At 38.8% G+C, this 144,179-nt stretch overlaps 1 protein-coding gene and 1 long non-coding RNA gene across 2 annotated transcripts; both read left to right on the top strand.

Moving 5' to 3' along the window:
- The first annotated feature begins 39,492 nt into the window (after positions 1-39,492).
- On the top strand, positions 39,493-93,276 carry ACTR3 (actin related protein 3). The gene is made up of 12 exons (XM_032856193.1): positions 39,493-39,777; positions 58,964-59,019; positions 62,072-62,196; positions 64,704-64,814; positions 67,772-67,867; positions 69,551-69,658; positions 75,563-75,706; positions 77,601-77,774; positions 86,664-86,756; positions 86,955-87,080; positions 91,016-91,099; positions 92,381-93,276. Exons 1-12 carry the CDS (start codon positions 39,734-39,736, stop codon positions 92,474-92,476), a joined length of 1,257 nt encoding a protein of 418 aa, XP_032712084.1. The 5' UTR covers positions 39,493-39,733; the 3' UTR covers positions 92,477-93,276.
- A 1,350-nt stretch (positions 93,277-94,626) lies between these two features.
- On the top strand, positions 94,627-96,391 carry LOC116866915. Its single transcript, XR_004382510.1, has 2 exons — positions 94,627-95,456; positions 95,904-96,391. It is a non-coding gene; the product is annotated as an uncharacterized LOC116866915 (long non-coding RNA).
- The last annotated feature ends 47,788 nt before the right edge of the window (positions 96,392-144,179 follow it).

The following is a 144,179-nucleotide window of genomic DNA, read 5'->3' on the forward strand; positions in this document are numbered from 1 at the left end:
TTCCCTGTCTGCCTAGGGAAATGGCTTCACTATAAAACAGGTGCATTCTAATAACTGGATGAGTGGATGAATAAATGAGTGAATAACGTCCACGATGTCCACCTGGATAATAATCGTTAAGTACAATTTATCAAGCATTATCTGTGGACTGGCCACTGAGCTAAGTCTGTAATGTCATTTTCTCATTTAGTACTCTGAATAATTATATATGGGCAGTATTTTTTTTCTTTTATTATTACAAACAAGGAAATAAGACTTAGAAAAGTGAAATAAGTAATCCATAGCCACACAACTACTAAATGGCAGACCCAGGATTCAAACCCAGGACTTCCCAAAGCTAGCAGTCCTTACTAAGAAAAACCAAAAACCAACCAACCAAACAAAAAAACCCTCTGGATGAGAAGATGTTGAAATTTCTCCAATATTCACATCCAGTGATATAGTTGTCACAAAAAAATAAGGTATAAAATCAGTATATTCTGCAAGAACAGAACAGAAGTTAAGACTGTCTTTAGCCAAATTAATAGGGTAGAAAAATGAGGGCATTCAGAATAAAACCGAGGATGAATTTAAGTATATGACCAATAGAAGTTACAACATCCACATTTTAAAAACTTGACTGGAAGTTAAAGATGACCTTGAAAATAATAGACAGTTGGAAATTACCCATTATAAAAAGGGGAAGTTGCCCCTTGGGCACAACTTCTATTTATTGTAGATAAAAAGTAGTGACCAGACAAATTAAAAAAAAAAATTACAAGATTAAAACTCCAGTTTCATTCATCCAACAGGAGCACTTCCTCCATGACTAAGGGACTGTTGGGCAAAAGAGATAAACAGGTTGATGGCTTAGGCTCCACTCCCAAGGAATTCATCATGCCCTAGAAGAGTTGAGAGGTTTACACTAGAAAAAGAGACCACTAGGTGAAGTGAGACCAAACCTGGATGGTCCTGCCAGGCAAATGGAGAACTTTGGAGGGCAGCAAAGGGTTAAGAGAAATTGGTTCAACAGTTAAGCTCTGCCTTCAGGTCATGATCTTAGGGTCCTGGGATTGATGCCCACATCAGGCTACCTGCTCCCTGGGGAGTCTACTTCTCCCTCTCTCTGCCTGCCACTTCCCCTGCTTGTAGTCTCTCTCTCTCTCTCTCAAATAAATAAATAAAATCTTTAAAAAAAAAAGAGAGAGAGAGAGACCACTCTCAGCCCAGGCTGCATACAATAGCACACACCACTAAGAGAGAGATACTGTAACTGGAGTACTTCTCAAGATAAAAGACTTAAATAAATTAATCAGAATTGTTCTGAACATGATAAGGGGCTCAGATGGCAGAGGGTGAGGCAACTGTTGAATAAAAAGAAATATACATATTTCTCCAGTAGAAGAGCTTGAGGCAATTTGTTTAATGAAAAGGAAAATATGCTAATTAGATGGAAAGCTGAGGGTGTGTGTGTGTGTGTCTGTGTGTGTCTGTGTGTGTCTGTGTGTCTGTGTGTTTGTGCACACATGCAGGACTGTGAGTAAAAGATCCAAGAAGAACCCCTAAGCTGGCTGACAGACCATTTATGGGGTAATGTGAGGGAGACTTCTGGTTTACTTTTACAATCTTTCTATTTCTTTCCTTATTTGAACAAATAATAGATAAATTTGTCTTCCTTTCCAAAATTACAAAAGTTATAGGTCAAAATAAATTCCCCTCTGGCCACATCTCAACTGTACCACATCCAAATCTCCGCATCTCCTCAAATGATTTTTTTTCTGAAATGTGAAGTGAGGCACATGTCGTATTTGAGCACGAGTCCAAAAAAAACAGGGGTTTGGGGTTGCTTGCTGTAATAACACTAACTCCCCTTTAGTAGGCAGGGGCTGTGCTACTGTCTACATATAAATAATAAGCTCATTCAGCAAATGTTTTTTTGTGTGTGCCAAGAGCTAGGAATACAACAGTGACCTCAAAAAGTTCAGAACCACCACCAAGCTTGGCCTATTTTTCTCCACGTACTGATAAGAAAAGACTCAGAGAGATGCAGCAACTCCCCCAAGGTTACCCAGAAAGAAGTGGCAGTGCTGGGATTCAAACCTAGTCTGTGTGTCTTCAAAGACTGGCATTCCTTCCTCCTCTACCCCCAGTTGTTTTCAAACCATGTCTTTTTCTATGCAAATAAATTTATCACCTCACAGCTCAATGCAGAAGAAAAAAAGTTAAAGTAGAAGCACTTTGGTTTCCTTTCATTCAGTGGTCCACTTGTAAAAATAAGTGTGTTCTCAGCAAGAGGACCCGATGGAATTGTTAAGGACTAATAACTCACAGGGCCAAGCCTACTGCTGTGAAAGAGCTTCAGGGACAACTAGCAAATGTTAATGTTGATGTCAATCATCAGGGCTAGCAAATTACAAACCTGAAGATGGTTGAGAATGGCGGCTTCCTGTCTCTCGCCTACCGCATGGTACCCTCCACTGTTGATCCTAAACTCACTGGGACTCTGAGATTTTGTTAAAATTTCCCCTTGGTGACTGATGACCAGCTGGATTTGAGGAACAATTCTGGCACAACTCTGTTCTGTGCAGTGATTGCTCTGTACCACCCAATCTTCCACCTGTGGTCCCGATCTGGAAATATTTGACTAGGCCTGTACAATAGAGCCACTGGGTGGGATGCCCAACATTTGTGGATTTTCATTCTGAAATGCCTTGTTTCCCTTCTTCTGCTTTGATTTTTCATTGCTACCTACCCTTCATTATGTGCAGCATAAGCCTTTCTACAATATTGTAGGTTTGGTAGTCCTTGCTTGGTCTAATATTTGCTTTCTAGTGACTGCTCTAATTTCTCATTCTTTTTTTTTTTTTTTAAATTTCTCATTCTTGTTGGTGAGTTAAAATGCTCTTCCAGTTAGTACCAAGCTCATTTGATACAGCACCTAGTCTTCTCTTTCTGATGCTGTGTCCTAGCAAAATCCCATATCCCATTTCTGCCTGCCTCTGCCTTATCAATGGCCCCCAGGTCATTCCCAGCTTCATGGATTGGACCCAGGACTCCATTCCTTATTGCAGTGATCAGTTTTACCATTTCCCCTCTGAACAATCATCCAATGTCTGCTTATTTCTTTTTTTTTCTTTAAGATTTTATTTATTTATTTGAAAGAGAGAGAGACAGTGAGAGAGAGCAAAAAGCAGGGAAGAGAGGGAGAAGCAGGCTTCCTGCCAAGCAGGGAGCCTGATGCAGGACTCAATTCCAGGACCCTGGGATCATGACCTGAGCCGAAGACAGAGGCTTAACCGACTGAGCCACCCAGGCACCCAGTCTGCTTATTTCTACTCATGGAAAGTTCCCTTCCTAAGGAAAGAGCCTGCCTTTTGTTGGAGTGTAACAACGGCTTTTTTTTTTTTTTATTGACTTTTAAAAAAATATTTTATTTATTTATTTGACAGAGAGAGATCACAAGTAGGCAGAAAGATAGGCAGAGAGAGGCAGAGAGGGGAAGCAGGCTCCCTGCTGAGCAGAGAGCCTGATGTGGGGTTCAATCCCAGGACCCTGAGATCATGACCCGATTCGAAGGCAGAGGCTTAAACTGCTGAGCCACCCAGGCGCCCCATAACAATGGCTTTTAAGAAGATTCCTCTAAATCTTCAGCTAAAACTAGCTATTCTATAATTTCTGCCTATTTGTTCTCCCCTCCAGAATAATTTTTCTCAGTGTAGTCCCCAGACCCAACTGGTAACTTGTTAGGAACTCAAATCCTCAGGCCCCTCTACTGACCTGCTAAGCAAAAACTCTGTGGAGGGGGCCCAGCAATCTGTGTTTTACTAAGCCTTCAGGTAATTCTGATGTACTCAAATTTGAGAACCACTGCATTAGAAAGAAAGACTCTTGGACCAACTTTCCTGGACACATTTAGCCTGAATTAGAGTTTTTAGTTGCATTGATACTGCAACATATTGGTCCAAGTCCCAGAAGACACTTGACTTTCTCTAATATAGGTTATCTCTTAGGTGAAGGGCATATCATTTGTTGTATCTTTTTTTGAGGGGGTGGAAACAAATCTTTTACTTTTAAAAATTTTTTAACTGTGCCTAGGGATAAAGTGTTCTTTAGGCTAAGTTTGATAACCACTGGTCAGTTATAGAAAACAATCAATATGTTGCTAACATAAACACAGAACATTAGTTCTTGATACTTTGTGTGTCCTGTCAATATTTAACTGACAGGTGGTTTTGAAAACAAATGAGAGACGTGATGGTAAGTTTTGGCCAACATCAAGCTTGGTTAATCAAAAAGACTTTATGAGGGACATGTGAATGATGTTGGCCATGGACAGAACAAAGGCCATTTTAAAGGCAGAAGTAGGGGTAAGGACAATGTTACAGGCAGAAGTCGAACTAATAAAAGTGGTCTCATATGTGGGTTTAGAACAGCAGTTTGGGAATCTAAATGCCTGGAATTTTACTATAGTTCTGCCGCCCACAAGCTGTGCACCTGTCATCTGGGGTGTCACAGTGGTACCTCCACGTGTTGGGCAGCATTCTAAGACAGCCTCAAGATTTCTGCCCCATGCTGTGCATGCCCCTCCCCCACAAGTATTGGGTAGCACCAGTGAATATGATGAAATACCACTTCTGAGAGTAGGTTATTAATCAGTTGTCTTAGAGTTAATCAAAGAGAGATAATCCTAGGTGAGCCTGACCTAATCAGATAAGCTTTTTAGAAGAAGGTAAAGCCTCAGAGAGACTCTCCCACTGCCATGGAAGAAATCGAGCAACCCATGGGAAGAGAAGTTACAAGGCAAGAATCTGAAGGTGACCACTTGGAGCTGAAAGTGGTCCCCTGCTTGGAGCTAACAAGAAAACCAGGACCCTTGTCATCTTCCTGCAAGGAGTGAACTTTGCTAAAAGCCAGTGAACTTGGAAAAGGACCAGAGCCCCAGATGAGATCACAGCCTCAGTGACCACCTTGTTTTAGCCTGTGAGACCCTCAACAGAGGACCCAGCTAACTTGTATCTGGACTCCTGACCCACAGAAACTGTGAGAGTATAAATTATACTCATTTAAGCCACTAAATTTGGGATGATTTGTTAAAAAAAAATCAGCAATAGAAAACTAATATACTATCTCAGAGGATTGTAATGAAAAGATGCTTCTAAAATATTTACCATAGTGCTTAACATTTAGTAAATGCTTAATAAACTTAAAAACATTACATATGATTTTGAATGACCACATTTAAGAAAGAAAGGACACAAGGGGCAAGGGTTCTGTAGGGAAAGAAGCTACATGTTGCTTGGGGCAGGGGGCCATGGTTAGTGATGCATATGTGGCCCGATGGGAGAAGATCGCAAGTCCTCTGGTCTTTGGGAGCCATTGGGAAAAACTGGAAAGATGTATCAAGGCCTGGTGGGAGGGAAAGTGAGGCACCAGTAGAACAAGACTCCACGAGATAGAAACTGAGGGTCTCTGCAAGGCCACACTCATTGGGCCCTCTAGAAAAATGAAATCTTATACATGGGTCATTGTTCCAACTGTGCACCATCACTGAAGGGATTCTTGACCACCTGAGCATTGAGACAGTGTTTCTTCCTCAAACCCACACTGGGTGCTGTTCCCTTAGCAATGCTTTCTCCCTGCTTCTCCAACAAAAGCCTGACTTGCAACTTGGGCATGTCTTTTGTTCCAAACTCACCTTGCCGATCAAACAGACCCCCATCACCCACCCTATGACCACAGTCTTATTAGGTCTTATCAAGGACCTTGCCCTGGACTGACCCCATCCAAACCTTACCAGTAATCTCAGTTGTTTTTGACCCCTATAGAATCAGCCTCAACCATGTTCCTTATCTGCCTTGTTCATACCTGATGGGGTTCTGACTAACTTGGGCCAACAGGGCCCTTTTTCAAGGAAAACATATTTTTAGTTGACTGAAAACAAGTAATTAATGACAAGTGTTAAGGTGGTTCAAATTTAGAAGAATCTAAAATAGGAGAACATTGACTAAAATTGTCAAAATTACTGAGAACAAAAGACATGCAAAGTACTGGCCCTGATATGGTGATTCAGAGAGTGAGAGGTATCATTTTCCCTATTTGGGAAATTAAACAGAAGAAATTATCAACACAAATCATACATAATAACTTAATATGGCAAAACAAGAGATGTTACAATATAGCTCATTACTGATTACCAGATATATGGTAGGGATAATAACTCCCACACATGTTCTAGAAGGACCATGTCACTGTGGGCTTTTGGGATCAGAAGACAGAATGGAGGAGGAGAAAAATGTCAGTCTGTATTTTAAAGAATAGTCAGCGTTAAGGGCTGAATTATGGCCTCCCTCCATCAAATGCATATGTTGAAGTGCTAACCCTCCAGTACCTCAGAATATCATAGTATTTGAAGACAGGGTCTTTAAAAGGATAATTTTCGGGGGTGCATGGGTGACTCAATGGGTTAAGCCTCTGCCTTCAGCTCCTGTCGTGATCTCAGGGTCCTGGGATCAAGCCCCGCATCCGGCTCTCTGTTCAGCAGGGAGTCTGCTTCCCCCGCCCCCTCTGCCTGCCTCTCTTCCTATTTGTGATCTGTGTATATCAAATAAATAAGTAAAATCTTTTAAAAAAGTAATTTTCAAATGAGGTCATTAGGATGGGCCATAATCTAATCTAACTGTTGTCCTATTAGGAAAAAAAAAAAAGGAAATTAAGACATAGACACAGAGGGAAGCCCATGTGAGGACACGGGGAGAAAGAGGTCATCTGCAAGACAAGGAGAGGTCTTAGAAGAAACCAATCTTATTAGTGGACTTCCAACCTCCAGAAATATGAGAAAATAAGTTTCTGTTGTTCAACTCACCCAGTCATGGTACTTTATTACAGAAGCCCTGGAAAATTAATGCAGGCAATGTCTGGTATCACTTGCCCTTTGAATGGCAAGGAATTAAATGATTCCATTAGAGAAATAGGAGATAAAGGGGCAATAGAAGCGCGTGGATAAAAACAAGATGAATTTCAGGAAATGGTGGAGATAAAATTAAATGAATAAACAAAAGTGGACAGTGATTGCCAACATGAACCTTGTTGAGGAAATTATGGCAAAATTATGTAGATAAGCAGAGATACCTTTGTTTTGAGTCAATGGAGGAGAAAACTTCATGAACTCAATGACAGAGGCAGGAAGAAGTGGGAGAAAAGGGGTTCCAGGGAAATCCTTAGAGGTAAAGCCCAAAGGAGATGAGAAGCACCATGGAGGGAGCCTGAGCTATTGAAGACAGAAGGATAGAAGAAGGAGAAGTAGTAACATGAGTCCTGAAACTAAAGGAAGTAAAAAATTAAGAATCTAAGGAAGTAAAAGGAGTTCAAAGTAAGCCTAGAGGAGCTAAAAATAAACCATACACATATGGGCCAAGCATTATATAAACCAGAAGCAGGTCATTGAGATAGCATTAGATCCCTCAAATTTAGAGTTACTGTCTATGGAGGTCAGAGAGGAAAGAAGCAGAGAATAATTTTATTTTTTTAAAGATTTATTTGTTTACTTTAGAGAGAGTGTGTGTGAGAGAGAGACAGAGAGAATGTGAGTACATGGAAGGCAGAGGCAGAGAATCCCAAGCAGACTCCATGCTCAGCACAGAGTCCAATGTGGGGTTTGATCCCTGGACCCTGAGATCATGACCTGAGCTGAAATCAAAAGTCAGCCATTTAACCGAGCCACCCAGGTGTACCCAGGGAATAATTTTAAAATAGGAAACAAAATAATATAGGAAGAAAAACAGGGTTTGTGCGTGTACTTTTTAATCCTTGACTGGATCCTCTGAGCCAAAAACTTCCCCATTTTACACCAAGTTGGAAACCAGCCTAAATAATAAAATAACTAATGGTGAAGGGAAATTACTTACTTCCTTCAGATGGAAGGAAGAAGACTGATAGATTCCTTTATGGCTATGTTGAAAAGATTAGATATAATGTACTCAAAGTATAGCTATGGGCTGACAAGTCACCACCCAGCCTCTTGGGGGAACTACAAAGCCTGTGACTCCTACTAAAAGGTTAGGCTTGTTCCATACCACATGACCAATCTAACTCCCGCCTAATCTCTCAAGCCCCTGTTCTCCCACCTCAGTGTTAGCCCCCAAACAATTTTTAGATGTGTTTAAGGGCTATGAGATGGTTTGGCATAGAATATCTGTGCAGGGCACCGGCTCAGTTGGTTAAACGTCAGCCTTCGTGTCAGGTCATAATCCTGGAGTCCTGCAATCGAATCCTGCATCAGGGTCCCAGCTCCATGGGGAGTCTGCTTCTCCCTCTGACCTTCTCCCCTCTCATACTCTCTTTCTAATAAAAAAATAAAATCTTAAAAAAAAAAAAATCAGTGCAAGAGGGATATCATCAGGTCAAGCAGACTCTATCTCCCAGAAATGTGACATGGAACTGACAAATTGTGAAAAAGTCGAAGCTTTGCATTATTAGAGAAGGTGAGCAAGCCCTTATGAACAAGCAGAACCTCTGGTAAGGTGAAATCAAAAGGTATTCACAGGGGAGTTGAGAAATTGATGAGAAGGAATAGAAACAGAGCGGCATAGATGGAGGGCTGCTGAGTCACAGTGGTTATGGGATCCCTAAGCTCCCCAAGATGACTCAGGTCAGTGACTTCCAGGGATGCCTCTAGTGGCCTGGATGACTGCCAATATGCATAGGGCCTAACCTCCCCTGAGTCCCCGGGAGGTTCTTAGAGCCCTTCATTCCATGAATATCCTCAAGATACCCGTGCTTCTATCACCCAAATGAACCACTGTTTTTTGTAGTGTAAGGATATTGACGACGATCTCAATAAAAATATTGGCTAACACTTATTTAACACATGTCATGTGAAAAGCACTGGTTGTTAAACTTTATATATTCAGCTTATTTAATTTTCTCAACAAACTATGGAGCACTGTTATTATTTTCACCAATTTATAGATGGAGAAATCTAACTTAGAGAGCTTACCTCACTTGCCCAAGGTCACACAGTGATTCTGAGGCAAAGCTGATTCTGAATCCAGATCTCTACAACTTCAGGACCCAAATATATAACTATATTTAACTATTGTCAAGTGACTTTCTTTAGTGTCATTTTGGAACTACAGAGTGGGAGTCAACTAATCCAAGTGATAAAATTTAAAATGTAGGGATCAAAACTAAAAGAGAGAATACTCATCATGAATGTCATGAGCTATAAATAGTCATGCATTCTTGCTGAAATTTCATAAAAGAGAAGTTCTGGAAAGTTCCCCAAAAGCAATAAATGGTTAAGGAAAATTAATTACTAACTTCAGATGCATAATACATGCTAGATGTATTATTTTATTTTAATATATGTTTAAGGAAAATATGTATTTTTTTCTAGTTTAATTATGACCTGATTTCCCTAAACTGGTTTTCCTCACAAAGCCTTAAGCTCCTTAACAATGAATTCTCTACAAAGAGGTTTTTAGAAACGAAATTAGGATATAGAAGAGATACTACTTTGCATTAAAAAAAAAAAGGAAATGAAACTGTAGAATTTGAAAATTTTATATGCAAGAAAAAGAGTCTATGAAATATAAAGTGCAAGACTAACTTCTTTAATAATGCTGAAATAATAACTAGGATGTATTTCGCAAAAATTGGGAAACTTAGCAGAGGTATAAGGAGGCTGTATCTATTTGAGAACAAATAATAATATTGAATATGCATTAACCACATGAGGGCATAGGGTTTTTTGTTTGTTTGTTTGTTTGTTTCCCTGCTGGCTTCTCAGATGCTACCACAACTTGTAGCATATGGTTTGTGCTCAGGAAACATGTGTTAAATAAATGGATAAATGACTCAAGCTCCAGACACAGAGTGTTCTCTGAACTCTCTCTCTAAATGATACATGCATTTGAGCAAGTCATTTAGCATCTTTGGGTGCAATACTTATTTGTTTACTTACTTATTTACTTATTCATGTGATTTTGGGGGGCTTCTTTATTATTTTAAAAGATACTGTAAGAAGATAAGATTTTTTTCTACTGAATTTCAAAATTAACAGCATGCTACTGGTTTAAGAATAGGCAGGAAATCAATAGAATGGGCTAGAAAATTTAGAGACAGACCTGTGTGTGTGTATCTCAATTTGGTCTCTGTAAGCCTTTAGAATTCCACAAAGGGGGCATACAAATTCAGTATATAAAGTTAAATGAATTGGTTTGGGATACCTGATTATTGTTCAGGACAGAGATTATGTTCATTTCCTCTCATATCATATGTTTAATTCCAGATAGCTTAAGGACCTACATTTTTTAAATAAAAAAAATTATAAAACTACTAAAAACAAATTCACAGAAATGTTTTTATAACCTTAAGGTAGTAAAGTCATTTTTTGGAGTAACATTAAACATGTAACTACAAAGAAAACCAGGTAAAATGAGAACAATTATGTATTTTATAATTTATATTTAAAAGCACTATAAACAAAATTGGGGAGCAAATGGCAATCTAGGAAATCACAGTTATAACACGAAAATAAAGAATCCTTATCCATGAGAGAGATCAAATGCTATAAATCAATAGGAATTATAAATAATGTATAACACGGTAGGAGAACAGGAAAAGGGAATAAGGAGGACATTCAGAGAAGAAATTATATAAATGGGTAACACACATCAGAAAATCTACTGATAGTAAATACATACACGGCCAATAAACATGAAAATTCACTAATCATTAGCATAAGTTGGTACAACCTTTGGAGGCTGTATTGACAATATGTTTCAATAAAATTGACCTAGCTAAACATGAAGGTGTAGGGCAAGAGAGTGTTGGTTTTGAAGTGAGGCAGAACTGGGTCTGACACTTACCTCTGCAATTTACCAGCTGTATGACTTTGAGCAAGTTGCTTACGTGATCTGAGTCACAGAGCCTGCATTGAAAACGAGAGGGTGGGGGCACCTGGGTGGCCTAATCAGTTAAGCCTCTGCCTTCGGCTCAGGTTATGATCCCAGGGTCCAGGGATCGAGCCCCACATCAGGCTTTTGCTCAGCAGGAAGCCTGCTGCTCTGCTTGCTTGTTCTCTCTCTCTCTCTGAGAAATAAATAAATAAAATCTTAAAAAAAAAAAAAAGAAAGAAAAAGAAAAGGAGAGGGTAACAGTGCTTCTTCAGCTTGAGGGAATATTGAGAAAATGCAGGTACAGAACCTGGCAGTTGGAAGGGGCTCAGTAAATACATTTCTCTTCCTCTTATTTGTTCTCCTCCCCATCCCCCCACACCCCGGCCCCTTCTCCAGATTGCCTGCCAGCGTTGATTGGACTGAGGAATGATTCAAGGCAGGAAAGTCTATGTCCTCCTACCCCGAGTCACCGTTTGGTTAAAGCATCTGTATGTATTTCAGGGAGAGCTCTCAAGAAAAGCAGCAAAGCAAAGTCGTATAGTGAGTGAAGAAAACAGAGCAGAAAAAGCAAATTACAAGTAAAGATTTGGCGGCATCGAGGTGACAGAAAGAAAAAGAAATAGTCAAACAAGAATAAGAGTAACACCAAATCCCAAGCTATGAAGAAAATAGATTAAAATTCAAATAAATACGCACATGAGAAGGCATTGGAAAATAAAAAGTGTCATGGAATTGGGAGGAAAAGTTAGATACATGTTACTTTAAAATACATCCAGAATTATAAAGGTGATATCACATTACTAAAGTTTAAGGGAAGTGAAAGAAAAAATACTCCCTGAATATTACATGACTATCATTTTAGTTTTTTCCCTGATAGTATTTTTTCATAGGCATATTTTTTGAGATATATTTCACGTACCATAAAATTAACTCCTATAACATGTGCAGCTCAGTCCTTTAAGTATATTTGCAGGGGCGCCTGGGTGGCTCAGTGGGTTAAGCTTCTGCCTTCAGCTCGGGTCATCATCCCAGGGTCCTGGAATCGAGCCCCGCATCGGGCTTCCTGCTCAGCGTGGAGCCTGCTTCCTCCTCTTTCTCTCTGCCTGCCTCTCTGCCTGCTGTGATCTCTCTCTGTCTGTCAAATGAATAAACAAAATCTTAAAAAAAAAGTATATTTGCAAAGACGTGCAGCCATCATCACTCTCTAAGTGTAAAATATTTTCGTCACCCCACCCTCCTCCAAAGCTCATTAACGGTTACTCTCTTATCCCCATGCCTCCCTCTCAGAGCTCCACTTTCTACCTCTCTCTGTTTGTCATAGGCATGTTTTAAGCAATTTGAATTGGAGGAGACTTCCTTGTTTCACTTAATAGTCTATCAGAAACAAGCTTTCCTTAAGTGGATAAATAGTTTTAAAATTTTTATATAAAGAAACCATTGCTAAAATGTTTGCAGAGGGTACAAATTAAAAGAAAGAAAAGAAACAGAGAAAAATGAAGGATCATCCTAGGATACCAATTAATGGGTGAAGATGTAATTAATTTATCAGCAAGCAGGCAGCATAGCTTAAGAAGTAAATACTAAGTTGATCAGATGATTGAAGGGAGGGACATTTTCTTGGGTTTCATGATCTTATCACTGTGCTATCTTTTAAATCAAAGCAGTGTATATGCACATTTGCAAAAAAAATCAATGGTGTTGTAGCACTTACTGCAAAAGGTCAGAATGCTTTGTTGCTACATCTCACCCTTACCCCACCCCTTAGCTTTCCACTCAAACCCTAGACCCACACTTGAGAAGCAAACAAGTTTAACTTTGTAACAATGTTCTTAATTTCTCTGCACGATTACTTCCCTATCTCTCAGTAATACAGTCAAATAGCCACTTCTTCATTTATCAGACAGACTTTATCTGGGGGCTTCCTTCCCATTCTGATAGATGAGTACTCAGTTCACTTACACCCTCCCCCACAGTATGACCACATCGCTATTCTTAATTCCTCTAGTGTAATTATAGGTATTGCACTTACTTTACTTCCTTTTTATGCCTTTCTCAACATCTGTACCTTTGTTTCCTGTTCCATTACCTATAACCTACATCTCTCAATTCTCTGTTTTGTATAGGTCCCTTTGTCTTCCAAAATTCTCTTACTGATGTTTTCTGTAACATATCAATAAAGAAATTTAAATGGCCAGCACCATGGAATAAAAAGTCTTAACAATGATGTTTTTTAAATTGTGAAATATTTCATGCACATAGGCAATAATAGAGACTAATGTGGGAACACACCCATAGATACAGAGAATATAGATCCACTTTCAACTTGACCAGATCTTAACACTGTGACAGAATTTCTTTCGGCTCGGGTTATGATCCGGGGTCCTGGGATTGAGCTGGGCAGGAAGCCTGCTTCTCCCTCTCCTACTCCCCCTGCTTGTGTTCCCTCTCTCACTGTGTCTCTCTCTGTCAAATAAAAAATAAATCTTAGGGTGCCTGGGTTGCTCAGTGGATTAAAGTCTCTGCCTTTGGCTCGGGTCATGATCCCAGGGTCCTGGGATGGAGCCCCTCATCGGGCTGTCTGCTCCACGGGGAGCCTGCTTCCTCCTCTCTCTTTCTCCACCAGTCTCTCTGCTTACTTGTAATCTCTCTCAAATAAATAAAATTAAAAATCTTTAAAAAAAGAAAAATCTAAAAAAAAAAAAAAGAAAGAAAGAAAACATTACCAGTCTATTGAGGGCCTCCATGCTAATGACCTCCCCTATTTTTCTTCCACATCAGTGTTTATCATTATATCAAAGTGTCCCTCATTAATTCAGTATGTATCATTCTAGTACATGACTTTATATTTTTGACACACACTTTGACATCCTTATATATTATACACACATATAGATTGTATATTAACAGTGACATTTGCAAAAGTGACATGGAAGCTACTGGGAATTGGGAATCACTAGTAATTCTAAATTCTCAGATTTGGGGTCAAATCTTATTGCTAAGCAAGCAGAAAGTTCCCAGAGCATGACTCACAAGGGACAAAGTATATCATAAAAGAGTAAAAAGTAGGGGCGCCTGGGTGGCTCAGTGGGTTGAGGCCTCTGCCTTCAGCTCAGGTCATGGTCCCAGGGTCCTGGGATTGAGCCCCACATCAGGCTCTCTGCTCAGCAGGGAGCCTGCTTCCCCCTCTCTCTCTGCCTGCCTCTCTGCCTACTTGTGACCTCTGTCTGTCAAATAAATAAATAAAATCTTAAAAAAAAAAAGAGTAAAAAGTAATAGCTTGATGACTTAAAAGGGATTATGGGATATGCCAAAGGAAAGAATTAGGAAAGTTATTTTTAATCTTGCACCAATACAGATTTAAGATTGGGCCACCCATGGGTGGAATTAAAGAGGCTGGAATTAAAGAGGACATTCCTTAGCAGGGTCTCCTCACTGTGCACACAGGGTGGATAGCAAGAGAGTGTCAGGGAACATGAGGCAAAGCTGATCTTTGTGGTGCTTAACAGTACACGCCACACATCAGAGAAATGAAATTTAAGAAAGGGCTGGAGATCTGTGAACTGACCCATTTTCAGCTTAGGCAGAAGAAGTCATCCATGAGAGCTAGAATGTATAACAGAGGAAGCATACCATCTAGCATTTGAACACTTGAGCACATGCCAGAGAAGCAGAAGCAATGGTCACAAAAGAAAGTTCAAACTTAAAAGAAGGGGAGGCAAAGGAAAACTCAGTGCCACAAAGATATAAATGTAAGCGCATTCATTTTTCTTTATTACTGAACGGACTTAAAATTTTTATAAGGAATTTTTAAAAAAAGATTTATATATTTATGTTAAGGGGGAGGGACAGAGGGAGAGAGAAACTTAAGCAGGCTCCTCTCTGACTGTCTGGGTGCCTGTGTGGCCGCGTGGCTGGCTGGGGAGGAGCCCAACAAGAAGCTCAATGCACGGCTCTACAGGGGGCTCCCTGGGGGGCGTTATTCCACATGGGGCTCTATCTCAGGACTCTGAGATCATGACCTGAGCCAAAATCAAGAGTCAAATGCTTAACCGACTGAGCCATCCAGATGCCCCTACAAGGGATTTTTTTTTTAAAGCCACCCATAATTCCCATAATACTATACAATAATCTTTTGTTCTTTCAGGTTCCTTCATAATTTTATCCATCCCCTCTACACACACACACACACACACACACACACACACAGTATGTATCTAATATTTACCTGACTTTAATCATAGTATAATATACAATTTGGCATGCCACTATTAACATTTCATGTTTACATTAACACAGTTTTTAAGACTTACTCTTCTTTTTTTAACATGTATTTGATACTTTATTTTATTTTATTTTATGTTTTAATTTATTTTGTAAGTAGGCTCTAGGCCAGTATGGGGCAGGAGCTCACAACCTCAAGATCAAGAGTATGCTCCTGTGACTGAGCCAGCCAGGTACCCCAGTTTAGTCTTCTTAATGTCTGCATCTGGCACCCATTATTTCCAGTTGACTGTTATAAATATGCTCCTATAAGCATATATTTCATCACCATGAATAGGGGAGGAGACACTAAGGAAAATTAAGAAAAGAGCAATTTTTAGAAGGAAGAAGACAAATGTGGAAAAGTTAGAAGCCAGTGAATTCAGCAGAATTGGGTTCTTGCTTCTTGGACATGAATTGTGTATGTTTTCACACATATGCAGTTCTGCTTGGGGCATTTTAAATTTGAAGGTATTATAAGTGCAGGGGGAAAACACCCCACGGATAATAGGAAAACAGTGTATTCAAAATTAATGTTCATCTTTTTTTTTTTTTTTTTTAATAAAGAAACACAGGGAGCCTGGGTGGCTCAGTGGGTTAAGCCACTGCCTTCGGCTCAGGTCATGGTCTCAGGGTCCTGGGATCGAGCCCCACGTTGGGCTTTCTGCTTGGCAGGGAGCCTGCTTCCCCCTCTGTCTCTGCCTGCCTTTCTGCTTACTTGTGATCTCCCTCTTTCTGTCAAATAAATAAATAAAAAATCTTAAAAAAAAAAAAAAAAAAAAAAAAAAAAAAAAGAAAGAAAGAAAGAAAAGAAAAAGAAAAGAAACACTCCTGAAAAACTGTGTTCTTCTTTGGGCCCTCTGCAGTCACAGGGGCAGCCTCGTAATGAACCCAGGGGACAACAAGGCAACTTAGTTCCAAAGCAGTTCACGTAAACGGTGATAAAAGAATGCCAGGTGGGTGTGATCTCCGAAGAAAGCCTTTAGTCTTGAATGGGCTGCTGTTTCTAACATAACTGCAATCATACTCTATATCTGCGCAATGCATTAGTGTCTGCAAAGTGCTTTTGTGGCCTAAAGAATCGGGAGATGGAGGTAAGCTTCAGCCCAGGTTGCCCCACTCTCGGGGTGGGTGTGGAGGGAAGTACCGCTGCGGAGGCCCCTTACAGTACTGCACACAAAGCCGTCTGGGCTCCGGCTAAGGACTAGTTATCAGATTATGCCCCTTCAAGCTCCCTTCCTATTAAAAGGTGAACGGGACAAATGCCTTCTCCTTGGATCAGCGTGACTCAGAGAGAGCTCAAGGAGGAACGGCTTTCCACAGGTCAAAGCTGAGAGCTCCGGCAACTCTTCCGTTAACAGGAAACGCTCCTGAGAGTGACCAAGAGAGCAATGTGGGCCACAGGGCGTCTCCTCGCAACAAAGACAGCTGCAGCGCTTTCCAAAGTGCACACCTATTTGGAAATGTCAGCGTCCGCGGGAGGCGTGAAAGCTGGGACAGAGAATGCGTGCGAAGACCACAGTCCTGAGCCTCTCCAGATGTTTCTGTTAAGGAATCCTGAGGCATGTTGCTGAGTTACAGGCTGTATGATGCTGGCAAGAAACACGGTGAAGAAAACACGGAGCAGGGTGCCTCGGTGGCTCAGTGGGTAAAGCCTCTGCCTTCGGCTCAGGTCATGATCTCAAGGTCCTGGGATGGAGCCCCACATCGGGCCCTCTGCTCAGCAGGGAGCGTGCCTCCCCCACCTCCCTCGCCTATTTCTCTGCCTACTTGTGATCTCAGTCTGTCAAATAAATAAAAAGAAAGAAAGAAAGAAAGAAAGAAAGAAAGAAAGAAAGAAAGAAAGAAAGAAAGAAAACAGAACAGACAACAAAGATGACAAGTTTTAGAAAGGAAGGGGATTTTTGGGGGGGATTAGTGTTAATAGGGGTACATGTATCTATATGCATACCAACTCCTATTTCGACTTATTTAGAAGAAATCGCTATTAATATCTACAATGAAGAAACATAGGCTTCAAGCATATTTAAACCCTTTTAACACAGGCTGGAGAAATAGAAGCGAGTCATAAAAGAAAGCACAGTATTTCTAACATATATCTATGTACAAACACATAGATACATATCCATACAACCACACACATATATGTAATGCACACACATACACATACATGTATTTGTAAAATATAAAAATATGTATTTGTAACATATCCACTTTATGGACAAAGTGAAAAGATCATTAAGAAAAGGTATAAGAATTAGGACAGACCAGAAATGTCAATAAGCTGTAATTTTCTTTTTCATTTTCACAAAAATAACTAGAACCAAAAATAAGCTAGAACCAATATGGTGATCCTAATTAATATCAGTATTACCCTTTGTATGAGGTGTCCTGCTCTCCCCTCTCCCCATCACAGTTGACTGCTCCCCTCTATGACCCAGAATACTTTCACTTTGAGACTTTCCTAGCATCAGTTGCAATCATGATGTCTGCTACTCTGTGCTTCAGTTGTCCCACTAGGCTTTGAAGTTCTTAGGACAAAGACCATGTTCTATTCATCTTCACACCTCTGGCAGCTAGTGCAGTATTTGGCCAATATACGTACACTGTGTCCTCATGGAAACCAAGCCACTGTCTGCCCCAGAGATCAGTTGTGAGGTCGAAGGAAGTTCTTCCTACCTTCCAGTCCAGTTCTGCCAGCTTCGTTCTCTTCTCTATGCAGAGAATCAACATCTGTCCTATTATGTTCACAGGGGCTTTCTTTTACTTTCTTATCTAGGGGAAAAAAGGCCAAGTCTTTTCCACAAAGGCTGACACTAATTTTTCTTATGTGCTGTTTAAAAAAACATAAATAATAAGACAATTAGAGACCTAAGATGAAATGCTGAAGTGGAAAAGCAGGGAACATGTACCAGACAGAGACAGAGTTCTCTCTAGGAGTTCTCTCTAGTCTAGGAGTTCCTCACAGATGAGATTCAGGGAAGGAGAAAGCGGTAGGTCTTTTTTTTTTTTTTTTTAAGATGTTATTTATTTATTCGAGAGAGACAGAATGAGAGAGAGAGCATGAGCGGGGTCCGGGGCAAAGGGAAAAGCAGACTCCTCGCTGAGCAGGGAGCCTGATGCAGGGCATGATTCCAGGACTCCTGACTGAGCCACCCAGCTGCCCCAGGCGCTAAGTCTTTTAAAGCCCAAACACTTAAACCTTGTCTCTCCCACATTAACAAATTAAAAGTTCTGAGTGATATTGTTTGGCTGGGAATATCTGCATTTGTTGTTCTATAATTATGGGGCTAATTAGGGTTGTCTTCTTTGAAATTACAGTATGCATTACAATATGCATTACAGTACATACATTACAGTATGCATCTGGGCTATTTTGGGATTATGGGCTGCAGGGGCCTCATGACCTGCCCCAGGGAGATTATGTCATCCACTTGGGTGTCAGCTGATGCCCTGGTTTCAGCAGGCTTGGTGGGCTGGTCAGAGTTCAGCAGCACGCACAATTACCCTGGGGTTTGAGGGTAGAGTTTCCACCTCTATTTCTGTCAGGAAGCTCTAACCCCAGGCCTTGTCACGGAACCTGTGAGTGACTCAGCACTTCAACAGTCTGCTGTGGGTAAGGGAGAGGAATGAATATTCATTCAATGCCTATTCTACGGCAGGAACTGTAGTGCCCTTAGAAACTTTATAAATGGTATCAAGTGGATATCACTATTTCGTGTAGGATGCCACATAGCTGAGTGATATATCCAGTCAGGTCTAGCCTGGCAGTAAATCGTTGGTTGATAGCCCCTGATGCCCTTTGACTACCTCAGAAGGCCACAGTGGCTCCCACGGTACCAATGTAGGGCCTGGCAACAGTTGATTTCAGTATTAGGGGCCAAACATTTACCCCGTTGTGAACTTTTTCTCGGTCTTCTGGGTTTTGTGTCACTTTGCCAAGTGAAAGACTAGAGGTTGAGAACGTCAACAGAACTGACCAGGGGCATAAAAAGCTCTCTAGTCAGAAGGAAAGAAAAAGAAAAAACTGAGGGAAAACAGAGAAAGGTTGAGAGTAATTAGGGTATAAGAAACTAATGAATTAACCACGTCTAATACTTTATTGGTTTTGATAGTGGAAAAGCAGTACGTGAAAACACATGATGTAGAAAATGCCCTTTATGATAGAATTTACCAAAATGCCAATGAAGTAAGTCATCTGAAACTGCTCTGAGAGCATAAAGTGTCCCACAACTGTGAGAGATCTTTTGTGCAAGGAGAAACCTTTATTTATTTATTTAGTTTTCAAAGATTGTATCTATTTATTTGAGAGAGAGAGTGAGCATGAGTGGGGTAAGAGGCAGAGAGAGAAGCTGAGTCCCCGCTGAGCAGGGAGCCTGATGTGGGACTCAATCCCAGGACTCCAGGATCATGACCCAAACAAACCGAAGGCCACTTAACCAAGCCACCCAGGTGTCCGTAGGAGAAACCATTATAAGAGAAACTTAAAACATCCTTACATTTGCCTCTCCTTCAAGAACTAGAGCAGGTTTAATGATTGTTCCTTGGTGAAGAAATAACTCGTGCTTCTTTTCTCAGTTTGGTAGGTAGAGAACAAAATTAGCCTTCAGGAGAAGAAACTATCTGGGATTATATGAGACTCCATAACTGTATTCTGAACTGTGGCCAAGAAGGTTGGGTAGCACTCTTCTAACTATTTTTAGAAAAATACATAGTAAGTGCGATAAAGTTGTATAATCTAAATTAAACATTAGTGGCTGACCAAGTGACTTTGTACCTTGAAAATATTTTTACTTCAAAAAAATCAATTTTTATTTTTTCTCTTACAAACATTCACTCTTCTTCCATTAAATTTGTTAGTGTCAAACCCTCCCCCACCACCTCTCATTCTTTTCCTCTCCAACCTTGTATCTCTTACTGTACTTAGGAGAAATGTTTTTTTTTTTTTTTTTTTTTTTTTTTTTTTTGCTGTTCCTTCTCTGATTCTTAGAGGTGTCTAATCAAATACTTTTTTGAGTCTGAGCACACATTGTGCCTTTTCCCTTTTATTCTACCCTTCTCCTTGTTCTCTTATTCTTATTCCCATCTCCTTAGAACTTTAAGTTCCCACTATAATTTTAAATATAGTATATTTTGCTGTTCCTTCTACAAGAGAGTTCAAATGCCTCTAATTACACTGTTTTCCCCATCCTTCCTCACTTTTACAATTTAGACGCAGCATAGCAGTACCGTTTGCTTGACTCTCCTCTCTGATTTGTCATGTATGTTGATAGATTTCTTTTTATGTGAGTCTTGCTTAAATAGTGGCCCAGCACCCCATCTGTGTCTAAAAGAACTGCTTCACAAGCAAAGCAAAAGGGCCACAGAGCTGCAGCCACAATAAGCTTTCCTATTCAATCAGTGCCAGGTTGCTATTCAATTCTTGGTTGGAAATTAAGTTTCAGTTTCATTTGCCTAAAAAGATCCCTTCTATTTAGTAAGATTGGCAACTTCTTGTTTTAATCTAGACATGGTCACAAATGAAAATCACTGTAACTATATTTCCATGGGTCTAGACCTGTATTCTTGAAATAAAGCAGGTTCTGTGCAACCTCTTGTTCATCTTTATTTATTTATTTACATATTTAGAGAGCGAGCTGGGGAGAGGGGCAGAGGGTGAGGGAGAGAGACAATCTTAAGCAGGCTCCATGGCCAGCACAGAGCCCGATGCAGGGCTCTGTCTCAGGACCCTGAGATCAGGACCTGAACCAGAATCAAGAGTTGGATGCTTAACTGACTGAGCCACCCAGGCACCCCTTCTCCTTATGCATGATGACTACCTAAGAAGTCATGTTGAGATAAGAATAGCACACGGATGTGGCAGGACAGTATTTTGAACATTAACTTATGTTTTCCTCTTTTCCCATCCATTCTTTCCTTCTTTCCTGTTACCCCTATACCTTCCCGGACACTCACCTTTCAGGCTACTAATTCTTTTGCCTTTATTGCCTTAAGAAAAGAATGAAAGCAAACATAGATTCTTGATTTGTTGTTGTTGTTGTTGTTGTTAGTTAGAAAAACGGGCTTTGAAACTCTAAGCAGGAAAGAGTTTAAGAGAAGAGTCTATGAAGGTAGAAGATTAAGCTTTTGAAATTTCAAAACCAACGCCTTAAAGAACTCAAGCCTTGGATTGTGGACAATATGTCAAAGCCTGATGTTTCTGCCTTTTGAAACTAGTTTAAGGGTCTGCATCCAGGAGACCCGGTGAGGAAGCCAGTGTTGGTTTCAGAGAAAGTAGTCTATGATGTATACTTCCTCCCTGAGAGCAGAGGGAACATGTGGCACTCCCCCAAAGGCTAAGGAAAAGGGAGTGGGATCCCAGAGTTCCCTTCCCCTGCCAAAAAGGAGCAGAAAGCAGAAGGAAATGACTGGGAGACCCCAGGGCCTCTGAGCCTGAGGCACCTCCGTAGCACTTCTAGAGAGTAAGTGTGAAATGGTGAGAGGAGACAATCCTGACTTAACGGATGTCACATCTCTACCACTTGGTGGCATTTAAGGTCACATATAGGAAAAGAAAAATAGTTCTTGTACATTTATTTTCATGGCCTGAAATTCATACACACGACTCTGGGAACAGATCTCAGCTCAGGTCAGGGGTCTTTTGAAGCTGTGTGTGCTGCTGGGCAGTTACTCAGCTTTTGGGAACCTTGGGTTCCTCATTATTGAAATGAGGATGTTAACATTAGGTTAAACGTAAGCAACAGACATTTTTGTAGGTCAAAAATCATTTAAAATCAGCAATTTCATGTGATTCAACCTAGTAAGTACCTCACAGGCCTAAGAAAAAATTAAATAGAATAAATAATGTCTAGTACTGTCCCTGGTGTTCAGTAAGTCTTTAATAAATATGTGACTTATAAAAAGATATGTAAAAAAAGAAAACCCTGTGACCTAATGGTCATAATGTAATCTGAGCTTAAAATATCTGCTCCCTACTATATAGAATATGAAATGCCCATTAGGAATTCTCTTTCTTCTCCTTTGCTCCTCTCGCCCTTCTTCTTCCCCCTTTCTTCCTCCCCCTCCTCCTTTTGCTTCTCCTCCTCTTCTTCTCCCTCCTCCTTCTTTTTCTCCTTTTCCTCCTCTTTCTGCTGCTCTTCTTCCTCCTTTCCCCTTCCTTCTTCTTAAAGTCTAATTCTTATTCTCTTCCTTCTTTATACAGTTTAATTTTTTTAAATAGTTAATATGTTTTCATTGTTCAAACACCAAAAGAAATACAGTGAAACATCTCCCATCATATCACTGCCCTCCATCTATCTAGGGTATTATTTCTTATATGTTTTCCTGATGGTAAACACATTTAAGGTGAGCATTGTTGTGTGTGTTAGAATTCTAAGATAGCTTGAAAAGTATCTATATATATATGTATGTGAATGTGTATACACACACACACACACACACACACACGTTTTAGCTGTAGTCCAAGCCTTCTAATGAATAAGAAGCTGAGGCCCACAGAGATCTTGCCTTTTTGCCCAAGGTCACTCAGATAATCAGTAGAAGGACTTGAACATTGTACTTATCCACCACTCTACAAGGTCTCAGCTTACAAATATGAACCGTAAATGTAAATAACTGATTTTGTGAGACAAATAGAGCCTTTTTTTTTCTTTCAACTTATGGGTCATGGAAGCCAGATTAAAGTATCTCAGTATTCATGGCTTCCATGTTTGAGAATTCTCCTACTCAATAAAAATGTTATTTGTAACCCCAAAATCAATACCCATGCCACTTTCATGGTCATTCCCAGATATGCACAGAATGGCAAAATTTGAGTTGCTGATTGTGCATGTTCCCAGCTAAGGTCCAACAAGGGGATTCTTTGCCTTCTTGATTTGGCTCTGATACTGTAAACAAATATCCCTCTTTTGGTCTATCTAGTGCTAATTTTTCACATTTTTGTGTTTTTCGCGGTTGATTTTGCTATTTAAAATGGCCCCCAGGCAGAGTCCTGACACGCTGTTTAATGTTCCTAAGTGCAAGAAGACTGTGATGTGCCCGAAGGGGAAAACAGTTAGACAAGCTTCATTCAGGCATGAGTTACGATGTTGCTGGCCCCGGGTTCACTATTCATGAATCAGCAATGTATATTAAGGAATGTGCCTTTAAAAAGAAGCACATACAAAATAAGATGATGCATTTGGTTGACAAAAAAGTTGTGACTAGAGCCTCGCACCCTGTCCTTCCCATAGGAATGATGGCCTAGTATTTGCTAATTCCAGGTTGGCAGAGACTCTAGAAAATCGATTCCGTGAATATTAAGAATCAGTTGTATTTTAGAGCATGAAGTTATTCTATCTTACCTTTGAGTTCTTAGTGTCACTTTATTTTTAAGTTTTTCTTAAATGTGATATTGGTGCCATCATATCCCACATTTTTTAGCTTAAAAAAGATAAATCTTTCCTTGGGTGCAAACATGGCTTTTAAATGCTATGGGTAGGGGTGCCTGGGTGGCTCAGTGGGTTAAATGCTATGGGTAGAGGTGTTATAGGAGGGCATGGACTTAAAAAAAAGCCATTGCTCCTTTGAGTGGCTCAAATATCTTGCCAATTTTTTGCACCGCTTATGAAATAAATAATGTTTCAGTAGCTACTACCAAGTTTACAGTTCCTTCAGCAGTGTTTATGTTTTTAGCTAGTGTTAAAGAAGTTTACAGTAATCTTCAGTAAGAAATTATGAGTGCAAACCATTGTATCAACAACATGGAATCTAACCTTATTCTGCCATTAATAGAAAATGCAGGTTTTATGTTAATTACAATGAAAACCAAGGGCTTCTTAGCAACTTTTTTAAGTAAAAAGTGTTGCTACCATTCACATTACAGTGAGGAATGGGTATATTCTTGTGATTTGATAAAAGGTACATATTTTCAGAAGGGACAGTATATTAAACTTTATTGTTTTCTTACTGCTGCTTCATATCCTTTTGGACTATTATACTTTATAAATAGACAAAGACAATTCTAGTGAATTATGCTTCAGTGTGAATGAGTTTACCAAATGGGCTCCTGACCTAAGTTCTGCCAGAAGGCTGTGGTGGAAAGAAATGGGTAGGTGGGTGTGGGAAGAAAAGTTCAGCAAGAAACAATGAGCTAATCTGTATAAATGGCCAGTTAGAGGTTGAATGGTGTTCCTCTCAATAAGATTTGCTGAAGTCTTAACCCTTAGGACCTCAGAATGTGACTTTATTTATAGATAGGATCTGTGCAGAGGTGATTAAGTTAAACTGAGATCATCAGGGTAAGCACTAATCCAAAATGACTGCTGTCCCGATGAGAGGGAAATTGGGGTAGATAATGCACACGCATGAGACAGACAAGCACACACAAGTTGAATGCTAGGACAAGATCAGGATGATGCTTCTGGAAGCCAAGGAACACAGAAAATTGCCAGCAAAGCACCAAAAGTGAGAGGAGACGCCTGGAACACATTTTCCCCCAACAACCCTCACAAGGGAGCCCCCCTGCCCACAGCTTGGTCTTGGACTTTCAGCCTCCAGAGCTGTGAGACAGTAAATTTCTGTTGCTTAAATGGCCCCCCACCTAGTTTGTGTACTTTGCTACAGCAGTCCCAGGAAACCAACACATGGCCCCTCACTCCTTGGAGAATAAAACTGGTCCCTTATGGGGCTTCAACGAAATCAGAAATGGATTTGCTTGGGAGCTAGACATGATGAACCAAACCCTGCCCAAGATCATGAAACCACAGCGTCCACTTTGCGTAGAGCACCAAATCTGATTTCAAAGCCCATCTCAAAGGATGGCTCATCCCCAGGCCCTTTAGGTCACTGACAACTGTCTTAGACTCTCCCATTCAATGAAGCTTGACTGCTTTTGTATATTGGGAAGGTCAGATTAATGCAGAGAAAGAAAGGGTGTCTGGGGAGTTAGCTGCGGGGGACTTCAGAGAGGTCTTCATTGTTATTTAACAGTAACCATGTAAATGCATCTTGTTTCCTACCCTGAGTGCTGATTACATCTCTCTTTCTTTTGTACAGGCAATTCTGCTTGGAACTATTTCGGGCTCAGCGTGGGCATGATTCTTTGTTCGCTCTGCTCCATTCCCCACAGTTTCCCTATTGATGGGAGATTACTAATGAATGAAGATAAGAACTAAGTGAAAGTGGCTTTAAAAAATTAAATAACTGTTTCCATTGTATTATATATTTTCAACAACACGTTCATTAGTTATTTTATATCTCACATTTTTGGATGTGAGCCTTGCAGTACCTACATAAATTCTTCTGTGATGATAATCATTTTGCTCTTTGCCTAACCACTTTCCAGGTATTGTGACTTCAATGTATGAGATGGGGAGCCAACCAGAAATCAGAACCCAAGTGAGGTAGTTTAGTTGAGGGAATTTAACACCAGGAACTAGGTGCAAATGTGTTGGAAGGACCGAAAAGCCAAACTGGGGAAGGATGGGCACCCCAGCCAGTAGCCATAGCAGGAAGCCTCTCCTCTCCATCCCTAGGGTCAACAGAGTCCTAGAACCATTGATCCTGGCTGGACCTGGAATAGGAATCATAGAGAAGCAGCCATTGTGGGGGAGGCTCCCTGAGTCAGAGAGGAGGAGAAATACCTTGGTTTCTCCTCTTCTTCTGCCAGTGTTCCTACTTTGTCATTTTATCTTTCATTGTGCTAATTTCTTTGTGGCATAGGCAAAGGAGCCTAGCAAATGGAGTTGGCAAGACCCAACTTCCTTCAATATAGATAGAGCAAGAGAAGGGCAATGAACTAGCACATACATATTGTAAATCATAAGTTGAGAAGCATAAAACAACCTCCTGGAGATCAGGGGAAACAGGAAGTTACAAATTTTCACAGTAATTAGGCTATATCAAATACATTTACACACACTGGGAAATAAAGAGTTAAAGAGGGATAGAGAGGTATCATTTGGTATCCATATGTAAAAATTAAGTACAAATAACCAGTTTGAAATGTAGGCACTAGAATCCAAAAATTACTTTTTTTTTAAGATTTTATTTATTCATTTGAGAGAGAGAAGGAGAAAACATGAGCAGGGGGCAAATACAGAGGGAGAGGGAGAAGTAGACTCCCTGCTGAGCTGGGTGTCCAACCTGGGGCTTGATCTCAGGACCTGGAGATCATAATCTGAGCAGAAGGCAGATGCTTAACCATGTGAGCCACTCAGGTACCCCCCAAAATACTTCTCTTAATTTTTGCTGGTATCTTTGCTATTTTACATTTTTTGGTTCTCTGATGTAATTCCCACATCTGTTTGGAAATTGTACTTTGTAATTGCTGATATTAACTTGCTTACTTGTCATTGCTTTTTCTCATGAGGGTAGATTATAAAGGGAAGTTGTAAGTATTTGAGTTTTCTGTTGTATTGAAACCCTGTAAATAAGATGTTCCGGTTCAGTACTCAGTGGGCACTCATCTGCAATAAGGAAGGCAAAAATAATAGGGAATTTAAAAAAAAAAGGAGTGATCCAATCAGTGAAGAAAGTGAAAACTTATCCTTTCAGTTAGCCTTACATTTTCTGTCCTATTATTTATTGTGCCTGGTAGTGACTCCTTGGGGCTTTAGCCTCTCTTATTTATTCCATTTACTACCAATGAGAAAAAGATTGATACCTTGAAGTGATCAGACCACTCTACTTAAAAATAATCTCTGTAGATCCATATGCACTTATTTGGATAATTCAATTGAAAATTACTCCTTGTCTTTAATTAATTAGCTTAAAAGTTTTAGAAAGTAATTTTTTATTAATCAAGCTCTTTTTGGTAGAATTTAAATATCTGTGGCAGATGCCTGGTTCATTAATTACACATGCATCTTGCAATAATTAGTGTTTGGAAGAAAGCCCTGTATCTGGCATACTCTTATTCTTCATAAAAATGTGCATTTTGGAAAGTCATAAAGGAAGCATGTACAATTATAGAAATATAAGTTTATATACCCCCCCCCACGCACACACAAAGCCCTAGCCTGTACGGATATAATGAGGCTGTAGCTGTATCTAGGTAATTAATAAAATTCATTTACCTAGAAACATAAGCATCAAGTAAGTGCAGGCACTAGACTAGGCTCTGAGAACATAGAGTCACATAATTCCTGGCTTCACTTATAAGCCAGAGAAAGAGCCTAAGTAGCTACTATAGGGACTGTGAGAGATGACTACTGGCAGGGACCCCACATGGCACAAAGAAGGGAGGTATCCTCAGGTGAAGATCGTCAGCAAGTTTTCAAGCTCAGAACCGAGCCTCTGGATCTTGCATAGCCCAGTCCCAAGCCTTGGCTTCCTGCCCCTGGCAAACTCCAGCTTGGTCTCCCACCTTGAGCTAACATACCCCTGCAGTACACACAGCCACACCTCCTGCTTGCCTCTTACTTCCTGTTCTCAAGGGCACCCTTCACAAAGTAGATTCCCCCCCCCCCCCCTTTTCCCCCCCTCCCGCCCACACACACCACTTCCCACATCAAACAGATCATTTAGTCCTGTGGGTTACATTTCTCAGAAATATATCTGAGCGTTCACCTCCTCTGCACCCCCACTGCCTCGGCTGCCGTGTGGGTGTTAGCCATTTCTCAATTTGTTCTATCACAATGGTCTCCTATCAGGTCTCTCCATCTCCTGTTTTGACCTGCTCTACTGCAACTTTCCACTGGCAAGGAGCTATCTTTCCAAAAGTTATTCTCTTTCCCAGTACCCTCTGAAGGATCCCCGTTGTCTATACACAGTGGTTCTCTAAACTTGCATATGTTCCCGAATCACACAGGGAAATTTCTTAAAACACAGAGTCTTCCTTAACCCAAATTTCCGGAAGTGGTGCCTGAGCAATCTGTCTTTTTAACAAGCTCTCCAGATGGCTCTTTGCTGTCAGCTCGGTCCCAGTTTGGGAACCAGGGTTTTGGAACTGCAAGATCAAGTCCAAACTTAGCACAAAGAGTCATTCACCTTGACTCTGACCCTGTACACAGCTTATACCACAGCCACAATTATATCCCTTTTCGGAAACTCCCACGGTTCCTTTTAAGCTTTTGTGTTGCCTCACATGTCATTCTCTCCAGAATTGCCTGTCACCTGCTTTGCCCTGGAAAGAATGCCCTACACCTTCTTTTTTGAAGCCTTGCCTGGTCTCTCAGCTGTGTAAGTTACGGGTCCTCCTCTGCTTCTAAGACCCGTGCAAGTCCCTTGCCATAGTGTTCTTTAACTTTTACTTGTGTGTTTCCGTCATTGCACTTTGACTTCTTCAAGGGGTGAGGCTGCAGATTACTCATCTCTCTAATCTTATGTCCAGCCTTGTTCCTGGTTCGTAACTGGCCCATGAGTAAATGAACAAATGGATAAATGAATGAGCAGAGCTCTAGTTACACTGTGATAAAAATTAGCTATGTATGAGGCCATTACTCTTTATGAACTGAATAATTATATGCCTTCCAATGGAATACGATTAAGTGAAGTTAGCACAAGCTCATCAGCATTAGAGATGAAATGGAAACCAAAATAAACAAATGCTACTGCAAAAACATAATGATTGCTTTCCCAGTACAGGATTGAGGGAATAATCAAGCATTTAAATTAATGTAATGTTTGGCAGATGTCCAACATCTTAATTTTTCTTTTGCCTTTGTGTTCATTTATGGACTGTCAATATACTCATACACATACCATGCATCTTTTTTCTTTTTCCAAACTCAACAATATTTTTCAGCATATTTCAGTTTTTCCTGGTATTACAGTATCCTCGTCTAGAGGGTTCATAGTATTTTTTTTTAAGTATTTATTTAAGTATTTTTTTTTAAATGAAAATACCAGGAGCCCCCAACCACTAAGCAAGAAATTAGCACTTAATTGTATATCAGTTTATGATTCAATGTGAATTTAATAGACTTTGTTTTTGCTTGCCTTATATTCATTACTTCTGTTTGGGTAATAAGCACTTTTTCCCCTGTGTGACTATGCCTCCTCCACTTCCTATACAGGTACTTCTTTTTGATGGAATTTGTTGGGAAGAGGTAGAGTATGTGACTCAGGCTTAGCCAACTAGCTCCAGTGAAGTGGCCAGGAAGGACACCCAATCCATACCAGCCAATGAGAGCTACTCCCAGTTCCTTTGTTCGGGCCATTGAGAAAGATGTGCTCTCTGCCCCGCTGCGGATGAACTGTTAAAACATAGGCCGCTTTTGCCACTGTGTGAGTAAAGCTGCCTGAGAATGACCACAGTGGCAGGCAAAGCCAAAAAGAGAGAGGTAGATTCTACTATTTTTGAGCTTTGCATCCAGCGACGCTTAAACCCAGTTGCCTCTCGGAATTTACACTTATTTGAAATCACTCATCCTAAAGAAAACATTTTTTTTTTTTTAAATTTCTGAGCTGATTTGAGTTTGGCTTCTCTTATTTACCACCTACTAGAAATTATGCCAAGATTTTATAACATCATTGAATTTGTTATAGTTCACAAGAATTGCTTGGATTTTCTTTCTTTTAAAAAAATATTTTATGTATTTATTTGAGAGACAGAGAGAATAAGCAGGGGGAGAGGCAGGCAGAGGAAGAGGGAGAATCAGGCTCACCACTGAGCTGGATCTCAGAACCCTGGCCCAAGGCAGATGCTTAACCAACTGAGCCACCCAGGCACCCCAATCGTTTGGATTTTCAATATAGCTTTTATCATCTATGAACCTCTAGAGACATATTTAAGTAGAGATACATTGTACTAGTCTGTTGTGAGATCTTAAATAAGTTACTTAGTTCTGTGCTCCAGTTTACTCATTTGTTAAACTGGGGAGGTATACCAAGACTCTCATGTACAATTATTATTCTATGAGAAAAACACTGACTCGATGTTAGAGCAGTTGACTACTGTTTAAGGATCACAATTCCCTAGGCATATACGCTGTTGTGGTACATGGTGCATGTCAGGGTGGTTTGGGGTTGGGGGAAACAAGCACACGGAGGAAGTTCAATGACTTCATTTTGGATAATTCCAAACAGTTAAGTAATTTATTATTTATCATATTGTTATTATTAGTTTCTTCTATAATTAGTGGACTTGTTCCAGAAATGTGAGAACTGTTACAGGTTGTCAAATCTACCAAAGGATGAAAATAAATGTGTCTGAACAAATGTATTCACAATTTAGTTTCTTCTCCTCAAACTGGAACCAAATGCAGTTTTAAATTGCAATAAGCCAGGACATTTTTGAAATATGTGTTTTTAAGAGCATTACAATGCCTGAGAGGCAAGCAGGAAAAGAAAAAAGCAATAAATATTTAAAAATCTGAGGTACTCCAAAACTATTTTAATAGAATAGCATAATGTGTTAAACTAAATGCAATGCACACATTGAGCCACAATGTAATTTTAGAGAACTAAGAACGTACTTCTTTTTATCTTTCATTGAAAAAATAATGAAGGTACCATTTCCTGGAGCATTTTTTTTCTGTAATTGACAGGCATATATATGTGACCTCCAGTTCATCTACACCTAACAAAAGTCACTGTAACCTATAATATATGTATGCTTTCCTCTCAAATCTGTATTTTCTAGTTTTAGGTATTAATACTTAAATTAATGACTTGCTCCTAAACAAATTGAACTTCCTCTGACTGGGTTATCCTAAAAGCTTTCTATGGTTATATTGTGGTATTTGCATTGGAGTTTCAGTCTGGCTAACTTCAGCAATTTTCCTCTTATCTTATTAGACTTTTTAAATTACAAAATTAATATGTATTCATTGTAACAAGACAGGAAATTCAGAGTTAAAGGAAAAAGTCAATAACCTCCCCCTTCAATCTCATCTCCTTTTAAGTTTCCATTGTTTTCTGTGCAATCTTCCATAATGTCTCTATGTTTATACCACATATAAGTAGGTACTGTGGTCCCCCTTGATCCTTGGACAATATATTCCAAGTCTCCCAGTGGATTCCTGAAACTGTGGGTAATACTGATCCCTATATATGTTTGTCCTGTATGTACATGCCTATAATCAAGTTTAATTTATAAATTATGCACAGAGGTTAACAATAACTTCCAGTAAAACAGAGCAATTATAACAACATACTATAATGAAGGTTATGTGATTGTGGTCTCTCTCACTCTCTCTCAAGATGTCTTATTGCCCTTGTTGTGATGATGTAAGATGATAAAATGCCTACGTGATGTGATGAAGTAGGCAAACGACACAAGTGTTGTGACATAGTGTTAGGCTACCATTGACCTTTGAGGCTACTTCAGGAGTGTCATCTGCTTGCAGACTGTGGTTGTCCCTAGGTGACTGAAACCACAAAAAGCAAGACTGTGGGAAGGGGAGGGTAAGGTACATATATAGTGATGAAAAAAAAAAACCTCCTTAAAGGCCTGATATACAAAGGAAGCCATTGTAGCTTTCATTCTAAATCAGCATGACTATACATAAACTTTGTTCAAACCCAGAGCCTGATTTATGGCCCGCCATGCACTCATCGTACATCTGCTTTGTGAATGAGTAGCCTAATGGGGAACTGTCTTATCCTTGAGATATCCATCAGTGTTCCCACTGCCTGCAATCCTTTACGATAAAATTCATGATTCCTCTCTATATGTGAATCTATAAGTTGTTGAGCTTTGATAAGATGTAGAAAGTACTTAACTCTGTTAAAGACTGTTCATTCTCTGGAGCACTTTCTTCCCTGTAAAGAACGTGTTCCCCAGGCAACGGTCTTTACTTGGGCTCGAATTAAACTCTCCTTCTTACTTTTAGAGATTCTAAAAGGTTTGTTCATTTTGTGTCAACCAGAAGGCCTTCCTTCCTTTCTCCCTTTCTTACTCCCTGTTTTTGTGCATCTTTCCAAATATTAGATCACACTACAAATCCAAGGTCACAAACTGGTGGCCTTTGGTCTAGATGCAGCAAAGAATATTGGGGAAAATTTAATATGAAAAACTGGAAGATCGGGCTCCACATGCCTATATGGAGATAATATTACTGATGCTGCATGGGCTTTCCAATTTAACACGGTCTCTCCAGTCCCTATTGATCACCCACTTATCACCTGTAAGCATTTGAGTTTATATCCTTCTGATACGAAGCAATACTGGTTGCTCAGTAGCAACTTGCTTTTTGTATTTAGTGTAGTATCACAGCATTATCAACCAGGATGAGATTCAGCTGCATATAACTAAAAACACCCAATTATGGTGGCTTAACCACTAAGGATTTATTTTTCTCTTATGTAAAATAAGCCTGAACGTGAGTGGTCAAGGGCTAATATAGCACTTCAGGGCCATATGGCACCTGAGTTCCTTCCATTTTTCTGCCCCATCTTCCTTTGGACATGGCTCCTAGTCTCAAGGTCAGTTAACCATTCATAGCAGCTGAAGAGCTCCAGGTACTTTATCCATGATGTAGGCAGAAGAAAAGTGAAGGGGAAAAAAATTGGTATTCTGAGTAAACCTTTTTTAAAGTTATTTTCTAGAAACTCCACTTAACTACTTCTACTTGTATCTCACTGGCCATAACTTAATTGCACTGCCATAATTAGCTGCAAATGCTATTGAGAAATGTTGCCTTTTGGTGGGGCACATAGACTCATTAGTAAAATCCAGGTGTTGTTACTAAGGAGAAGACATAAATATCAGTCTCTTCTACACTGCCCTGCAGGTTATTACTGACATATGGAAGAGATTGTGAATGCCTCTTAAGACCCAAGCTCCCCTTCTTCTATGTTAGAAGAAACCTGAGATTTACCTGGTCAGAGAGGCACTTGAAGAATGTATCTCTAGGGCACCTGGGTGGTTTAGTCCTGTAAGTGTCTGCCTTTGGCTCAGGTCATGATCCCAGGGTCCTGGGATCAAGTTCCACATTGGGCTCCTTGTTCAGCAGGGAGTCTGCTTCTCCCTCTCCCTCTGCCTACTGCTCTGCTTGCTTGTGCTCTCTCTCTGTGTCAAATAGATAAATAAAATCTTTAAAAAAAATGTATTTCTAAAACTCCAAAATTTTAAAAATAATTCTTCATGATCATAATCTTCTCTCCCTCCTATTATAGTACTTTTATTTTTTTAGGATTCACCAAAATGGGATTCCTAAGACTAATATGTACTAATACATATAAATAAAAAATTGAGATCAACAACAACAAAAAAAAATTCGTAGGAAGTGGGGCAATTCACGTTCTCAGAACGGTGTACAGTGCAAGTGCATGTACACTTATCAGCTCTGCATATTTTTCTCATTTTATCGTATTTTTTTTAAGATTGTATGTATTTATTTGAGAGAGGATGAGTGAGAGGGAGTGTGCATAAGCAGGGGGAGGGACAAAGAGAGAGGGAGAAACAGACTCCCTGCTGAGAAGGGAGCCCAGCTTCATCATCCCAGGACCCCAGGATCATGACCTGAGCCCAAGGCACCCACTTAACCAACGGAACCACCCAGGTGCCCCTTTTTTCTCATTTTAAATGTTGTGAAGTGTGGGTTAAAAATGTTATCATTGTTTAATTTGTATTTCCCTTACTATCAGCAATGAAAAGCCTCTTTTTCTATGACAGTTGTCTATTTTAATTGTCTTACTCCTCTGTAGGGAGTTTATGTTAATAGCCTTTGCCAATGTTTCTGTTGGATTATTTGCACTTTAATTATTGTTTTTAACTCTTAGAATATTAACCTTTGTTATATGTAATATAAATTTTTTAAATTTATAATTTCTAGAAAAAGCTTTAGCCAATGAAAATCCAATTGTTTATATAACCAAGTCTTTCCGTTAATAGCTATGGGTCTCTACTTAAGAAAGTCTCTCCCACTTTGAGATTATACAAATATTTTCCTAAGTTTTATTCTAATATATTTAGAGCCTTATTTTTGCTCTTCAACTCATTCATTCAATTGATATTTGTTGTGCACTTGTTATCAGCCAATTCCTTTTCAGATTTTAGAGGGCATGTTTTTTCTGGTTGAGAGAGATAGATAATAAGCAAATAAACCAGTATATAAAAAAGGCATTTCATTAGAAAATTAAAACATGGTGACATGGGGGAGTGAGAAAGTCTCCTTGAGAATAGGTGGTCAGGAAAGGCTGTCCTGAGCAAATGAAATTTAAATGGATTCTGGAATAACTAATGATAGGACAGAAGTCCAGGGAAAAGACACAGGTAGAAATAGCCTCAATGTGTGTGAGGAAGAGCAAAAAGGCTTATGTGGCTAACTCATGAGAGACAGGAGAATTTGGAAAGGGAGGCAGGCACCCAGATACAATGGGCTTAGCAGACCACAATGAGGAATATGGATTTTACTCTATATTGAAGATTTACATAGTCTATCTGCAACTTGTGTTTATATGTAATATGATGTATGTGGGAGGGGGTGAGGGAGTCTAACCTGTTTTTTCTTTCCAACTGATTTATATATTAAATAAATTGTTCATTTTTTGCAGTGGTAAGGGAAACCAGATAGTGATAGATCCCACAGATTCTCACCTCCTTTCAAACACTGTACAGATATTACTACTATATGAAATATATTTTCAACTGAAATGAAGCATATAATGAGTATAAGATTTTTTATCCCAGGGATGTGGCCATGGAGTAAAATCATTCCAGAACTTCATTTTAGAAGTTTGTGGGCAGCAGCAGTTGAGAAAGTCACTTATGAAAACCAGTTTTATTACTTTATAGTCACACAAAGCAGTTCATCAAGAAACATAGCTCAAGTTGATCAGCCATTTTATTCACTGAACTTGAGCTCTGACACAAATGACTTTTGACCAATTCCAAAATCAAATCTAACCACAAAAGGCCAAGACCAGCCACCAAGGGAGACGTTTAAGAGAATGTGCCATGGGCTCTGAAGTCAAGTCTGTAGGAGATCTTCTAAAAATATTCTGCACAACGGTAGCATGAAAAGAGTAAGCACGTAGGCCACAAGATAACCTCTGTGATGAGGAGGACACATTTTTGGATGTTTAAGTCTGTATGTCTAGGTAATAAGTAAAAGAGTCATTACTTTATAATTACACCACAGTCCTCTTGAGTTGTCCATATAAGATCATTCTATAATTTATAATATCCTCTCTTAAAATTCAAGCTTTACAACAACCCCATAGGTTATTTCTGCAAATTTATAGATGAAAATAGATTAAAGAATTCATTCTCAAGTCTCTTTCTCTTTTTTTAAGATTTTATTTATTTATTTATTTGAGAGGCAGAGCTTGACTGCAGGACCCAGAAGGGCAGAAAGAAAGGAAGAGAGAATCTTAAGCTGACGCTGTGTTGCACTCTGAGATTGACACAGGGCTCCATTTCACGACCCTGAGATCATGACCTGAGCCGAAACCAACAGTCAGATGCTTAACCATCTGAGCCACCCAGGAACCCCCACCCTCAAGTCTCTTGATTCTAAGTTCAGTGCTGTCTCTACACATTAAGTTAGTTGACTAAGATCACACAACGGGACTAGGGAGAAGCCAAGGTTCACAGTCACTTCCTCTCACCTTTAGGCTGTATGGACAGCTTGACCATTTATTTATCTGCCCTTAATCAATATTCTTTATGGATTTGATTGGTCTGCTAATTTGCAAATAGTCATCCTTGCAGCAAGTACTTATGTTGATTTAAAAATAATAACAACATTTAGAGCCTGGGTGGCTCAGTGGGTTAAAGCCTCTGTCTTCGGCTCAGGTCATGATCCCAGGGTCCTGGGATGGAGTCCCGCATCAGACTCTCTGCTTAGCAGGGAGCCTGCTTCCTCCTCTCTCTCTGCCTGCCTCTCTGCCTACTTGTGATCTGTCAAATAAATAAATAAAATCTTAAAAAAAATAATAATAACATTTCTCATTTTAAAATAATGGAGATTGAGTGATACGCGAGTTTCTTGGACATTTAAGATCCAGAGACATTTGCTAAGCTGGCCTTAAAACACAACCTAGGAAATCTCACAGTAACTGGTTAACTAGTGTATCAGTCAAAATTAAACAATGCTGTGGCATTACAACTAAAGAGCCCTGAAAAGAGCTGGGCTTTTGTCCGGGTCCTGGTCCCTAGTTTCTCTGAGATACTGGGAAAGTCACTTACATTCTGTTGTCCTCTGCATCACTTAGTATTAAATTTGATGTAAGCAATGAAAGCTGATTACTACCAACTTAAGCAAAAGGGGCTTTCTTGGAAGGATATTACAAGACTCACAAATGCTTGAAATGTTGGTTACCGGGCTTAGAAAGTGACAAGTTCATTTGAACTAAAAGGAAATTGGGGTGCTATTAGGGATGAATGGGTATGGGGCAAACAAACCCCACCCATCCACCACTGCTTTCCTTTTCTTGTCTAAAGATGATCTCTGTGAGCCCTTCTAGCTCTGACATCCTCTGCTTCTCTGTATTTGGAGGAGGAAGGGTACATATGCAAACAGGGTGGTCAGATGCACTCTCACTAGATGTGCATCTGAAGGCTGCGTGCCACTGAGGAAGGCTGAACCACAGCAGCACTCCAGAGGCTCACCAATTCTGGCACTAGGAAGTAGGAAGTAGGAGGGGTCTTAAGCAAGTGAAGTGTTTGGGTAGACAAATGATGAGGAACAAGCATAAATAATGCCACCAGTGAGTGTTAGAAGCTTCCAAAGGTTTCTAACAGTTGCATCTTTTACAAAGGGCAGACTTGACTCCACGAAAGAGACTATCCTAGAAGGTTCCCTCATGCTGATGAGATACGTATCTAGCACTGACCTGAGCTGCATATTTGAATGCAATCTCTATGTAAATGTTGAAGAGCTTCCCAAATCAAAAGTTGAAAACTTTTCAAACAGTTGAAAACTGGTAGCCTGCAGGTCAGATATAGCCTGCAGGGAATTAGTTACCAACAGATAACAAGTATAGATTATCCCCCCACAAAGGGAAGTTTGGGCAACACTGGGTCTACATCTCTGTGGAGCAACAGTTTTCTACTGCCTATGGTGGGGATATGGACTCTCCATATCGCCAAACCTCCTCAGGGTCCTCTTTACACATAATGCACCTATTTGGACCCTGGGAGCATTCCAGTTCCTGACCCTTGATGTAACTATTTCTGTGACAACCCACACAAGGCCTGTATGTGAGCAGCCATCTTGAGGATCCACCAGTGTGGGTTTCCCTGATGGACCTGTTTAAGTTCCTAACCTCTGTTCTCGGGCCCCATTTGGTAAGATCCTTTTGCTCCTGACTTACTACCGGTATTGCTGGAAACAACTGTTTACCCCAACCAACCCACATGTCCCTTTTCTGACACAGCTGATCTTCAGGCATCTTTTCTCAAAGATGAAATGACCTTAAATGACCTTAAATATCTGATGCTGTGAAAGGCAGCAAAGAATCTTCACTTAGCATCTTCTAAAATGTAGGGAGAAAAGCAACTGTGCATCTGAACAGAGAACCACTTCTGCATGACTTCTTGGAATTACTGAGAAAAGCCTCCCCGGAGGATTATTTATCTGTTTTCTGTGAGTAGCTGTGGATGTGCTGGGCACTAGTTGGTGATGACGATTCCTCTAAGTTGTGTCTCTGCATGTTTGGTCCCATCTGGATGTTACTGCTCACATAATTCCTATCCCTGGTTTATAGCACACAATGTATTATAAGACCATTCACTTCAATCTTTAATTTGTGGGGTCCATTCTCTACCAAGCAGCCACATTTCCTTGCTTAAATCTCTTTGATGGCTTCCAGGCTGCTTTTAGGCTAAACTCTAAGTAAGATTTGTGGAGAAGTCTACAAATCCTTGCATTTTGATTCTTCTTATCTCCCTGGCTCCATCTCCCATTGCAACTTCCGTGACTCACTTCACTTTGACCATTTGGGTCTTCTTTGAATTTGTGAAAGATCCAAGCTCTTTCCCACCTCAGGTCCTTGACTTTCGCCATTTCCTGTTCTGGAGGGCTCCCCTTCCTCCTCACCCTTTTCCCTATCTCCTGCCTCATCTTTAAAATGTCACTTTGTCAGAGAAGCCTTCCCTATATTCCACTTCCCTCCCATTCTCCCACCCTTATTTTTCATTTCTCATAGCCCCCTGCTCTCTGGTATTGCTTTTAACACAATTTATGTTTTCCCACTAAACTGAACTCTTGAGAGCCAGGACCTTATCTATTTTGTGCCCAATGACTACTCAGGGGCAGTAGGGTCCCTGCCATAATTGAGTAGGTGAGCAATACTTATCTGTCAGATGAGTGAAAAGTCCACTTTCCATCCCGCAGCCCAGTCTAACAACTTACTCTTCTGTTGTAAGACATCCTTTCTTAGGGAAAAATTTTTTTTTTAATTTCAGCTACGTAAGCAAATTGATGATTTACCGGAAGATAAGCAGGTTGGAAAGCTGTTAAACTTCTAGGTTCCCCAGGTGGGGTCCCACGCCATCACCCGAGAACTTGTTGGAAATGCACATTACCAGGCCCTTCTCCGGACCGCCTAAACAGAAAACTCCGGGGATGTGGCCCAGCAATCCGTTTCAGCAAGCCTTCCAGGTAACTCTGATGCACATTTAAGTTTGAAAACCATTGTTCTAGGCTCTCCAGTTTTTAACCTTTTTTTCTATTTTTTTTTTTTTTTTTTTTGGGGAGGTCCTTAACTTTGGTATAATCCTGCCGGTAAAACAGTAAAATCCTAAACTACCGCAGAGGCAATCTTTGCCGTCATCCAAAAGCCTTGAAAAACGGACCGTTCGTTTATAGAGTACATTATGTAGAACGCACTCCCAGGAGGTTTGTCTTCCTCGTGGGTACAGGCCCGCCCCTGAGGTGGCCTACAATCTAGACAATGTTGTAACACTTGTCATGTGCAATGTAACAATGCACAGGTGTAAATGACTAAAAACTCCGCACGAAGGCAGAAGGGCTACGGAGCAAGCCTTTGTTTACCCATCCCTCCCGAGTGCTCACCCTCGGTCTGATATCGCTCATTTCCACCCAGAAAAGCGGACTCTCCAAGTTACAAGAAGGTTGTGTGTAGAACGTTTTCTATTAAGCCAGTTTTCCCCGGGGAAATGGAGAAGATATTCGCGGCTGCGGATTGCAGTCCCTCCATCCTAGCACAGAAGTAATTGAAACTAAAGAACCCTTTCAGCTTCAGGAGAATCAGAGGCTCCGGCCGACTTCCCCGCCCCTACCCTCTGGGAAAACCCGAAGTGGACTTCATTAACGTCGGGACGCGAGCGGCAGCTGGCGGCAGCACGTCATTGCGCATGTTCTCTCGCCCCTCCCGCTCGGAGCCGGAAGGGGGAGCGCTCGCGGCCTGGGCCTGGCCTGGCCGGGGCGGCGGCACCGGCGGCCATCTTGGCTTCCCGGGGCAAGGCGGCGTGGGGGGAAGAAGTTGTAGGGTGGGGGCAGGAGGGAGGAGGAGGGGAGAGAGGGGGAGGAGGCCGCGGCGGGGCAGGGCGGGGACTGTCTGCCCGCCTGGGTTGCGGAAGTGGTAGCCGCTGACCGAGCCTGCTGCTTTCTCGCTACTGCTTCGGCTTCCCCGCTCCCCCCCGGACGGAGAGGGCAGGCCGGCTGTGGATGGTCAGATAGCTCCGATCTCCTGCCGCCAATCCCTGGCCCCAATCAGCACGGAGCAGACGGCGGCAGCGGCAGTAGCAGGCGAGGAGGAAGATGGCGGGACGGCTGCCGGCCTGTGTGGTGGACTGTGGCACGGGGTAAGGGGGCTGACGGGCGGGGGAGGGGTGGGGAAACTGAGGCGGAGGTGGGAAAATGGCGGGGGAGGGTGGAGGTCGGCAGATGTGTGCTGCGGCAAGGTGCTGCCGCCGGCCGTGTCAGTCTTAGCCGCGCGGTGTTGCCAGGGGTGGGGCCCGGAGCCAGGGCCTCTCTTGTTGCCTGGCTGCACCCGCTGGGACCGGACCGGGGCAGGGGCGCGGGGCCGAGAAACCCCTTGGGAGCGGCTTGCTCCGCGCGACCCCTCCCAGCCCTTCCCCCATCACGGTGGGCAGCACCGCCCAAGGAGACGTGGGGCCGGTCGCCCCTCCGGGGCCCGCGGTGCGGTCGGGGTGGTCTCAGACCCCGTGCACCCGGCTCTCCTTTGCCTCCACGTCCCTTCCTGCCCGTGGATTTGGGGACCGAGTGGATCGAGCGCGGGGACAGCCTGGCAGAGGAGCGAGAAAAGAGAAGCACTGCTTGTAGGTTTTGCAAGATTGCTGTGACAACACTCTGCCCAGGGTGTGGGTGGGGAAAGGGAAGAATCAGACTCTGAAAATGGGAACCTAGGTCGGGGCTTTTATTTGACCACCCACCTCCTCTCCTATTCCGACTCCGGTCTTTTCCATCTCTTACTGCGCTTATACCGGTGAACCAAGTCACATTTTAATTTGAGAGAGAAAGATGTCATGTGTTACTTCTCTTGCCTCAAAAAAGTCCCCCAGTGAGCAAGCGCGCTGCAACTTCCTTAGTTTTGTCAAAGCCGCTTCCTGCTTTCAGTCTTTTATACCCTTATAAGGTAGTTTTTCGCTTCCAACCTGAACACATCTTATTAGAACTTTCAAAATTAAGCGTATTCCAAACATTGAATTACTGGTGCCAGTTATCAGTTTATGTGAATTTAAAAATATATATGTATTGATGTTCGTGGGGCGGGAGGAAGGGAAGCACCAAAGAAAATAATTTAAGTTGTGTGCGTTCGTTTTGTGAAGGTATCTCAAAATCGAGAAGGAAGGTATAGAGCTATAAAGGGACATGGTTGCTTTTCATGGAGTTACCAGATCTGTAGAATAGCCTTTTTAACTGTAGACTGGCGTTAAAGTGTATAAACAGGCATTTTAGAGTTTTGGCACACTTTGTATTTTCATTAGAAATACTGTCTATATTTTAATGTGGAATGACTTCTTAATGTTGCAGTGTTGGGATTGTGTGTCCTGTGTCGATATAGGGTTATATTTCTAATTCCCAAAATAATCCAATGGGCGGGGGGTTATGAGAGGTAGAGTATTAGCCTAGTTTCCCTCCTTTCATTATTCACCAAACTTTTGTTGTTTAAGGGATTGTATACACAAACTCCTCATTCCGTTTGTTCACTGTAAAACAGCTCTAGCTCTAATCTTCATGCTCTGAACTTTGGTAGTGTGACTTTCTAAAATCCCAGCCGTGCATGTGGAAACACCGATTTATTAACATTTTCCTTTGGGAAACACCAGCCTACTTTAGCCTTGGAACTTCTAAATGTATTGTTTTGATGGACAGCTTATTAAAGTTTTTTTTTTTTTTTTAATCCCGCCTAATGTTCTTGAGCCTGTGTGTGTGTGTGTGTGTGTATATTCCGCCCCCCCCCCCAGTCAAATTGGTGAGTAGTTTCATGCTTAGGGTCAGTTTTAAAATTAGATTTGGCCGGAGTGAGAAGGAATTTTCAGGTGTGTTTTGTTAAAGTGAAAAATACTGCTACATAATTAATAATTTATGCTTTAGAAATTATTGGGTTGTTAATAAAATTAGTGTAGATAATTGTAGTCCTAACAACTAACATGGTAACAAGTAAGATGTTACTTTTTCTCACTGTTTTTCCCCTTTCGAAATCAGTTCTGGTTATTTTTGAGTTACTATACTAGGTATTTCATTGAGGTTAACTGTCCTTAAGTGACCTCCTTCTGATAGGGCAACCCTGAATTTGAAACACATGCTGAATGACCAGGAGATGTGGGAGGGGTTCAATCCATACTTAGGGTTATTTTTGTTTTAATATTTCAGTTATTACTACATTGTTACATTTTACTTTATTGCATTAATTTTACCTCACAAGGTGAGGTAGTTAACTGGACACTCATGATTTAAATGGAACTAATTAGGATTCCCCATTGCCTCTCACCTTTTTTTTTTTTTTTTTTTTTTTTTTAACCATCTGTCAGAGCTCCATTTATTTTGGTCTTCAAAAGGTTTTTTGGTCTTTTGTGTTGCCTATTAATGCAACTCCTGGAAAGTCACACCTGCAGCTTTATTAGGAAGACGATAGCTCTTTGAGATTGGGACTGCGATAAGCATATTTAAGTAAGGCCTTCATAGGGAGTTTTATGTTCCAGAGCACTGTGGTCCCCAGATGAAAATTGTGTGCCTGTAATTTGTGCTTTAGAGAATGCATTCATCTATTTGGTCTATAATTAGAATTACCCACTTAATATAAGTGAAAAATTTAAAAAAAAATAAGTGAAAAGTTATAACCTGAATCTGGTTGCTTGTTCTGTTTCATCATATAAGTTAGGAAAAAGATGACTGGACAAAGTGGCCATCTATGAAACTTGGTGTTCTCCAATAAGAAAAGCTATTTAAGAGTTAGGAAACATGAAGTTTAAACCCCAGACCAAAGTTCGGGATCCTCCAGCAAAGATCCTTTATCTCAACATAAGATAAAGAATCACCTAAGCTGAGATCATAAAAGAAAATAACTCCTTTGGAAAATTATTTAGAAATAACTGTTTCTTTCATATTGATGTCATCTCTGCACACTTTCTTGGTCTGCGTTGGAATACTGCTGTAGGAAAAATATTTGCGTAGAGATTTTCATTGATAGAACTGGTTGCTTAAGAACTAAATTACAGATCAGTTGTGAGGGAAACTTTTCAAAAGCATTTTTATGACATTGTAACACTTGCAAAATTTAAGAGGATCTTGAGTTATTTTTTATATGTTTTCACTCACTTCTTCAACATTCAAGCCAAATAAAGGAACTGCTTATATACTTTTTTTAATGCTGTAGCTCAATTATAGAGCTCTGCATTGTCAAATTTCCTTTTCCCCTTTATGTCTCTCTCTCTTTTTTTTTTTTAAGTTTTAATTAATTTATTTATTGTACAGAGAGAGACACAGTGAGAGAGGGAACACAAGCAGGGGGAGTGAGAGAGGGAGATGCAGGCTTCTGGCCAAGCAGGGAGCACGATGTGGGGCTCAAATCCAGGACCCTGGGATCATGACCTGAGCTGAAGGCAGACACTTAACCAACTGAGCCACCCAGGTGCCCCTGTGTCTCTTTTTTTTATCTGATCAGTACTGCTGTGGTAAATTATTTCCATTATGATAGCAGAGGTTAATATGGCCCTGCTAGAGAGCTATATATTGGTATCTAGATATATTCAGATGTAGAACTAGTTCAGGAATTTCCGTAATTGACATAAGCTTCCTAGTATAATTTTAAAATGTAAGCATAAATATTTTGTTTGGAGTCAGTGGATGAGGAGCTTGTATAATTCATACTGTGGCCACATTCTAGCAATTAGTACAGATAGGATGATCTTCTTCGAGAACCAATGGGGAAGAGCTGAGTGGGTGGGGAAAAACAAGTGGGAAGTTCATGTTTCCTATGTGAATTCTGTACATAATATTTAATAACAACACTATTTCTCCAGCCATCTTCAAGGGCAGAAACATTTGCAGTATCTTGTTGTTACCAAAAAACACAGAAATTCTTATTCTTTCAGGGGTCATGTTTTGTATGCCCTTTGAAGTAAGTGTAACAGGCTCCTGTTGAGAAGTCACTTTTTTTTGGGGGGGGGGCATTTTTTTTTTAATTTAAATTTAATTTGCCAAGATATAGTACATCATTAGTTTTTAATATTATTTTCAATTATTCATTAGTTTAATATGATACCCAGTGAGGGTTGCAGAAAGGGAGGTGGGTGGGGGGATGGGGTAAATGGGTGATGGGAATGAAAGAGAAGTCATTTTCTTACTTAGACTTACCTAAAATCTTTCTCCTTTCCTTCCCCACCAGTCTCTTTCCCTGCATGCACATTCTGTGTTGAAATACAAACTTCGGGTTGTGTATATATATATTGTATCTAATGAACTTTCCAGCCTAATTGTAAGACACAGTTCAGAAATTTATTTTTAAGCACAGATTGGGAAGCTCCACTACTGGAGGACATGCTGGCCAGGATTTATATTTATCTTATTAGTTTTGTGACAGTCATTTTTACCTCATTTTACAAGTGAGCAAACAGGATTGGAGAAATATAAATTACTTTTTTAGTGGCATGTAGTTAGCAGGTGGTAAGAGTTGCTATTTGGACTTAAGCTTTTCTGTATTGAAGCCCTATGTTTTTTCTGTTACACTGTGGGGATTCCTGAGCCCTTATCAGAATTATGTATGTTTCTTTGTTTTTATTAGTAAGGCTAACTCTCTTCTTGTTTAAAATATTATTATAAATCTTAGCCTTATGCATTAGATTTAATGAATTAGAGAATTCTTGTGGAAATCTTTCAGATTTTTATTTATATAAGTATATATGTATATATATCATATATATAAAATTATATGTATGTAAAAAATATATATATAGTATATGTGAATTCCTAGCTTATTTCCATGTCACTTTGCTTACATTGAAATTCTGGAAAAAATTTACTCTGCGTTTTATCAGGAAATACAGCTGATATTTATTAAGAATTACATGTCAGACCCAATGCTTTATATCATCTCATTTACTTTTCACATCAACCTAAGAATTATCTCTGTTTTAAAGACAGAAAAAATTAGGGTTTAAAGAGGTTAAACTATTTGCCCAAGGTATTGTAGCAAATAAATGTGGTATAGTCCCTACTCTATATAATAGTCTCCTTACATAGAGGATGGGCCTTTAACAGTAATGAATCATTTAGATATTTTTTTGAGAAAATTCATTTATGATGTTGTAAAGGCAGAAAGCAGTGTTAGTAACTTAAGGATTAGTTGCACAGGTAGAAGTGGTATTGCCAAATCAAGGCTGACTGTAGACTTGGCAGCAGATCAGACACTCTTGGGATTGTAATGAAAATGTATAATACAGTCTGATTTCAAGAATCTTAATGAGATAAGAGTTAAAAATTATTTTTAAAAATTAGGATGATAAAAGATCACACTTTATCAAATGTTAAGATATTTACTTTTGTGATAGTAATAGCTGCTCTATAGGTTGCATGAGAGATTATTGTGGTCAGGAAGAGTCAGGGAAGTTGCAGTGAAGGTAGGATATATGCTCTCCTTTTACGGACAGATACAGGAAAAGGAAGTTCATATGCAGCAGAGAGCAGCTGCTTTTTGTATTTAGCCCTGTTAGCATACATTGCACCGCCCTCTTCCGTTGGAATTGAGGGCCACGTAATAATGCAAATCTAGATTACATAATGTGAAGGGTAACTAACATTTATTGAGCACTTACTGTACCAGGTTTTCATTGTGTGTCAGCAGAACTTTGATTCAAAATATTTTTACTTGATAGGAAATAAAAATCCTTTACAAGAGGAGTTAAACGTTGTAAATAGGGCTTTTAGAATATTTGCAGAATGGAATGCAGTTGAATCGGATGTAGAGGAGCTATTTGGGATGAAGTTATGGGACTTGACACATAATATGAACTCACATCTTTGTTGAATGAACAAGCAAATGAATGAAGGAACGAGAATTAGGGTATGGTTTAAAAAAACTGCCTGGGAAACACCCCATACCCAGTGACTCAGAATCTCAGGGGTTGGACCTAGGAATATAAATTTAGATGATCTTCCTAGACAATTTTTAAGCAGTCCTCTCAGCACCAGCTTTGCAGAAATTCTGAAATAGGATATTGGCAGTAGGAGTAGAGCAGAAGAGATAGATTTGGGAGACATTGCTTTTTTTGTTTGTTTGTACTTCGCAGTTATATTGTTTTGTGTAATGGTTAGCAAGGGCTTTGTAGTCATAGCTGTTTTTGAGTTCAAGCTTTTCTAGCTATATGACTTTGTACACTTCAAACTCTGCATGTCGCATGTTTCCCATGTGTAATTTGGAGATCATAGTATCTACCTTATGAGTGGGGTTTTTTCATTTCTTTTTTTTCTTTAAAGATTTTACTTACTTATTTGACAGAGATAGACAACACCGAGAGAAAGCACAAGCAGGGAGAGAGGCTGAGGGAGGAAAGAAGTAGGCTTCTTGCTGAGCTGGGAGCCCTCTGGAGGCTCCATCCCAGGACCCTAGGATCATGATCTGAGGAGAAGGCAGATGCTTAAGGACTGAGCCACCCAGGCGCCCCTTTTCCTTGTTTTTTTTTTGAGATAATGCATGAAAATGGTTAGTCACAGTGCTTGACACATAGTAAAAACTTGATACATCATAATTATTATAGTTATCAATTAGCTCTCTTTTTTATTGAATTGTTATTTTTTAAGGAAAGGAACACTGTTTTATGGATATTTATTTTTCTTCTGCAGTGCTTGGCTTAACAGTTCTTTGCACAAAATTTTTGCTGATTTGAGAGATGAAGGTATAGCTAGGGCTTGAGAGTTGATTGTGGTGGATTGTAGTCATCAATGAAGATGTCAGGATTTGAGTTTGAGTGGGACAGTTAAGGTTGGTTTTAAGAAGCTGAGTGAAATTGTTATTTGTTACTGAATTTGGATGATGATCATAATTGGAAATACTCTAAAGGAAGTTAAAAATACAGGAACTTCAGGAATGAAGATAGAGATGTGGCAATCATCATTGCGATTTATAAACTGAAGCTAATAAAATAATAGCAAGAAGATTGAATATTAATGTTCCTTCTTTTAAAAATCTTCGATATGTAATCTGGCTTCTTGAGCATAACAATGAGAAGAATGAGTGAGCACACATGGCTTGAAATGATGAGTGATCAGCTATGCTGACAGCTGGTCTTTTGCTTCATCCTTTTGCTTTACATCTTTAAAGCAGAGTCTTTTTTTAGGAGATTTTAGCTCAGCATAGGACTAAATTTCCCTCCACAGTGTTCCTCCTTATCCAGTGTGCTTTCCCACCTCCAGCAGGTGAAAACAGCTGAATGATTGGAGTAGGGACAGGAGTTTGGAATGGTTAAAATGTAGCTTCAAGCAGTATGTTTTCTGAAACAAAATTCCTGTATTATAAAGGCATTTGAATGCTTGTCTGTAATTCTCTTGGAACTTGCTGGCTCTTTTACGACATTACTGATTTGTAATAGCCACTGGCATAGAGGCAAGAGCAAAGCAGTTAAGTAATAATAACACTACATTAACATGCTTTATAGTTTACCAAGCACTTATAAATTCATGTATTATTAAGTAACAGCACAAGATAAGGTGGTATTATTGGATTAATGTTTAAATTTGGTTCTTCAGAATATGACAGTGACTAATATTACTTTGTGTGCTGGTGGTTTTATTATCTTTATATGGACCTTTATATTATACAATAAATATATGAAAGATACATCCATAGTGGATTGATACCAGAACAAAAAAGACAAATAGTATTTTAATTTTTCCAAAGGACCATTCGTGTAATTTTATTTTCTTTCAAGATTTTTTTCAAAACTTTTCAAAACTGTTGCCTTAAACTCCTGTCATTCTTACATACTCTTTATAACCAGTAAAGGGACAGCCTTGAATTTGTGTGGTCTGATATATTTTCCTTTCTAACTCCTCTCTACCTCTAACACATCCTCACAAAAATATTTTATCTGGTCTGATGCTGAACATTACATCTTTAAATATTCTCTCCTTTAAGTCATCTTGCCCATTGTGAAAATGCAATTCCCTTGATAAGGGTGTCTTTAAGACTTTTTCAGTTACAGTACTTAGTGTGAATGAGGGATTACTACAAGGAAATTCAAAGTCTTAAGATGGGGAATTAGGGTGCAAAATGCCTTACAGTTTAGGGTTGGTTTTGGAACTATGTAAAATTACTATGTTTTTAGTATTGGTCTCTGATAAAACTCTATTTTTTGCTTACTTAAAGTCTTAGAGCTTAGTATAAGTTTGATGCGTTTCTTGAAGTATTTTTAACTTCAGTTATTACGGGGCTACAAAAATAGCATTTAATGTGTATTTGTGAAACTTACTTTAGTGAATTAATAAGGGAAGTGCCTAAATGACTTACATAGAATTATGGAGATCGAAAAGACTTTGAGAAATAATTTAACTTGCTCTTTATTTATAAATGAGACAGAGGTCCAGAGTTGAGAAATGTTTTTCAGGATTACTCCTAGTTATCATTTGATAGCGTTGTTGAATTCTCTTCCATTTTCTTAGGAGTTCATATTTTTGAGTTACAGAGTTACAGTTGAAGTTTCTTCTTGCCAGTTGAAATAACAATATATGTTTTTTTAATGGTTAAAGTACTTTGGTTGAGGCCTGGTTCAGTACGTTCTTCAGAAATCTTTAAGTGTTTTTATTGTAATACAAATGCATAGTAGATGGTACAGATGCAAAACTAATTTTGTTTCCCGTCATAACATTTTAACATAAATTCAGAAATCATTCATAAAATGAGTGCCTTTTTTAAAGGAAATACGCTTTTTCATTGTTTCAGGCATTTAAATTTTAGAAGTACTTAATTTAGTTTTTGGTTATCACTGATTTTAAAGACATTACGTGGGATGTGTACAGGTCAGCCTTTCAAAGTCCTTTAGGAATTATGTTTTTGAGATAATTCTGCATAACCTTTTCAGAAGCTCTATGATGTGTAGGTGATATAATAACTATTTTAAAGATGAGGAAACTGAGGTATAGAGAATTTAAGTAACTTGCTCAATTAAATAGTAAGTACAGTTAAGTATTAGATCTAGCATTGAGCCTTCAGGCAGTCTGGTTCCAGAACCCACTGTTAATACTGCGTTCAGTTGGGATATATTCAGTATCAGTGGTTAAATTGTTAACCGAGTCTTTGAAGAGTATTAAAATTTAAACATACTTTTTTTTAACAAAATATATTTTTAGGGGCGCCTGGGTGGTTCAGTGGGTTAAGCCTCTGCCTTCGGCTCAGGTCATGATCTCAGGGTCCTGAGATCGAGTCCCACATTGGGCACTCTGCTTGGCAGGGAGCCTGCTTCCTCCCCTCCCTTTCACTCTCTGCTTGTCTCTCTGCCTACTTGTGATCTCTCTCTGTCAAATAAATAAATAAAATCTTAAAAAAAAATATATATATATATTTAGAACTGTTAGTTTTTAGTACAAATATGAGATATATAGGAAAGTCTTAGTGACTAATTCATTGATTTGATTAACCCAAAACACAAGCAAGTTAATTGACATAGAATTGTTTATTAACTGTTTGAATATTGTAAGGACAGACATTGTATGAAACACGATAAAGCTGACGGTTGCTGGTTAATTCGAGATAGCTCGCTTAAGGAAGTGATGTTTAATTACATATAACTTCAGAATAAAGGTATACATATTTCTGAAGCTGCAGTTTGAATAATTGATCCATTACAAAGTTATTTCTCTCATTAATGCCTGCATTAAAAAAAAAACCAAAAATGAAATAGTTAAATTTAAGAATAAGAATTTAAGACTATAGGATTACAAAAAAGAAACTTCTTTTATTAGACTCAGAATACTTAATATTAGGTATTTGATCTGAAAGTAGTGAATATATAGATTAAGAGAAACACATGTGTTACCAAAAAGTAGCTCCCCCCCACCCAAATAGAATTAAAGAGATTGTTATCTCTGGAGTTTAGGATGAATTTTGATACATTTCATCTTAAAAGTACACAGTTGTAGTAGAAGCTTATGTTTCCTTTTTGAAAGTATTTATTTTAAAATTTTGCTTCATATTAATCAAAAGGATAGAGGTAACAAAGCAAAGGAAACCTATTTGGGCTTGGCTTTTTTTCTTTTCTTGATTAATTTGTTATTCAGGTAATAGACTAGTTGAGAATTTTATTGCTTCCAAAATACATTTTGAAGGGACCTGCTTTACTTGTTTCAAGTTGCCTTGTCAGGATTTGAAAGTAGAACAAAACTTTATTTTTAATAGTGAAGCAGGATTTAAATTGATAGGAAGATTCTGAGAAGTAGAAACGAAGGAAATGTAATGTGATTATATGAGTGAGAAATCATGGATGCAAACAACAAAATATCTAGCTAATACAAGCCAAAAACTAATTATTGAAAGGATATGGTTTAGATCACAAAATTGATGAGAAGGCTGGAGAACCAGGCTCAGAAAAGCAGAGAAAACAGAGACCAGGCAGTGAGAGTCTGCTATCGAAGTCATGTTGCAGGAAGTTGGCAGGATGCTACAACTGGATACTAGCAATATAAATTCTAAAACATCTCTTCATCTTGTACTTACTCAATCAAGATTCAAAGTTCTGATCTGAGGTCAAATTGGTTTGATATCGATCATGTTATGTGTAATAAGTAGCAGAAATGGAATGTACCAGTATCAGGTCCCTCCTTCTATAAAGGGATGTGAGGTTTCATGTCCTGCAAAGACTTAATCCTTGGTGGATTGATCAAAATAGTAATGGGAATTTGATGCTGGCAGAAAAAGTGAGTGTCCACTGTCATTAGAAAGATGAGGATGGGGAAGTTTTTTGTCCGTTTATCTTTATGTTGCCTTAAATTCCTTCATTTTGATAACTGCTCAATCGTTTTTAATAACTAGCAGTTTGAATTAACATGTTTTTTTCCAAAAGTGCAAAAACCCTGTGTTTCACACTCAGTTCGTTCTAAATGTGTGAATCAAGGACAGTTTATTAAAGGAATAATTAATGATGTTGTGACGGGATTTTTCATTAGAACAGAGGTGTAACAGTCAAGTAATTTTGGGATTATGGAATATTTTGGAAAGTAGGACCAACTTGATAAATTCAGTGATATGATAGACCATTTCTTTAAACTTTTTTTTTTTAATAGTAAACCTGAATTGTAACTATGGGAATTTGAGCTGTGCTAATTTTTTTCTTTTTCAGAGATAATGGGCCGTATATATTTATTCATATATGACAAAATCCTAGAAAGTAGGAAATAGCTTTTGCATCTTTTTTGTTGATAGTTGGAAAAACTGCTTTTCAGTAACTCTAGTGAGCATCTGAGCAAATGCATACTTTTGCAGTACTTCTGTTGTAGGGAATATAAAGATGATTAGGAAATGGTGCCTGCCCTCTAGGAAGCTCACATCACATAATACCAGTATGGTAACTGCTCTGGCAAGTGTAAACGAAACTTCTTGGAATCATAGGTGAAGGAAAATTTACTTTTTCCAGGGAGGATGAAAAAAGACTTCCTGGTAGAGATAATAATTGAAGTAGGCCTTTAAGGTTCAATAAAGTATTGATAGGCAGAAATAAGACTAGCGTACGAGGTGAGAGAACAGTGGTAGGAAACAAAGTGAGATGCAAGAGTATAGGTTGAAATTTGGGTATGTTAGGTTTGGTATGGTACAAGGAAATAGTGATACACAATATGGTACAGAAAAGTAGTGGAATACTTGATATAGTACAGCAAAGTAGTGAAAGACTCTGATGTATGATAGTAAGTGCTTCTTGAGTTGAATTCAAAAGATATGTTGGAACTTGGATTATGGATATCTGTAGTCAAATGCTCTACCACTGAGCTATACCCCCAGGATTATGGAGATCTGAAAGACCTTGAATTCTGCACTGCTTTGATATTTACGCCATAGCTAGTATGAAGCCATAATCTATCATAAATCAAGTTTATGAGAATAGGAAGTATATTTGGTGACTTCATTATAGTGATTTATGGTGATGAAAATAAAAATAATAACCAGCAGTTACACAGTGCATACTGTGTACCAGGCACTGTTATCTGTTAATTCATTTGATACCTAATCCTGTAACATAGATACTGTTACTCTCTTAAAGATGAAACTGATGCAGAAAGTATAAGTGAGGAAGATCTCCATAGTTAGCACGACAAACTATACTGTTAGTCCTTTCTCTGGTTTTATTTTGGAAGTAACCCCCTCATATTTAAAGGAGACAGTATAAAAGTCATTGATTTTGATAGATATCTTGAGTTCATATCTAGCTTTAATATTTCTTTGCAGTGGTTTCTTCTTCTGTGAGGTGCAGTTTCCCCAATATGGAAATAGATCCATTTTGCATGGTTTTGGTAACAGTTAGGGATAATATAAAGCACATAGCAAAATAATTGATATACAGTAACAACAGCAATTATTGTTAAAATTGCTATAAAAAGGTATTGCAGATCAGTGAGATCGTATGATGATTGTCTTTCTCTGATTGACTTATTTCACTTAGCATAATACCCTCTAGTTCCATCCACGTTGTTGCAAATGGCAAGATTTCATTTTTTTCTTTTTTTTTTTGATGGCTGGGCAATATTCCATTGTATGTATATACACCACACTGATAGGTGGAATTTAAGAAACACGGCAGAGGATCATAAGGGAAGAGAGGAAAACATGAAACGAGGAAACTAGAGAGAGAGACAAACTGTAAGAGACTCTTAATCTTAGGAAACGAACTGTGGGTTGCTGGAGGGGAGGTTGGGGAGATGGGATGGCTGGGTGATGGACATTAGGAGGATATGTGTTGTGGTGAGTGCTGCTGGGTGTTGTGTAAGACTTATGAATCACAGACCTTATCCCTGAAACAAATAATAACATTATATGTTAATTAAAAAAAAAAATCCCCAAGTAAAGCCATTAAAAGGCTAAAAAAACCAAAAAACAAAAAACCAACCAAAAAACCAAAAAAAAAAAAAAAAAACCCACAACCCAAACTAGAAAAACTAGAAACAACCCACATGCCCTTTAATTTGTGAATGGTTAAACAGACTGGTACGTACCATGGAATAATATTCGGCAATTAAAAGAAATGAACTTTTGATATATGTTAAAAAAAAAAAGGTATTGCAGGTAATAAACTTCTTATTTCATCACTGGAATTCTCAGTTCTATGCTGAATATTTTGGTACATACAGAAAGTTATGACATGATTTTATTCTTCAGGTTTATGTTTAGTTTCAGAGATGAAACTAGTGTATGTGAAATAACTGAAGATGGTATATAACTATTTAATTGGAGATTAATAAAGGCTGTAGTATTTGGGAGGATGGTTTATGAAGGAGCTGAACTTGCTCAAATTCTTGGAAAAGCATAAATAGGTTATGATAGATGGAAGGGAGGGAAAGCTTTGTTAATGGAAGCTAAATTGGAAGCTTTATGATGGTAGGATAACTTTTTTGTTCACTCTCTCCAAGTTATGACCTTGTGCATAGTATTTAATAATGCTCAGTAAATATCTTATTGATGAAGTTAAGTCAGGCAGGAATTTCAAAATATTTGAGGGAGGGATCAGTTAGGTGATTGGCCTGCTTGGAATTGACCCTGTTTGGAGCTGTGGGACAAGTAGTGGAATACTTGATAGGTCGTTAATTTTACTTATCTTTCCTTGTTTGGGAAGGATTTTAAATGGGAAACAATGGTTTAGAATTGATTTGATTGGCAGTAGATTGTGTTGATCATTAAGCAGAAGACTGATAAAAGTTAAACTTATGCAGTATCAGTCTGAATCTTGTACTTTATTCTATTTTAAGCAGCTCTATTGAGATATGATTAACATACCTAAAATTTACCCTTTTAAAGTGTGTAGTTGAGTTATTCACAAGTTTGTGCAACCATCTCCACAGTCAACTTTAGAATATTTCATCAACCCAAAAAGAACATCATACACATTTAATAGTCAAACTCTCTTCTCCCTGCCTTCAACCCTTGGGAGTTACTAATTTATTTCCTGTCTTCATGGATTTGCCTGTTGTGGTCGTTTCATATAAGTGGAATAATACCTCTTTAAAAGGTGGATAGTTGGACTGGTGTACTAGCAAAGAGGTTGGGAAAACATTGCTGTCTTTGAAAGAAAAATTATAGGGATGGGTAGAGAAATAAAAGAAGGCTCATGGGTAAAGGAAAATGATCTGGGGGTGGGTCGAGTTTACTGAATATTTAGTGCCATCTACTGTTATCTTTTTTAATCCTCATGAGAGTGAATTCAGTTTTATTCCTTATGAATTAGGAATAGTCTATGATCATGGGAGAGTTAGTAAATGGTGGAACAGACATTTCACTCATGACTTTTTGATTCTAAGGTCCATATTCTTTCTTCCTCACTAGTGAAAAGAGTTTCTGGTGATGTTTACTATGTTATTAATCATTATAAGTGCGCTTCCCTAAAAAAAAAGTGCACTTTTCTTTATTTCATTGTCATAACTTCTTTCCAGTCTTTATCTGATAATTCCAACATTTGGGTCATTTTGTCTTATGTTGAATACTTTTCCTTGGAGAATGGGTTACATTTTAAAATTCTTCATGTGTAGAGTAATTTTGGTTTATATGAAGATACTACTCTTGTTTATCTTCTCGTTGATGAACATATGTTTTGCTTACAGTTTTGGGCCATATGAATAATGCTGTTTTGAACAAGCATGTTCACATCTTTGTGTGGACATGTGTTTTTATTTTGGGGGGTATGTACTAGAAGTATAATTGCTGGGTCATATGGTAAGTGAATGTTCAGATGTTTTCCAAAATAACCGTGTTATCTTGCATTCCATCTATGAATGTATGAACGTTATCTCAGTGTATTTTTAATCTGCATTGTTGTAAGCCCAAAGAGTTGAGCCCCTTTTCATTTATAGCTGTTTCTATTTCTTTTTCCTCAAGTGGCTACTGTCTTTGCCTTTCCTTCTTCTTTTCTTCCCTCCTTTCCTCTTTATTTCCCTTTCTCCCTTATCATCACATTCTGGGTTTCCTATATATATGTTAAGGAGATTAATTCTTTGTCTTTGAGTACAGTTTTTCTCTGTTGGTCATTTTTCTTTTGGCTACTTTTGGTATGTTTTGTGAAGACGTATTTAATTCTTATGTAGTTGAAATACCTTTTTTAGTGTCTGGATTTTAAACTTTAGTTAGAAAGTCTACATTTTATTCTGTATTTTAGGACTTATGGTTTAATTTTTCTTCCCTTTTAATCTTTGATGCATTTAGATTTATATTAAGCATGTATGGTATGGCATGTACCCAATTTAATTCTTTTTCAGGTAGCTACAAAGTTTAGGTTTTTTTTTTAAAATTATGGTAAAATATACACATCAGCACATTGTTAAGTGTGCAGTTTAGTGGCATTGTGTATATTCACATTGTTGTGCAACTATCACCTCCATCTTAGGAATTTTTTCATCTTCTCAAACTGGAACTCCCAAACTGACTGGTATGTCCTACTTTCTGTCTATAAATTTGACTACTCTTGGTACTTCATATAAGTAGAATCATAAAATATTTGACCTTTTGTGATTGGCTTATTTCACTTAGCATGATGTTCTCAAGGTTCACCCATGTTGTAACATGTGCCAGGTTTTCCTTCCTTTTTAAGGCTAATATTCTATGTATGATGTATTTACCACATTTTGTTTATCCTTTCACCTGACAGTGGACATTTAAGTTGCTTCCACCTTTTGGCTTATATACATAATATTGCTATGGACATTGGTCTTCACGCCACTGCTTTTTATTTTGGGTATATACCCAGAAATGGCATCGCTGGATCCCATAGTAATTATGTGAAGAATTGTCACATTGTTTTCTACAGCAGCTGTACCATCTACCTTACTATCAGGAATGTGCAATGCTTCCAATATCTCTACAGTCTCACCAACATTTGTCCTTTTCTTCTCTTTTCTTTTCTCTTTCCTCCCTCCCTCCCTCCATTCCTTCCTTTCTGTAATAGCCAATCTAATGGGTATGAACTGGCATTTAATTTGGTTTTGATTTATATTTCCTTAGTTATTAATGATGTTGAGCATCTTTCCTGTGTGTATTGGCTTTTTGTATATCTCTTTTTTGGAGAAATGTCTATTCAAGTGCTTTGCTCATTTTTTAATTGTATTGTTTATTTTGTGGTTGAGTTATAGGAGTACTTTGTATATTCTGGATATTAACTCTTTATCAAATAAAGATCTTCCTTCACTTAAAAATGAGCTCGCATCTGGATAAACCTATTGTAAGTTGGAAATACCCTACGTTGAAATGTATTTAGTACATCTAAAGTAGCAAACATCATAACTTAGCCTACTTTAAATATATTCAAAAGCTTAAATTAGTCTGCATTTGGGTAAAATAATCTAACAGAAAGTCTGTTTTATAATAAGGTAATATGTAATTTGTTGACTACTTTTCTCAAGTAAAAAACAGAATAGTTGTATGGGTACAGAGTGATTGTAAGTGTATTCATTGTTTATTATGATCAGGTGGCTGACTGGGAGCTGAGGCTCACCGCTGTTGTCCAGCATCACCAGATGTATCATACCGTATATTGCTAGCCCAGGAAAAGATCAAAATTAAAAAATCAAAGTACAGTTTCTGAGTGCATATCACTTTTGCACCATTGTAAAGTCAAAAAATTTTGAGGTGAATCATTCTAAGTTGGGAACTGTGTGTGTATGATTTGTTAGGTGTAGGTGGGGTGTTTTTGTTTTTGTTTTACATTCCATGGGTGTCTTTGCACTCTGTTGATGGTGTTCTGTGGTACAGAAAAGTTACAAATTTTGATGATGTCTAGTTTATTTTTTTGTTATTGCCTGTGCTTTTAGTATCAGATTCAAGAAATCAGTGCTAAATCCAGTGTCATGAAGTTATTTGGCTGTGGTATTATAAATGTAGTAGAAATGATTAAATGTTGTGGTATATCCATATGGTTGATATGTTGTAGGTAGCTAATTTTGTCTTTTGGGGAAGAGCACACTTATTTTGGTTATGTATGGACTGTTCTATATTACCTTCATTAGATTCTTCTTTTAGTGTTTGTTCTGAAAGTAATTTATTGCTGAATATGCTCAGCCTAGGGGATTTGATTTTGACCAGGGATGGAATATTGATTAATCTGGTGAACTTGATAAATGGAGGTTTCCTTAAGGGAATTTCTACTATAAATGGTTTTTACTTCAAATATCTTACTGCCATATTTAGGAGATGGTATTTATGCACATGAAAATAACAATATAGGCCTGTATAGTGACTGGTTGTTAAAATAGAGTTTATTGAATTACTGATAGTTAAAAAGATCAGGACGGACTTCATGGAGGAGTCTTAAGTTGTGGTGGGAGCATTTTGAGAGGGTGCAGTGTAAGCACAGATCACATGTAATGGGGAAATTGCAAGTCATATAGGGAAAATGAGTAATAAAGTGCAGTGTATTTTGAGCTGAATTCATGGAAGCAAATGATGGGAGACACTTAAAAAGTTTAATTGTGGCTTATTGTGAAGTACTGTAATATTTAGCTGAAGGAATCAGAATCATGTAAATTTTTTTTTTTATCTGAAAGGGACATTAGGAATTACTTTCAATGAATCATTTTATAGAAATGGGAACAAGTTTTGTAGGCAGTACAGCTTCATTTGAGGATTTTTAGTTAGGCATTGATTTTTAGGGAGATTATTCTCTGTAGGGGTCATAAAATTGGAAGTAAGGTATTCTGTAAGGGTATTGTGTATAATGACTTGAACTACCTGGTGACTAATGGCAAAAAAAAAAAAAGTGGAGGGATTAGATGAAGGAATAATTAGGTGTTAAGAGAGTAGACTTTTCGGGTGTTGTGGCTCAGACAGTTTTAGACTATCTTGTTTTGTAAGTCTATTGTAATAAGACATAAGTCAGTTCCATTTGTCTCCTGTAGGGGCAAAGTATACTGTTGGAAGATTAGGGAAGTTTTCATATAGAGGCAGTGTTACTTAACTTGAATTTTGTAGGATGGGTAAGAGTTTAGCTGCATTCAGCATCGAAAGGGGAGCATCTCTTGTAGTTGGAAAAGTGTTGGTAATGGCTTTGTGCCATGCAAATGAGTTGGTTTGTCTAGAGACTTAGCCGTTTTATGGCTAGGGAGACTGGTGTAGTGTGTCAGGGCTGCTGGAAAAGGTGATAAAGAACCAGATATTAAGGGAGCTCTTCTGTATGCCTTGCAAAGAAGTTTTGCATATTGATTTTTCAAACGTGAACAGTGGGGAATCTTGGAAGAGGTTTAGTCAGAGCATATCCCATTTGGATCAGTTTATGTTGTCTACTTTTTTTTAGTGATTTAGCATATTCGGCACTCTTAGTTCTTGAACTTAGTTTTGGGACTAAAATATCCCCCAAAGAGAGCTTTTTTTCCTTCTTCTTATATTAGGGGGAAAAATTATGCAGATATTATTAGAATTCAAGAATTTCACAGCAATTTACCTGTTTGCTCTTTAGCAGTGAATTTGAATATGGAATAATGTAAAATGCTGTCCCTTTCTCTTTAAAGCCTAGTCATCATTAATAGGTTTTCATGCATGGCCACAGAAGTCCAGCTGTCTCCTATGTAGCCCACAACATGCAGCTTATCAAAGCTCAGCTTTTATAGTTCCTAATCATCATTGTTATTATTTTCCTGTTGTAAGATTATAGGCTGAATCCACTGTGGCAAAACATTTAAAATTTACAGTTATTTAATGCATTCAAATGGTATGCAAAATATTTAATAAAAAAAGCTCATCACTCTTGCCTGTCACCTACCCAGGTCCTTCCCTAGAGACAAGCGAAATTAGTGATTGCTTTATATTTTTCCAGAGATATTCTATGCCTGTACAAATTATTTTATATGCTCTTACTCCTCTCCCTTACTTTTGTACAACTATAGCACACTTAAAACATTGTTCAGTCCCTTGCTTTGTTCAATTAACAATACATTTTGGAGATTGTTCCATATTAGTCCATAAAAAGCTTCTTCAATCTTTTTAAATAGCTGCATAACATAACAGTATAAATTTAGCATATTTAACTAGTTTCTCACTTCATGTTTAAGTTATTTGCTGTCTTTTGCTGTTATTAGCAAGATTATAGCAAATGGTCTTGTTGCATATTATTTCACATATGTATGAATGTCCCTGTAGGATCTGTTTCTAGAAGTAGAATTTGTTAAAAGCTGTGGGTATAATTTTGGTACAGCTTTGGAAAGTAGGGATGCTTAAATACATTGAAGCTATAGAATTTTGTATATTTACCCACAGTGGAATCACACTTTAATAACAAATGGAAATCTAAGAAATAAATTTGTAATCGCTAAGATATTAGTGAAATCCTTCTAATTTCCCTTTTTGTTTTGCAGGTATACAAAGCTAGGATATGCTGGAAATACAGAACCACAGTTTATCATCCCTTCCTGTAAGTATTTTTTTAAGTCACAAATAAGCTGATTTAAAGATCTTTTTCTGTAGTAGTTAAAGTAAAAGATAATTGTTTTTGACACTGTATAAGATTTAGTTCTTTAAAAACATGGTTTGCGTGAAGTGTGTAAACCTGGCGATTCACAGACCTGTACCCCTGGAGCTAATAATACATTATATGTTTATAAAAAAATAAAATTATGAAAAAGAAAACAAAAACAAAAACAAAAAAAAATGGTTTGCTGAATGTGACCTCGTTTCCAAACCTCTCACCATTCATTTTAGCTGTTTAGTTCTTCGTTTACCAAATCTCTCCTTTTAAAGACAAAAATAAATGAGCTGCTAATTAAATATTTTTTGTTTTGAGGATATTGCTGTTAACAATGCGTGGATTTAAATATTAAGTAGTGCATCCTCCATCACATGTATGTTAAGACTGTTCTTTGGTGTGCGGACGTGATTACCGTTTGCCAGGCCTGGGCTTATTGACATCCCAGATGACATCCCTGAGTCCGTGTTTTAAAAGAAGGATGACATCTCATTTTTAGAGATGTTGATTGACTTAAGCTATTTTCCATTGTCTTTGTTCTGTCCTGTTGTTAACTTCACAGTGGGCTGGCCATCAACTTTTAGTAGTTTGTTAGTAGTTTTAAGAAATATTCTCACACTTGGTTTGTTAGTGTTCTTATTTGTTAGTATAGATCATGTATCTGGTTCTTGATAGACGTACTTTTGTACTTTTGACTTTCAGATAGTTTACCTTTTGTACATTATATGGGAATACCTCTGATGTACTTGTGCTACTGCTATATGAAGACTTGAATGTATCAGATGAAAAACCTTTGGAGCCATTGCTTGGTGATGCTGGCTTCTAGAGTGTCACCAGTTTTACACAGGAGTTTATGTGAATAAATATTTTTGTGTATTGTATTCTTCTTAATTTATGAAAATAAGGAAATAGAAAAATAAACATGTAGGATAGTAGTGAAAGAAACTTAGGTTTCAATCAGTGAAGTTGAGAGCAAGGTAGAAATTATTGGGCTTATCAAAAACTGCCAATCTTTAGTTTCAAATGGGCACTCATTGGACATGAATAGGTCAGTAGTTTTGTAATTAATATAGCAAGGACAAAATTAAACGTGAAATACGAGAAATGCATTATCAAAATTGTATTTAAAAGGGAAGCTTATATAATATATACACACATATATACATACCTATGTATACAGACACACGCATATACAACACACACACAAAAATAATATACATATGCATATGTAATATGCACACATATTATGTATGTTATATATAATACATGTTTTATACACACACACACACACACATACATACATACATACACATATTAAGGCCACCATAACAAAGTACCAAAAACTGGATGGCTTAAAACATTAGGAACTTATGGTCTGGAGGCTAGAAGTCCAAAATCAGGGTGTTGTCAGCAGGGCCATAATCTTGCTGACAGCTCTAGGGGAGAAACCCTCCTTGCCTCTTCTAGCTTCCCATGTTTGCTGACAGTGCTTGGTATTACCTTGCTTGTGTTTGTACTACTCCAGTCACATGGCTGTCTTCTTGTCTTCACATTGTCTGTCTTCTCTGTGTGGCTGAGTCCAAATTCCCTTTTTCTATAAAGACAGCAGTCATAATGGATTAGGGCCCACCCTAATAATCTCATTTTAACTCACGGGACTCTATTTCCAAATAAGGTCACATTCTGAGGTACTGGGGGTTTGGACTTGAGCATAACTTTTGGGAAGATAATTCAACCCATAAAATGCCAAATTTGTTATTTCATAATTTATAATCTTTCATAAGGTTTATGTTGTGGTTACACATTTATTTCATGAGATTACTGATGTTTTATGTTCTTAAGTGGTTGTGTTATCTTTGTTGGAGACCCATATATTGATCTTTTGAACCTTGGGATCTTATCACCATTGTATCCAGTCTCTGTTTTCATCTCTTTGCCAAAATACGCAGTTTTAGTTTTCATTGTCTTTCTTATGAGAAGTTGCAGCATGTTAAAACTCCATTTTCCTATTGAAAGAAGGTTTTTGATTTGGGTATTTTTTTTTCACCAATTTTAATGGTGCAAGTCCAGTGTTTATAACCAGTTTAGATACAGTTGATTGCCACTGATGAGCATGGATATTTGATCTGGAAAGCCTTTTTATATGGTTCAAGGTTATTTGCATATATATTTGTTTTTCAGGGAACTTTGAGCTGTCTTGATGTCTGTGTACAGTATAAATACTAGAGAAGCTTTCTAAAATTTTGAAGGAGTAAACTGGATTTAGAATGTCATTCAGTATTTTCTATCCATTTTATTAGGGATATAATTGTTATTAAATAAAAGTGTAGTATTTAAGTGCATGCAGGTAACTATTTTGAATGAATGACTGCTTGACAGATTCAGAAATTTATAACTTAATTTAAAATATGTCTCAACATTTAGGTCAAAAACAGTATGCTGGATTTCTGAAATTATTTGAGGGGATTATTTTGATTTTTACCTAAATGATTTGAAATTTCCCTTTGTATATGTGATTAGAGTTTAACAGAACCCAATGTCAGTGTTATTTTTAAATTGCAAGTCTGTAATAGTGCAAATAGGAAGACAGCTTTTTTTTTTTAAATTCCCCTTGCAATTTTCCTATTTTCATTTGTTAGTGTTTTTTAGTTTTTTCTTTGTGATTGTCCATCAAGTATATATTGATTTTGTAGGATTATAATTTTACTTAAATTGAAATAGAGCTTACATAGTTTTTAAAAATGCAGCAGAAACATTCCCACAACAGTACTTTTTTTTGGGCTTTTTACACTTGAAGCCTTGGCTGGAAGTTGAGATTTCATTGTGTTAAATGAATTTTGTTGTCAATTTCTTAAATGACTTCTGTGCTTTAACTTTAACAGATTAAGTATGTTAGATCATGTTTTGTTTAATAATACTTTATGATGAAAGAACCAGAAATTAAAATTCTGTCTCATTTGAAAACAAACTTTGACATGTATAAATAACTTTTATTATTAAGGTATTGCTATTAAGGAGTCTGCAAAAGTGGGTGATCAAGCTCAAAGGAGGGTGATGAAAGGTGTTGATGACCTAGACTTCTTTATTGGTGATGAAGCAATAGAAAAACCTACGTATGCAACAAAGGTATATTTTTATGATTTATAAAAATAATATTTTCTTTTAAAAATTAATTTGGGATGCCTGGGTGGCTAAGTCAGTTAAGCGTCTGCCTTTGGCTCAGGTTATGGGATCGAATACCACATTGGACTCCTTACTTGTCCGGGAACCTGCTTCTCCCTCTGCCTGCTTCTCTCCCTGCTAGTGCTCACTGTCTCTCACAAATGAATAAATAAAATCATCAGAAATAATTAGTTCAGTGATTGTGCAATCTGGAATTTTACTCAGTTACAGGCCCAATATCCTCAACTTCTTCACCATAGAAATTTCTTTTTCCCTGTGGCTTTTCCCAGTCTCGCTTTAACTTTTTTTTTTTTTAATCCTGGGAGAAAAATTTTCACCCAAATGAGCAGTATATACTTTTCCATACTCATTAGATCTCGAAGCCATTGATGTGAATGGCTTTCTTTTTCCTCCACATTGCCACATCTAGATACATGTTTAGTTTTGAATGTTGTGTTTGAGGTACGTGAGAGACATCTTACACATTGTTAGGCTGTCAAATAATGTGGCTCTTGGAGCTCTGAAATAAGACAGCTGGAGACAAATATTTGGAAGGTATCAGTTAACCTCTAGAAAGGATGAGATTATTTAGGGGGGTGTACTTGGGAAGAGACCCAAGATGGAGCCTGTTCAGTGTACCATTTAGGTTGGTAGAAGACGAAAAGCCTACGAAGGAGACTGAGAAGCCGTGGTTAGAGAGACTGCGCTAGATGGGAGGGAATGTAAACAGTGTGGAATGCTGCTGCGCTATCAAGCAAGCTAGAGCCCATACATTATTTATGTCTTTAGCTACAAGGATGTCATTTGTAACCTTAATAAGAATAGTTTTAGAAGAGTGAGAACCCAGTGAGGCTGGCTTCAGGTAGGTCGGATTGTGAATGTTAGGCCAGGAAAAAATGATAGTAATATTCAATGAGGTTTGGGTGTGATGGGGAGGCAGAGATAGTTGCATAGACAAGTTGTGGAGTTAAGATGGAAGAGATGTTTAAATAATAACGTGAGAGAGCCATTAGATTTAAGTAACAGGAAAGATGGAGTTCAATCCCCAGGTCTCTGAGAAAGCTAGAGGAATGGGATCCACAGCGCAGATGATCTAATTGAAATGTGGAGGGTCTCATATTATAAAAAAGTGAAATGGATAAGTACAGAATCAGTTTTATAGATTTGGTGAAGGGATGTTGACTCCTGACTTTTGGCCTCTGTTTTCCCTGTGAAGTACATGGTGACATCATCTCTGCTGCCCAAGGAGTCGGAGGAGAAGGTGAAATAATGAGTGATAGGGAGAACATTTAAAATTATCATTGTGAAGAGTGAAGATGAACAGAGTAGGGAAAAAAAGACTTGCCATGCAAAGTTAGGTTCATTTGAGAATAGCAACTACGAATTTTTAATTTTATCCACCTAGTTAGTTATCAGCATTGTGGGAATAGGCAAGTTTAGTGAAGGATCATGCTAGGTTGGGTTTTGATAGGTGGAATGACAAAAGGAAATAAGAATACTCAAAGTGATGGAGCATAAAATCTAAACTCTGTGTATGTGTTTGTGTGTGTTTGGGCAGGTTTGATGGCTAGGGAATAATCACAAGAGCCAGTGGACTGCAAGTGTAATTGTGATCAGAAGTATAGCGGGCTGCTAGAGTGTGGTAGGGGGAGAAGGGCTTGTGGTCAGAGAGAGATGTATTTGGGTTTTAGGAATTTAGAGATGTGATAGTGATACAAAGATCGAAACACGAAAAGAAATCTTTGAAGGTGATGAAGTCAGTGAGCTAAGAAGCCAGAGTTTTTTGCACTGATTCTGTTCTCTTAAATACATTTTTAAGTCTTCCATATGCTACAAACAAACCAAAACAATAAAAACTTCTCAGTCTTTTTTCCTGTTCTTTTTCCTCAGGAGCCTTTTAGCTATGCTTTCCTCCTTTAAAACCGAGCCTTGGAGGCTTAGTCAGTTAAGCGTCTGCTCTTGGTTTATGTTCACTTCATGTTCTCAGGGTCCTGAGGTTGGGTTCAGTGGGGAGTCTGCTTGAAAATCTCTTCTCCCTCTCTTGCTCCCCCTGCTCACTTGCGTGCTCTCTCTCCCTCTCTCTCAAATAAATAAAAATCTTAAAAAAAAAACCAAACGCATCAAACTTACTTAGTTTTAGATTCTTTGTGCTCAGATTATTATTAAGTTCTTTGTTAAAGCCCATTGTATATAATAATCTTTAATCCTTCTTGGTTTGTTTATCACAGAATTGCTCTAATGATTCTCTTCCTAATATTTACATTATGTATTTTAATTGAACCATCTTAAAATATGTTGGGGGAACAATGCCATTGCTCTCTAAATAGTAAAGTATGCGTCTCCTAAGGGTGATCTACAGGATCATTAAATCACACCTGAAAAATGCTGTTCTGATTTAATAATCTCCTTTTTTGGTAGTTTTATTTACTTTTGACATTAAAGGATTTCATTTGTGTTTTGTGTTTTAATAGTGGCCAATTCGCCATGGTATAGTTGAAGATTGGGACTTGATGGAAAGGTTTATGGAACAAGTGATCTTTAAATATTTAAGGGCAGAACCAGAAGACCATTATTTTCTTTTGGTAAGTACCAATTGTAATTTCACCAAGGACATTTTCGAAGAAACTTAATGAGAATGTTTTTATCATATCTATACTCACTAGGGCATATTTTATTGTTTATTAAATTGTCCTATGTCTACAAGACTTTGTTATAATGCTGTACTGTCTTTAAGATCGTCCAGTTCTAGGTTTCAGTAGGGTTGTAATATGTTGAAGTACTGAGGCTTAGGCACTTAGAAAAAGTTCTTTTCATAATTAATACGTAATCTTTATGATAGGAACAGTAAGGTTCAAAAAAAGTTGGAAATACGGCACTTTGCCTTTTTTTAATAACTGGTCTGATTATTATTTCTTTAGTAATTCTCGGCAGCAAAAATACAATGTAATTTTTAAACTTACTTTTATCAAAGCAGTGCATGTTTATAGCTTACAAAAATCAAATGCTCTGAGATTTAAAACAAAAAAACTGACTTCCTAAGTGGGAAAGATGAGGGTTTTATTTACCCTCCTTCTCTTAACACAGAATCCCTGTCTTCTCCCCCTCTTTACAATATAGTTATATGAAATCAGTGTTCTATATTTTATTATAATTTGTAAATATTGTTTATGGGTAGACCATAAACATAAAGTTGAAAGAACTTTAAATACCTGCATGTATACAACCTAGACCCAAGTATTTTATTATAATTTTTTTATGATATCTATCAGGTTCTCTATCACTCCATCTTATATTTTTAATTACTTCAAAATGAGTTGCAGGTGGAGTAGTTTCACCCCTAAATACATAAGCATGCATATCATCACCTAGAGTACATTATTTGGTTATGGTTTTTTTATATATATAAAATTCACATGCTATAAAATGTATAAATCTTAATTCTGCAATTCTGTGGATATTGATCATGCATTGGCAGATTTTCTCTGAAGGTCCAGATAGTAAATATTTTTGGCTTTGAGTGCCATCTGGTCTCTGCAGCTCTGCTGTTATAGCAGGAAAGCAGCCTTAGATGATACCTAAATGTGTTCCAGTAAAATCGTGTTTATAAAAACAAATGGTTAGATGGATTTATCTTGTAGAATGCATGATACAGTTTGCCCAGCTTCTGTTTTTAACAGATGCATACATCTGTGTAACCTAAACCGTTATCAAGAATAGAACATTACTATCAGCCTGGAAAGTTTTCCGCTGCCCTTTCCTGATTAATTCCTGCCCTGTGTCCTAGAGGCAACCACTGTTCTCATTTTTCCAGCACGGATTGGTTTGGTCTATGTTTGAGGTTTATATAAATAGAATTATACAAGTTATGCTCTTTGGTAAGATTTCATTCAGCATAATCTTTGAGACTCATTCACATTGTTGCATATATTGGTAATTTGTTGCTGGATCATATTCTGTTGTATGAATGTGCCTCACTATCCGTTTTTTTGTTGATGATTACCTGGGCTGTTTCTAGTTTTTGACTGTTAAGAACAATTTGGTTATTGTGAACATTCTTACACAAGTCTTTTTGTGGACATGTTTTCATTTGTCTTACATAAATACCTACATACCGAGTTACTGTGTTGTAGGGTAGGTCCATGATTGGTTTTATAGGAAACTCTCAGAGCTCTTTCCAAGGGGTTGTACCTTTGTGCACACCCACCAGCAATGTGTTAGCAATCTGGTTGCTCTATCCAGCATTTGGTGTGTCAGTCTTTTTAAATTTAGCCATTCTGGTGGGTGTGTAAAATTTCTCATTTTGGTTTTAATTTGCATTTTCCTGATGACTAATGATGTTTAGCACTTTTTTATGTGCTTATTAGCTATTAGTATATTTTCCTTGGGAGGTCTTCTGATTATGTTTTATTTTATATAGAACTTGTGTTTTTCTTAGAGTTTATAATTTAACTTGATTTTTTCAGTTTGCTTAGTATGTATCTATCACTAAATTATCTCCAAAGCCTTGAAAAATAGTTCCAAAACTCCTTTCAATAAGTTTAAACACATCAGGTAGTTTTAGCTATTAAAGATTTTAGGTAGGCACAAAGTCTACTCCTAGTTGACCATTTTTTTAAAAAGCCTTACAGTGTTTTCTTAAAATAACAAAAAGATTTAATTTGCAATGAATTCAAGTTTTATTCATGTTTCTCTGTAATTTGTGTTCTTGACATTTAAGGAGTCCTTCTTACCTCAAGGTCAAAAACATCATTCCTCTGCATTTCTGAAGTTTGAAAGTTTTGCCTTTCATTTTAGATATTTGAGAAAACAAGGATTGTCAGATCAGATTCATAAGAATCAGGTCTTATCCAGTTTCAAGATTTAATAATTTAAATGATTTAAGTAATCACGAGGCATACAGGAAACATGAAGTACAGGATTGCAGGTACTGTTTCCTTAGTCCTCTCTTGCCTCATTAGAACGTGTTTTGGCCCAGACTTAAATCTGCAGGTTTCTAAGTGATGTATACGGTCATATAAACGGAAGAGAACTGTGTAAATATCTCCATTTTAATACTCTTAACAGTTACATCACTTAAATAACAGTTTCCAAGAAGCATGGCATAAATTTGTAGAATCTTGGCTTATTTATTATGGTTATAAACAGACCTGGTACATCCTGCTGAAAACATTACATAGGTGAGAATTTTGCCACTAGAAACACCATTGTTATGTCTCCCTGGAGGTCTGTCATTACCCTTTTAGAAGATGATTTGACCAGGTCTCCTTTCTCCCTCTCATTCCTTTTATAAGTGTTTAATGGTGTAATGTAGAAATTTGTTTTTGTGTGTGTGTGTGTGTGAGTGATTATATTCTTTTCATATATGCGTAGATCTGTTTGAATTCTTTATAAAATTTTTCTTTTTTTGGTCTATCTTTGTATCTCTAAATTTAAGATTTTTAAATAAAAATTCTAACAAATTATTTTTTATTTAAAAATTGCTTAAAAGTTGTCAAAATAATCTGGTTTTGTCTGTTTGAAATGTTGTTCAATTTAATAGACTGAACCTCCACTGAATACTCCAGAAAACAGGGAATATACTGCTGAAATAATGTTTGAATCCTTCAATGTTCCAGGCTTGTACATTGCTGTGCAGGTAAGAAAGTTAACAAGTCAAGATAAGCTTGACTCTTGAATTTTTATCTGGTTAATTCACTCTTAAATATATATTTTTTATGACCTCAGAGCATATCATTGTTCTCTCCTGAATCAATAATTTAGAAATCATGGTAAATAGGAGTTTGTAAAAGAGAAATGTTGAAGGAAGTAAGTTATTGATCTGTAGATAATTTAAGGCTTTTCATGGGACAGAAATAAGGGTATTAATATTTACTGAGCGTTTATTTCAGGTCAAGAACTTTATATACATATTCATTTATCCTTGAAACATTTGTTGTGTCCTTTTTTCATTGTTTTGATTCACTTACTGCTAGATATATTTGACCACTTTCTCTTTTGTGTCCCTCTGTATTCTGTGTGTCATAAATTCCTGTAATAATTTATTAATATAAATTTCAATAATATTGAGCTTACTTTGTAAATGTATCTTCATGGAATGGCTTCTCTCCCACCTCTCAGGATCACAGCTCCCCTCTTACCCTATAGCAAATGTGATGCCTAGCATATCACAAATGCTTAATAGGTATATAAACTATTGTATAGTTCTCTTAGTAACAGTGATCATGATGTGTGATTCTGTGTTAAAATAGGAGGATGTCCTGGATAACTTTCTAGGTCCCTTACAGCTATTATATTGCAAGTAGGTGAAAGTTTAGCTCTGTTTTTAATTATTGGACATATATCTTGATGGAGGCTTGGATTGTATGAAATTCGGTTTTTAAAAAATGAATTAGCTGTGTTAATTTCTTAATTTGTAAACTTAAAAAGAATTATACTCCATTGTCCATTCCAGTCTTTTTCATAGAAAAATATAATTTCATCAACTTTTGTTTCCTAATTAACTCATGTATTTAGAAGTGTATAATGGCTTTTCCTGTGGTTAACTAACTTGTTATATATTCCTAAATGCATGTTGCAGTTAAAAATTTGGAACTTATTTTGATAGAGGTACTTATTTATATGTATGGAATAACTAGTGATTGGGTGCTTGTGTATTTCTTTACCTTACTTACACTTTGTGGTTTGTATACAGGCTAGCCCATATAAACATAATTTTAAGTCCTAGCAGTCTTAGTGCTGTGATACTTGATGTTAGTCTTCCCCATTTTGGCCTGCATAAAAACATGGGAAATTTACAAATATGCCCCTAGAAGTAAATACAAGCTTGTTACATTTTTCTTAAATTGTAGTATGTGAATAATTTTATTGCATAATGTAAATTAATTTTATGTATTTTCTTGTCAGAGATGACTGTAGGTAACCCTTGAACAGTACGGGTTTGAACTGCATAGGTCCACTTACATGCAGATTTTTTTCAATAGAATACTATAAATGTTTGTCTCCCTTATGATTTTCTTAACATTTTTTTTCTCTAACTTATTTTATAATAAGAATACAGTATATGATATACAAAATCTGTGTTAATCTACTGTTTATGTGTTCTGGTCAACAGTAGACACTTGGTAGTTCAGTTTTTGGAGAGTGAGAAGTTATACTTGGATTTTCGACTGCTTGTGTTGGAGGGATCAGCGCACCTAACCCTGGTGTTGCTCCAGAGTCAACTGTACATTTAAAATTGAAGTACTCCATGAAATATTTTTTTCTATTAACTCTTTGTGCTTGTTTTTATTTTCTTGCCTGTCATATTTTTTGGTCTAAGGCTGTTCTTGCCTTAGCTGCCTCTTGGACCTCAAGACAAGTAGGAGAACGGACATTGACTGGTACAGTAATAGACAGTGGAGATGGTGTCACCCATGTCATTCCAGTGGTAAGGATATTTTAAAATTACCAAATAGTCCTATCAGATAACATATCTGGCAGAGTTAAATGATATGAATTAATACTACTTTTAAAAAATTTTAAACATTTGAAAAATTTGCACTGATTGGGCCATTTGTTCATCTAGGGCTGTGTTTTGCTCAAGTTAATATTAAAATTCTATAAAGAAATTCCAAAATCTTTCTTCTGCTCTGTAGGTTTGTACTATAATTAGGGTATGATTTAAAAATAGTAGAAATGGTTTCTAATTCATAATTAGAAGATGTAACGGGAATGGTAAAAGATATTGTGCATTTTTTTTTTTTTAAGATTATATTTATTTTGTAGAGTGTGAGTGAGAGCATGAGTGGTGGTGGGGAGGAAGAGGCAGAGGGAGAGGTAGGAGCAGACGCCCTGCTCAGCAGGGAGCCTGATGCGGGGGCAAGATCCCAGGACCCTGGGATCAGATCCTGAGCCAAAGGCAGATGCTAAACCGACTGCGCCACCCAGGTGCCACTATGCCTTTTTCTTTTCTTAAACATGGAATTCTGTCTTCTAGTTTGGATGTGTCTGTGTTACATGGATTAGCCAGTTGGTAGTCTCTCTTATCCTTAATTAACAGATTTCAGTTTGGTGCGTAGGTTAACTAATAATTTGTTATAAGCACGTGTCCATTAATGACTTTTGGGAATTATTTTTATTTATTTATTGTAATTAAGCTCTGTGTCCTGTGTGGGGCTTGAACTCAAGACCCCAAGATCAAGAGTCACATGTTCTACTGACTCAGCCAGACAGGTGCCCCTGGGAAATTTTTTTTTTTTTTTTTTTAAATAAAAAGGTCAAGTTACAATTGTACTTTTTATGGTTTGTATTTAGTAAAGTATATTAAAAAAAATGCATCAGATTGGATTATTTGTCAGAGATGGCATTTTTTCTGCCAAGGCCTTTGTACTTCTAATTCTTAATGGCAAATTAGGGTTTGTTTGTTTGTTTTTTTTAAAGATTTTATTTATTTATTTGACAGGCAGAGAGAGAGGAGGAAGCAGGCTCTCCGCGGAGCAGAGAGCCCGATGTGGGGCTCGATCCCAGGACCCTGGGATCATGACCTGAGCCAAAGGCAGAGGCTTTAACCCACTGAGCCATCCAGGCGCCCCAACAAATTAGGGTTTTTAATGGTGCCTAATACATTAAAAATGACTACTTAGAATCATACTGATAGATAGATGTATAGAAAGGTATATCTTTAAAATTTATTATATTATTATATTGACCGTCCTGTAAGAAATGAAATTATTTTGAACTTTTCTTCATTATTAGTCATTCCTATTTTTAATGCATCAGGCAACTTCTGTACCTCACGGTGACTACTTTTAGATTAGATGTCATAATCTACCCTCCCAGTGTTATAATAGTTATAGTAATGATTCTTCCTTTTTTAGTAACAGCTTTCTTGAGATAAATTTTACACACCATACATTTCACCTATTAAGTAGTGTGTACTTGTGGATTTTTTTTTTTTCACCAAGTACATCCATTACCACAGTCAATTTTAGAACACTTTTATTGCTCTAAAAAGAAACCCTGTATCTGTTAGCAGACAGTCCCCCCGCCCCCCCGATAACCTTAGCCCCAGGCAACCACTTATACGTGTTCTGTATCAATAGATTTGCCCTTTCTGGACATTTCATGTAAATGGAATCATACAGTTACCGCCTTTTATGACTGCCTTTCATGAAGCCTAAGGTTTTCAAGATTTATCTAAGATATAGCATGTATAGCACTTCATTTCTTATTATTCCCAAATAATGTTTCATTCTTCGGTTATACCAGATTTTATTTTGCTATTGGGGATACTTTAATATCTTGGAAATTGGGATGTGTCCAATATTTTATGTTTTTTTTTTTTTACTAGTTCAGTTGGCAACATATTTTTCTTTATTAGTGGTACATAGATATTCTTTTTTATTTTTTAAGATTTTATTTATTTATTTGACATACACACACAGAGATCACAAGCAGGCAGAGAGGCAGGCAGAGAGAGAGGAGGAGGCAGGCTCCCTGCTGAGCGGAGAACCCGATGCGGGCCTCCATCCCAGGACCCTGGGATCATGACCTGAACTGAAGGCAGAGGCTTAACTCACTTAAGATTTTCATTTAAACCTCAGAATCTATAATGTAAGTTACATTGAAGACCTCAGTTTACTCATTAAAAATGCAAATAAAAGAATTGCCTTAGGTCACCAAATAATACGTTGGGGAGCTAGGATTCAAGCTGGTTTCGTCTCACCCCAGTCTTAACATCTGCACAGCTAATCAGTAATATCAGTATCTTGATAATATTCAAATAAGGTAATTTTCAGATACATGCTATCAAGTGAATAAGAATGAATTTTCATAAGGGTATTAAGAATTGGATATTCCTGTGTTTTGTTCTCTTTTCCTTCTTTTTTGCTTTCTTTTGAACTAATGGAGTACTTTTTTATAATTCTATTTTATCTTTATTGACTATTAGCTATGTTCTACTTCTTTGTTACTGTCACTTGCTTATTTTTTGGTGGTTGCTCTAGGGCTTATAATAAACATCTTTAATTTATAATCACAATCTGTTTTATAAATAGAAGTGTACAATAGTGTACTTCCCTTCTACACTATAATAGTCACTCATTTTACTTCATGTTATAAACTTATAGTACATTATTAATTTCTTTCACTGTAGGTAGTATATTAGTTTTGTTAGGGCTGCTGTAACAAAGTACCACAGACTGAGTGGCTCTCAAACAATAGAAGATTACTTTTTTCCACAGATGGAGGCAACAAAGAGATCAAGATATTGGCAGGGTTGATTTCTTCTGAGGCTTCTCTGTGTCTTCTCTCTAGGTGGCCCAATTTTCTCCATTTGTTTGCACATGGTCTCCTTGTGTGTCTGTGTCCTGATTTCTTCTTTTAAGAATATTAATCGTATCAGATTAGGATCCACTGTAATCACCTCATTTTAACTTAATTATCTCTTTAAAGTTCCCGTCTCTAAATACAGTCACATTGTTGAGGTATCCGAAGATAGCTCTTAAACATACGAATTTTGGAAGGGGTAGGCCATATCAGCTGAGAACAAATCACCATCTTTATTATTATTATTATTTATTTTTTATTTTTAAAATATTTTATTTATTTATTTGACAGAGAGAGAGAGATCACAAGTATGCAGAGAGGCAGGCAGGGAGAGGGGGAAGCAGGCTCCCTGCCAAGCAGAGAGCCTGATGTGGGGCTCGATTGATCCAGGACCCTGAGATCATGACCTAAGCCGAAGGCAGAGGCTTAACCCACTGAGCCACCCAGGCACTCCCAAATCACCATCTTTAAAAGAGAATTTGAAAAAGATAAATTTCTTTTATATTTATGGACTTAGCATTTTCAGTGCTTGTTTACTTTGTGAAGGTCCAGATTTCCATCTAACATTATTTTCTTTCTTCCAAGAATGATGGCCTTTAGGATTGATTTTTTTTTTTTTAAAGATTTTATTTATTTATTTTAGAGAGCATGCGTGCATGTAGGGGTAGGGAGGAGGGAGGGGCAAAGGGGAGAGGAGAGGAAGAGAAGAGGGACAAGCAGACTCACATTGAGGTGAGAATCCCTACGGAACCAATCCCACAACGCTGAGACCATGACCTGAGTTGAAATAGAGTCGAATGCTCAACCAGCTGAGCCATCCAGGCACTCCTGGCCTTTAGTATATTTTACCATGCTGGTCTACTGATTAGGAACTCTTTCATTATGTACATCCTTTGAAAAAGTATTTTGCCTGCATTTTTTGAAAGATTTTTACTTGGTGTAGAATTTTAGGCTGATAGTTTTTTCCTTTGAGTATTTTATAGTAGATCTAATTGTGGTTCTAATTGTCATTCTATTGTAGTTCTAATGTCTTTTGGCTTAAATTGTTTATGAAAATAATTCTGCTCTGTCATTCATTTGCTTGTTTCTTTGTGATATTACTTGTCTGGCTGCCTTCAAGATTGTGATGTACCTAAATGTGTTGTCCCCTCCCCCCTATTTCTTCTCCTTAGGGTTTGGGTTTGTTGAGCTTCTTGAAGGTAGATTTGTAGTTTGTTTTTTTTTTTTTTTTTTAATCATTCCTGAGAATTTCTTTATTTCTCGACATTTTTTCGTATCCCCTCTTTTCCTCCATATCTTTGGGGAATCCAGTTATGTGTCTCTTAGGCTACTTAAAGTTGTCTTACAGGTTACTAGCACTCTGTTCATTTTTTTCCTGATCTTTTTTTTATCTCTGTCATTTTGAGTAGTTCATTTTTTGTCTTTAAGTTCACATTTTTCTTTATTGTTTGGTTTGCTGTAATCACATTTAGGGTATTTTTTAATTTTAGATTTTTTATTTTTCTCCATAGCAGTTCTCTTTGGATCTTTTTACATCTTTCTTTCTCATTCATGTTTCCATTCATGATTCCATTCTTGATTATGAGGAATGTATAGTAGTTGTTTTAATGTCTTTTTCTATGAATGCTATTATCTTTGATATTTCTGTTTCTTTCTCTTGAATTTTTTCCGCAGTCAGGGGTTGTATTTTCCAGCTTTCTTGCTTGGGTATAATTTTTTATTGGGTACCGTATGTTCACATTGTTATGTCCTGGATTTGGGGAATTTTAAAGATACTTTGAGGTATTTTTCCTGGGATACAGTTAAATTACTAGGAATCAGTTGGATTCTTTCAGGGGTTCCTTTTAAACATTATTGAGCAAGTCCAGAATAATCTTTTGTCTGGTCCTACTTTGTCTCCACTCTTGAGGCACTCTTCTGAGGATTCTACTCAGTGTCCTGTGTTTGAGGTCTTGTTACACTGGCTAATGGGAATGCAAACTATTCCCAGCTACAATAAGCTTTGAGGATTGTTTTGTTCCCACTTTCCAGGGGTTCTTTCTCTGGCTTTGATGGTTTCCTAACATGAATGTGATGATTACTAGTCAGCCAAGGTGTTACTTTTCACATCTCAGAGCTCTGTGTCACTGTAGCTATTTCAGCTTTAGTAGTTTGACATGTAAGCTGTAGCAGTAGACTTCCCTGAAATCTAAATTTTGTATCCTCAACTTAATGAGACTTTCTGACTCTGCTTGAGTTCTTCCTCCCATTATTGCTGCCTAGCAACTCTTCTAGGCAATGAGATGGGCTGTTCATAGCACTCATCTTGTTTGCTTTCCCTTCTCATTGGGATCACTGCCCTATTCTGCCTGTTTAGTGTCGGAAAACGTTTATTTAATTTGTCCTTTTTTTTCCCTTTAATGTGAGAGGTTAAATTCAATCCCTAATACTCTGTCATGGCCAGATGATATTCTTTGTTAATGAAATTTAATTTTGTTACATTATTTTTTGTACTTCTGACTCATATCTGTAAATTTATGAATTGTGTAGAATTTAATTATTTGACACTATAATAATGCATAGAATGCCTCTGCCTTGTGAAATTGGTACCTGCTTTATTAGGAAAAACGAGTTTGTAGATTAATGATCAGATTTCCTACAAAGCTATCTAAATTGTTTACTGAAATTATTAAAGATTTTAAAATAATTTCCTATCTGGTTTGCTATCAAAACATTTAAACTTCTGAAATTTGTCATTTCTGTGTTGTTAAGTCATTTCAGTCTTAGTTATAAACTCTTACCAGTAAAAGAGTAATCTAAGTTGCTGGCCATTCTTGTTCATAGTATCTGTCCAGTGTTATAAATTATACAGTATTGTGAGGAATATGGTTGAAGAATAAAGACTAGAAGAACTCTCCTGGGATAAAGCAGTACTTGGGAATATATACACACTAACTTGAGAAATTAATCTTTGATGATTATTTAGGTTATTTTAATTTTGAAATCACTGAAAGTAAATTTGCCACTTTTTTTTTCCCCTGTATAGGCTGAAGGGTATGTGATTGGCAGCTGTATTAAGCACATTCCAATAGCAGGACGAGATATAACATATTTTATTCAGCAGTTGTTGAGAGACCGAGAAGTAGGAATCCCTCCAGAGCAATCCTTGGAAACTGCTAAGGCAGTAAAGGTAAAAAAGTAATGATGAAAGTGTAATTCAGCTAGAAATTAAAATCAGATTTATAATATTAACATGAAAACTCTCAGGTGAAGAATGGTACTTTAAAAAAAAAACAAAAACCATTTTACTTAGCCAGTTATAAATTATTACCCTTAGTTATATATATGTTTTCTCTTTATTTCTTGTAAGGAGATTTTGTGGGATGATCAGCTCCGTGCTTTGTTGTCTCCACATTTCACATTTGAGTCAAGAACATTTGTACCAGCTGACTTTAGCATACATTTTTGTGATTATTCCCCATAGTAAAAATAATTAGTTCATTTCATAGTTCTTGTATCTCAATTTTTTCACTGAATTTTTTATTTTTTATTTTTTATTTTTTTAAGATTTTATTAATTTATTTGACAGACAAAGATCGCAAGTAGGCAGAGAGGCAGGCAGAGAGAGGAGGAAGCAGGCTCCCCGCGGAGCAGAGAGCCTGCCCAAGCTGAAAGCAGAGGCTTTAACCCACTGAGCCATCTGGGCGCCCCTGAGTTCTTTATTTTAATCCTAACAATTTTCTGTTGAAAAATTTTTTTTGATGTAATTGTTTCATTTCACTAGAATAGAGGTGGTGTTTGGCTCACGTGATACGGCAAATAAAAGAAAAACGTGAAGACTATTTAAGGTGTTTTAATAATTTGTATGTTATATAAGTCTTTGTTAGATCAGTGCTTTTATGTAAACTGTCAAAATACTTAGCATCGCTTTTTAAATTTATCATTTGCCAACATACCTACAAAAATTTTAGTGGGTTTCTCATATGTTTTCAGTATGTGAAAGCAAAAATCCCCCAGCAAAAATAACTTCAAGGAATTTACTGCTTCCTAGTAGTAAAGGAATTATGAAATGGCTGCCAAAACTAACCCAAAGGATGGCATCAAAATTAAATATGTAAAAAATTAACATGAATACTACTTCAGCATCTTTGGGAAGCCTGTGGGGTTTAAAAAAATAACAAAAGCACCAAGGATTAAAATCTATTTTAGAAAATACTGATGCTCAGTCTGAATGTATTTTAAGAATTATCATTTCCATGTAATTCCTACTTCTGATGTTGGAAGAAGAAGACCTACAATAACATCAAATTGTTCTTTGTTTTCCATATTCTTTCCTTATATGTTTTTATATTATTAGTAATAGTATTTGCATCTATTGTGGATTAGAATTCTTCATGAACAAAAATATGTGAAGTGTGTGTTTCTCTTTAAAAAAAAAAATGAAACGTGGATTCAGGAGTCCATAAATTGCAAATAGAATGTTACAACCCATAACATTTTTGAATTGCATTTTTGATGAAAACTTTTACTTAGGACTTATAATCAGATAAGTGGCAATTTGGCATTGTAGGTGATACATTAAAAAAGAATAGTTTTTGTTTTCAGCCTTTTTTCTTCTGCTCATTTACTTAGATCATATTGAGTTTTGTTCCAGGAAGGTATTAAGGATTAAGGGTCTATATTAATTTGTGGGTTATATCAACTGTTATTTATTCTCTAGTTCTGTATTTATGTTTTCTCCTCTTCATAATGCAGACTCCATTAATTATTGGAACTGTATAAAATGTTGAAGACAATAATGAATGTTTTCATAAAATAACCTTGAGATAGTAGAGGTTGTCTCTTAAGTTGATCAAATCTTATTCAATATGTATGAAGCTAGAAATTATGTATAGGAAATGAGAGATGAGTTATTTGTACTAAACATAAACTAATGTCCTAACATGAAATTATCTTCAGCTTAATTTGTTAATTTTATTTTCCAAAGATATATGTTCATTTGATTCTGGTTTGCCAAAAATATGTCATCCTTTTCTACTGTTCCTAAAATGAGGAAATAATTACTCATTTCTTTGTTTTCCTAGGAGCGCTATAGTTATGTCTGCCCAGATTTAGTAAAAGAATTTAACAAGTATGACACAGATGGATCAAAGTGGATTAAGCAATATACTGGAATCAATGCTATCTCAAAGAAAGAATTTTCTATTGATGTTGGTTATGAGAGATTCTTGGGACCTGAAATCTTTTTTCATCCAGAGGTAAGTTTTTTGTTTTTTATTTCTTCTTAGATGGAATTGTTTTGAGAAATTCAGGGAAGAGTTAATCTCAGGAATTTTTCCTTTGTATACTAAAATGCTATTGTGAGTTATTTTCAAGAGGAATAGTTTCGTATGTTGAAATAGGCTAAACGAGTTACTATTTTTTGTATATTTAGAAAACTAAAACTTGTCTTTTTAATATTTGTGGCTTATGTGGGATCATGGAAAGAGGGGAGCCCTTAAAATTTATGACCATTTAAATAAAGTATTTTGGAAAAGTTCTAGAACTACCAGTGCCCCTTATAAAATAACCATTAAACCAAGAACCGTTAGTCGACTATCATAACAAAATATTTATTAGCAAAATAGTTTTCTGTCTCTATGAAATGTTAGCAACATGGAGGGTTTTATTAAGTAAATAAAAGGTGTGTTTTTAATATGAAAAATTCTTCCAGTAACTTAATAGAAGAAATTTATTAATAGAATTACATTAAATGCAAAAAGTTATTTTTTAATATTGTTTATTCACTTAGCAAATAGTGAATATAATTTTCATGGTCTTAGTTGAAGTATGGAATATTTAAAGATGAAAAAGTATTTTATGTTGCTCTTACTGAGCTCAGAGAGTAAGGGAGATGAATATCTAAACAGGCATTGTTGTTTCAAAAAATGCATGGATTTGGGGAGGGCATAGGAACAAAGACCATCTAAGTCTGCTTGGGAGAACTAAGGAAGCTTCTTATGAACTGAGACTTCAAGGGTGAATACATATTTGTCAGGCAAGTATGTTAGGGAAGTATCTTTCTGGCAGAAGAGATAGGTTGGGTAGAAGTTTGGGATAGGAGATTGCTAGGTAATAAAATTATAAAGGAAGGGATTGGTAGGAGATGGGCCCCAATGGGTGTTTATGAGGGACTAATATGCTATAGAAAGGAGTTCTGGATTCTGTGCAGAGATCTTTAGTGCAAATGACATAGATTAGAAAGATCACTCTGACAGCACTGGTTTGGATGGATTTGAAACGGGTGTGAATTGTGTTGGAAACAGTTATTAGTTTATTGCAGTTTTCCAGATGAAGGATAAGTAATGTCAGGCCACTAAGATTGAGAAAGAGGTAAGAAAAAGCAATAGAATGAACGTGACTTACTGATTACTTAGATGTGAGGGGAGTAAATATGAAAAATCTGTGATTCCCATATGTGTAACTTGAACAGCTGGATGCGAAGGAGATATGACCAGGGATCAGAGATCATGATGAATTGGCATATAGCTGTAAATTGGGAGCAAAAGGAGTGAGCGAGCACCTGGGATAAGGCATTGTGGTCAGACAAGTATATGGGTGTTTTAAGGCTTTAGACAGCTCGTTTTCTTTGCCGTCTTTAAAATAAAAATTCATAAAAGGACATATGTACATAGTTTTAAAAGTTTTATAAGAACACTGACAGGCTTAAATAAAAATAGCAGCTCCTCATCCTCCACCCCTACTCTCACTCTTTCTGTGTTCCGCAGAGCATTCACTAGCTCTCACTTAGCCCGCACTCTTGGCAATTACCTGCACATCTCCAAATATTTGTCCTCTTATTTCTTGATATAGCAACATAAGTAATTTATCTACCAGCTTCCTTTTAGGTTAGTTGATATTTCCTTAGACCCTCTTCGTTTAGCCTGTCTGTATGTTATGTTATAGTTACTAGCTAAATCAGTAGTTTTACAGTATATAAATATTATTATACCTGTTAATATTTTTTGCTTTCGAGGCAAAATTGTAATGTAAATTTTTTCTCTTAAAATTGAGCTTCTCCTAAATTTTTACCTCATTTCTTCGTGTCATTTTCTCTCTGTTCATTTATTTCATTTATTCATTGAGGTTGTGTAATTAACTGTAATCTGAAAGGATCTTGGGGGTCTATTTCTATATAGAGAAATTTAACAGTGTTTTTAAAACCTTGTTTTACTTTTTTCTTTGTGGTTTCTTATCCTTTGAATTTTGGGGACTTCCAAGGTTCTGCAGGGTGAATGGATTGACTTCTTAGCAGTATGCCCTCTGGAGGCACTTAGGATGTAACATTCCTTTTTTGTCTTCCAAACAGGATTGAAGTATTTTATTCATGTTTACTCACCTTCTCTTTTCATCCTTGGGCATTTATCCTTTCTTGTAATTTTCTTCTGTCATATTAGTAGTGATTTAAGAAGATCAAAAGATAACTATGTATCTGGCAGTCAGGTCACATTTTCTTTTGGGGTCATGTATATGTGAACTGCTGAAGTTGAACGTATTAAAGGTCACACAGGTTAAGGAACATCAGTTGAAGTTGAAATACTGGAGAGACATACTAAACTTCCATGTGGAGGACAGGAATTAGAGAATTGCAGAAGATTAAGAACCAAAGTCCTAGATGAATAGGATCATTATAAGGTAGATAATAGCGTGGGAGGTAAGAGGTATCTTAGATTTTAAGGGAGGAAGCATTTGAGTGGAATACTTACACCCTCAGCAAGGTCCTGACAGTCTTAATCTTTGACATATTAGATACATAAATAAACTGTTGTTTTGGTTGTGTTGTGTTGCTTAGGAAAGGGATAGTTGTCAGGATGTCAGTTTACCTTGCTGCTAGGTTTTATATGTAATATTTTTCCTTTAATTTAATCTTTATCATTTGATAAGCTAAGTTTTCTTTATTAAGTTTTTTAAAACTTTGAGACATCTTTTACTCTCTATAGCATTTTTTTCTTTGTAAATAATTTCTTCTGTAGAAATCCATATTTTTCTCTTCTTCTGAGTTCTTTTTTAAAACCAGTTATGCATATGCACATTGTTTAAAAGTCCTGATTATTGAACTTCTAACAAAAACTAGGAGTGTCCTGCATACTTCTCTGTTTTTTTTCCTAGAGGTAAGCACTTCAGCCTTTTTTAGTTGATTGTTTTGGTGATTGCCTCCATTGCTACACATTGCTTTGGTTGCATTTTTCGGTTTTAGGCATTTTCTGTCAGTTTCCAGATAGGGAGGAAGAGGATTGCCTTTTCTCTCTTTCTTTTTTTGCCATGACAAGTAATACCTTTCCATACCTTTTTGTCCCAGTAATTACATTATGATTTTAGTTAGGTAAAAATGCAGTTCCTACATTTTTGTGAACACAAATTTTAAAAAGATCTTGTCAACACAAATTCTGGTCAAATCTGAGTTACGCAGTTTACCATGAAATATTTTTCTGTCCTATATTTTGTTTTCCATGGGAAATAGTAGCTTGTTTGCTTAGTTTTAAAATAATGGATCCTTAATTCACCTCTGAATTCTACCTACAGTTTTAAAACTGTCTTCTCAGGATATTCAGATGCATAAGGTTTTATAATCAATTTAATTTTCCAGAGCATGTGTTACGTCTCAATCAGAACCTGTTAACTACTGCACCTGGTAAAGAGTTGTCATCTTCCTTCACCATCATTGTGGAGATTCCTTTTGCCTCTCACTTAAATCCCTCTTCCCTCTATCCCATATCTTTATCTTTATTTTGGTGGAAATCATTTCCATTTGGGATTCCTGATAAAAAGGGCACATGAAGGATGAAAATTTGAAAATCTTGCATGTTTGAAAATGTACTCATTTTACCTTTATGCTTGTCTGATCATTGGGTATAGAATTCTAGATTGTAAATCATTTTTCTTTAGCATTTTGAAGCCTCAGCTCAGTTGCTTCCTGTTATAGCTTGAAGTGAAAGTTGTTCTGATTCCTAAACCTTTTATAGGGCCTGCTTTTTTTCTTTCCAGATACTTGTATATTGTCCCTTTGTTCCCCTAATATTCTGATGTACTCTCTTTTTCTCTTCTAGTTGTACTTTTTGTTCCACTCTCTAGGTTATTTCTTCAGTTTTATCTTCTGAACATTTAACTGAATTTATTTCTGGTAACATACCTAATTTTCAAGGGCTCCCCTATGTCTGCTCTTGAATATTCCTTTTTTATGCTGCTCTGTTCTTGTTTCATGTTTGCATATCTTCTGGCTCTCTGAGGATATTAGTCTAGGTTTTTTGAAGTTTTCTTCTTTCTGCCTAGTCTTTTTCTCCAGGTTGCTTTTTCTCTTTGTTTTCTTTGTTTTGATTCTTGTATTTTTCATGCTAGAGGTTTTTGAGTATTTTTCATGCTAGAGGTTTTTGAGAACCACTCATTTAAGAGGGAAACACTAAAAATCTGATTGGAAATCTGAGCTTTGTGGATGGGGCTTGTAGAGTATGTCCTTTTCTTTGGGGGAATCCCCTATGTATGTTTCTTTAGATCATTTCACATAGTCCCAGGAAGATTGCTGCCTGGAGGGTAGAGGTTGGCAGCCAAATGGGAAGAGGGTCGGCCATTGTGTGTCAGCAGTAGGCTGCATACATTCACTTAAAAGCCCCCAGCTTTCATTCTTTTCAGCCATTTATAAGAGTCCCCAGGCTCTAATTTATTCCCTTTAGAGAATAGGTAAGTCACCTTTCTCCTTGGATGAGGAGGCATTTCATAGATTATTTGGTTGGGGTTTGTGATTCAATTGCTTTTCCACAGAGACTTTCAACCAGTGTTCCTTCCTGTCCTTCTACCTCACTTTCAGTGCTGACAGGTACAGCCAGTTCTTGGGGGAGAGGGGTGGTAATAGAAAATAGCCTTATTCTTGGCTTTCCCAACTGATGACTTACTAAGTGTTTTGGAGGGAGTGCATGTCTTGTCCGTCTGCTTTCCAGATTCCAGTTTGCCAGATTTTGTTGCTGTTTCTTCTTGTTCTGTTCTCTCCATACATTTGGGATTATTCCTTTTAAAAAAATTTTCTTTTTTGTTGCTTTTAGTAGGGAGAACAAGTTGAGATATGTGTGCTTAGTTCACCATGTTTTTCCAGAATAGACTTTTTTTTTTTTTTGTATCCTATGAACTGTGTCACTTCCCAAGTAAATTTTAAGATTCTGTCTTTTGTAGTTCTAGATACTTCTGTGCCAGAGTTCCTCTGTCATTTGAAATACTCACTCTGTTTTTTGTTTTGTCTAGATGAAAGTGTAGGTATCTAAACTTGGAACCGAACATAAACTGTATGAAAGAGTAAGGGTATTTATTTTTTGAATAGCTAAATTCATCACAGATGCTTGAAAGAACTGTTTTTAGAAGGAACAGGCTTGGCTTGGCACTCTGAATTTTTTTTTTTTTCTCTGAAGGAAATTTAAGTTTTTTTTGACAAAGCTGTTTGGACTGTTTTGTTTGCTTGGGTGTATTCTCTAAATTTTCCAGAAGAGAGAAAAGATACTCCTTTCATAGCCACTTAGAGTAGTATTAAGACCTGATCAGAGAGCATTTAGAGGCAAGACTAACTCTTTTGCTGAAAATGAAAACAAAAGGCCTAAAGATAGTCTTATTGGAGACCCTAGGTTGAGCATAGTCAAGTTTTAAGTAACCTACAACAATTTATTGTTAATTCTTACTCTTTTCCTTTGTTTATTTACTAAGTATCCATGTTTGCTGCTTTATTGCATATTCTTCTTCTTCTTCTCATCCGGGATTCTGTATAGCATAATGGTCCATGAGCTTTTTGTGAAGATGTATTCAAATCAGACTTCATGTCTTTTTAAATCAAAATATCTGTGGATAGATCCAGAATATGTGAATATTTAAAGAATGTATAAATTCTTTCTTTGTATGTTCTTGATTAAAAATTGCTATGAGACGGGCCCAGCACAGGAATGAATTAGTCTATTCCTGTCTTACTTGCTTATGTTAAAGCAGATCACTGTCTTAAAGGTTAAGGAAAGAATTACGGGAGGGTTAGTCTCTTGAGCACATGTGCTCCTCTGTGAGGGTGTGTGTATGTGTGTGTGTTGTTTAGGTAGATATGAAAGGAATATAGCTAATAAAGATAATGTAGAGAATTTGTAAGTTCTGTATTAATAAGTTGATATTATATTAAGATATCCTGGAACATATTTTCTATCAAATTGGTCTCTGTCCACATTTTGGGGATTAAATCTCATATCAAGGTCTCAGGTTGAGGTATCTTTGTGGGATCATAAAAGCATGTTTTGAGAACTTAGTTTCCTTAGAAATTTCGTAGTCAGAACCTAGAGAGTTTCTACAGATGACAAAATAAAATTTTCAGGATGCCAGTTCTTTTGCTCATTCTAGTTAGTTATGGACTGAGCCATTCCCTGCCAGTAAACTAAGCTTGTTTATACATGGCATACAGAGCCACCTGAGTTGAGTTATATTCTCCTATTTTTCCACAGAATACAGTGTGGACTATTGCTGACAGAACAAATAGTCTATAGGTTGGGTTCTCAAGGTTCAGATTAAGCCACATTTCTCTATATGATTTTGGAGGGTCATAAGCATGCATATAAAAATAAATAATGGGGAAGAAAGGAAGACCTCCTTAATCTTATTTCTCCTTTTATAAGGCCTGTTTGTTGTATATAAAAAAAGTTTTTTTCTGTTGCTAAGCTTTATTTATTTATTTTTAACATATAATGTATTATTTGCTTCAGGGGTACAGGTCTGTGAATCATCAGTCTTAACACAATTAACAGCACTCACCAAAGTGCATACCCTTCCCAATGTCCATAACCCAGCCACCCTATCCCTACCCCCAGCTCCCCAGGAACCCTCAGTTTTGTTTTGTGAGATTAAGATTCTTTTATGGCTTGTCCCCCTCCCTGGTCCCATCTTGTTTCATTTTTTCCCACTCTACCCTCATGACCCCCCACCCTGCCTCTCAAATTCCTCACGTCAGAGAGAGCATATGATAATTGTCTTTCTCTGATTGACTTATTTTGCTTAGCATAATACCTTCTAGTTCCATCCACATCGTTGCAGATGGCAAGATTTCATTTTTGATGGCTGCATAGTATTCCATTGTATGTGTATATACCACATATTCTTTATCCATTCATCTGTTGATGAACATCTAGGTTCTTTCCATAGTTTGGCTATTGTGGACATTGCTGCTATAAACACTGGGGTGCACGTGCTCCTTTGGATCACTACATTTGTATGTTTAGGGTAAATACCCAGTAGTGTGATTGCTGGGTCGTAGGGTAGCTCTTATTTTCAGCTTTTTGAGGAACCTCCATACTGTTTTCCAGAGTGTCTGCACCACCATGCATTCCCACCAACAGTGTAAGTTCCCCTTTCTCTGCATCCTCGCCAACATCTGTCCTATCCTAACTTGTTCATTTCAGCCATTCTGACTGGTGTGAGGTGGTATCTCACTGTGGTTTTGATTTGTATTTCCCTGATGCCGTTGATGTTGAGCACTTTTTCATGTGTCTGTTGGCCATTTGGATGTCCTCTTTGCAGAAATGTCTGTTCATGTCTTCTGTCCATTTCTTGATTGGATTATTTGTTCTTTGGGTGTTGAGTTTGATAAGTTCTTTGTGGAATTTGGGTACTAGCCCTTTATCTGGTAAGGCCTGTTTGTTATATATAAACATTTTTAAAAAATTATTATTTTTAACCACGTTCTATTTCCATAATAATAGAAGTTGTCAAATTGCTTTCTGCCTCACACCTTATCCAGTCTGTTAAAGAATTCTGAAGAGTTTTGTGTAATACATGTACCTTCCATTCCAAACAAATACATATTAATATTTTAATATTTACCATATTGAGATCTTATTTTAAAAAGTAAATACTACAAAAAGAGTATCTTATCTTCCTTAGACCTTTTTCTTTCTGTATTTGGTTTCCATCCTTTCTTTTTCCTCTGGAGGGCAGTTGCTGTTATAAATTTAGTGTATATCCAGTTCATGTGTTTAACTGTGCATATATTCAGAAAAACACATTTTTAAAGGATTTACATATATGGAATCACTGAAGTTTTTTTGAAGTCAGCTTTTTAAAAAATGAGTTTTGCTTTTGAGTGTCAGCTGTTGGTAATAGTTTAACTGTGTTATATCATCATGTGAGTATACAGTTTATTCTCATTATTCACAGTAGATACTCCAAAAAGTTGCTGTGAACACTGAATTAGTGAATACTGAATCATTGCTCATAGCGGGAAACAGGGTTAGGTTCTTGGAGCTTTAGGTTACAACACTTTTGTCAGGTGAACATAGAGCTATTATTTGTGTTTCTGTTTAAAGATGCACTATTTAGTATATGTCATTGATTTATGGCCAACAGCAAAACTGTGACTCATGCCTGAATGAACCTTATCCAAAACTGTATTTTCTCCATGACATATACCATAGCCTTATGCTTAGGAATAGTAGATATCACTTTGGCACTACTATGGTTGGGGAACCTTTTATTTATTTATTTTAGATTTTTTATTTATTTGAGAGAAAGAGAGTAAGTGAGAGCACAAAAGCAGGGTGAAGGAGAAAGCAGACTCCCTGTGGAGCAGGGAGCTCGACTCAGGGCTTAATTCCAGGACCCTCAGATCATGACCTGAGCCAGAGGCAGACCCCAACCAACTGAGCCACCCACGTGCCCCAGAGACCCTTTTAAATAGCAAAAGTACCCACAAAAATGTGGAAACTGTGGCACTAAATAGATCATGAAAAGGACACTTACAGTATGAAAGCTGAAATGAGAAGACTGGGCATTTCCTTTTTTGACCTCAAATACGAATGTGCTGGTCAGCTCAGATTTTCAGAGTGCTGTTCATGTGCATGTGTACGGATTTTTACCAGCTCATGGTATACATGTGCTTTTACATTTTTGCTATTCTGATGATTATGAAATGGTATATATCATCATTACTATAATTTGATTTCTTCTGAAATCTCTGATTTCAGAGTCTTTAATTTTGAGTTAGCGACCAGAATTTATGTTTGTAAAAAGTCCTTTTTTTTTTAAACTCAAAACTTTCTTAATTTTTTATTGTGATATTTAAGTAGGGATCTAATCTCTATCATATATCCACCTTTACTTTTCAGTTTGCTAATCCAGACTTTACTCAACCTATCTCAGAAGTTGTAGATGAAGTAATTCAGAATTGCCCTATCGATGTCAGGCGTCCACTCTATAAGGTCAGTATTTACAGCAAAATTGTTCAAGGTTTTCTTTTAAAAAAACTTCTTTTTCTGTCCATTGTTGAATATTAAATTTAAAAATCCTCTCTTCAAAAGCCTGTGATAGGATTTTAGTACTGTTTCATAGGTCTTAAAATTTTTTGTTTTTCTTTCTAAATAAAAATCATACTTACATATTTTTCTCCAATGATACAGAATATCGTCCTCTCTGGAGGTTCAACCATGTTCAGGGACTTTGGACGTCGCTTGCAAAGAGATTTGAAAAGAACTGTGGACGCCAGGCTGAAATTAAGTGAGGAATTGAGTGGTGGCAGATTGAAGGTTGGTTTCTTCAGATATTGGTGGGAGGGTTGAGGGTGCCTTGATAATTGTAGTGGGGATGGGAAATGTCTGTCAACTTCTGCTTTTGTTTAGGGAAATAAGAGGATTTCTGTCAGGTTTTCTAATAGAAAGTGGTCAATCATATTGAGATCTTATTTTAAGAAATAAAATATTACAAAAAGAGTATCTTACCTTCCTTAGACCTTTTCCTTTCTCTGTTTGGTTTCCATTCTTTCTTTTTCCTCCTGAGGGTAGTTGCTATCATGAGTTTAGGTTACCTGGGTCATGTTTTTAACTGTGCATGTATTCAGAAAAACATATAGTTTTAAAGGATTTACATACATGGAATCGTTCAAGAATATCATGTCCTTGATTGGTCATTTGATTCCTCTAGGATGGTATCAACATTTATGGAAAATATTGTTAGCCTGTGTGAGTGACAATAATTCATACGTATCTCATGGATAACTTACATAGAGAAGCATTCCTTGCATATTTTAGGGATAATACTCCTTAAGGACCCACACAATTTTAAAGAGTACTATAGCAGTACAACAAAGCCTAGTTGATAGAGAACCTGATGTTGTGAGGCTTATCCTGCTTGCACAGACTCATTCTAGCTTCCCCACAGCAGCCTCATAGTGTGAAATCCAGTTGGTGGTTTAGCAGAAATAACTTCTTTTACATGTCCTGGACTTTGGGTTTGCTGTCAAAATCAAAATGAATTTAAGTTCTCAGATGCTTGCTTTCTATATTTATGAGATAGTTTTTCAGTAAATGTTATGTTTCATCCTTGTTCAGTGTAGAATATTGAAGCAAAATATTGACTTAGAGGATACACTGCTAAATAAAAACAAGCTTTATTCAATTTGGAAAATTATCAAGAATTAGGGCTTCATCTGAGACTACTAGTTATTCAAAATTATTTAAAAGTAAAACATAATCTTCTAGGGTTTGCTGCTTGTTTAGAAATTGCATGACAGCTGACTGTTTTCAGTCCCTAAATTTTGATTATCTTAAACTTACGCTTGGAGCACAGTAAAAAAAGTTTGTTTCAAAGTAGTTGTTTAGTTTGTAATGGGCTCATTATAGATAAATGAAATGAAACAAATGCCGCTTATTAGTATAGTATTTTAGTAAAGTAAAAATTTAACATTTTTAGGCTTTTTGTACATTTCAAAATAAGAAATGACTTTTTTTTCCTCCTCAGTGATATTAGCACTGTACTGACATTAATGATAAAGGAGAAATCCAGTTTACTGGAGGACTCTGCCTTCTTTTTTATTTTACTCTATATTTTTATGGATTTTCATCACATTTTAATATATCTGTATCTAAATCTGACTTTATTGCCTTTCAATTTGTAATTTTTAATGACAACTAAATAACTTTTCTTAACCAAAAAAAAAGTGCCATTTTTTATGTCATGTAAATATTTTTAAACTTTTTATTTTGAAATAATTTCATACTTAGAGAAAACGTACAAAACCTAATAGGAATTTCTGTATATCGTTCACCTAGATTTTCCAAATGTTAGCATTTTATATTTGCTTTATTCTGTATCTACAAAGATACCTACATACGCAAATAAACACACATACCTATATGTGCAAATATTTTTTTCTGAACTATTTGAGAATGAATTGGAAGTATAATGTCCCATCACGCCTAAATACTCAAGTGTGTATGCCCTAAAACAGGACATTGCAAATGTCACAAAACTAACCTGATAAAGTAAAAAATCTAGTTATAGACCTGATTCACATTTCACCACTTCTTCCATTACTGTCCTTTATAGCAAAAGGGAGAAAAAATACATACCTTTTTTTGGTCTAGAATCCAATCTTAGGATTGCATGTTTCAATTCATTCGCTATCATGTCCCTTCAATCTGACATACTCAGTCTTCTTTTATATTCATTCATCCTTCCTTCCTTCCTTCATTTCTTTCTTCCATTTATTTATTCATTTTAGAGAGCAAGCGAGAGAGTGTGCGTAAGTGCTCTTGAGTGGAGAGGGCTTGAGGGAGAGGGAGAAGGAGAAAGAATCTGAAGCAGACTCCACACTGACTGAGCCATCCAAAACCCCTTGTCTTTCTTATTTAACCTTAACTTTTTTTTTTTTTTAAGAATACAGGCCATTTATTTTACAGAATGTTTCTCAATTTGGGATTGTCTGGTATTTCCTCATGATTAGTTAGGTTTAGATTATGTACTTTTGGCAGTAATACCACAGAAATGATGTTGTATCCTTTTTTAGTTGGTTGTATCACTAGACACATGGTGTAATTTGTCCCAGATGTTAATTTTGATCAGTTGGTTAAAGTTGTGTCTGCTGGGTTTCTCTATAAAGTTATTATTTTTTCTTTATGTGTAATAATACTACGGGAAGATACTTTCAGACTATGTAGCTATCATGTTTCTTATCAGACTTTGAACCACTGGTTTTAACATCCATTTCTCTTTTCTAAAATAGTTACCACTAGGTGGTAGTTGCCAACTGGTATTTTGCAAATTCTATTATTCCTTCTATGGTTTTTAGTCTCATTTTACTGTAAGGAAGAGTTTTCCCTTCTCATTCATTCATTCATTCATTCAGTAATACCTCTATAAAAACGTGATTTCTCCTATTTTTCTTTAGGCTGTATTACTAATATCATTGCAATAAAATATTAACATATCAATACTATTAATATCTTTAATTTTGATGCTCAAATTTTCTCAGATTTGGCCAGTGGGAACCATTAAAGGTGGCTTTTTGTCCTTTTGATGTGGCCCTAGTATTCTTTAGGCTCTTGCTACTCCTTACACAGAAGAACAATTCAGATTCATCTTGTACTTTCTGTTCTCCAATATTGGAATCAACCTTTTTTTTTTTTTTCCCCCCTTTCTGGAGACACCCTTGTTCCTTTTAGTGGAGAATGCTATTTAGGAAACACATTTTGGGGATTGCCTGGGTGGCTCAGTCCGTTGTGTCTGCCTTCAGCTCAGGTCATGATCTCAGTGACCTGGGATGGAGCCCTGCATTGGGCTGCTTGCTCACCAGGGAGCCTGCTCCTCCCTCTTCCTGCCACTCCTCCTGCTTTTGTGCTCTCTCTTTCTCTTTCTCTCTGACAAATAAATAAATAAAATCTTCAAAAAAAAAAAAAGGAACCAAATACTCATTGTTACTGAGGGTCACTGCCTTAGGCCTTCTTGGGAGTCAGAACTGGGAGGTGTTTGTGCACATGCATATACACACTCACCTGTATCCAGTTTTATATTTATATAAATTAAAAACTTAATTCATAGTGATACTGCTAGCTCCAGAATACCAGAAGTTCATTGTAGCCTTCCACTTTTCTGTATTTGTAATGCTATTCTCTGACAGAAACAGTATGTTTATGTTTTTGCTCAAACTGTAATACATATTATAGTGCTTTCAGAATTATTAATCCATACCACAGTGATAAAAATACTAACTGGAGTTTAATATTTACCTCATTTTTATCTTTTTAAACAAAAAGATAGGAAGAGGGAGGGAGAGTCCTAAGCAGACTCTGCCCTGAGCATGCCGGCCAAGGCGGGGCTAGGTCTCTTGACCCTGAGATCATGACCTTAGCTAAAACCCAAGAGTCAGAGGCTTAACCCACAGTGCTACCCAGTCACCCTCCTTCGTTTTTATCTTAAGACAGAGGGCTTGTCATAATCCTGTGTTCAAAAATTACTCGGGTTAGTCTTTTTCCCCACTTCAGTGTGGCTATTATTACTTTTTAAAAATAAAATTAGCTTAATTTGTTTCTGTTGTATTCTATTTTGCTTTATATGCATCCTGCCTCTTTTGAAGTTTTATTTACTTTTGAGTACACAGTTTTGTGTTACATACATTTACAGTTAAATGATACAGAAATTGTTACTTGAATTTACTATTGAACTGCTCTTGCTATGTCATTTTTAGCCAAAACCTATTGATGTACAAGTCATTACACACCACATGCAGCGATATGCAGTTTGGTTTGGAGGATCCATGCTGGCTTCCACGGTGAGATAAAGCTTCTATTTCAAATTTGATTTTTTTTTCCCAGAGAGAAGAAATTGCCAGTATATATGCAGTGTAGAATAACAAGGGAAATTTCTTTAAATTTATCTGCATGAGAAAGTTTTAAAATTAGAAACGTCTGTATGTACATAGTATTTTAAAATGTAGGTATTTGGATTTTAGTTTTTGCTTGCTTAGACAGTTTTTTAGAGTGAACACTTAAGAGTTTTAAAATTAATCTGTAGGTAAAGTTCTTTTAATCTTGTGATGATACAGATATCAGAAGGTCATTGCTTTTTCTGTGCAAATATTTAAAAACATCAAGATCACTGCATAGGAAGTATGATGTTCAAAAGTTAGTAAAGGGAATTATTCTAAGAGCCATTTCCCCAAAACAAAACATCTTAAAACCTCTTTAAAAGATAATTTAACATCATTTGCCTATTAAATATCAGTGCTTTATCTTGTAGTACAGAGTATTAAATAAGATAAAGAAATTTTATCTGAATTATTGAAAATTACATAAACTTGGATTTTTAAAACCATTGAAAAATAAGAGGTAGTTACTTTCTTCCTTATTTTAGTTATCTTCCATTTGTCCCATATAACCTGATGAGTTTGTAAGTTTGCCCTTTGAAGAAGTTAAGGGAGAGAGAGCCTCTATCTATATCAGACCTTTATTGAGGAAACAATCTAGAATTTTTTGTATATGACTAAGAGGAGTTTATATTTTACTTTACTTTAAAAATTGTATCTATTTTAGAGAGTGAGAGAGAGTGACAGTGCGAGTGGGGAAGCAGAGGGAGAGAGAGAGAGAATCTGAAGCAGACTCCTCATTGCTCAGCATGGAGCCCAATGTAGGCTTGATCCCATGGCCTTGAGATCATTGACCTGAGCCTAAAGAGTCAGACACTTAACCAACTGCACCTCTTAGGTGCCCCTTATTTATATTTTAAATTAATGCTGCTTTTTTAGAATACTGATTTATTGTACAGTGTGGGGAAATCTCATCAGAATAGTTTGAGCTTTTGAGAATCAGTCTTCCAGTCCTCAGAATGTCAGAATCGTGTTGAGGTAGGAGGATGTGTCTTAGGACATGTGTTAAATCCTGCTTTTCATTTCTGATAACTGTTTGTAGCTGATTTTTAAGTCACGGTTTCTAGAATTTTTAAGCTTCATTTAAATACCCAGATGGACTAATAGTAAACATTTTGTTCTATTTTAAAGCATTTTGAGAGTTGGTACACTTTTGACCTTTGTAAAAATACTTGTTTTTATTTTCAGCCTGAGTTCTACCAAGTATGCCACACCAAAAAGGATTATGAAGAAATTGGACCTAGCATTTGTCGTCACAATCCAGTGTTTGGAGTCATGTCGTAAAATTGATTTCATAATTATTGGGGCTAGGGAGGTGGGGAAGAAATAATCTTTCTGATTACCTGTTTTGTCTGGATGGCTGGTTTTGAGGTTTTAAACCTGACTTGAAGTAAGAAGACCAAACATAATTATACAGGAATATTTTAATAAGTGTATCAACATACGAATGTAGAGGAGAGCCAAAATGATTAAGTGTTTTTCTTTAGACTGAATATTTGAATCTTATGTGTAACAAAAAGAAGTGGGTTTTAGTTCTTTCTGTGCCCTGATATTTTGTATATTATTGAATTATCCAAGATTTGATGGGATTTATCGGTATGTAGATAGCTCTATAATGCTTGAGTTGTACACTTCTAAGTGTGCAATGCAAGAGCTTGTTTATATTTCATACTTTTTATACTTTGAGGAAAAAAGTCAAAGAAAAACTAGTATTTGAGGAGAAACAAGTGACCAAGTAAAGGATAAATTAAAAAAAAAAAAAAGCCTCCTGAGACTTGGCATACACACACACTCATGGGATTCCAGTTATTACAAATGGCTTCCACCCCCTTGTACCCCCCAATGGTTTTCTTTGCAAGTGCTTTTGGAACTAAGAAGCTAGTATCTTGGATTAACTGATGCCCGCTAGTGCTTTCTGACTACTCGAATCCTGTTTCTTGCTTTAAAGGAAAAGTAAAGAGAAGACTGTTGGACCAGTACTGCAGTTCTGTAGTGTCATTTCTTATTAAAAGTAAATTTGATTACCAAAATTGGTATATTTAAAGCCTAACACCATTCTAATAAAGGCACAAATTTCTTTTTAATACTTGTTTCAAGCTCTTTAATCTCTTTATAAGTTAACTAATCTATTTTCTTCAAACCTCTGCTATAATTCTTTAAAATCACAACAATTGGTTAGCAAGCTGACTTTTTTATGTGGTCTAAACAAATAATTGTGAACTTTTAATATGTTGAGTGCTTTCATTTTGATAACTGGATCTCCATTTGATATTTTCATTTGTATAACTCATTTGCAGTCTGAAAATTTTTTTAGTGCCAGTCCCTGACATATCATGGAAAGTTAATTTTCTTTGCATTTTAAAATATCTGGATCATGAAGAAAAAGTGATGAAAATAAATTAAAACTGAATTACCTTTTCTAAAGTTTTTTTTTTTTTTTTAGAAGCAGTGTCATTCTATTTTGTGTTTATGTATCTTATAGGATTTCTGTTTCTGTTGGAATAGTGGGATTCATTGAAATCGCTATAATGTGTATGGTAGAAAATATCTTGTGAACTTGAAATTTCACCAGTTATATTTATAGAAGAATAAAAATGGAAGATGTTTTTTAGGCCTTAATGCCAGTGCACACTTGAACTTCATTATCCGTGAAAACTCACAGAGAATTAGTATACGTCTATCTAAAAGTTAAAGAACAAGTAAAGGGTCTTTGTTATTTGTGTTTAATATAAAGATAGAATTGAGGAGTAAACTTTAGATTTTATTTAAAATGAAGCAGGGTACTTAAAATTATATTAATCATTTCTGTGAAACTTTGGGAGTAAAGAATAGAGTGTATGTCCTCTGGTAGTGATAGTGTCAGAATCAAAGATCTTATCCCCTCCCCCCACCACTTAAAAAAAGTAGTTCATGAACATGTAAAGAAAAAAACTATTCAAACAGTACCAAAGAGTAGATAGTGAAAGTAGTTTTCTTTTTCACCCTAGTTTGTCCTATTTTCTCATTTCAGTTAGAAATGTCTTTTGTGTTTTTATAATTCTGTGCATATAGAAAGAAGTATAGCTCCCTTATTTTAGCACGAATTGGAGTTTGCTGCATATACTGTTATTCATTCTGCTTTTCAAATCTTTTTTGATACAGAACTAAATGGATAAGGATTAAAGATTTCATCCTCCTGGTCCAATAAAGTATTATTAGCATTTTCTTAAATATGTCTTTTCCACCTAGTGTTATTGAATAGTGAGTAAGCTCAAAAGACATGTTTACAGAGCTACAGATTACAATCTCATGCATACTTATATAAAGATGTTAACTGATTCATTTAAAAATGAATCAAAAAATTTCCTTTAAACTTACATATATTTTAGGGAAACAAGAAGATTCAAACCTTTCCATATTTCTTGTTGGCCCTTTTGCTCTGCTTTTCTGCTGTAGTATGAGAAAAACAGTGCTCTTCTTTACATCTTCCCTATTACTGTATATCATTTCTCAATTTACAGCACCTATGGTTATATATGTGTAGATTCTGGCCAAGATGAATTCAGATCTGTAACACTGATTTGATGCCAGGCTGCATTAGTGTGGTACATTGGAAAAGAGACCAGTGACTGAAATTTTTATTCTGGTTCTACAAATTGATGCTAGAATTCCTTCAACTTTTATTTTTTGTTGTTATTATTAAAACATGGAAAATACAGTTGTATAATCCTCGACAAATTCTTTGAATTTTCTGGACCTTAATTCACTTTACATAGAAGGTGATATATGGATTAACAGTGCAGTTTTTGTGATTTGTTAGAATTGATTCATTTGTGATAGTAAAGGTGTTTTCTGATGTCTCCATTTTAATAGGCAGAGCTTTGATCAATTGGGAAATATTAATGGACAGAAATAAAGTAGATAATGGTTCTCTAGTTTGCCTACTCTTCAGTAAGCCAATTTTCACAACTTAATCTTTACCCATTAGTAAGTGGCATATACTGCAATTGATCACCTTCCTGTTTGCCTTCTTTTTTGGTAAAAAAGAACAATCCAGTATTGTTAAGGTCCACCAATATAATTTTTTGGTTTGTTTTCAAAGCTACTTGAACAAGTTGAAATAACTGTTCTTGCAGTTATTTGTAGAAATAGCTTCAGAAATAATACGAAGTATAGGGATAATAGGCTATTATATTGTTTATTTATTTTCTACAGAGAAGTCCTAGAGAATATATCTACAATATAGAAACTTTCTTCATTCAGATAACCATAAAGGTGGTACCAGGTAACATTGTTGATGAAATTATTTTTAGTGTCATATGGTATTTGTGCTGTTGTAAAGAGTTATTGTTCCTCTAAATACTGGACTAATTAGTCCATGATAAAGTCCACTGTATTTCTGCTTTTGTTACCAGCTCAGCTTTGACTCCTGTGACCCTCTACTCCCTTACCTTGTTCATATCACCATTCCTGGGTATCTCCGGTAGCCTGGTGCAGTCTCTGAAGCTGTTAGCACAATTCCCGACTGGGGTTAATGTCACTAGATATATTACCTAAAGTACACAGAAACCAGCATACTTAACAAACTCTCAGAGTGAAACCTCTACTTCTCTATGCCCTAGAGCATATTTCAGTGTAATAGCATGTAGCCTATACACTTGGCCATGGGCAGGTTTTTTTTGCTTTTTTTTTTTTTTTTTTTTTTAAAGATACAGTCTATTGTTTTTGACAGAGAGCAGGGGGAGGGGCAGAAGGAGAATCAGCTTCCCTGCTGAGCAGGACTCTGGGATCATGACCTGAGCCGAAGCAGATGCCTAATGGACTGAACCACCCAGGCGCCCTGGCCATGGGCAGATTTGTCAGCAAGAAGTTATGTGAAACTCTCATAGCAAAACCTAAAAATAAGTACTTTGTTTTTGTTATTAGGCCCATATCACATTTAAGCTGACCTTAAGAATTTTTAGATCTGTAGAAAGGTCTGGAGACTTGAGTGAAAAAGGATTTCTGCTATTCTTTGTTGATGAGTCCTCAATATTGTTCATTCCTCTTCCATAGTATTTATTTATCAGAATACTGGCACTTTATTGTAATGTGCTTGGTCTTAATAGAATCTTAACAGAAATAAATTAAAGTCTGTGGTTGTCTGTGGTATTCCCCATGCCATAACCCAGTTTAACTGATGCACTTGGAACTTGGAGCTGAATTAAATGAATTAAATAATACCTATTCAGTTTCAGAATTGTGTTAATCTTGCTCTAATGAATGCCGCAGCAGTAAAAAAAAAAAAAAAGGTACAAAAATACAAATGAGTGATTTAGTAAAAATGGCAACTGAAGGAAAAAACTGCGAAAATTAAAAATTAGAAAAAAATTACTCTTACTTTGATTTAACAAATGATCCTTACTGTTTTTCAGCATTCCATCACTTTTGGTGACTTTTATACATTACATTAAAATTAAGGTGCTGAGTTGAAATGGTTTCACATTTGTTCAAACACTACAACTCATTTATACCACCCATGTACTGCATCAGGGTTTGGGCTCCCAATCCGAAGAGACATTTCTTGACTGCATACTGTGTTTCAGGCACTGTGTCTCATTATGAATAAAACTTTCTGCTCTGAGCTCAGAGGTTAGTGTAGTGATAAATACACAGAGGAGTGAGATTTCAGAGATGTCTTAATAAGCCTGGGATTTTTCTTCATAAAGATGATGGTGGTTGTTTTGAGGGGAAAAAACTACGGTAAAAGTTAAATGTGTGGCTGCAGTTTAAAATTAGTCTTTTATGTGTTCTTAGCATTCTTAAAACAATCAGAAATATTAAATCCAACAATAGTTGAAGAAAGTAATTACACAGTAGAGATCATTCTTAATTCATTTGGTATTTCTAGTGCCTTACATATTACCTGGCACATAGTAATGGTTCAGTAAATGTGTTTGATAAATGAATGGATGAGTGAATATAAATCCATCCTTCATTTTGAAATTAAAACTTTGAATTGTGTATATAATTTTTGGTCCTTTAAAAGATAACCCATATTTATCAAGAAAGTAAAAATTACTATATTTTTCTGTTTCTCTAGATTTTATCTTAAAACAGTGATATTCTGTATAAAACAGTGGAGGATTATTAAGTGATCATAAATTTTCTGAAGTGAGTCTTCAGTAATTCTTCATCTAGTTTATGGTCATTTTTAAATCTTTGTAATATAATGTGCACTGTAAATCTGAGCATTGTACAGTGCTAACTGAAATGCTTTGAAATGTTTGGTACCATTCACTATCAGCAGTAGGAACTCTACTAATTTCTAGCTTTGCTTTTGTTGACCAGTTTTGATTCTCTCTTATCCAGATCCCATTTTGAGATATATTAGAGATGATGACTTAAATAAAAACTTTCTCCATTTTCTTTTCTTTTTTCTTTATTTGAGAGAGCATGAGAATGGGGAGGGGTAAAGGGTGAGGGAGAACAGGTTCCCCACTGAGTAGGGAAGAGATGCGGGCTCAATCCCCAGGATCCTGAAATCATGACCTTAACTGAAGGCATACACTTAACCAACTGAGCCACCCAGGTGCCCCCAAATTTCCTCCCATTTTCAATGAATGAGAATCATTGGTATAGTGGATTGTTCCTCTTTCTTGGAGGTCTTATTAGAAAGTTGATACTGGAATTGAGAGTACATCCTTTCTCTTACTAGGAATACATAGTATCTTTTACAAACAAATTAAAAATGTTCAGAGGGTTGTGCAATAAGAAAATATGAGACTCCTGTTTTGGTGCAATAATGCTTAATTGGGATCTCTTGTACATTTTTGGGATGACCAAAGTACTTTACAGAGCAGACTTTCCCAAGACATTGAACAGTGAGTAAGAATTTGGTAGATGGAAAGTAGGTAGGGAAGATATTTTAATACGGGAGAAGCAGCCTGAATAACAATTAGTGATTATGGTCTGCGTGTGTTGTGACTTTAGTATGCAAGTTGGAAATAGTGGTGGGTTGCAATGGGGATGTCTGCTGTCCTCACATATGGACTGAAAAAAGTGGATGTGGTTAAGATTGAGACCACTCATGCAAACAACTGACATCAGTAATGTGGAATTTTCAGAGTTTGGTCTAGTCCTAATCACATTTTACAGATGAGGGAAGACAACTGATACTGTAAGTGACTTGGCAAAGTCCATATTAGTAGTTAGGGGCAGAATAGGACTTATTCTTTTTATGTTTTATTTATATGGAATAGCATATGGTTTATTAAGTAGTTTTCTCAAAATTAGGCAGTGAGCCATTTAGTTGGGAGAGCTGATCTCATTGTTGTGGTAGATGCTGCTGATGCGAGGGAGCTATCAAATGACCTTAAATGTGTCTACCAAATCATGCATGATATCCACAGCTAGCACACTAAAGTGCTGAGCTAAGAGCAGGAGGCAAAAACTCAGTAAATCTGTTGGAGACTGAACTGAATGTTATGAGGAAATGATCTCTTTAAAAAAAGGAGAAAGAAAAAAAGAGCCCCGTCTTCATACAGAACAACATCTGAAACACTGAACTGTCGTGGTCTAGGCCAAGTAGTGTATTCGACCTCTTGCACATTTTGGTCGTGTCTCTCCAGATTAGCTAGACTAAGGTACCTAGAAGCAGATCTACTGAAAATTAAACTTGCCAGTGACATAACTGGATTTCTATTAATTAGAAAGTACCTGAATTGGTTTTAAAGACTGGGAAAGCATCTTTAGGCTACAGATAAAAGTGAACTTTGTGATAATGTTATGAAATACAATTCTTGGCATGTGGCAAGTGCTCAAATATTTGTTGAAAAAAGTTCTGGATTAAAAAAACACTTGTGAAAATGGTGTTTTTGATCCTCTTACTGTTTTGATAGTAATTAAGAATACTTATATAGGCAGGGTGATAATCTATTTTTAAAATAGGTCACATGTTTGGGGTACCTGGGTGGCTTAGTTGGTTGAGCGTCCAACTCTGATTTCAGCTTGGGTTATGAACTCAGGGTTGAGGGATTGAGCCCTGTGTCAGGCTCCACACTGAGCAGAGGAACCTGCTTGGGGTTCTCTTTCCCTCTCTTAAAATCACATTTGGCACAAATTAAAATTCTGTTTACATATCCATTTATAGCTGTCTTTTAAAAATTCATCCCTTTCAAGATGGTCCATTGAAAAAATGGTTCAATCCTTATATGAATGTATGTTTTAATAAGATCAGTAATCTGCTAATGAACTCATATTTGGATTACATTTGAATTGTATGTCTGTGGATTCACCTGCCTCTAACATTTCTCCCAAAAGAAATTGGGTTATTTGATCTGAACAGCACTAAATTTTTCTTCCTATATTTTCCTTCACCATTATAAAAGTTGCAACTTTATGAACATTATTTTTTAGGGCACTTGCAGCATGAACGGAAATGGTTTTAAGTACCCCCCACACCTCCTCCCAGGAGAGCGAAGTGACTTCTTAAACTCCCAGGTAGAAGAATTTTCATTCAGGCATTAGCATTCTAGTAGTAGTCTTGAAATTTTCACAAAGAAGATAATGATTTTTTTCAGAGACATTTAGCAAGAGAAGAATGGAAAGGCAGATGTGGCTTTTGAGTTTTGAATCTTTCAGTCCATCCACTAGATGTCTCTCTTTCCTCCCCTCATCTGTAAATGAGTATGTTCCAATTAAATTTGCTCCTGTCAAAAGCAAGTTGGATCTGAGTTACGGAAGTAGCACATTTCATGTTCCCGTTTAAATGCTGTTTCATGCCATTTTCAGCAACATACCCATGATTTCAATAAAAACAAAGATGTTCCTTAGGTTGTGATAGTAAGTCAGTGTAATTTATTTATTGAGCAGTATCAGTTTGGAACCTTTAATATGCTCAACACTTTTCAAGGTGTGTGGGGATATAATAGGCAAAACAGACATGTTTTTGCCTCCTAGAACTTTAAAAGAATGTTCAGGCCACAGCAAAATATATTAAAACTGCAATATGACAACCATCATCATTTATATTCTTGTGTTAAGGAAAGCCAGAAAAGGAAAGGGGTTGGGTAACATTTTAAGCCTTTTTTATGCTTTAAGTTTAGTTTTTAGTAGTACTTCCTAGGGGTACCTGGGTAGCTCATTCATTGTCTACCTTTGCTTCAGGTCATGATCCCAGGGTCCTGGGATCGAGCCCTGTGTTGGGCTCCCTGCACAAGACATCTGCTTCTCCCTCTCCCACTCCCCCTGCTTGTGTTCCCTCTCTCCCTGCCTCTCTGTCAAATAATAAAATCTTAAAAAAAAAAAAATAGTCCTTACTAGTGTTCTCCATGTTTCTCTAAGGTTAGACTTTGTACAATTTCTCTTTAGTGATAGGGATCATTGAAAAGATGCAGAGTTTAATTGCAGAGGCAACAAAGAAATGGAAGGTGGATTTCCTTCCCTTACTATGAAGGACATGGACATGATGATTGCCTTTAATTTATTATGCAGATATCAGGCAACAAATCAGCTTAATGTCCCACATTTTCCTATTAATATATTCAGTGTAAACGAAGGGTCTTTTCTGGAAACAAAGTTTAAAACTATTACTGCTTTGCAACATGTGATGTAGAACTCCATGAGTTGTTTTACATGTATTGAACTGAACCTTGGGTGACAGTATGAATTGGTTTAGTCAGTTGCTCTTACTGCTGTAGCAGAGAACTAAGCACAGGCAGTCTGGTCCTGAGAAACTTGAACTTTGGGATGGGAGAGGATTGTGGTTTTGGTTCCAGAATATATTAACTCAGGATTCTCCCCTCCTCTATTATATATTCTAGTAATTTATTGTTTAGTGATTTCCCATAGAAAATCTCAACCTTTTTTTTGTCCTAACTGATGAATGTCTTAACAACTGAAACAAAACCTGAGAATTTATGGTGTTCTGAGACCTAATAGTTGTGTCCTCTGGGTTGCTTGTGTTCTTGGCTAGATAATGGCCTATTCCCAAGAAGCTTTCCTGCTTGGGTCCATTATGGTCTCAAAAGTGAGTGACATAACAATAGCAGAAGGAAGTGATTAAAGGTTAAGTGGATATGGGGCATTTTAGCCCAAGTAGTAAATAAACTGGTTATACTTTATCAAACAAGCATTTTTCTCTTTTCTATGTGCTATTACGTTCTAGAGCATCCTCATAAACCTCAAAATGAACTGAACACAAGCCAAAGTTGACTCTTAACCACACCCCCTGCCCCCAATGTCCCTTGGCTGTTCTGAGTTTGGGGGATGGTGATTCAGATTGAGATCAAAGCTCCCTGAAGCTAAATACAAATGTTTTGAGAAAATGGAATAAATGTCCCATGTATTGTTTTGTGCATAAGTATTTTAGGTGGCCTTGAGTTACTTTACAGTGGGAGAACTTGAAGATTACACCAGGCCAGAGACCCCCTGACTCTAAAACACAGCTATAGTAATACACGTGTCATGTTGCTCCTTACCTCAAAAGGGGGCTCCACATGTTGAATGAAAACAAAGCAGTCTTTTTTAGGGCGAGGCATTGCTGACATTTGTCATCATTGCTGCCTCTGAACCCGTGTCTTAAGCACCCCGAGATGAATGCCGGTTCTCCCAGATGTGGCTGATCATCAGGACATGGAAGAACTCTTGGTAAGGAATGTTCTTTAAGAATGGTTTTCATGGGGCACCTGGGTGGCTCAGTGGGTCAAAGCCTCTGCCTTCGGCTCAGGTCAGGATCCCAGGGTCCTGGGATTGAGCCCCACATCGGGCTCTCTGCTCAGCGGGGAGCCTGCTTCCTCCTCTCTCCGCCTGCCTCTCTGCCTACTTGTAATCTCTGTCTGTCAAATAAATAAATAAAATCTTAAAAAAAAAAAAAAGAATGGTTTTCATTTAGTAATCTCAATGTTGACATGGACTCTTGCTTATAATTTGGTGCAAAGCAGAACTGCATTATGAGATGGGAATTGTGGCATTCACCAAATCCTCGTAAGTTTACCCTAGAATTATTAAATGCATAGGAAGATTATAGTGTCATTTCTTTAGGTCTTGTGAACAACAACTTTTTGTACTGCTTGCTCTCTGGTTTCCACCCACTAGGCCAATTTACAAACAAGTTGAACTGTGTTAACATTTCATGATGAGAGGAAGTGGAAAGTGTTCTATGACACAAAAGCCCTTTACTTAAGGGGTACTTTGGGGTTAAGAACAGTTTTCCACTCCAAATAGTTTCATTGTGTTCTCTATAATGGGTGTGATTGTTTAATGATGACATATTTGAACTGAGATGATTGAACAGACATTACTTGAACAAATAAAAACTTGACAGGCTATGCCTTTTTAAGCAATTATGTATGCCTAGGGCAGGATAAGAGAAAAAGCTGATTACGGTCACCATTCATAAAAGAGCAAAATCTGAATGATGCAGATTTGAAAGTACACTGTTCATGTGGCAGAAGGCTAACCCATGTGCCTAGCTGCTTACTTCTTTTGCAGGTTCTTTTTGTAGGTGCATTTTTGCTAAATGGATTCCTGTTGAAATCCTGTTAAATGTTTCTTCCAGCTGAGGAGGAATGGCCTGCCTTGTTTTGCAACTGGGAGGTTTTTTTGTTGCTAGAAGAAATTCCTAACCTGCTACATAATGTCCCCTGATCTTAGTTTTGCTTGGGCCTGATGTGCCCTCATTGATGAAGTTGAAATAACTGCTATTTCTTGGTAATCAAATCCAGAAAATGTTTTTGGGCACCCAGCGACCACATCAGAGACACCTGCTAGCCCTTGGTGGGCACACAACACTTTGCATTTGTAGTCTAGCTTGGAGACAGCTCTGAAGGTTACTAACGAAAATGCGAGGCAATGTGTGTTTTGAGTTATCATGGAGGTGAGAAAGTAAAAATTAGCTCAGACTAAGAAAATCTAAATCTGCCTTGCCCTGCCATCAGACACGATAAAGCCAACTGCAGTTAACAGGAAAACATAATTTTCCCAAGGACATGCTGCAGCTGTGCCCTGTCATAACAACTCCCTTCCAGTGTCTACTGCTTTTTCACTCAGAGGAACTTTGTTCTTTAAAATCAGACTGTCAGAAATTTTGCTGTTTGAAATGACACTGGTAAGAATGAAACATCCCACTTTTAATATAATTTACTTTGATCCAAAGAAGTTGCCTCGGTTTCCAACAAGATACAGAGCTACAGAGGAGAGGTTTTGGGACATAGCACTTCACATCTAAACTTTAGTTTCCAAGGTTATGTTCCCCTTGGTCCACTTTGCAGTCCAGATCTGATGTCTAGCCCTCTATTTTCAAACGTGCTTTACTCTGAGCCTATTGCAGAGCTAATTTATTTCATTTTTTTGTTTGAATACCTCACCCCAGATCTTATAATTTCCACCTTTCCTCAATGTGTTGCATCCTTCATAGTAATGGGTCAATAAACTTGACTTTGTCAGAGGAAAAAGTGTTGATTTTTCCCTGAAGTCTTAGGCTGATGGCCTAGGACAGAAGTGCTTTAAAAGTGCAAAGCACAGTGAGATCCAGAAACTGATTTTAACTGAATGTTCAGGAACACGTCAAGAAGGCAGTTGTATTAATGATTTATTAGGTGTCACTCTCTAACAGTTTATTTGGTATTACAGATTTGAGACCACGTAAACTTTCTTCTTTTTGACAATTCCAGTTTTTGGATTTTTTTTCCATTTTACAGTTCTCAATCTAGCATTAAATATATGTGTATGTGTAATGTATTTACGTAAGATGTACATTACATATAGTCCAGTGTTGTGTTTTTTTCACTTTTATGATTTTATATGTAGATACTTTACTTCCACAAAAGTAGCATCTCTTTTTGGAGGATAGTCTGGCTGCTTAAAATTTCACCTGAATTTTTTTCAGTGTTGGCTAGTGTACATACAGTAGATGCTCAATAAATACTTTCCACATTGAATCAAGGAAGCTTTGTGTCTTAGCTGTTTCTTTGATACTTTCACTAAGTTTGAAAGAAGCAGACTGTGGTATCTTCTTCACAATTCCACCTCTACCTTACAACGTACAAATTATCCTTAGGCAATGAGGCGCTGAGCAATTGAAGCTTTTTATGGCTCCATTTGTCTGCAGCCACCTAAATGTCAATGGATAGATGTGTTTGTCATAATGTGTGGTAAGTGGAAATAAGCCCCCTGTTAGCCGTATCATTAGAGATAAATAGATGCGCAGGAACTCAAAGAGGTGATCAGCTGTCAGATTCCACTCTGAGGAAATAACAGTGTCATTTGCGTTTGAAAATGTGCAGAAGTAAATGCACAATTCCTCACCTCAACCTGATTTGTTTTTCAGACCTCTGCGTATTTACTTTCGTTCATCCACCACTTCAGTTGAAGAAGAGTGAACTAAATCATCAATTAAAAATAGCTCAGGAAAACCACTGAAGACATTATTAGATTTGAATGTAGCAGCATTGAAAGCACAGTCTCAATTACTCCAGTGCCTTCCCTTTATGTAGGGGACTGGTGGGGAATCGGAAATCTCTGCCTCTCAGAGCCTGGGAAGGGGTATGTGTCATTGATCTGCCAATACCCATACCTGTACCCCTAGCATTTCCCCCCATCTTTCTGCCATGCCCTTTGCAGTAGAGAGCCTCTGTCCTCAGGGTGTCTCTTCCTGAGGTTGAAAGATGACGTTGCTGTTGCAGGCTTCACATCCAGACATAATCAAATCCAGCATCAAAAGAGCCCCTCTCGTCCTGGGTGGTTGTTTAATTTTAAGAGAGGAAAATTTCCTGCAAGCTTCTCAGAAGAGCTCTCCTTATGTCTCAATTATCAGAGTTACCACGTATGTCTGTCCTAAGTGGGGTGGATTTCAGTGACTGGCTTAGTGGGAGACAAGCGGAGGAATGTGACTTACTGAAACAAATCTGGCAGTTTGGAAGGGGTGTGTGCACCTGCGTGCTTGGTGGTTAGGTACACGTGCAACCCTGTCTGCTGCTCTCAGCAGAGCAACCCAGTCTGTCTCATCCCAAAGCCCGGGTGTGTCACTCACCAAACTCATATGTGGATGAGGGTTTCCTGCGTGTGGCTCTTAAGAAAAACATGACTGGGGGGCACCTGCGTGGCTCAGTGGGTTAAGCCTCTGCCTTCGGCTCAGGTCATGATCTCAGGGTCCTGGGATTGAGCCCCGCATTGGGCTCTCTGCTCAGCAGGGAGCCTGCTCCCCTCTTTCTCTCTGCCTGTCTCTGCGCCTACTTGTGATCGATCAATCTCTGTCAAATAAATAAAATTTTAAGAAAAGAAAAAAACATGACTGGAACAAATCCCAGTTTTTGAGAAGTTTGCACTTGTAATTATATTTGGGTTATATAAGTATTAAAGTATTAAGGTGTTCACTTTCTCTCAACATTAGCCAAGTGGTGTGTGGAACAACTGTGGTCATGAATGTGACCCCCCACCCCCACCCCCCCAGCAACAGGGCAGCAGCATTTAAAACAATTCCTCCAACTGGTGTTAGTGTTTTATAGTGTCCCTCTTGCTCTGTCCTTACTGAGAAGTGCTGGCTACTGAGTTTGGGAAGGTGGACAGATTAAGGAGGCCCTTGAATTTCAGGCTAAGGGATATAGACTTTTTTTTTTTTTTTTCTGCTCCAAGGAATATAGAGTCATTGAAGATTTTAGCCACAGGAAGACATGACCCTGACTGCAATTTAGGGAGACTAATCTGTCAAAGTAGGTAAGAACTGAGAGAAATATAAGAGGTTTTTACATTTGTAGGAGTCTGACTTTCAGCCCAGTAAGTCTGATGTGCCAGAAATGCCTATTTCTTCATTTTCTTCATGTTTAATTTTCAGTTTCATTCTGCTGGGCTGGTAGGAAATTCAGTATCAGCCATTCTTTGGCACTTCTGCCTTCTCAAGCATGCTCTGGAATCTGGAAACATTATGACACACTCGGCCTGGAAAGGATCCCTGACCTTTATTCCATCATGGTCGCACCAACATCCACGAGGGCTGGTGGCCTCCTGCGACTTAGAATGTGCGAAGCTTTATGAGACCCTTGTAGCCCAAGGTCCAGGTTCTCTACAGACATGAGGTGGTGTTTCCTTCTCAGGGTCCTGCCATCAGTATCGCTCCCATCACTGTGTCCCAATCTCCGACCTCTTTTTAAGCTTTGAATTCAGTGAAATTTATAGACCTCTGTGTAGAGTTAGAAGGGCTTGCATAAGTCAAATACCCATATAACCACATCCCACTGAAGGTACAGGATATTTCTATCACTCCAGAAAGTTCCTTCATGCCCCCTTCCAAGCAATCCTCTCCTTACTCCGAGGCAGTTACTCCTGTAGGTTCTTTCCCCATAGATGAGTGGGCCTGTTCTAGAATTTCATATAAGTAAAATCCTATTCCATCTTCTTTTCCCCTCAACATTTTATCTGTGAGACTCATCATATTGTTGTGTTTGACAACAGTCATTCCTTTTTTGTTGCCTAGTAATTTTTTGTTGTGGAATAGTATTTTCCTTCCTTCCTTCCTTCCTTCCTTCCTTCCTTCCTTCCTTCCTTCCTTCCTTCCTTCCTTCTTTCCTTCCTTCCTTCATCTTTCTGTCTTTCCCTTCTTTCTTTCTCTTTCCATTAAGCATTTCCTTCTCCTTGTTGATTTCAGAGGGATTAAGTATGTTTTCTCCAGTAAAAGCCATAAAGGACTTTACTAGAGGCAAGAATGCACAAAGTATTCAGTGTCTCCATGGGATAGAGGAGGGAAAGGTAACGTGAAAACAAATTGATAACTCAACAAATAAACCTGCTCTACGGTCTCCCTGGGAAGAGGTGATGAGGGCCTGAGTTAGAGTGGAACATGGAAACAAGGTAGAGAGAGTTGGTGCAGGGGCAGCACCCATGAAATTTGGTACCTCATCAGTCCTAGAAGGACAAGGCTGAGCAGTTTAGCCTGGATGGTGACCGACATGATCAGGTTGGGAGTAAGGATGAATGTTGGTGCCAATGGCAGAACTAGGAGTAGACCAGGCCAAAGATGGAAAAGGATGAGTGAGTTTGGTACCTGTTGATTTTGAGGGGGTTATAGAAGGTAACACTGGAAATGTCCACTGGGTCGGTAAAAGAGATCGCCAGTTCAATACCATCTTCAGAACTGAGGGTGAGGTCAAGAGTTATACACAAGGAGGTGAATGTTGAAATCATGAGAAAGGAAAGTTAAAGGAGATAAATAGGCAGGGATGGAGCTTTGAAGAAGGCCATGCAGAGGGCAAGGAAGAAGAGAAGTCAAAGGGGGAAGGATGGGTGGTGACAGCATTAGGATGAGAATAGCAGGGCATGGAGTATCTTGAGAACTGGGAGAGCAAAGGATAGGGAAATAGCAGAAATGCCAAAGTTTCAGAGAGCTGACCAAGGTGAAACAATGACAGGTCATTAAAGTGCCAACGGGAAGCTTACTGCTGGCTTTTGAAGGATCAATTACAGAAGAGAAATGGGAGTTGAAGCAGGTTGCAAGGAGCTGTGGAGTAAGAGGATACTGAGATAGAGCCAATAACTAAACAGCTTTTTTTCAAGAAATGTGCACTTAGAGGAATGAAAGAAGGGCTCTGGGTAGCAGGAGGATGGGAGGAAAGGCTGGAGAACAGGTTGCGAGGTTTGTTTCCTTGGGAAGCACTGAGCATGCCTCTGGCCTGAGCAGAGGAGGCAGAGAGTGTTTCTGACTCAGCTTCCCAGAAGAGTTGTAAGAGACAGTGGGATGGAAAGTGCCGGGGCTGGGGGTGGGTGAGTGAACTGTAGAGAAGAGTCAGTCTTCTCTCAAAGCAGTAGAGGAGGAGATAATAGGTGAGCCCTTCCTGGGTGTGGATGGAGCATGCTGGTTGTAATCACTTGTTCTCGGCATGACACGCTCCTTAAGAGATTTTCTGTTTTATCTACTCTAAATATATGAAGTTTATAAAATGGCCTCCTTTAGGGTTCAGGAAATTGGATTTCAAAGCAGTGCGTATAGAGGAAGCCTCTTCTAACTGCTCAGGCTAGATGGTAGAGATCCCTCTCCCAGATCCCTCCTCCCAGGAGACAATCTGTAATGTCTATCACATTGTGGCAGATGGCAACAAGCCCCGGGTTAGGAACCCAACTATGATGTGTTAGCAAGAGACACTGGCCACATGTCCTTTGGTCAAATTAATCAGGGATGGAACTACTGCTCAAACAGGTGAGATTAACATCGACTGGAAGGCTGGCAAAGCAAACCTGGGACACACCGGACTTTGAATTCAGAAACACTGCTTATTTGCATTCATTTTCAAAATTATATCTGCAGCACAAAAGGGGCTCCCAGAAGATTAGATGGGCTTCACAATGGATATGATGCTTGGGAGTGTGTGTTGCTCAGTCTAAGATGATCCTATAATGCCAGTGGACAGCAAAACAGAAATGCTGTGGTTTTTTACTTGGGATCCCATTTGTGTTCTGGATGTTGAAGTTGCTACAGATCTGGCTACCTCTTTTTTTTTTTTTTTTGGATTAACATATAATGTATTATTTGCTTCAGGGGTACAGGTCTGTAAATCATCAGTCTTACATAATTAACAGCACTCACCATAGCACATACCCTCCCCAATGTCCATAACCCAGCCACCCTATTCCCCGCAACTCCCCAGGAACCCTCAGTTTGTTTCCTGAGATTAAGAGTCTCTTATGGTTTGTCTCCCTCCCTGGTCCCATCTTTTTTCATTTTTTTCCTCCCGTCCCCCCGCCCCCCCGCACCCTGCCTTTCAAGTTCCTCATATTAGAGAGATCATATGATAATTGTCTTTCTCTCATTGACTTATTTCGCTTAGCATAACACCCTCTAGTTCCATCCACATCATTACAAATGGCAAGATTTCTTTTTTTGATAACTGCATAGTATTCCATTGTATATATATATACCACATCTTCTTGATCCATTCATCTGTTGATGGACATTTGGTTTCTTTCCATAGTTTAGCTATTGTGGACATTGCTGCTATAAACATTGGAGTGCATGTGCCCCTTCAGCTCACTACATTTGTATTTTTAGAGTAAATACCCAGTAGTGCGATTGCTGGGTCATAGGGTAGCTCTATTTTCAACTTTTTGAGGAACCTCCATGCTGTTTTCCAGAGTGGCTGCATCAGCTTGCATTCCCACCAACAGTGTAGGAGGGTTCCCCTTTCTCCACATCCTCGCCCGCATCTGTCATTTCCTGACTTGTGAATTTTAGCCATTCTGACTGGTGTGAGGTGGTATCTCATTGTGGTTTTGATTTGTATTTCCCTGATGCCGAGTGATGTGGAGCACTTTTTCATGTGTCTGTTGGCCATCTGGATGTCTTCTTTGCAGAAATGTCTGTTCATGTCTTCTGTCCATTTCTTGATTGGATTATTTGTTCTTTGGGTGTTGAGTCTGATAAGGTGTTTAGAGATTTTGGGTACTACAGGCTACCTCTTAAAAAGGATATATTTTTTGAAACCTCTAGCAAGTGTTCTCAGTGTGGCTGCCATAAAAGGCCCAAATATACACAGGTTGAAACATACGCGAATATATTTGTTGACCTTCTAGGCAGAAGACACTGGTGCAAGACTGCTGCACTCATTCACATTGTGGTGGCTTCTTCATCTGCTATCACACATTTATCACTGTTTCCTTGAGAAATAAAGGGCACCTTCTATCTCCCTTCTCACACCTGTGGATCTTGAGACTTTTTGTCAGTTCCTTCTCTTGTCGTGGCCTAACCTCAACCTACTTATGGTTGGTGCTATAAGTGGCAACATACAAAAGAATAAATGGTGTGTTGGAGGTTATCTTTCTGGAATATTCCTGTATTTAAGGACACTGGTTTTTCTAAATGTTTAGATACCAATTCCTAAATTGCATCAGTGCTCCCTGAGTGAGTGTAGTTCCGGAAGTGGAGGCCATAACTGCGTGTTGCTTTCTAGCTTCCACCTTCCTTCTCCCCTCCCACCACCATAATGGGCTTCTTGCATGTAAACTCGCTCTGCGTGGTTGGACTCTGCACAGCTCTGAGCCCCTGGAAGATGTGCTCCAGGCCTCTGGGAACACATACTCTATGACAGATGGTGGCAAATTAAACTGGCAATTGAAAAAGCCAGAGCATTTCCAGAACCTCTGTTAGAGGAGCCGTTCCAGAGGCGGAGAGGCAGGGAAGACAAATCGCTGGAATGTGGCCAGAACCATTTGGTGCTTGACATCAATTTGATCAATAAACACTTCCTGAACACCCAGATAGAAGAAGCTATTCCAGAGTCCATAGGCGCACACACAGATCAGAGAGACCAACATTCAGACATACGTTTAGGAAGATGGACAGCACAAGGAGAGGTGCATGGACAATTCTAGGCTGGTAGAAGTCTGAACAGAGGCTTATGTAAGGGTAAGCCAAAAATTATAGCCACCACACAATAATATAATGCATGTTGATGGCTAGGTCCTAGATGATATGCAGAGGGTGGGAGAAACAAAATTCTGGGGCTGGAAGGAACACTGGCAATCCCCTCAATTTGAAGATGAGGGAACTGAAGTCCCTTCTCCATAAGATGAAGTGATTTGTTCAACGTCAAGGTCATTTGGTTTTGGGAACCCCGTGATTAATAGTACTACAACTGGTAGTACTAATAGTAGTACTAATGATGGTACTAACAGTGCTATTAATAGCTAAGACTATAGAGTACTTATGTGTACAAGCCACTATCCTAAGTGCTTTAAGTGTATCAATGAATCTAATACAGGTTATGTTCTTTTCACCTCTGATATGGTATTTTCGCACATGGAGAAACTGAGGCAGAAGAGTACTGGTACCTTGCCCAAACTCCAGCCAGTAAGTGGTAGAACTGAGACTCCAATGCCACAGTTGGGCTCCAGAGCTTGTGCTCTTAATTTCTCAGTTCCTCACAGCCCCTCAGACCTCTGACTCCTGGTCCAGTGCTCTTGTCCTTGGACTGGGCATGTCATTGAGGTGAGGTTACACTGAATGAGGGAGTGACATGACAAAACTGAAATTTAAGGTTGCTGGTATGGCTTCAGTAGTCAAGGTAGACTAGAGAAGAAGTGGAGAAGGGAGAGCAGGTAGAGGAGCATCTAAATACACTTGTGTTGAATGTTTGGTCCACAGCAGGAATAGAGATTACATTGGATGGGAATGGTTGGTTAGCAGTCATTCATTCCATAGTATAAATCAGTCTATCCTGTTGCTTATCCTTCAGAAATCAGAACTCTGACAGTAGAAGGAAGGAATGGAGAGAGGGTACAACAAAAGGAAAGGCAAAGGAACAAGAATAGAAATGGAACAGATATTGATGACTTCCCAGTATTCCTCACAGAGGTCCCGATCTTTTGGGAATGGTTTGATCTGCTTTCGGTAAATGTCCATTGCTCATGGAGTGAGGTAAAGAAGGAAGAGAACAAAAACAAATGAAACAAAGCAAAAAAAAAAAAAGAGAGAGAGAGAGAGAGAGAGAACAAGAAAGATGCCATCTCTTAGTGGGAACGAGACCTTAGCAAGTGGGTAAAGATTACATTAAGAGCTCAGTGTGTTTTCACAGATTGGGGTCTCCCTTAGGGAAAGACTTGTCTCATCATTCCTAGTGGTCAACAGACAGCCTTCAGCTGAAGACAGCTTCCTTGTCCAAGGTCCTGGCCTTTCCCACACGACCACATCCAGTGACTGGCTGATGCAAGGTATAATAAAGGCCAGGCCAGGCAGAGTCTCGGCAGAAGGGGCTGTGGGAAGCCCCCCGACAAAGGGTCGCTGACTGTGAGCGTGTTCATGGAATGAGGTGTAACTAGATTTCTCAAGATAAAATGCTCATCAATAAATGTGATAAAGAGAAGGAAGAACTCTACTTTGAGAGGAAGTGAACAGAAAATGAGTAGCTGTTTGATTTCATGGTACACTGGACAGCAGAGGCCAGAACATGGAGAAGACTCTTATGGATGCTTCAGATTGGTTCTAAGAATAACCGTCTGCAAGTGGAGTCCAGCATTTAAGGGTCTCAGCCCCTATTCGGATGCAGGGCTGTCCTTCTGTCTCTGAGTAACATTTCCATTGGCATGCGGCTGCACAGATTGCCCTCAGACGCTCATTTTCAAATGCAGGACGTGAGCAGTTTCCCAACTATCCACCAGATGGTACCTTCCTACCAGAAATTAGGTTTCCGGCTGCAGAACTCCATCGTTTTTTCCACCCCGCAGACCAGCTACAGAATCAGACGCCTGCCCCGGTTACTGCTAAAAGGAAAGGAAGCTGATGAGAGCACCTCTCCGGGTGGGAGCACGGAAGGGCCTGGTGGGGGCGGCGGCAGTGTGTTCACTCTCAGGAATATGGGACTGAAGCCAAAGGGTCCTTTCTGTAATGAGGAGAGGGCGTGCAGATGTGTGGAATCAAGTCATAGGGAAGTCTCCCAGGGAGGGTAGGACTTTGAGGTTAGCCCCCAGGAGGCCTGGTCATAAAAGTCCTTGGTGCTGCCTCGGTGTTATTCCCCGGGGTCTGCCCAACGCTGCTGGGTGCTCTGAAATGTAGCTAGATGTCCCACAAAAGAAAGCCTCTGTTGGAGAGACTTGCTCATCGTTGAACAGTTTGGGTTCTGAGGCCTGAGCAGCAGTCTCCCCAGGTTGCTTGGTGTCCTTGGAATGGGAGGATAACTGGTCTTTACTGCAGGGGACCCACCATCCGGTACTTTCCCGCTTCTGGCCCGGGTGGTTGGTCATCCTGGCTGCCTGGGATGTACACACCAGGGATCAGGCTAGACCTTCACACACATGAAGTGAGCTGGGCGATTTGGGGCAGCGCAATACTATTTTGAAATTATGAATCATTTTGTTGCTGTTGTTTTCCTACCAGATTCCCAGGTTCCCTTTCGCCAGTGAGACTTATGTCAGGGAAAGCAATGTTCTGGAGGAAAGGGGTCTTCTCTTGGCTTCTGAGTTTCAGAAGTTTAGGCCTTAGCTGATAGATTTGGGAGAAGAGGTGGTAAATAAATAGTTTTCTCAGGTTGGGGAGAGGAGAGAGTGGCTGGGGTGATGAGATGCGGGCCTCTGAGCAGGGAAACATGTTGGCTCTCATCTGCCTTCTGCCAGCTCGCCGGCAAGGATGAGGAGTGTGTGCTCTCCTGGTGAGGACCCTGGCCCCCTTGGCTTGGTGGGGAAGCACAGGAGGGGTGTGCAGACCTCAGAGAGGAGAGGGTTGTTTTCTTACCCCAGAGCAGAGGGCCAGAGAGCTTCGGGTGCCTCAGAGAGGCACCGAGCCAGCAGGGGAAATCCGTGGGCTTGCAGGCACTTCTCGGAGAGGGGACTGGGGCACAGTGCCCCTCCAGACTCATGTCCACCTAGGGCTTCACCACGCGGCGGTATTTGGAAATGGCCTTTGCAGATATCATCAAGTTAAGACGAGGTGTTACTGGATCAGGGTGGGTCCTAATCCAATGCTTTAGTGTCCTTGTAAGAAAAGGGAACCGTGGACCCAGAGGGGCACGCAGAGAGGGCAGGTGCCCTGTGAAGATGACGGCACAGCCAAGGAACGCCCAGAACTACCAGCTGCCACCACCAGGAGTGACAACGAGGCAAGGAAGGATCCTGTCCCAAAGCCTTTGGAAGGAGCCCGGCCCTGGTGACACCTCAATTTCAGACTTCCAGCCTCCACAACAGTGGGAGGATATGTGTCTGCTATTTTAAGCCACCCAAGTTGTAGTGCTTTGTTCTAGCAGCCCCGGGCAATGACCCCAACCTGAACAAGGGTGCAGGAGAGGCACTTAGCATGGTCCCAGCTGGCGAGCCTGGAGGTGGGGAGGCCAGCACTGAGACCAGCACTGAGTACCGGGTGGGCCCACCGTGGCAGGGAACACTTACAGTGGGAGCCTGGACTGTGGGCAGTGACATCTCCGACATCAGGAAGAATGAGGCCTTACACAGAAAGTGCGTAAGAAATGGAGTGATTACTATTAAACTTGTCTTATTGCTTGGGTTTGTGGGCTAAGATTTGCTGCTCTAGGAGCTGAGGTTTAGGGTGTCGACCAGTGAGTCAATCACGGCCACCGAGTGGTCCGCTCTGGCAGGGGGATTCAGGCCCGCTTCTGCGGGCTTGCCAAGCTGTCCTGTCCTTCATTATTATTTCTAGTTTTCCCTGCTGCATGCCTGACACTATGCCAAATGGCACTGGGCCCTGTGCTCCAAGTACAACCGTGTACTCTCTACTCCAGCCCTTTGATCAGGCTGTATCTTTGCTGTTTCCTGTCATAATCCTACTTTTGATGCCAGGCCTGGCACAGGAGGGCTTTTCAAGTCTTCCAAACACATTGTCATCTCCTTTGCAACTCTGGCAATTGTTTTGGAGTATTTTTGATGGCAGCCCCTGTTGTGTCTCATACTCCTTTGTATCCCTCATAACACTAGCAAGGGGTATAATCATAGTATGGACCATATGTCTTGGTTTGTGACCAAAGCAGCCCCTTTATGAGCTGGGACATGGCCTCTTGCCTGGGCTTGCCTGGGCTCATGGAAATGAGAGATCCAGGCCTTGCTCTCAAGGAGCTTTCCTATAACACTGATGTACCAAATAAAAGTTGGCAACATGTTTGGCTTTGGGGGTTGAAATGCTGGCTCCCCACCACCATCCCCCCTGCCTGCCAGAGGCTACATCACGGAATGCAGTCAGTCACTCAGCGTCAGATCAGGTCTGTGGCTTGGGTCCAGGTGGCCACCTAGAGCTTTATCTCCAGCCCTGCCCCAAAGCCAAGGCCCATGTGCAATGTCCAATGGACAGAAGGCTCTGTCACCTGGATTGAAACATCATAAGCACTTATGGGTGTGACTTATGATTTTCCAAAAAGGTGAGGGAAGAATAAACATTTGGAGTCACTCTGTCTGAGAAACTGGTCCATGTGAATTGGTGTGGCTCTCGTAGCCTCCCTAATAAAGCAGAGTAGGATCTGCAAGTCCTTTGGGTGCCCTGATTTTATCACTTTGCTGACTGCCTTTCACTGTCATATCGTCCTCTGCAGATGCCTGAAGTCCCTTTAACTGGCCACACATACCTGTGTTCTGGAATCAGAGAGAAGACATGGGAGGCAAGGTTTACGGGAGGGAAAGGGAGCAATTTACATTCTCACGGAGGTCCGAGCTGCTGATAGCTGCTTCTTTCCCCAGAACAGGTTTTAGCTTGGGTGAGGAGGTTGGATAGGGAGAGAGCCGGAGGACCCTGAGCTGGCTCACTGGCCATGGCAGGGGTGATCAGAAAGGAAGGAGCAATGGTGGCAGGAAAGAGGGCCTGGGGGACCCAAAGGTAAAGTTCATCTACATCTTCTTCTTCTTCTTCTTTTTTTAATATTATGGGTCTTGTGTGATTCTGACATTCAACACTGAGGGATCTCCCGACTGTTGATTTCACAAACCTTAAAAGTCATCTACTGAAAACATTCTGGAACATCAGAAGGTTGCCATTACTTATTTGGTTAAATAAGGATGTAAAAAGCAAACAAAACAAAAACTCTACCACATAAAAGAAAGGATGTTTCAATGGTTAAAAAAAAAAAGAAATTAAGAAAAATCTCAGAAAAAAGGACAGTCTTTTTAAAGTGGGTGAATATAGCTTTATAGGAAAAGAAAAAAAAATATGACTATCTCCTTTTCAGTGGTCCCAGGAAAATGTTGGCAGAGACCAGCCTCCCAATAGGAATCACGTGCACCCTGATTCTGAAGGCCCCACCAGTTTATAGTTCATGACACTATGCTGCCCCCTGCTGGCCAGAAGGAGTTGCTAAAGGGGTCTCAAAATAAACTCCTGCGCCTCCTCCCAGCAATTACTCCTATGTTTATTTAACACCCACCACGTGCCAAGAGAGGGCCATGTGGGGTGAGGACACATGGAAATGAGAGATCCAGGCCTTGCTCTCAAGGAGCTTTCCTATAACACTGATGTACCAAATAAAAGTTGGCAACATCTTTGGCTTTGGGGGTTGAAATGTTGGCTCCCCACCACCATCCCCCCTGCCTGCCAGAGGCTACATCACGGAATGCAGTCAGTCACTCAGCGTCAGATCAGGTCTGTGGCTTGGGTCCAGGTGGCCACCTAGAGCTTTATCTCCAGCCCTGCCCCGAAGCCAGGGCCCAAGTGCACTGATGAAGCTGGAAGGTCGCCGGTCCCCCACGGGGCATTTCTTCTCTCAGCTAGCTCTTCAGTAGTCTCACTCGTACTTATGCGGCCATCCCTGGGGCAGGCAAGCCTGTGCTTTCCATGGAGTCCTTCCATGCTCACTCCAAACCCACGATGATTTCTATGACCTCAAGGCTCCTCTATATCATCGTTTCCTCTTAATTGATTTTTCAAGTAGACAAGAAAGTCCCTGATGGTTGAGGCTCTGTTTTAACAGTTTTCTCTCCATCTCCTCTTCTCCAAGGATGTACTGGGAGTTCTCAGTTTTTCACTTTTTTATGCAGAGAAGCTTTCTATCTCCTTTACATATTAGGGCTACACTTAGACCTCATCAAAATATTTTTGTATCAAAAATGGGAAATTGTTAAGTCAGTTTAGGCTAAGTTATTTGGCTGTGACAGACAATCCCCAAGTCTCTACAGCTTAGAATAACAAAGGTTTATTTCTTAATGCTACATGGCCCCGTGTGGATCCCTTGGGGATAGGGTTACCAGAATTAGCAAGGAAAAATACAGGATACCCTCAAATAATTGGTAATTTTTTTTTGCAGTGAGTATGTCCCCCAAAATGCATACTAACAATTATTATAATATTTTGAACTTCAAATTTAACCGGAAATTGTATAATTTATCCGCTAGTGCTATTTGGGGGCTCCATTTCACATTCCCTTTCTGGACCCAGGCTAATGGTACCTCTACTATCTAAACATCACAGAAAGAAAAGGGATATGGCCATTTGCACACTGGCTCTTAAAGTTTTCTTCTGGAATATATAGCATTGCCAATCACTTTTTTTTTTTAGTCAAAGTGGGTCATTTGGTCGTGCCTAAACTCAAAGGGGTGAGGAACCCCTTTGTACATTTGTCATGTACTCAGAAGGCGAGAACACAGGCTATTTGTCAAAAGCCCAAATCCCTGCCCTAGTTACATATTCTGGTAATGGCTGCTAAGAAAATACTACTTTCTTCATCTTATTACAATAAATTATATCAAGTGTAATCTTTATCCTTGTGATTTCTATCTAATGGCTTACTATTGATTTCTAGTAAGCAGAGAAAGCTTTCCTTAACCATTTAAATACGTGGAGACAACTCAACGCTCCCTTTCAGCTTTTCTTCTCTGCATTAAACACACCCCCCCATGCCTCCTGTACTTTATTCCTGTGATGTAGTTTCCAACCCTTTGCCATCTGGTCACTGTCTACTTGGTTGAATCTGACTGTGAAGTGAATGTGATAGGGGAGAAAATGAAACAAAACAAGGAAACGTGGTTCCTTGTAGGACTAAGCCAAAGATGATGTTTTGTGTAACCCTTTGTTTTGGTTCCCTGTATGGCCTACAGAACATCCGCAGGGTTTCAGCGCTCAGCAGCAACAGAATCATCCCAAGAAAAAAATTGGTGAGGTACAGGCTTCTCTGCCAGGGATTCTGGTTCAGCTGGCCTGGACTGGGCCTGGGTGTCTGTACTTTGTAGCTGTTTTGTTTTGCTTATCCGCAGCTACATAACAGACCAATCCCAAATGGAGGAGCTTAAGACAGAAGTAGTCATTTTAATATTATCTTTCTTGGTCCTTGGGGCTGACTAGAATGAAACATATAAGAAACCAACTAACATTTTAAGAGAATTGTATGGGCAAAAACACCACCAGCTTGGAGTAAAAGAGACTGCACCCATTTGATACTTAAAACAAACTTTGCTCCTTCCCCCAACATTTTATAGGTCAGGAGTAGGGTGAGAGCTCTGATTAACCCCCAAAGAGATCATATTCCTTTTTAGATATAGCAAAGGAGGATAGTGAGAAAGGAAGGACCTGTCAGTGGATAGAGCCACAGACTATGGAGAATAATGGACTTGTGAGTTTCTCTGGGGGGTGGGGAAGAATCAGTGGGAGCTAACTAAAGAATGTGGTCTACCCTTAGGACAAGGGGCTGCTTGTAATGTCTGCTTGGAGGGACTGGAATGACTGTTAATGACTCTCATGCTTCCACTTCCAAACGGGAGTATTTATTGTGTCCCTGCCCTAACTGCATATTGCAGTTGGAGCAAGTGACATACTTAATTTCTGAAGTGTCTCCACCTAAAGGAGGCACAGACAAACTTGCTAGAGAGGTGATTGCGCCATATGCATGCATCCTGGACTTAGAGCTCAGAACGACCCCCGGAGGGGCATTGGAGGCTGTCTCCATTGGGAAGGGTAAGTGTCCACTTATGAGCACAGGGAAAGGAACTGCATATATGGTGTATAGTGTACAGACAGTGGTGGATTATGTTCTTATTCAACAAATATTGTGGCACCCTTCTCTGTAGGGTCCCTCTCTGTGGTGGGAGGGCCCCATACCCTGATCCTTTGATATTCAGTGTGACCATTTGATTTGCTCTGACTAATGACACACGTGTGTCAGAGGTGACAGGAGCCACTTCTGAGCAGAAGGATAAAAAATCCAGAGTCCACCTTTCCCTCTGCTGTGACAACTGACAGTGTTCTAGATAGAGGCTACTTTCTCAGCCTTGGTCCTGGAGTAAAGATGATGCAGAACAAAGCCACAGTCAAGCCACAATGAACGCAGCACATGAAAAATCAAACTTCTGTTGTTGTAAGACCCTGGATGCTAATACTAATGAGGCTTGAGGGCTTGAGCACTGTAACAACTCTGAGCAGACTTGGGTCCCTCTTGCACGATGGCTACCAACTGCAGAAGGACACGGCCTATTGGCTGCCCAATTTTCCTGTCCTCTCTGTGGAAGCTTGGTTCCCTTCACATTTCAGCAGGCCTGCTATCAACAGTAGGTGATAGAGAGCATCCTGGGAAGTGTCAGCCTCTAGAGAATCTCCTGTTGACAGTGTTCATCTCTGTGAAGTAGAGACTTTGGGAAGATCTTTGGTATTCTAGGTTCTCGGCTAATGAAAGCTGGCTGGACACAGCTAGATATTTCAAGAGGGTGGCAAGCAGAGGGTCCTTCAGTCCTTACCTGCTGGGGTTTTCTGTTACCCTGGTGATGTCTCATTCTTAGCATTCTCATTACATGACGAAGACATTGGTGGTGACAATGGGAAGGATGAGAAGATGAAAGAGGTTATACACATAGCTGGTTCTATGCAGCAGAACTGAGGCTTGGGTACTGAGCTAAATTAAAGGTACTTGTCCCCTGAAATCTGGATCAGCCTCAGTCATTCAGTAGAACCAGTGGACCGATATAATGTGGCTGAAGCAACAGTGCGTGCCTTCCAAAGACAGGTCAGAAAAAGCCTTTCAGCTCCTGCCTTAGTCTCGTAGAATGCTACCTCAAGACTCCCAACTTACTGTGTGGGACGTTTGGCTCCCCTGAGACTGCCATGTTGGCGTAGTTGCATTCAGTGGCTCCAGCTGACAGTCCAGCTGAGGACAGACCTCCAGGCAGTCTTGCCGGGGCTTCCAAAATGTGAGTGAAACTGTCTTGGACCCTTGAGTCCAGCCAACTCACCCCTGAAATACCACAGACTGACCTCAGTTACTTCCATGTGGAACTGAAATGTCCTCCAACTAAAGTTGGCCTGAATTCCACACCTACAAATCACGAGATATAATAAAATGGTGTGTTCTTAAGACAAGAAAATAGTGAAAGAGATATGCACTTACTACTCATGCCTAGGTTCCTGGTTTTCCTTTACTCTCAACATGGATCCTTCATGTTGCAGGGCTGGATGCTCTAACCAAATGTGACGAGTTGGGAGGTATGATTAGCCTGGGAACTCTACCTTCAACAGAGGTGATCCAGATAAACTCTTCATTCTAACAGGGTTTGGGTTACCTTGAGGGCCCAATTTTGTTCTCAGCTTAAGTCCAACAAGTAATGAATCTAACATTTAGTGAGTACCTCCATGGGGAGGGAACTGTGCTGGATGGTAATGTACAAAGGTGAAACAGCTCACTGTGGTTTAACACTCATATGCTTAACTAATTTTATTTCTTACAATTACCTTGTGAGGTAGGCATTATTTTATTACATGAACAAGTAAGTTGAGGTCAGGCTGCCGAAACAGTAAGTGCTGGAGATGAGTTTTGAACACCTAGCAGGCTTATCCAACAAACAGGCTACCATGGATGTTAAGGCCTTACAAGAAAGATGTAAAACTTCATTTTATAAATGAGAAGATTGAGTATTAGGAAGAGGGCATAGTATTGCTGCCATGTTCTGTCACTAACCATGAATTCTCTGGTCAGTACAACTCCATCCTGGCCCTAAAGGGTTTCTAGAGTGCAGGCCAAAACCATGTTGAATGAATGTCTTTTGAACTGTTGCTTTAGGGAGGGAGATAGAGGAGATGATGTCGGCACTGTCCTTTCCTGTTATGTTTCCAGAGAATGTAAGCCTTTGGTTATTCTCCTGTTTAGCTCCTGGCTGAGAAGTGGGGTCTGTACCTTGGCCAATGAACAGTTTGTGGACTGAAAGCACTGAGCTGGTTGTAAGGACTTCTCTTTGGAGAAAGCATCCATCCCTGTGATCTGGAATAAGTCACAGAGATAGTTCCATATTTTGCTTCAGAGCATGGAAAACCTGAGAAATAGTAAATTGGTGAGGCTGTTTGTGAATCAGAAGTTACTCAAGAGACTATTCTTGGCTTGTCCTGGATCTCTTGGTCTGCTGGAATGGCAAGATCCAAGCCAGTGCCCATCAGCCACAGTGAGAACTGTGAAGAGACTCATGCAGAACATGAAATATTTACAAAAGGAACAGGGACCCAGTGTGACCCTGGAGAAGTCCAGATGGTGAGTAATTCTAAGTTGAAGTCTCTCTGGATGTTAAGTATTTAGGAAGCACTTTGTACCCACAAAGCGAATTTCAATCATTTATCATCCAAACTCACATGTAAGTATCTGTATTATGGCTGGTGACCCAAACTTGAACTACTGCTTTTAAGATGGGATATTTTCATGCACTTGGGACCTGCTTTTAATGCCATTGTGAAGCAAGACCAGGAACTTTTGAACTAAATACCTGAGTCTTGATCCAGACCCATCATTACCATGCAAGCCTATAATTCTCTCCTGTGGCGTTCTGTGCTGGCTCTCCTGTTGTCACGCAGCAGCGAAAGGTGAATTCTTCCATATGAATCCCTGATAACTCTTTCCTCTTTATTCTACAGCGTTGTGATTTGCCTTTGTGCAGCCCTTTGTGTTCTGAGATGACCAGATGACATATTGGGATGTTGATTTTGAATATGCGGATGGCTGAGAAGATCACACCAATTAATTTTCAACCAGATTTCAAGGCAAAAACTGCTTTGGATTGTGGCAGTTTGAAGCTGTTTGAAAAACTAGGGACTGATGATGGTTTTTTCCTGAAACCTTCAAGAAGCCTCCAGGAAGGCATAGCTGTATCTTAGATCTCATCTGACTGTTCATATGACCCCATTCATGGAAGGACTTCTCTACTTAATCTACCTTATTTCTCCAATTGTTTAAAACCTTATTTTACTTTTTAGCAAAATTTGTTGGTCATAGGATCTAAAAGGACTTTTACAGATCATTTGGTCCACCATCTCATTTTACTGATGAGAAAACCAAGATTCTAAGAGGAAGACTAGAATCCAAGCATTCCACATCCTCCTTCCACACCGTGTTTCAGAATTCCGTGGTGTTTGATGTTGTTAAATGTGTTCCCATAGCTATACAGAATGCTTTTTCACCTTAGATTTCCCTGCATCCCCCAGCATGCCTTGCATGGGGCTCATCCATAGCTAATCAGCAGTTGACTGTTAATGGCCACCTGCAATGCTGTGCTTAGGAAGATTCAGTCAGATCTGCTCACTGCTGGCCCTCTCTCCCTGGTCAAGTTTCTTCCCCAAAGTGACCTCTACAGAGAGGACTTTAACCACCCATTCCTCCCCCATCCTCTCAGCCATACTCTCTCAGGTTTCCTTGCTTAGCTGTATTTCTAACACTTCTCATTATCTGAAATGATCAATCTTCCTTGTGCATTGCCTCTTCTCTTCCTTGAATGTGAGCTCCAAGAGGGCAAGGACTTTGTTTCTCTCATCCCCTACAATGTCTCTGTGCATTTTAGGGTGCAGATGGGTGGGGAAAACTCAGTAAATATTTGTGGAATTTCTGCTCAAACACTGTAATTGATTAGTGGTGTCTGTCATAGTCCATGGATAGACAAGTCGTGATGTTAGTGCCAAGCTTTTGTCATCATACGGTTGGGTCATTGGACAAACCAGTCCTGGAGGAAAAACTGGTTTCCTCCTGACATGCAGCTTGATTCAGTTTGACTAGTCATTGGGTACTCTGGGAATAGGAATTTCCTTTAACCACCAATTAAGAATTTAAAAGGAGAAAAGCATATTTTCTGCTGTTATCTCCTTTCCTCAAAAGTACTGTAGTGTCTTATTCATCACAGAACTTCTCTGATGTTATGCAATTCTTCCCACAGCAAATATTTGTTCACTGACCGCTTGTGTTTTCTCAGTGTCATTTTAAAGGGATGTTTGACTTCCCTATTAATCTAGAATAGCTGCACCATAGTACACAGTACACAGAGCACATTCGCGTGACCAATTAAGACTCAAGCGTACAATGCCACGAGCAGAGTTCAGGTAAATATCCAAATTAAACTGTTTTAAAGTAAGGTGAGCAGTATCCATTACCTTAGCCCTGAATATTGGCTGTTCTCATCCATCCTTTCTTGGAAGTCAATATTTGAAATAGGCTAGTGTAAGGCAGGAGAGGCTTGAGAAAAATAAAAACAAAACCGAAGAGGGATTTAGTGATTAAATATAAAGTTACAAATTCATCTCGATTTCTTTTTATCTCTTTTTAAAGAATTGTGGTGTATATGGAAACATTTGTAGCAGGTAGAGGTTTTTAGGTTTTTGAAAATTGGCTCATTTTTAACCCAGTCGATACTGTTAGTTCATGTCAAAAGCAAGATATGTTTCAGTGCCCTGGTAAATCTGATCTGATTTAATATTCCCTAGGACTCTCGAGCTGTATACCATCTCTACTCTCCTAAATTTGATGGTGTCAATATGACCTGACATTTAATTATTTGCATAGCCTATTTAAAATTAAAATAGCAACAGGCACTGAGTTCTTTTCAAGTTTTAATACACTCTCCCTTTAAAAATATATTTTTCATAAATTACTCTGCTGTCTGGCAGACCATCACATTCTTCAGTTCCTGTAATAAAAGGGGAATGGTGCTATGTGGGTGTGAAATGTGAAACGTGGAGGAGAACACCGTGGTTAAACAAGAGCGGACACTGATCAAGTCCATTAATCAAAATGCCTTTTAGATCTCTGAAAGTTGAGAATGGTGGCATCCAGGGCTTTGATTAAAGAGGAAATATAAAATGGCAGAAAAAGTCCAGTAGCTGTCTGGGCAGGTCACATCTCAGAGACCCTGATTCAAAGGATGTTGCTTCCAGTGGGATTTGTTTTCCAAGGGTCATTTTTTGGCTAAGGAAGGTTTGGTTTACTTGCTAAGGAAATGTGGGTTTATTTGCTAGGAAAAGCTCCAATGTTTCCTTCTCTTGGGTATTGGAAAATCACCAAATTTACATTACAGAAGCTTGCACATCTCTTCAGGCCAGTTTCCTATGTCTTTCCATCTTTGGATTACCCTGACTTTCCTGATTTCTGTGTATCATAGAGAGGCTCCCTACCCTTTTTATTCTCCCAATTCCAATGTCCCATATTCATGACCACAAGGATTCCCAAGCACTTTTGAAGCATATTTTAACCCTAGAGGTAATGTCTATTGTCATTGGTGCCACCTGGTCATTCTTTGATTTGTTCTTCATCTTGTTAATCAACTCATTCCAAAATATTGAACATTTATATCTAAGTTTAAAAATGTAAGTGTGAAGAAAGGTAAGAAGGACTTCAGAGCTCTTCTGTAAATGCATACATCATGGAGGAGTTAGAGGTCCACAAAAGAGCGAGGTCTGGCTACCTCAAAGGCTATACAAGGTACAGCAGGGGCAAGTAGAAAGGAACTCTGAAATCTCTGGGGATGGTGTTGGGGAGGGCTCCCAGGGAAGTTCTCTTGTGGGAGACGAGCTGGGAGGTTGCGAACGGGAGACCCAGTGAGAATGGATACATATGCAAGGACTGGAGGCAACAGAGGAAAGGTGGCTTGCTGGGGAATAGCAAATTTGTCAAGAATGAGTGAGAATGAGGTGTGGAGGTATGGGCAGGCGAGCAGGAGCCAGGTCATAAAGGATCACTGTTCTAGGGGATAATGGGAAGCCGTCTCAGGGGCTTCAGGGGGGTGAAATGTGTTAGACTGACATGTTGAAAGACCATTCCTGGGACAACATGGACAGTAGTTGGGAGTCAGAAGAGATTTGAGTGAAGGAGGAAACTAGGAGCTTAGCTTTAAACTGGATGAGAAATGGATGGAGCAAGAGGGAAGAGGAATGGGGAAAAGCAATTTGGGACATGTTCTAGAAACCTGTAGGACCCATGTGAGTTAGGACAGATTTGGTGAGAAGGAAGACTTCAACTCAGTCCAAGACTGCTTTTATTTTGCTTACAAAACCTCAAGTAAACAGATGATATGCCATTTGTAACATACTATTGTCTCTCTTGCTCCTGGATGGGTCCTGTATTTTGGAGGTTTTGACAGTCCACTTCATGAGATGTCCACCAGGTCAGGAAGGCCAAGGGTTCTGGGTTTTGTGGCCTGGCCACATCAGTATCAGTATCTGATAGTTCCACACAAGGCAAGTCACACCTGTCACGCTAAGCTCTGAATTCTGAGTCCTGAGATTCTGGATTGAGCAATTTCCCCTTTTCTCTGACAGTGCTTCACGGCCTGAATACCTCTTACATACTTTGCATCTTCCTATGGGCAGGAGTGGCCAAGGCTTCAGATACAAAATGAGTGCCTAGCCATTATGGATGAAAGGAAGAGTCTAGGCCATCTGCTGCTAGTGAGTCTTCCAGCACAGGTAAATGAGTGGATGGTCATGCCATGCATCTCCCACAGTGGTGAATATGGGGAAGAAGGAGGTTTGGAAGAGGATGAACACTTCAGGGCATGTGAGTTTGAACTCTTTGTGGGACTCAGGGGAGATTAGGTCTGGGATTGGAGTTTGAATCTTTTGGGACATATTTGGGATTAAAAAAAATGGGATGGAAACCATTAATGTGTGTGAATGATGAAGAATGTGTAAGGCATCAGGACAGATCCCTGCAAAACATTCATGTGTAATTAGGGAAAGAGGAGTGTCATGGGTTGAGTATTGTACCACACTCCTCCCCCATTCATATGTTGAAGGCCTAACCTCCAAAGTGATGGTATTTGAAGATGGAGCCTTTGGGAGGTAATTTTGTTAAATAAAGTCATGTGGGTGGGGCCTTCAAGATGGTATTAGTGGCCTTACAAGTAGAGGAAGAGAGAGATTGTTTTCCCTGCTTGTATGCACAGGGGAAAGACCGTGAGAAGAGAGGGGTTGGTGCCATCTACAAGCAGACAGAAAGCTTTCACCAGAAACTGAATCAGCCAGCACCCTGAGTTTGAACTTTCAGCCTCCAGAACCATGAGGAATAAAGGTCGGCTGTTTAAGCCATCCAATCTGTGGTATTTTGTAATGGCAGCCCAGGGTGACTGAGACAGGAGCTCCTGGAAAGGAAGCGAAGACTGCTGAGATGCTAGAGGGAAAGCATGGAAAGGGCTTCATGGGGTGAGCATCAGACAGGGAGAAGAAAGTGCTGGGAAATATCTGAACTGGAGGGGTCTGTTGGACTCTTTCAGGCTATTTTGGACTTAATGGTTGGTATTGTCCGTGTGTGTGGTATATGGCACTTTTGGGTAGAATAAACCTATTAAGAAATACTATGAAGAATGTTTCTTAACAGATTATGCCCATTCTGATCATCAACAAAATTTCTATTTTAATTTTACAGCTTTTTAAAAAAAATTTTATTTATTTATTTGACAGAGAGAGATCACAAGTTGGCAGAGAGGCAGAGAGAGAGAGAGAGAGAGAGAGAGAAGGAAACAGTCTTCCTGCTGAGCAGAGAGCCTGATGTGGGACTCGATCCGAGGACCCTGAGATCATGACCTGAGTCGAAAGCAGAGGCTTTAACCCACTGAGCCACCCAGGTGTGCTGCAGCTTTTTTTTTTTTTTTTTTTCATTTTGCAGTGGTAACAACTATTTATTATAAGAAAAAAATTTAGATTAGGATAAAAAAACACAAAGAAACTTGTATAAAATTACTATCTAGAGAAAATTCTTTAAAATCTCAGTTTAGTCTATGCCCTTCCTTTCCCCCTTACTCTGTCTTTCTTAAATTTATATTATATAAAATTGTATGAATACAATGGGATCATATTTCTTTGTATATAACCTGCCTTTTCCAAACTAATGAACTAATTCTCTGCCAATAAGTATTTATCCATGGAATAATTTTGTAAATGGATATAATCAATCTCCTATTGTTGGATATTTATTTATTTATTTATTTATTTATTTTTAATTTTTAAAATAGGCTCCATGCGCAACATGGGGCTTGAACTCACAACCTCAAAATTAAGTCACATGCTCTATCCACTGAGCCATCCAGGTGTCCCCTATTGTTGGACATTTAGATTGTTATTATAAATGATAGTGTACTGAGTATTCTTATAGCCGAAAATTAATGCACATTCTTAATTATTTCCTTTGGTTAACTTCCTTAAAGTAGAATTGTAAGGCCAAAAATTGGTCAAATTTTTAAGAAATCACAGCACAGTCCATCTGTTTGGGTACTGTATGTAAGAAATATTGAGAGAAATTCCTTAAGTCAAAATTCATTGACAGTGACTAACTCAGCACCATTTTATTATATACTTTACTTTGCATATTTATCTAACTTGAAAACTAAAAGACTTCCAGCAAATTTTGGTGGCAACATTTAATTCTTTTACACTGAAAAAGTGGCAAGAACCTCTGACCAGTGGGACCAAGGGAATAGTCCTTCTTTTAGACTATTTTGGATGCTCTCCTGCTAATTGTATATTGCACTTATCTGTGTGAGACTCTTAATATTTACTTGTATACTTGTCCAAAGTTCTGTTTTAATGTGCTGACTTCATTGTGACTAATTTTTTCAAAAGATGTTCCTGCTTGCTGGTTGCCTACTTTTCTACTGAGAAGAAATGTCTGTATGAGGTATGTCCCCTGACTTTCTAGTTAAAAGTTCTGTGTTCTCTGAGGTGCTAAGTAGTTCTAGGAACCATGGTGGTTGAGGAGAATTTAAGTCGGTTCTGTTGGGAAGAGTTACTTCTAGGTAGTAGTCTGAGCTGAAAATAGGTCACTCACTGAGCTGTACTGCAGCTCAGTACTGATTTCTCATGGAGGCCTCGACTCTTGACTGTAGAGTCAAGTCACTCCCTCATGCAGCGAACACTTATCAAGGACCTGCTGCACGCCAAGGCACCAATTGATGACACCTGTGAGCAAATCAGACAACACCCCATTCTTGTGGAGAATTCAGGCAGACCGTAAATAAAAAAATAAGATAATCTCACATAATTATTTAAATGTCATGGTGGCAGCAGAAGAGATTGTTACAGTAAGGGTAGCTGGGGTGATGGTGGTGGGAATACATAATTGGATTGGGTGAGGAGGAGATGTTTGAGCTGAGAATTGAATAATGAGAAGGAGCCGGCCTCAGGAAGATCTGAGGGGAGACTGCTTAGTGGAGAGCATAAGTGAACCCCCGCCCCCTGGGGACTGAGTCCATATTTTGGAGCCACAGAAAGAAGGCAAGTGTGTCTGGGGCAGAGTGAGTGCACAGTGGTGGTTAGAGATGACGTGAGGGGCAGATAAGGGGAGGTGATGTGGAGCCTTGCGGGTTATGGTGAGGAAGCCAGATGCTTTCAAAGTGTGTGGGGAAGCTTTCAAATATTTTAAGCAGGAGAGTGGCATGTCTATATTATATTTACAAAGATTGTGGGAAATGGATAGCAAGGTAGCAAAGAGATCTCTTGTCCTGGAGTAAATACGGAGTTTCTGGAAAGAAGGAACACTAAACTGTGTTCAATTCTTCCAGGAGGCTGAAATGAGGACAGGAAAACATCCTTGGGATTCAGCAAGATGGAGGCCATGAAGGACTTAGATTAAGAGGCTCCTCATTGCAGAGGTCTGGAAAACTGATCAGAATGAGCTGAAGAGAGAAACTGGGAGGGAGAAGCTCTGGGCTTGGGAGTGGCCACAAAGAAGTAAGGCAAGGGGAAGCGAAGGGGATCAAGGGAAACTCCACATATCGGGTGGGGTAACCTCTGCCTTGTTGCCTTTCTCAGCAACCAGAAAGCTGGCAGCTGAAAGTGTGAAGGCCAGGAGGTGGGAGGATTTCTGCCTGGAGAAACTGTCTAGTGTGAGATAGAATAATGCCACCTACTGACATTTAGGAACCACAGTAAAGGAGTCAGATACTTGCTCCCTCACAGCTCAGTGAGCTCACCAGTTAGCATACTGCACTCAAACACAGCTTCCAGTCATGTTTTAGTGTCTCGCTTTTAGACGTGAACAGAAAGCCAATGAAGAACATATACTTAGAAGAATCCTTTATGATGAAACACAGAGCATAAAACAAACAGGAAAAAGAAAAGAAAAAGAACCTGGAGAAGTCAGACAATGCAGAGATCAGACAGAAACTGCCAATACCTTCAGCAACATAAGAGAAGATTTTACATTCGTGAAAAACAATAGGATGCCATAATGAAGGTATATCCAGAGAAAAAGATAGAAGGTTGGAGATGTAAAATGTGCTAAAAGAACTGGTGTAATAAAGTTAAGGAAATCTTTTAGAATATAAAACATAACACAAATATGGGGGAAAAGCTAAAAAATTCATCTATTATGAAAAAGTAAAACTGAAAGAAAAGGAAAATTTAGCTATTTGACAAACTCAAGATTTTAAACTGTAATAAAACAAAGTTTTTAGTGCTGCAGAGCAAATGAAATGAAAAAGAGACATGTATTGACATAAATAGTTATAATTAAGTGGAAGAATGCATTTTAAAGAATATTGGTTTGATTTAAAACTATATTCCTGCAAAACAAAGTCCAGAGGATATATATCAAAATAAGTATATCACTGGATTGAAAGATTATGGGTTCTATTGGTTAGGATAGTCTGAACCATTGTAGCAAATAAACACCGATGGTCAATGGCTCAAACTTTTAAAAACAGCTTTATTGAGCTATAATTCATACACTATCCAATTATCTTATTTTAAATGTGCAATTCAAGGTTTTTTTTTAGTATATTTACAGATACATACAGCTACCACCATGGTGAATTTTAGAGCATTTCATCACCTCAAATAGAAGCCCCATCCCCCTTAGCTAACCATCACCCCTTTATTCCTACATTGCTAACCTCCCAACCATAAGTAACCACTGATCTACTTGCTGTCTCTGTAGATGTCCCTATTCTTGACGTTTAGTGTGAATTGAATCATAGAATATGTGGGCTTTTGTGATGGACTTTTTTCACTCAGCATAGTGCTCAAGGTTGGTCCATGTTGTGGCATGGATCAGTACTTCATTCCTTTTGATGGAATTTACTGCATTTTATTTATCCATTCCTCAGCCGATGGACATTTGTGTTGTTTCCACCCTTGCTTGTTATAATGCTGCTATAAACACTCAAGTACACTTTTTTGTGTGGAATATATTTTAACTTACTTTGGGTGTATATACTTAGAAGTAGAATTGGTTGGTCATATTGGTCACTCTGTATTTAGTTGTTCAAGGAATTGCCAGATTGTTTTCTAAAGTGGCTGCATCATTTTAAATTCCCACCAGCTGTGTACAAACATTTCAAGTTTCCATGTCCTCACCAATTTGTTCATTTTTTTTCTCATGTTGCTTATCTTTATGGTCATATCTAAGGCTCCTTTGCCAAATACCAAGTCGTGAATAAAGATTTACCTCTATGTTCCCTCCTGAGAGTTTTATAGTTTTAGTTCTTACATTAAGGCCTTTGATTCGTTTTGTATTTATCTTTGTATATGGTGTAAAGAAAAGTTTCAGTTCCATTCTTTAGCATGTGGCTATCCAGTTGTTCCAGTGCTGTTTGTTGAAAAGACTATTCTTTCTCTTTTGAATGGTCTCAGCACTCTTATGGAAAACAGTTGACCATTGATGTATGGGTTTATTTCTGGAATCCCAATTCTATTCCATTGATTTGCATCATTTATATTAATCTTGTGCTGATACCAATCTATCTTGATTACCATTGCTTTGTGGTAAGTTTCAAAATTGGGAAGTATAATCCCCCTATTTTTCCTTTTTCTGAATTTTATTAGCTATTTTGTGTTCCTTGAAATTCCATATGAATTTAGAAAAGACTTGTCATTTCTACAATTAAGTCCACTAGGATTCTGATGGATCCTGCTTTGAATCTGTAAGTTGGTTTGGGGATGATTGCCATCTTTTAAAACTTATTCTTTTTAATACTATTGTGAGTGCAATTGTTTCATAATTTCATCTTTGGATAATTTATTACAAGTGTATTAAAGTACAATTGATTTTTATCTATTGATGTTGTACCTTACAACTTTGCCAAGCTCATTTATTAGTTCTAATGGTTTTTTAAAAAATTGATTCATTAGGATTTTCTATGTATAAGATCATGTCACCTGTCAATAGAGATAGTTTTACTTCTTCCTTCCCAATATGATTTCCTTTTATTTATTTTTCTTCATTAAGTGCTATTATTGACTAAATATTTGTATCTCTCCCAAATTCATGTTTAAATCCTAACCTCTCATGTGGTGGCTTTAGGGGGTAGGGTGTTTGGTAAGGTAATCAAGTTTTGAATGCAGAGCCTTATAAAAGAGACTCTATTGAGCTCCCTTGGCCCTTCTGCCATAAGAGGATACAGTGAAAAAACTGATCATTGAACCAGGAAACGTTCTCATAAGACAAAGAATCTGTCGGTGCCTTGCTCTTGGATTTCCGGCTTCCAGAACTGTGAGAAAAAAATATTTGTTGTTTAAGCTACCTAGTCTGTGGTATTTTTCTTATAGCAGCCCAAGTGGGCTAATTGCCCCAGCTAGAACACTTAGTACAATGTTAAATAGAAGTGGCAACAATGGGCATCTTTGTCTTGTTCCTGATCTTAGGGGAAAAGCCTTCAATTTTTCACCAGTAAGTAAATTATTAGCTCTGGGGTTTTCATAGATGCTCTTTATCATGTTGAGGAAATTCCTTCTGTTCTTAGTTTGTTGAGTGTTTTTATCCTGACAGAATGTTGGATTTTGCCAAATGCTTTTGTTGTGTCTATTGAGATGATCATGTCATTTTTGTTTTTGTGTTATTGATATAATGGCTTACATTTATTGATTTTCCTGTTTTATACCAAACTTGCATCTCTGGGGTAAATCCCACTTCATCATAGTGTATAACTTCCTTTATACACCGCTGGATATTGTTTGCTAGCATTTTGTTGAAGGGTTTTACATCCATATTCATAAGAAATATTGGTCTGTAATTTTCTTTTCCTGTGGTATCTTCTTGGTTCTGTTATCAATTTTGGCCTCACAAAATGAGTTGTAAGGTGATATCTACACTTATATTTTTGGATGAGTTTGTGAAGAATTGGTGTTAATTCTAATTTAACTGACTGGTCGGATTCAGTGGTGAAGACAGCAAGACCTGGGCTTTACTTTGTGAGTAGTTTTTTTTTTTTTTTTTTTTTAAGATTTTATTTATTTATTTATTTGACAGACAGAGATCACAAATAGGCAGAGAGGCAGGCAGAGAGAGGGGGAAGCAGACTCCCTGCTGAGCAGAGAGCCCAATGCGGGGCTCAATCCCAGGACCCTGAGATCATGACCTGAGCTGAAGGCAGAGGCTTAACTCACTGAGCCACCCAGGTGCCCCTGTGAGTAGTTTTTTGATCAGTAATTTTATCTCTTCACTTGTTTTAGGTCGATTTAGTCAGTTTATGTAGTTTGCATCTTTCTAGGAATGTGTCCATTTCATCCAGTCTAATCCTTCTTAGTTCTGTAGGGTTGGTAATAATGTTCCCTCTTTCATGTCTGATTCTAGTAATTTGAGTCTGTCTTTTTTTAATGCATTGTACCTTTCATCTCCAGAATTTTCATTTTTTAATAATTTCTATTTTAAATTGATATTCTCTATTTGATGCAAAATTGTTATTAAGCCTTCCTTTACTTGTTTTTTTTTTAAAGATTTATTTATTTATTTGACAGAGAGAGATCACAAGTAGGCAGAGAGGCAGGCAGAGAGAGATGGGGAAGGAGCTCCCTGCTGAGCAGAGAGCCCGTGGATGTGGGGCTTGATCCCAGGACACTGATATCATGACCTGAGCCGAAGGCAGATGCTTTAACCCACTGAGCCACCCAGGCGCCCCTTCCTTTACTTCTTTAATCATGCTTTTCTATAGTTCTGTGAACATACATATAATGGCTATCTTGAAACCTTTTTTATGTTAAATCTTCTGTCTGTTTGCTCTGACAGGCAGTTTCTGTTGCCTGTTATTGGTCATACTTTCCTATTTCTTTGCATTCTTTATAATTTTTTTTTAAAGGAAACTGACATTTTAGATAACATATTGTAGCAACTCTGGATATTGGTCTAACTCCTCTCAACACTGCCTAGGCTTGTTGTTATTTGCTTGCTTACTCGTTATTTGCTTGCTTATTTGTTTAGTGACTGTCTGGGTCATTTTAGTGAAGTCTGTTCCCTGCCTTTTCCACAGTATTAATCCTCTGATGTTGTTCCTCACTCTAGGATGACACCACATGGCAGTGGTACTGATAAAGCTTTCTTCTCCTTTCACACACAGCTATTAACTCCAGTAATTGCCACCTGATTGCTCTAGGGTTTTAACAAAGCTCTGGAGTGTACATTCCTCTGCAAACTAATCCAGTTAAATTGTAGTTCTTTGGGAGGAATGATTTTTGTGGTTAGTGTTTGATGTTTGTTCTGATCTCAAGAAAGCTCCTCCCAGCTGTGTTATTCCTCATTCCTCTCCTGTAATAGTCAGCCTACAGTCTAGCTGTATCTTCATTGATTCACAAATTTCCTTCCAATTGCCTTTCACTACAGTCCTCATTATTCGTGAGAGCATTCTTAGGCTTGAACTTTTACATGCTCTGTTGCAAATGAAGTCAGTTCTTTTGGGAAGAGATTAGGAGTTATCTGTTTTATGATCTGTTCTTCCCCTAAGATTTTTGCTTAGGCAGGACTCTGAGGCTGAGAGTAAGGAAAATGGTAAGCTTCTTTGAAGGACACTCCCACTCTAGGAACTGAACACTGTTAGGAGGCAGCAGCCTAGGTTTCTCTTAGCTAGCCTCTTCTGGTGTAGAACCACTGATTTGTGAGTCAAAGTAAGGACCATCAGGGCCCTAGTATACTCAGTGTGCCACAGTCAATGTACAGTAGGAATTGGGTGGAAGAAGTGAATCTCTACTTCTTAATGACACTTACCCAAAACTTAGCTTTGGCAGTAAGGTACTGAGAGGATGGAATAAGAAACAGAGATACCCTGTTCCCAAGTAGGAGCCCTGGGCTTTTGACTAAAGCAGTCTGGGTGGAGTGTCCAACTACTGAGCTGGAGGGAAGGAGAAGAAAGGAACAGTACTGGCTCAGAAACCATAGACTCTTCTTTCTTTCTGAATTTTCATAGATTTTCTTGAATAGGTACTTCTTTATTTGCTTTTTACTGTTAGGACCATTACCAAAGGCTTTGAATAATTATTTTTTAAAAATAATTTCCACCAGTTTCACTGGGAAGTAAGTCAGTCATTTCTTAATGCTGGAAATCAATTTCTTAATGGCTCAAATTTAATGGAGGCTTATTTTTAGTCTTGGTGTATTCTGGGGCTAAAATTCAATATTAGCAGTTGGTCTCTCTCCACAAAGTCCTTCTAGGACCAAGGCTAATATTGACTCTGTTATTTTAAAAAACCCGGCTTTCTAAGTTGCTCTGGTCCTTGTAATTTGTTCTTCCAGGGAGAGGAAAGAGCACAGAAGGCCGTGCAGGAGGGTTTGTGGCGCATGCCAAAAAGTAGGACATAGCACTACCACTCACATTTCATTAGTGAGTAGATTATGAGACTACATTGCACTCACCAGTGGAATGTAAGTGTGCACTTAAACTGTAGAAGAGGCTGAGAAATGTAGTTTTTACCATGTGCTTAACAGTTTTGCTTAAAAGGGCTTTTAATTTTCTCTTAGTTTATCTGTATTTTCTAATTTTCCCCAATGATTTTATATTTAGTGTGATATAAATATAAATTTAATTTAAAAATAGAGAATAGACAGTGAGAAACTACAGATAGGGAGTATATAAACAATCCTTTCTGGGAAGTTTCGTAGTTGTCATTTATGGAGGGAGGAACTAGGTTAAGAGAAGGTAATTATTAAATGTGGAGATTTGAGCATATTCTTGTAAGCTAAAAACTATCAAAGAGAAAGAAGACAATTGATAATGAATACTTAAGTTGACATCCCCTAAAGACTATATAGAATCTCTTTTTCACTTGAGATAGGAGAGGAAGGAAAAAAGAGAAAAGTTTGAAAATGATTGCCCATGCTAATTCCACTCATTAGAGGGGAAGTTTCAGGATTTCAAAGCTTTCCCTGGAAGACTCGTAAGCAGAAAGACACAGTGTTTATTGACCTTGACAAAGTTAACAAATTGCGAAAATTTCCAAAGCTAATTGTTGTTGTTTTTCTAAAAAATTGCTTTGAGATGTTGAGAGTTTTAATTAGGGTCATTAAATACAGAAATTCTTAGGTTGCAAAGAACACCAGAACCACCCACTGATGTGCTGATGTGTTGTACCTTAACCATATTATGCAAAATGAGACCATGATGCAACTGGGCTGTTTCATAAACTTTCATGGAACTTAATACAATATGAGGCAGTCTTTTGAAAAATTTTGTCAGCCATAAAAAAGAAGTACTACAGGAATATATAAAGAGAGAGAGGTTAACTTTCACTGAGAGAATTTGGATCAGTTTCAGAGAGGAAGTGGTATTTGAGAAAATTCTGGAAGGACAGTAGGATTTTTTGACAAAGTCCTTGGAAAGAAGGCATCGTCGGCTGAAAGTGACTATATGGCTGGAAAGCAGAGCACAGGATAGAGGAGGAGCTAAAAATTGGCTTGACTGTGGTCTGTGAACCTGGAAAGAGACCTAGTAGAAGGTAAGTCCAGGGAGGGAGATGACAGCCAGCATGAAGGATCATGAATGCCAGCTCGAGAACTTGTAATTTCTACTCTTGGTTCTGATTAGTGTGGATCTATTAATAGTGTGGAGGAAAGTGCGAGAAGGGGAGAAATACTATCGGTAGATTAGAAGGAGGTGACTGGCATGGTGTTTTCAGGAGATGTTGATGAGAACCAATGCAGAGAGATGTGGGGGAGATATTGAGACTCCCCTAGAGTGTGAAGAGGAATTTTTACAACTTCCAGAGGGAATAAAATGGTGATCACAGGTGTGCAGGCTCTTTGACCCTTCCCCAGATTGGGAACAGATAAAGTTTGAGGTAGATGCCATTTTAGGAGCCAATATATGGATTCTCTCTGTAGAACATTCTTGCTAACTCTCAAGGGAAACCAATTCTTCAGGTTGTTAAAGTTTCATCATAGATTTATGGGGAAGGCGTTGACAAAGTTGTGGCATAAATTGTTCTTCAAGTGCCAAATGTTCCCATCAACAAATCACTGAGGATTCTCTAAGATTTGCAGTTGTGCATTATTGATTTTGTACCTAGCCTTGGATGCATGAGCTGAGTCTCCTCTGCGGCTTCAACCATGCTCTATCTGATCACCTCACTTGCACCTGGAAAAGTCCCATTCTTTAGTGGGATTAAGTCACCAAGGTCCTCTTAGGCAAACACTCTGGGTCTCCCCCAGAGCAGCTGACCCACCTGCTTCAACTGACTGATGCTTGGCATTTTGCTCCAGGTACTTCTCTCTCTGACTTTGTCATTGGCATCCTCACTCTCCCAGTCGTGTGGTCCTTCCTTCCTTCATTGGCTCATATTCATCTAGCAAGACTTCACTGGGTGCTTATAGGTTGGCTTCCTCAGTGGGGGATCAGTCCAGCAGTGAACCCCACAATGGGCTTGGTGGGGAAGACTGGGGATTTTAAAAATCTATGAAGCATGCTCTGATGAGGGGGGATCCACAGGGTGCTAAAGGAACACATGGGAGATGTGTTTGGAACAGTTCTGTGAGGAACTGGCCAGGCGAGAACTTCAATCATCTTTGATGAGTTCCTCTCCTGCACTCAATGTCCCCATGTACAACACAATATAATATCTTGGCTAGGTCAGTTCTTTCCTTCCCATATCTTCACATAAAGGAACATTTACAATAGTATCTCTGGGAGGTAGATTTATAGATGCCAGGCAGACCTGGCATACCAGCTCTGTGGCCTGGAGCAAATTATTAAACCTCTCATGGTCTCAGTCTCTTCAATCAAACAATGGGGACATCAATGCCTTCCCCATATATCTATGATGAAGAACAAATAAGATAATATTTTACAAATAGCCTCAGGCCTGGCACTTCAAAGATAATCATTCCAGTCTCTTTCCTGTGCCTGCAATTTCTCCCTTTGTTTAATACGCTCTGCTCTCAGCTGCTGAATTCATCTTTGCAAACTTTAATCTTATCTCTCTCTGGCTTGAGAGTTTTCAGATCCCCGTAGCCTGTGGAATAAAGTTTGTACCAGTAGGAAAGAGAGGTGTATCCTAAGAGACGAATGAAAAAAGTGTAAGGAAGAACAGCTCAAGAGCTCAGAGCAGGGGCCTAGGGCATGTAGTCCATTGAGCATCTGGACTATTCCTTGAGGAGGTGATCTTGAGCTGAGATATGAAGGATGAATAGGAGTTTACTAGGCATAAGGAGGGATGGAGGGAAGAACATTCCAGATAAGGGCCTTCAAGGAGGAGGAGGAGAAAGATGAGAGGAAGAGGAGAAGGCTGGGGAGGAGGCAGTGGGAACAGCCAGTATGGCTGGCATGCACAGAGCACCAGGGAGGAATGAAAGGGACCAGGGCCATTCAGAACAGAGCCTGGTAGGGCATGAATTTGTACAATAATTTCCATATATAAAGCAATGGGAGCCATGGGAAGATTTTTAAGCTATAACTTGTTTTCTTGTCAGTTGCTCTTGTTAGGAAGGGCCATCTCTGTATTCTTTATAGTAAGCTCCATAGGTGCTCAAGGAATTTGACTAATGAAGTGAATGCAATTATAATTGTAGAAACAGAGGAAAAGAATCCTGGTAGTTCAATTTTCTGGTTATTTGGATGAGTGCGAACTGAGGCTTCACTGTACTCCACCATGCACAGAGTGTCTGGGGACTGCTGCCAAGTTAGAGTTTGAGTTGATTCGGGTCTCCAGGAACATACAGATGAGACTGACAGACCTATATTCCCTCCGAGGAAGAAAAGTAGCACTACCCCAGAGACTACACAAAACGAGAATTAAGCTCGCTTGAACTTGAGCCTGGGGACCAGAGAACTAACGGCAGCTTGGCAGATTCTTGGGTCTCCATGGAAACAGGCAGATTCTGGAAAAGTTTTCTTCTTGAAGGGAAGGGCAATATTGGCTGCTACCTTTCCTCTGGACACCCTCAGCATGCATGATTCATAAAGCATCTGTCTGTAGATTTGCTCCAGACAGGGGGCCATTTTGCACCATTTCTGACCCCTACACTCCTGTCCTACCCTCCTGCAGAGCTCTCAGGCACTCCTGTACCCAGTGTGTCCAGCTGTCCCACACAGAGTGAGGCTCAGTCACAGGAGACATGAGTCACAGAACCCACTACAGTCCTGTGTCTGGTTCATCCTTATATCTCAGGGTCTAGGATGGTATCTTATACAAAGTGAAAGTTCAACACATTTTTAGGAAAAAAAAAAAGTGTGAAGAGTAGAAGGGAATGATAACCAAGTTCCTAGGTGGTCCTCTTCCTTAGAGTTGAGAAACAAAAATGTATAGCTCAGGCTTCTCAAATTTTAAGTGCAAACAATTAACCAGAGGTCTTATTCTCATTCAGTAGGTTTGGGATGCAACTGGATATTCTGCATTTCTAACAAGCTCTCAGGTGATGCTCATGCTGTGGTCCTTGGCTCACCCAAGGCAATAAACAGAACAGCTGACTAAACAGCCAAATTTTGAGAAAGGGCCATCATTACTTATGCTTTATAAATGGGTAGCCATCCCAGCTCACCTACGAGATAAATGTACAAGCTCAAGTCTGCATGCATAAGGTTCAGTGTTGTTCTGGAAAATTTGTTTCATTTGCACCTGTGGGCAGAACTGGGCATGCATACCCACCATATGTATTGAAAGTGATCTCCACACCGAAGAGATCAGCGGGCAATTCAATAGCAGTTCATAGCATGAAATTCCAAGTGATTTTGTAATTATTTCAGAAATACTGAATAGCTGTGTTTGTTTTTGGTCATACCTTCATTCATTTAACAAGCATTTGTGGAAGATTAACCTTGGATTAGAGCCTCTCTCGGGGCACTGGAAGACCCTCTTCATGCCCTCCTTGAGCTCCCAGGCTAGTGGGTGAGACCAAAAGAAAACAAGTAATGACAGTATAATATGATGAAATGTCCTTACCAGTTCTATACAACAGAAATATAACATGAGCCACAAAAGTAATTTAAAATTTTCTAGGAGTCACTTAAAAAAAAGTAAAACAAACTAGTGTAATTCATTTTAACAGTACATTTACTGAGCCCAATATATCCAAAATAGTCTCATTTCAAAATATAATCCATATGAAGAGATAATCAATATTTTACTATTTTTATACTAAGTCATCAAAATCAGGTCGACATTTTGGCCTTATAGCACATCTCAAGTTGGACCAGCCACATTTCAGGTCCCCCAAGCCACACTTGACAGTGCGATCTCTACAGTGGGGAGGAGAGAAACTTCTCTGCCGTAGATCCAGAGGGGTGGTTCAGGAAAGGGGATAATCAACTGTGCTTCAGACTAAGGGTGGCAAGTATTTTCTGGAAGGGCACCGAGGAGGTGTGAGAAGCTGGATCTGCCACCTGGCCCCAAGACACAGGTATGACAGGTGAGTAGCTGCCCTGGAAATGGTAGGGAGGACAGGCATGGTGTTTAGAAAGGTGGGTCAGCCAGAAACTCTGGAATCTGTGGGCCTGTGGTTCTCAGCTTCTCCCAGACCAGTGGCTCGGTGTCAGGGCATGAAAGGGGGTGTGATGATTTTGGTTTCCTCTTCTATCTGAGTGGATCTTGTTGTGAGTGAGTGCTGAGCCTGAGATGGATCTAAGCCTTGGGGTATCCTTTCACTGAAGGGTCACTATCTTCTGTGCTGGGGAATTTCACCCTGGGTGGGGGCCAGGATTGGAGTGGCTATGTCCTGCTGCCATAACTGAGGCTCCTTAATTCTGAATCTGATTCAGGGACAAGACAGGCTGGACACTGTGCTGGGCCTGTTACAAATCCATTCTTTGAATGTGGACACTGAGGGCTCTGGGAGGTTAAAGGCAACAGTCCAAGGTGTAACAGGTGATAAGTGGTAGAATGAGGATGGAAACTGAGACACGTGTGACTCACTTTGCTTTCTCCACAGCATGCTGCCCCAAACATGGAATATCCCAGTATAATACACTCCCCTGGGGATTTGCATTTTTGACTTTATAATCAACCAGCAAGCACTTATTTAATTCTGACTGACTGATGGGAAAGAATGCTATGGTAAGTGTGTAGGACATGGTTTCTTCCTCAGTTACTTATGCTCTAGGAAGGACGACACACAAAAGCCTGTGACAGGCAAACAAACTGTGAAATAGAAAAAAAATCAAAATAATTTCAGGAGAAATTGGTGAGACTAGACATGTTCAGTTAGCATTTAAAATCATAAAAGCTTTAACTGTGGATAAAGGAATATTGAGCAGCAACATGGAAGTGGGTGAGACATATTTTGGGCCAGGGACAGGGTAACATTGCCAGACTTTCTGAATCACACTTATCATTTGCCAGAGATTAAAATCTTCCTATCCTTTGTTTCCTATCCTTTTTCAGACCACGTAATTGGCCAAGGTCGCAGGTAAGGACACTGATATCCCTCAGCTACCAGAAGGTATGTTCTCAGCTACTGATGCAAAAATCAGGGCATTGATATGTCCATCAGGAGACACCTGGTACAGTGGGAAAAACAAAGAACTTGGAGACTAAAACCTGCAAACTTCCATCCCAGCTGAAGGTCTGTGGCCACATTAATGGATGTCTCTGAACTTGCCACTCTCTTCCAGGGTTGTCTTGGGAATTTAAAGAAGTAAGTAACACATAAAGTGTCGATGAAGATTCTGGACTTCTTTTAACTTTTTCCTCCTTCCCTTACACCTAATACTCTAACCACCTTTGGGATCCTCACTTAATAAAAGCACGCAGAATTAATTTGAGCAATTTTGCTCCAACCATTCACAGGTAGATCCATATGACACACCCTATTTGTTGACCACTCAAAAGTCATTCCTAGCCCCTTTTCTTCCAATCGACTCTTGCTCTAGAGGCAGGAGGAGCAAATACTTGTTAGTAGAGGCCGCGCAAGACAGTTCTGTCCCATTCATGATTGCATGCCGCCATGCATTATTCAATAGAAAGTATATGGCCATCTGGTATGTGCCAAACACTGTTCTGGCCATTGGGGGAGATGGAAAAAATATGTATATATGTTAGATAATGCTTTGCAAAAATAGTAAAATAAAACCAGAAAGGAATGGTGGAAGGGAAGTGGAATTATGAATAGGGTGGTCAGGGAAGGTCTCACCGCAAAGCTGAAATGTGCACAAAGCCTGAAGGAGGTGAGGAGCCAGCCATATAGTGACAGAGGGGAAAAGCATGCCAAGTGGAGGGAACAAGAGATATAAAGGGGAGGCCTGGCCTTCTTAAAATAGTGGGAGCCACTGTGGCTAGGGTGGAATGTACAAGGATTGTGTTGTCAAAGAGGGGATCAGAGTGGAAATAAGATAGCCAGATCACATGGGCCTCATAAGCCCCTCTGAGGAGTTTGGAGTTAGCTCTGGGTGTGCTGGGAAGCTATTGGAGCTTGGAGCAGAGAAATGCCATTTTTGAATTTTACTTTAATGTGCTCACTCTGCTTGGTATATTGGGAGAGGACAGGATGGGTCAAGGGGAAGGAGGTGGGTGAGAACTGGAAGACAATGGGGTGATATGATGGTGACTTGACCAAGGGTGACAGTGGAAGTATGTGGTCATCAGCTGGAGGCTTCAAGAAAAGGTGTTGATTTCCTAACAAAAAGAGACAGATCGTACTAAATGGATTCTTCTCCCTTTACTCTTCTTGATGAATGTGATGACCTGACTGATAGCATCCATCTTTGGTCCAAAAACATGCTAAAACCCTGACCAGGGGCATTGTTGATCCCCCAACCAAGAGCAGCGATTGTTCATGTCTAGAATTCTTGTACTGTGAATAAACAAAGCTCATTTGAGTGTATCTTCAGGAGCACAGTGCCCTCAGTGATGCCCTCCTCCTCTTGCCTTTCTTCCTCAGGAGCCCAGCGATCTGAAAGGCCAGGCTCCAAACTTCTCCAAGGAAGCAAAGAGCCCCTGTGTGACTGCAGGATGAAGAGATCAGAAACATATTCTCTCCTAATCTCCCTTCATCTGAGCTAATTTTCAAATGGACAAAGTAATCAACTCACGTGATAAATATAGCTTATTCAATGGGCTGAATGAGTGGCTGAAACAATTCCCCAAACTCTGGTTTCCACTGAATAATTGAAATTATGCTACGGCATGGAAATTTTTCAACAAATAAAATATGTCTGAAAATCTATTAAAGATACGTCTGCAAGAATCATTTGCAAAAGCCTAACTCAGCAATAAAAAATAAATTACATTTCCGTTCTTGCTGCCGTTCTCTTTGGGAAAGATCATATTACTACCACTCTGTGGACAAATGGAGCCAGTGCATTTTGGAATGAAGGATGAGACAAGCTCTAAACCACGAGGTTTCGATGTGTAGGTAAAGATTCTACACTGGCAAGTGAAGACGGAAAAATTTCCCTGACTTCCTGTTGCTCAGATAATAGATATGCTGTTTTGTTTCATCCATGGGGGGGTTTGGAATCGGTTTCCCATCTGTGACTTTGAGAGACAGACAACTCTACTCAGAGATTTTGGTGCTCATTCAGGCCATTTGGCCCAGCCCTGGGGGGATCAAAGAGCTCACTAAGAATCCCTTATTTCTGTTTTCATCTCATCCTGAGCACAGGGCTCAGACAAGGAAGTCCCTTCAAAGGTAGGTTAGAAAGTTGACCAAGGGAATGTAATTTTTGAACTATAAACTGAAAGACCTTCTGAGTGTTTTTTTTCTGGTATGATGCAGCTCTGCCGGCTGGCTTCATAAGCTAGTCGGGGTGCTGTTTCCATCACCCTCCTATACGCTCTCTCTTGGTTCAGAGAACTTGCTGGACACCTCTTTAACTTAAGACCATGTAGCTTAAAGCCACAATCCTTTTGCCTGTTTCATCTCATTATTTTTTGTTAGAGCTCAGGGTGCTGGCCTGGGGTTGGCCAACTGCTGTGGTCAGGGCAGGATCTGTGATTTCCTCTCTCCAGATGGGCGATGGCGCTCAAGGGCTAGCCACTTATCCGAGGCTGCGCCAGCCATATTGACCTCCAGGTGGGTTCATGCCAGGGGGAACTTGGAATGGGAAAGAGACACACTTCCCCTCACAGAGTCCAGACCTCCTCCTAACTGAGAACTATCAGAGCTCTGATTCCATTACTTAAAAGGAGCCATTGCCTCTGGCACCAAATTAAGAAAAAAAAAAATCAACTACCCACATCAATTAGCTGTCGTGTTAGAGGCAGCTCAGGGGCGAGCTGAGAGGATAAGCAGTGGTTGAAACAGAAAGATAGGATAATGCAACACCACACATTGCTTCCTCCAAGTGCAGAGCGAACTTCAACGTTGGTACCAAACTTTGTCCTGTGAGCAAGTCAAGTGCATTTGGGAAGGGAGTTGGAGAATGGTTATTCTTTCCTTTCAGGGTGAGAGCAAGTTTACCAGAGCTTAGAAAGAGAGTGTCTGAAAAAAAAGTACTTTCTATCTGCCAGACACTGGAGCACTTTGTGTTTTAACTCAATCTCCAAAACAGCCCAATGAGGAAGCTACTTTTATCATCCTCATTTTACAGGCAGGTAACAGATGCTTAAAGTTAGATAACTTGCCTAGGGTCATGGTAGAAAAAGATGTCAAGGCCATTGTTCTTCACCTCTACAGACTACTTTGAGGGTGGCCTGGGTGGCTTCTGCACAGGCTTGAGGTGTGTAGAACTGAATTTTATTTCATGGTGGCCTGACACCTGCTCTCTCCCACAGGTGTGTACACCTTCTCCCTCAGTTGCCCCCACTCCTGGCCCCACTTCTTTCCCAGTTGGCCTTCTGTAAACCTTGGCTACAAGGGGGTGGCAGTGGCTGACCTGAAGGGGACAGTTGCTTCAGTAACTGCTGGTCTATTTGTAGTGGGGTGCTGGCTGGCTGCACACAGCAGAGCCTGGCAGCCATGGCCCTGGGGAAGTCCATTGGCCTCACTAGTTTCTCCCACCTCAAAGCAACCTGAATGTGACTTGAAAGGCATCTGATAATTCCACTGTGTGTTGTTCAGTTTCTGGGCATAGCTGGAGAAGATGGCAGTAGAAGCATGAGTCCAAAGTAGTGCAGGAGGAGTGAGAGAACCCAATGGGGAGACTAAGAGAGCACCTACTAAGGCCTGCTGCCATGAAATCTGGTGACCTGGGTAGTGGCCTGCTGACTGGCAAGAGAAGTGGGTTTGACACGGTTTCTGGATCCCAGGGAAGCATTCCATTCCCCATCAGGCTG

This window comes from Lontra canadensis, unplaced genomic scaffold (genome assembly GCF_010015895.1).
Source record: "Lontra canadensis isolate GAN:19392208 unplaced genomic scaffold, GSC_riverotter_1.0 scaffold11, whole genome shotgun sequence".
NCBI lineage: Eukaryota > Metazoa > Chordata > Mammalia > Carnivora > Mustelidae > Lontra > Lontra canadensis.

Excerpts from the sequence above, each read along its gene's own strand:
- ACTR3 (XM_032856193.1), top strand. The coding sequence starts at position 39,734 with ATGGCGGGACGGCTGCCGGCCTGTGTGGTGGACTGTGGCACGGG. Across the intron at positions 39,778-58,963 it reads GTGGTGGACTGTGGCACGGG|GTATACAAAGCTAGGATATG; the intron begins GTAAGGGGGCTG and ends TTTGTTTTGCAG. Across the intron at positions 87,081-91,015 it reads TGAGTGGTGGCAGATTGAAG|CCAAAACCTATTGATGTACA; the intron begins GTTGGTTTCTTC and ends TGTCATTTTTAG.